This window comes from Canis aureus, chromosome 5 (assembly GCF_053574225.1).
Source record: "Canis aureus isolate CA01 chromosome 5, VMU_Caureus_v.1.0, whole genome shotgun sequence".
Taxonomy (NCBI): domain Eukaryota; kingdom Metazoa; phylum Chordata; class Mammalia; order Carnivora; family Canidae; genus Canis; species Canis aureus.
The window spans coordinates 58520886-58630356 of record NC_135615.1 but is presented as its reverse complement, the minus strand read 5'-3'; the positions used below and the strand labels follow the sequence as shown (position 1 = coordinate 58630356).

Here is a 109471-nt window from a genome sequence, read left to right as displayed (position 1 = left end):
GGAGCCGCCGCCTCCCGCAGCCCCAGCACCTCGCGCTCCCGCTCACACCAGAGCAGGGCCAAGGGAGGGCTCTGGCCGCAGGTAGCGGAGCCGCTGCGGGCGGTGCGCGGGACCCAGCGGAGCGGCCGGGCGGGGCCGATGGCCAAGGGGACAGAGGGACCCCCACCGCCCACCCTGGGCTTTAGCGGTGGGCAGAATGGATTGGGGAGAAGATGAGACTGGAATTAGCTATACTGGTTGGGCTGTTGTAATCTAGAAAAGCACTGATGGCAACTAATGCTATAACAGGAGTTATGGAAAGCTGTGAGGTTCAATTGAGAAATTAGTAGATATAACTGCTGATGATTTTAGAGACGCAGAACTGTTCATGCCCGCTGCAGTTCTGGCTTGACTCACTTGAGGTGAAGGTCAATAAAGACTAGGGGAGGGAGAACCAGTTTGGGGATGAGGTGAAGAAGACCCAGTTAAAAGAGTTTTGTTTCTTGGAGTTCTGAAAGGATCTGTTGCTCCCCCAGGAACTCCCAGGTCATGCTTTGAGAAGTCCTTTCATTGTGCTTTGTCAAACTTGTCAGGATTGCCTAACAAAAGGGCAAATAGGATAAAACTATCTTGTCACATTGTTGGTAGTGAATAAATGAATCAATTAGTCTTGGGAGTAAGAAGGAACTTCTTCTAGAAAGATAATAGGAGAATCAAGAAAATATACTGTACTAAAAACCTAAGAGAGAAATTTTTCTTAAGTGACATGGCAAGATTAAGGAGGATAAAGACTTTGTAGTTCTCTCCTGGAGGTACAATAACCAGACTGTTTCCAGCCCTCCTCTCATGACGGGCACCAGAGGCAAATGAAAATGCCTGATCCTCTGAGTCAGACACCTAAGAGTCCCTACCAAGAATATTCAACAACAACAAAAGTCTCCAATAGGGCTAATCACACCCATAACTCAGACTTGTTGAGAGATTCAATATATACAAAAATGTATTAATAATCTGTTCTGAGACAGGCACTGATCTGCTTCTTGCTCTCATGGAGATTTTAGCACAGTGAAAGGCTAGAAAATTCTCACAGACTGTGGTGTTAAACAAACACAGAGAAGGGACCCTGAGCTAGACCTGAGGGCCTTTGGATGTTTTCCCAAAGGAATGTTGAGAAAATGCCAGCAGAGTATCTGGATTCAGCTTCTCAATAAATGAAACCCATGGGCTGCTTTTCCTGAAGGTTTCCCTGTCCCCTGGGGTGTCAGACATGGCTCTTTGTGCAGCAGGCCTCCAGGCAGCGAGCATGCACATCATGGGTGAATGGTCTTGCTCTCTCAGATGCAGTATCTGCCTGTGACATGGCTGAGACAGACGGCACTCGGGGGCTCTGTGGACAGCTCACGACTGCGTGTTAGCCAGGAGCATGGCAGGCTGCTGCTCCCTGCTCTGGGATCTGGGTCTGAGTCCCCTCTTTAACCAGGGCAGCCAGGAAGAGAGGGAGTGAGCATGGCTGTGGGGAGGAAACCACAGCATCCCTAAGGGATGGTACACTGCCCAGAAGGGAGAAAGAACTGGTCTAGATCCCTGTCAGGCACAGTAGGCTAATAATGTGTTTTCAAAGTGTTTTTGACAGCAAAGTGTCATGAAAATAGAGACATTCAGGCCCTCCAGCCATTGGGGAAGCTAGCATCCCCTTAGGAGTTGAGCCCCCACCCTGGAGATCCTCTGAACTGAGAGAGATGTCTTTGGGGCCCAAGCTGACTGCTGGGAGCCTGCTGCAAGCAGCTGCGGAAGGGAGGGTGGGAGGGAGGGCACCCAGGAGAAGGAGCTGTGTAACCTTGCAGATGCAGGTCCAAGGAGCCAGTCTGGGGTTCCATACCAGGGCTACCACATATCTCTAGTGCACACTTCCTCTACTTGGGTCTCACAGAGTTACTCACTTAGCTGCTGAATGTGGAGAGGAGCATAAAGTCACCCAGAGAAAGCAGGAAGTACAAACCAATCAACCCCAGAAGCACGTATCTTGTCCCTAGAGGGCCATTGGCAGTACGGAAAAATGGGAATGTTTCTCCTTGACACTTGTGTGGGCCTCTCTGCCCCCGAGCCTGCCCTCTTATCCCTGCCAGCTGCCCTAGGCTGCACTAGATTCCCCATGCCATGCAGGCCCCAGACTCGCCAGATGATGACTGTCACAGACGTTCCCCTGTAGACTTTTCAGTCCTTCTATGCCAAGTACTGCCCCATATTAATTCAACCTTCTTACATAGTGTCTGTTCTGTCACATTGGCCCTCACTCTCCTACACACACCTTGTGCCTTCTGCATCCTCACTAGTCTCTTCTTTGTGTCTTTGTGTGTGGCCTGTTCTTTAAAGGTCACGTCAGCACCCAACTGGTCAGGCTTCCTGATCAGCAGATAAAAAAACAAATTATCTTCCCTCTTCTGACAATTCAACCTGCAATAATTATAAGACCTATTCATCACTTCCCATCCAAGGCCTAGGACTGTGGTGTTCATTTGTACCATAACTCTCTGGCTAATGCTCAGGTCCTTTGATAGCAGAAGCCTCATCTACATTTCTGTTCTGGCTCCCTAAACCTTAGCAGGTGTTTGGGAAAAGGATGAGCATTGGCTTCTGCCTTCCAAAGATCTCTTAAAGATTAAAATGGGAAAAAAACTATACCCAAGTGAAGGTCGAAAGTAGTAGAAAATGTAAAGCTTGTTTCGCAGAGAACTGTTTCTCCCTAGTCACCTATCATGTCTTTTTGAACCCCACTAATACATGAGCTGTCTCCACAGAGGCCAGAACTGAAGGTCAATGATATGGTCCTAGCCTGTGAACAAGCAAGGCCCTGAATTCCTTACCCAAGGTGTTGTTACACAGCCCAAGACACCATCTGGTTTATACTAGCTCTCAGAGCATGCCCTCAGCTCCTTCTCCTTATGCTGACAACCTTCTGACATCAGGAGCTGAATTTTGCCTCATTTTGGTGTTGTGTCCACCCCAGGGTGAACAATGGATGTATGTTACACATATGTTTACTCAATGTACATACTCCATCTTTCCTCATGAATTATCATAAGCTTCCTTGCCCTTTTCATCAACATATATGTAACCACAAACCCCCTATGATTATAAAAAAACTTTTTCTCTCCTGTTTCAGGGAGGCATAAGAGGGAAAGCTTGCTCTCCTTGTTTGGCTGCCTCTCAAAAACCCATTCCTTACTGCACACCTGATGTCTCAGTGATTGACCTTGCTGCACATTGCACAGACAGACTTGGGGTCAGTTACAAAAGGAATATATTTCTTGATAGTTAACATTTTCATTAATGATCTAAATGAAGTGAATTTTAGTAAATTAGGCCATCAAACTGGCTTTCCAATGAAAGCCACAGGGTTCAGAAGGTCCCGAATATTTTAAAATTAACCAAAATGAGTTTACTTGGTACGGTGTTCTGCATGTAGCCCCAGGCACCTCAACAAGAAGCATGAGCTGGTTAACTCTGAGTAAAGTGTGAATGAAGGGCTTGTACTTGAGAGTAAGCTGCCATTGATTACACTGCGATGGAGTTTCCAGAAATGAATCTATTCTGTGTTGATAGAAAGTTCAGCCTCTACATCTAGGGCAGGTGGGCAGGAAAACCATGCACCCAATTCCAGAACAAACACTCAGGAATGGGGCCATTGCCAAGCAAAAATAGATGAGTTGAATTATGATGGTGCCCCCAGGTTATGACAGGTTTTTTTTTTTTTTTTTCCCTGTAAGTGAAAGAAAAATCATCACTTTCTCTAGGCTAAGGGAAATCTGGTACAGGAAAGGGTTTGAGAAAAGAGGCATAGTCAAATTCCATTGCCAGGCCAACACATAAAGAGTTTAGAATTCATTGCTCCTGTCCTCACAATAAGGAAAAAGGCTGAACAAATGGAAAACAACTCTTCTTAGATGTGTTAGAAATCTGAGGTCTCAAGCAAACAGCTGACCTAATACCTGGATAGATATATATATATATAGTATTAGAAATATAATATATTATAATATAATTTAATATATTTAGAATATAATCTAATGCAATATTATAAATATAATATATAAGTAGGATAATAGATTACATATAAAAATTTACATATAAATATATATTCAATAACATATACTAATATATATATATATTGAATAAGTATTTATATTTTGGTATTATTTAAATTTAACTTTAATTAATAATATTTAATATTTATTTAAAATAAATATTGGTATTTGTTTTTATATTAATTTAATTAATATATTTAATTTTAATGTATCAACTATGTTTTAATAGATATAATATACATTTAATAAATGTATTAAATATTTTAAATATAGGGAAGCCCGAGTGGCTCAGCGGTTTAGCGCCGCCTTCAGCCCAGCGCATTATCCAGGCGACCCGAGACGGAGTCTCATGTCCATCGCCCTTCATGGAGCCTGCTTCTCCCTCTGCCTGTGTCTCTGCCTCTGTCTCTCTCTCTCTGTGCCTTTCACGAATAAATATATAAATATATATTAAATATATATGAATATATAATTTTAAAACTCAATTATAACTATCATACAGTGTTACATTAATTTCAGGTGTACAACACTATGATTCAAAAAGTGAAAAAAAAAAAGTGAAGTCCTTTTTCTAAAAAAAGATTTTGTTTATTCATGAGAGATACAGAGAGGCAGAGACACAGGCAGAGGGAGAAGCAGGTTCCCTGCAGAGAGGCCGGTGTGGGACTCGATTCCAGGACCCCAGGATCACACCCCCCAGGGTCCCGACAAGGGCGGGAGCGGTGGCGGCTACGGGAGTGTTGGTGGCAGCGGCGGCGGCCGCAGCGCGTGGTGTGCGCCCTGTGTCCTTTGAGGCCGGTGGGGGAGGCGCAGGCGCAGGTCTGGGGTTGGGTGTGCGTCGGTCAAGGTGCCAGGTGGCCCCCTGCACCCCCCGTGTGCCAGACAAGGGCCAGAGGCTGCGGCCTCACTCCGGAGCTCCCTCCCCGGCTTCTAACCTTAACCCCGCGCACCACCCGCGCGGCTGGGCTCCGGGCGTTCAGAGCCGCCCGACATGGCCGAGGCAGCCTGTGCGTGGCCGCCGTGGGCATCTTCGCCCCGCTTGCCGCGCTCTTCCAAGCCGCCCTCGTCCCAGTCCAGGGCTGGAAGGGTTAAGGCTCCGCGCTGAGCCCGGGAGCCCGCAATGCGCCAGTGGGAGGCTGGCGACAGGAGCACCCCGGCGCATGCGCACTCGGAGCCCCAGAGGGCGCAGCCTCGCCACCCTGGGAAAGCCAGTCAGAGCCGGTCTGGCTCCGGGGACGGTTGGTCCTCAGGGGCCTGGCTGCGGACGCCTCTGGCTGAGGGGGCAGGGTCGTTGTCACCCCGTCCGCCTGGTCCGGGCAAAGGCTTCGGCGGGCAGCGGCCGCGGTACCGGTGGGCGGAGTCCGCCCTGTGTGGTGGGAGGCCGGTGAGTGAGGCCCGGGCGTGGGCTTGGGGGTGGGGGTGGGGCGGCCGAGGTGCTGAGTGGCCCCTGCGTCCCCCCGGGGTCAGGAAGAGGGCGGCCTTGGCGGGCGGCGGGCGGAGCCTGCTCTGTATCAGGGGAGGTCGGTGGGAGACACGCGGGCGCAGGCCTGGGTTTGGGGTTGCTGTGTGGGTGGCCATGGTGCAGTGGGCCCCCTGCGCCCCCCACCCCCGGGGTCCGGACCAGCGCGGGACCTTCTGCGGCGGGGGCAGGGGCGGCGGCGGGCGAAGCCCACTCTGTGTCTTGGAGGCTGGTGAGTGACGCGGGGTCTCGGGCCTGGGGTGGTGTTTGGGGTGTGGGTGGGGGCGGCCTTGGTGCCCTGTGGCCCCCTGCGCTTTCACCAGCTGGCTCCCGATCAAGGCTGGATCCCAGGATCCCAAGATCATGACCTGAGCGGAAGCCAGGTGCTTTACCAGCTGAGCCACCCAAGTATCCTTCAATTTCTTTAATAGTTGAGGGCTATTCTGATGTTTAAATCTTGTGTCAGGAGGAGGGGCAAGGTGGCGGAAGAGTAGGGTCCCCGAATCACCTGTCCCCACCAAATTACCTAGATAACCTTCAAATCATCCTGAAAATCTACGAATTCGGCCTGAGATTTAAAGAGAGAACAGCTGAAACACTACAGTGAGAAGAGTTCGCGCTTCTATCAAGGAAGGAAGACGGGGAAAAAGAAATAAAGAAACAAAAGGCATCCAAGGCAGAAGAGCCCCGCGAGGAGCCGGGCTAAGGCCGGGGCGAGTGTCCCCAGGACAGGAGAGCCCCGTCCCGGAGAAGCAGGAGCTGCACCAAGGCCGGTGGGGGAGGCGCCTTTCCCCCCCGGCGGAAAGGAGCCCACAGGGAGTTAGAGCAGGACCCCAGGAGGGCGGGGATGCCCTTGGCTCCCTGGGACACTAACAGACACCTGCGCCCCGGGGAGAGTGCACTGAGCTCCCTAAGGGCTGCAGCGCGCACGGCGGGACCGGAGCAACTCGGAGAGGCTCGGGTAGCGGCTCCCCGGAGAGGCGGCTGCGCGGCCGGGAGCGCGAATCCAACAGCGCAGACCGGGAGCACAGGGCGCCGGGACACAGCCCAAGATCTGAACTCCCCCAAGGACAGGCAGAGGCGAGGGGGGCAAGAGGGGGCACAGACAGCAAGGACGCTCCTGCCCCGAGCTGAGCAGTTCAGCGGCCCAGCCCTCGGAGCCTCCAGGCCATGCAGAGGGAGAGCTCCGGAGTTACTTCGGGGGCTGAATCCAGGTTTCCAGAGCAGCCACTGCGGTTGTTCCTCCTGGGGCCTCACGGGGTGAACAACCCCGACTGAGCCCTAAAACCAAGCAGGGGGCAGAGCAGATCCCCCAAGTGCTAACACCTGAAAATCAGCACAACAGGCTCCTCCCCCAGAAGAGCAGCTAGACGGACAAGTTCCAGGGGAAGTCAAGGGATTTAAAGTATACAGAATCAGAAGATACTCCCCCGTGTTTTTTTTCTTTTTGATTTCTGATTGCTTCCCCCACCCCATTTTTTCACCTTTCTTTCTTTTTCTTTCTCTTTTTCTAATCTTTTTTCCTTTTTTCCTTTTTTTCTTCCTTTTTTCTTTTTTCTTTTTCTCTTTTCTTTCCTTCTCTCTCTCTCTTTTTCTCCTTTTCCCAATACAACTTGTTTTTGGCCACTCTGCACTGAGCAAAAGGACTAGAAGGAAAACTTCACCTCAAAAGAAAGAATCAGAAACAGTCCTCTCTCCCACAAAGTTACAAAATCTGGATTACAATTCAATGTCAGAAAGCCAATACAGAAGCATTATTATACAGCTACTGGTAGCTCTAGAAAAAAGCATAAAGGACTCAAGAGACTTCATGACTGCAGAATTTAGATCTAATCAGGCAGAAATTAAAAATCAATTGAATGAGATGCAATCCAAAGTAGAAGTCCTAACGATGAGGGTTAACGAGGTGGAAGAATGAGTGAGTGACATAGAAGACAAGTTGATGGCAAAGAGGGAAACTGAGGAAAAAAGAGACAAACAATTAAAAGACCATAAAGACAGATTAAGGGAAATAAATGACAGCCTGAGGAAGAAAAACCTACTTTTAGTTGGGGTTCCCAAGCACACCGAAAGGGACAGAGGTCCAGAATATGTATTTGAACAAATCATAGCTGAAAACTTTCCTAACCTGCGAAGGGAAACAGGCATTCAGATGCAGGAAATAGAGAGATCCCCCCTAAAATCAATAAAAACCGTTCAACACCTTGACATTTAATACTGAAGCTTGCAAATTCCAAAGATAAAGAGAAGATCCTTGAAGCAGCAAGAGACAAGAAATCCCTGACTTTTATGGGGAGGAGTATTAGGGTAACAGCAGACCTCTCCACAGAGACCTGTCAGGCCAGAAAGGGCTGGCAGGATATATTCAGGGTCCTAAATGAGAAGAACATGCAACCAAGAATACTTTATCCTACAAGGCTCTCATTCACAATGGAAGGAGAGATAAAGAGCTTCCAAGACAGGCAGGAATTGAAAGAATATGTGACCTCCAAACCAGCTCTGCAAGAAATTTTAAGGGGGACTCTTACAATTCCCCTTTAAGAAGAAGTTCAGTGGAACAATCCACAAAAACAAGCACTGAATAGATATCATGATGACACTAAACTCATATCTCTCAATAGTAACTCTGAACATGAATGGGCTTAATGACCCCATCAAAAGGCGCAGGGTTTCAGACAGGATAAAAAAGCAGGACCCATCTATTTGCTGTCTACAAGAGACTCATTTTAGACAGAAGGACACCTACAGCCTGAAAATAAAAGGTTGGAGAACCATTTACCATTCAAATGGTCCTCAAAAGAAAGCAGGGGTAGCCATCCTTGTATCAGATAAACTAAAATTTACCCTGAAGACTGTAGTGAGAGACGAAGAGGGATACTATCTCATACTTAAAGGATCTATCCAACAAGAGGACTTAACAATCCTCAATATATATGCCCCGAATGTGGGAGCTGCAAATATTTAAACCAATTAATAACCAAAGTGAAGAAATACTTAGATAATAATACACTTATACTTGGTGACTTCAATCTAGCTCTTTCTATACTCGATAGGTCTTCTAAGCACAACATCTCCAAAGAAACAAGAGCTTTAAATGATACACTGGACCAGATGGATTTCACAGATATCTTCGGAACTTTACATCCAAACTCAACTGAATACACATTCTTCTCAAGTGCACATGGAACTTTCTCCAGAATAGACCACATACTGGGTCACAAATCGGGTCTGAACCTATACCAAAAGATTGGGATCGTCCCCTGCATATTCTCAGACCATAATGCCTGAAATTAGAACTAAATCACAACAAGAAGTTTGGAATGATCTCAAACACGTGGAGGTTAAGGACCATCCTGCTAAAAGATGAACAGGTCAATCAGGAAATTAAGGAAGAATTAAAAAGATTCATGGAAACTAATGAGAATGAAAATACAACCGTTCAAAATCTTTGGGATGCAGCAAAAGCAGTCCTAAGGGGGAAATACATCACAATACAAGCATCCATTCAAAAACTGGAAAGAACTCAAATACAAAAGCTAACCTTACACATAAAGGAGCTAGAGAAAAAACAGCAGATGGACCCTATGCCCAGCAGCAGAAGAGAGTTAATTAAAATTCGAGCAGAGGGATCCCTGGGTGGTGCAGCAGTTTAGCGCCTGCCTTAGGCCCAGGGCGCGATCCTGGAGACCCGGGATCGAATCCCACGTCAGGCTCCCGGTGCGTGGAGCCTGCTTCTCCCTCTGCCTGTGTCTCTGCCCCTCTCTCTCTCTCTCTCTGTGTGACTATCATAAATAAATAAAAATTTTTAAAAAATGTTTAAAAAAAACATGCTAAAAAAAAAAATTCGAGCAGAACTCAACGAAATCGAGACCAGAAGAACTGTGGAACAGATCAACAGAACCAGGAGTTGGTTCTTTGAAAGAATTAATAAGATAGATAAACCATTAGCCAACCTTATTAAAAAGAAGAGAGCAAAGACTCAAATTAATAAAATCATGAATGAGAAAGGAGAGATCACTACCAACACCAAGGAAATACAAACGATTTTAAAAACATATTATGAACAGCTATACGCCAATATTAGGCAATCTAGAAGAAATGGATGCATTCCTGGAAAGCCACAAACTACCAAAACCGGAACAGGAAGAAATAGAAAACCTGAACAGGCCAATAAGCAGGGAGGAAATTGAAGCAGTCATCAAAAACCTCCCAAGACACAAGAGTCCAGGGCCAGATGGCTTCCCAGGGGAATTCTATCAAATGTTTAAAGAAGAAACCATACCTATTCTACTAAAGCTTTTTGGAAAGATAGAAAGAGATGGAGTACTTCCAAATTGGTTCTATGAGGCCAGCATCATCTTAATTCCAAAACCAGAAAGACCCCACCAAAAAGGAGAATTACAGACCAATATCCCTGATGAACATGGATGCAAAAATTCTCAACAAGATACTGGCCAATTGGATCCACCATGACCAAGTAGGATTTATCCCCGGGACACAAGGCTGGTTCAACACCCGTAAAACAATCAATGTGATTCATCTTATAGCAAGAGAAAAACCAAGAACCATATGATCCTCTCATTAGATTCAGAGAAAGCATTGGACAAAATACAGCATCCATTCCTGATCAAAACTCTTCAGAGTGTAGGGATCAAGGGAACATTCCTCGACATTAAAAGCCATCTACGAAAAGCCCACAGCAAATATCATTCTCAATGGGGAAGCACTGGGAGCCTTTCCCCTAAGATCAGGAACAAGGCAGTGATGTCCACTCTCACCACTGCTATTCAACATAGTACTGGGAGTCCTAACCTCAGTAATCAGACAAGAAAAAGACTTTAAAGGCATTCAAATTGGCAAAGAAGAAGTCAAACTCTCCCTTTTCACCGATGACATGATACTCTACATAGAAAACCCGAAAGCCTCCACCCCAAGATTGCTAGAACTCATACAGCAATTTGGTAGTAATGTGGCAGGATACAAATTCAATGCCCAGAAATCAATGGCATTTCTATACACTAACAATGAGACTGAAGAAAGAGAAATTAAGGAGTCAATCCCATTTACAATTGTACCCAAAAGCATAAGATACCTAGGAATAAACCTAACCAAGAGGTAAAGGATCTATACCCTAAAAACTATAGAACACTTCTGAGAGAAATGGAGGAAGACACAAATGGATTGGCAGAATTAATATTGTGAAAATGTCAATGTTACCCAGGGCAATTTACACGTTAATGCAATCCCTATCAAAATACCATGGACTTTCTTCAGAGAGTTAGAACAAATGATTTTAAGATTTGTGTGGAATCAGAAAAGGCCCTGAATAGCCAGAGGAATTTTAAAAAAGAAAACCATATCTGGGGGCATCACAATGCCAGATTTCAGGTTGTACTACAAAGCTGTGCTCATCAAGACAGTGTGGTACTGGCCCAGACACATAGATCAATGGAACAGAATAGAGAACCCAGAAGTGGACCCTGAACTTTATGGTCAACTAATATTCGATAAAGGAGGAAAGAATATCCATTGGAAGAAAGACAGTCTCTTCAATAATTGGTGCTTGGAAAATTGGACATCCACATGCAGAAGAATGAAACTAGACCACTCTCTTTCACCATACACCAAGATAAACTCAAAATGGATGAAAGATCTAAATGTGAGACAAGATTCCATCAAAATCCTAGAGGAGAACACAGGCAACACCCTTTTTGAACTCGGCCACAGTAACTTCTTGCAAGATACATCCACGAAGGCAAAAGAAACAAAAGCAAAAATGAACTATTGGGACTTCATCAAGATAAGAAGCTTTTGCACAGCAAAGGATACAGTCAACAAAACTAAAAGACAACCTACAGAATGGGAGAAGATATTTGCAAGTGACGTATCAGATAAAGGGCTAGTTTCCAAGATTTATAAAGAACTTATTTACTCAACACCAAAGAAACAAACAATCCAATCATGAAATGGGCAAAAGACATGAAGAGAAATCTCACAGAGGAAGACATAGACATGGCCAACATGCACATGAGAAAATGCTCTGCATCACTTGCCATCAGGGAAATGCAAATCAAAACCACAATGAGCTACCACCTCACACCAGTGAGAATGGGGCCAATTAACAAGGCAGGAAACAACAAACGTTGGAGAGGATGCGGAGAAAAGGGAACCCTCTTACACTGTTGGTGTGAATGTGAACTTGTGCAGCCACTCTGGAAAACTGTGTGGAAGTTCCTCAAAGAGTTAAAAATAGACCTGCCCTACGACCCAGCAATTGCACTGTTGGGGATTTACCCCAAAGATTCAGATGCAATGAAATGCCGGGACACCTGCACCCCGATGTTTCTAGCAGCAATGTCCACAATAGCCAAACTGTGGAAGGAGCCTCGGTGTCCATGGAAAGATGAATGGATAAAGAAGATGTGGTTTATGTATACAATGGAATATTACTCAGCCATTAGAAACAACAAATACCCACCATTTGCTTCAACGTGGATGGAACTGGAGGGTATTATGCTGAGTGAAATAAGTCAATTGGAGAAGGACAAACATTGTATGTTCTCATTCATTTGGGGAATATAAATAATAGTGAAAGGGAATATAAGGGAAGGGAGAAGAAATATGTGGGAAATATCAGAAAGGGAGACAGAACATAAAGACTCCTAACTCTGGGAAACGAACTAGGGGTGGTGGAAGGGGAGGAGGGCAGGCGGTGGGGGTGAGTGGGTGACGGGCACTGAGGGGGGCACTTGATGGGATGAGCACTGGGTGTTATTCTGTATGTTGGTAAATTGAACACCAAAAAAATTAATTTATTAAAAAAATAAATCTTGTGTCAGTTTTAGGAAATTGTGGTTTCCTAGGAATTGCATCTTTTATCTAAACTTGAAATATATCACTCAAATTTAATTGGTAAATATTGATCAAAATGTTCTCTTGTGATTGTTTGATCTTTTAATATTTTAGATTTCTTTTTTAAAGAATTTATTTATTTATTCATGAAGGACACTTAGGCAGTGGGAGAAGCATGGCGCCTGCAGGGATCCCAATGGCTGGACTCAATCCCAGGACCCCAGGTTGAGGATTTGAGCCAAAGGCAGACCCTCAACCACTGAGCCACCCTGGTGTCCCTAATTTCATTTTAGGCTCCTAAGGGACATCTTCATTGTTATGTATTTGCTTTTTTCATTGTTATGTATTTGCTTTTTTTCCCCCTCTTTTTTCTAAGTCGCTTCTTACCAGTGATTTCTCAATTTAATTAACTCACTATTTTTTTTCTGTTTTCTATTCATATCTTGTTTTCTTTATTTCCTTCCATATTTTCAAGGTGGATTTAATTTATAGTTTCTCTAACTTCTGGAGATAATTCGTTTAGCTTAACTTGTCTGCGTTTCTGCTTCTCTTATATAAACATCTGATGGTATACATTTCCCTTAAAGCAAGGATGTTGTTGTGTCTCATACTATTTTGTACATCCTATATGTTTAGATATCTCACACGGTTTTTGTTCCTTTTAACCTATTTCCCAATATCTCTGGTCCATTGTGTTTTGCAGGTGTATTGCCTAGTTTCCAAACATTTGGGGAGTTTGCAAATTTTCAAATACTGATTCTAGGCCTGTTGGCCTGCAGACAGAGAATGCTTGGTTTTAGTCTTTTGAAAAGTTTTGACACATGATAAGTGGCTCAGAATTGGTTCCATTTTTTATTTTTATTTTTTGAGAGATTTTATTTTATTTTATTTTATTATTTTATTTTATTTTATTTTATTTTATTTATTTTATTTATTTTATTTTATTTTATTTTATTTTATTTTTTATTTTATTTTATTTTATTTTATTTTATTTTATTATTTTATTTTATTTTATTTTATTTATTTTATTTTATTTTATTTTATTTTATTTTATTTTATTTTATTTTATTTATGTTCAATTTGCCAACATATAGAATAACACCCAGTGCTCATCCTGTCAAGTGCTCACCTCAGTAATGATCCACTGGTCCAGATGGATTGAAATGATCCACTGGTCCAGATGGATTTCACAGGCAGAGGGCGAAGCAGGCTCCATGCAGGGGGCCGGACATGGGACTCAATCCCGGGTCTCCGGGATCCCACACTGCGCTGGAGGCGGTGGTAAACCACTGAGCCACCAGGGCTGCTCACACCTTTATTTTTGAAGCATGTGTTTGTTTAGTACAGACTTCCATGTTGGAAATAACTCAGCAATTTGAATAGACCATTTCACATTTCATTTTAAAGGTCTGTTACCAATCTTCCTGTTAACTTTACTAAAGATAATGTATTTTACTATCTCTGGCTGCTCTCAAAATTTTTTACTTTGATTTTTATCTATTTTACTGTGATGTGCTTAGAAATCTTTTGTTTTATCCTGCTTAGTGTGTGTAGGCCTCCTAACATCTTGAATTGTTGACTTTCACAAGTTTTAGAAAATTATCAGCCTCTATATCTTCCAAGAAACCATTTGTTCCATTATCTGTCCTTTTTCTTTTGAAAGTTCATGTACAAGTATGTTAGGTTTTCTCAGAGTAGCTTTCTTCCTGGTACTTCTGTTCCGTTGTGTATTTTCTGTTACTTTCTCTTTCATAGTTTATTCTGGATTTTTTTTCAGACTTATAAGTCTCATTCTTTTTTCAGTTGGATCCAGTTTGTTATGAAACCCATCCACTAGATTCTTATTTTGTTTCCTGTAAGTTTGGATTATATGATTTACATTTAATTCTTTTTAATAATTTCTAGTTCTCTGATTCTCATTATCGTCTTTTATTTACTTAAGTATGTTTTAGGTTTTATGTTTTAGATACTTATTTTAGATTTAGATGTGTTTTGGGTTCTGATGGCTTCATTGCTGTATATCCCTCATGAGTCTGTTTCTCTGGGATTTGGGCCACATTATCTTGGAACGCCATGTGTCATTCATGAATGGAGGGGTAGACTTCTACATGAAAAGTCCCTGAAATAATTTGAGGCCATGGGACGTACAGTCTTCCAGACAGGACTTCTGTTTGCTTCTAACATGAATGAGGAATACTAGCAGTCTCAGATCTCTTCGGTCCAGTTCTTGGATTGAAGCTGATTGGAACTGGCCCTCCGTCCTTCTGAGGGGCAGCCTATTTTTGGTTTTCCTTTTCTCTGAGGGTGTGTAGCCCTTTGTGGTCTTATCCGAAAGCATGGGTGTTTGTCCCGGCTATTCCTTACCACTAATCATTTTTGGGCACGGAACTCTGTTTTTATACCCTCACTCCCATAGGAATAGCTTTGCTGAATTTCTTCTTCAAGTCTTATCCACAGCATCATCTTGAAGCAACAAATTTCCCCCCGCCCCCCGGGGAAGAGCCTCCTCAGTACTTGTATCGTTTCTTGTCTTGGATTTTGGCTCAGTGGTTTTTTGTTCATTTTTTAGCTCGGCAATGCCTTCTAAGAGATGCTTCTGAATATTCTATCCAGCTCTAATTGCTCTCAGCCAGAGTTAGTTTGCATTGCTTAGTCTGCTATTACTGGAGATAGAAGTCTTACCTTGGATTTTTAAGTATTAGATAGGTTTATGTTTCTTTGCTTTTGGTTCCATTTCAGTTGTTTACCCATGGTTCCTATTTATGCCTGGTTCATAAATCATTCTAACAATTGAATGAAATTACCAAGAATTATACTTGGAATCACAATGGCTCAATGGATTCTCAATTTCAGTCTTAAGTTTCTGTTTCATTTTTAAATTTTTGACAGAGAGAGAGAAAGAGAAAGGGCCCAACCAAGGGGAATGTCAGAGGGAGAGGGAGAAGCAGATTCCTCCCTTTGCAGGGAATTCAATGCAAGGCCAGGTCCTAGGACCCTGGGATGATGAACTGAGCCGCCGTTGGGCACTTAACCATCTGAGCTACCCAGGTGCCCCAATTTTTTGCTTTAAATTACTGTCTGGTTAAGTTTTAATTCCTCTTTATCATCTCTTTAACTACTGAAGATTTTTGTTTGCTTGATAATCCAACTCTGAATAACCCAGTACTCTATCATTAAAGTTGATACCAAGTGTCTTTACTTAATGAGGGTATTTAATCGGTATGCCATTAACTTTAAGCTGCTGTGAAATTTTATGTAATGCCTAAAGATTACACTAATATGTACATGTCCATGGAACTGAGAAAATTTATCTGATGTGAATTTTCTTTCTAGGACAATTTCTTCATGGGAAGGAAACCCCAAAGAGACAAAACACAAGCTACCTACTGGTGGTGATTCTGTACGTAGGATAAGCACCATTGCTTCAGCCATTGCAGATGCAACAGTGACTACTGATCCTTCCCAACTTCCTGCCATGATCGAGGCACTTTCAAATGAAACTAGAGAGAAGACTTTTCAGGAGGATAATGAACAGAAGGACTATTCCATGGAGTCTCATTTCTTCCCTAGTGATATAGAAAAAAGTAGTGGCTCCAGCATATTTGATATGGAGAAATACCTTACCAGAACAGAAGTTAGTAGATATGAATGTGGACTGGAAGACTTTTCAAGAGCCAGTAGTACATCTGATATTTGGGATTTATCTTTGCCAAAAGAACAGACTACACAAGACATCCATACAGTGGACTTGGGTGCTACTGATAAAACCCTAAGGGAACCGGAATAAAATATAGTATTTACTTTTTATGCTGAAAATGGAAAGAGTGAGAATCAGAAATCATTTAGAACAAACTTTCCACATTCAATTCTTACAAATAGAAAAGAGAATGAACATATGGTAGTTGACATGAAGCCCTATCCTATTGACACCAAATTACCAGATATTGGTAACCGTGTAACAGTCCCATCGGTATCCACTCCAAAATCTGATAGTGATTCATTAGTAAGGAATCCCAGCCTAGCATCTGTTTGACTGTCAGAAAAGTGTGAAGAAATACCAAATAATGAAGAATATCAGAGGGAAAGTGAATGTGCCAGTGAAGCAAGCAACAGTGAAAAACATGTGACTTTTGTTCGAAAACATTGCATAGTTGCACCTAAGAATGTTGGTAAGTGTTGAAGTAATTGTTCATGTTCACAGAATTATAAGTCATTATTTTGTTGTTCTCATTGGAAAATAACACCTTTCTGATAGGTTTGCAAAAATGCGTCTCCTGAAGATGGTGGATATGGCTCAGAGGATGACCAAGATAGCTTCAGACCTTCCTCTTCTCCACTGAATCATGCTCCTAGTGAAATTTCTGGAACAAGTTTATGAGGGTAGGTACTTACCTTTCTTTTTTCTTTAATAAAAATACGTGTTCACTATAAAAAAATTGGAAAACGCGTAGAGAAGAAAAATATCGCTTATAGGTTCATTTCTCAAAGGTAACCATTGCAAATATTTTTTGAATTTGTTTCAAGCCATTTTTCTCTGCACGTTTTTATAGTTTCTTGTTTGCACTTACTATAATGATTCTTTGTGTTTAAGAGAAAAGTAATAATGTTACAGCCTACATCCTGAATCAGTCATGGATTATTTGATGCCCCTGGTGGGTAGGGGTTGATACTATATTTTACTACCTTTTGCCATTTTATTTTATTTATCGTCTGTTTTGCCATTTGAGATGAACAGCTTTGCCTATAAAATTTTTTTAATGTTTCGTCTGACTTCCTAAGGCTAGATACCTAGAGGTGAAATTATTAGCACATTATTTTCTAAATAGGTCTTAAAGACTCGTGTTCTCACCTCAGTGTATGAGGAGAATATCTGTCTCACTGTTTTCTTATCGGCATTTGAAATAGCTTAAAGGTTTAGATTTTTTTAATCTTGTAGTATTAATTTGAGGTTTTAAGCCTTGAGATTGCTAAATACTAGAAGAATACTGATACTTCACAGATTTTAACTGAAACTGTAAACTAATTTAACCATCAAGTTATAAGGACTTTTTAAAGTGTCATATTTTAATGGGCCATAATTTGCATTATTCGAAAATTATCTATATAGGTATATGTGTGTGTACCTTTTGAACAGTGCAAGTTCATTGCTTTATGAAATGTCTACATGTGTATTTGCGTGTAGATGGACTCATGCACCTGTGTGTATTTTCCTTCGTTACTGTGTTCCTTGTCTGCTTGTTCCCGAATCCCTTCCCACCAGGGAACTGCTATTATTAGTTTCTCAGGTATCCTAGAGATTCCTTATGCATGCATAACCAAATATGAATATATATCCTTACTGTGGATGTTTGGCTATATAAGGTTACTTATTACAGCTTCATTTGTATTATCATCACTGTGGTCGTGTGAAATAGGTCTATACGGTAAGTTCTCAGAAATGAGATTTTTGGATCAAAGAGTATTTGTATTCATGTTCATATTAAATTAGTAGAACCACTCCATAAAGGTACTTATTAAGTTTTCCTACCAACAGTTTTAGACAGGGCCTGTTTTCCCATAAACTCGTCAGCAGAAGGTTTATAAAACTTTTGAATTGTTGACATTTTGATAGGCAAAAAAAAATAGTATCTCGGTATAACTTTAATTCAAATTTTTGGGGTGTGATTGTGACCATCATTTCCTCTGTATTTGCTATGACTATCCATGTTTGTTGCTCCTTTTTTTCATGGATTTTTAGTATTCTTTTGGCCTCCATTTCGAGGAACTCTTGATGTATTAGGGAGAATGAATAGTTATTTGTAAAGAAGGAGTTATAGTTCCTAGCCTTTAGAAAATTTTTTTTTTTGTTTTACTTTGCTTGTATTTTTTGCCATATAGAAAATTCATTGTTAAATTTCCCAATTTCTCTTTCATGTGTTTTTTTCTATAAAGCAGGCAGGGAGGGAGAGAGAATCTTAAGCAGTCTCTGTGCCCCGCGTAGAGCGTGATATGGGGCTCAGTCTCACAACCCTGAGATCATGACCCGTACCAAAATCAAGAGTCAGACACCAGCTGAGTTCCCTAGGTGCCCCTCTTATGGCTTTATAAAACATCTTTTGTATGTTTCCCTATTGGAAGATTTTAATAAATAGAAAAACTTACCTAAACGGTGACATTATCAAAAATGCTCAGTAATTAGAAACAAGTTGAAATTCAATCTGACTTCAAGGTTACCTAGTAAATTGTTCCCTAGTTGCCATTGGAGTTTTGCATATTTGTCTGAAATGGTATGGGTAAGCTAGAACTCTTAGTAGAGGGCTAAAATTCTTTCCTGTTTCAGTGACACGTAGATACCTCATCTTAACACTTTTTCATATGCACAGCCTTGTCTCCACAGTTTATGTGTGTAAGACATTAAAATTCATCTAGCCCAACGAAATTTGAACATTATCCGTCCTTGACTTGTCATGACTGATGTCATCTACTGATTTTTCTTGGTCTCCCCTCTCATATTTGTCTGTAAAGTTATCTGAGCATTTATCTTTGTACTGTCCAATATGCTTCTGCTTCTGACACTTGCTTTGTCAGATTTTAAGTGATATTCTTTGAGTCCCAAGTTTATTAGTTTCCCATGGCTGCCATGGTGTCCCAAACTGGGCAGCTTAACACAACAGAAAGTTATTGCCTCACACTCTGTAGGCTAGAAGTTCAGGGCCATGTTCTCCCTGAAGCTTTTAGGGAAGGGGATGCCTGGCTGGCTCAGTTGGGAGAGCCCTTAAATCTTGATTTGAGGGCTGTGAAGTCTAACCCCTTGTGGGGTGTAGAGATTACTTACAATAAAGCCTTTCAACTGAAGCTTTTACAGGGGAAACCTTCCTTACATCTTACAGCTTCTGGTAGTCCTAGGCATCCATTGGTTTGTTGATGAATTACTCTAATCTCTGTCTCTGCATTCACATTGGATTAAGGGCCCAGCCTATTCCACTATGATCCTATTTTAACTAATTACATCTGCGGGGATCCCATTTCCAAATATAGTCATGTTCTAAAGTATTGGGTTTAATTTGTTTTCTTGGAAATACAGCTCAACCCATAATAGCATCTTTGACCAAGAACACAATTAGGGAGGTTATTCTCATGTTCTTTTCCTTTCCACCTTTTTCTTTTTTAGTTTCATAATTCCTACATTGGCATTTCATTTGCATTTTGATTGATCACCATATCCTACACTTGTTTAGTTCTTATTCTGTCTTTAAATATATTCTTAACTAGCCATCAGGTGTCCCCCCCCAGCCCAGCCCAACTGACTAAAGAATGTACTCTGTGGTCTTTTGCTCAGAGAACAGAGGGAACAGTACGCACTAGGCTCTTTCATGTTCCACAGTTAACCTGTGGCTTTGATAATGAAAGCATAGCAGGGTGTGTTTCAAGTTGTCTGCTTCTGCTTTCATCCCTTATATTTTTATTTTGTAGGGATAGCTTTCCTGTTTCTGTGGAACATAGCAGGGAAATATGAGGCACCTCAGTTTTTCCTTCCTCACAATTGACTTGATTTTTTTTCTTGTAAGCTTCAGCCAAAGATGCTCTCTCCTTCAAGTGTCCTTTAGTTTGATTAGGCTGTATCTCTTGTTGACTCTTCATGGTTACTCTTCCGTATGTAGACTCAAGCAATTTATTTATTAAGGACAATTTGCTCCAGCCCCCAGAACTCGGGTGATGCATATGTGGGATCTATTTTGCTTGACTTTGGCACTTATTGTCTCTGTAATCCATTAAGATCTTATTATTTTGGAAAAAATTATAGATCCACAGGAGGTTATAAAGATCTTATAGAGGGATTACCATTTCCCCTAGTGGTTACATCTCCCATCATGATACCATGGTGTCATCACCAGGAAGTTGTCCTGGGTACCATGTTATCACAGGTGTGAATTCATATAACCGTGCAAAAATCAGAGATACAGAACTTCAGCATTACCACAGTGATCTGCCTCTTTATTGGTTTTATCTTGTTTGCATTTCACAATTTAATCTCTGCAGTGTTTTCTGCAGTGTTCTTTGCTCCTGGGTACTTTCCAGTTTTTTCTTATTTTCTGTGGTTTTGGTATTTTTTTAAAATGTATATGAAGGCACTGAATGAAATGTTGTAAGTACTCTTATATAAAACCTTCCCTTATTATTGTTTTCCTCCATACTGCCCTTAGTCAGAGACAGAATGCTGGCTGGCTGGCCTTACTCTTGGACCCACCTGATTTTGTGTGTGTGTGTGTGTGTGTGTGTGCGCGCGTGTGTGCGTGTGCTTGTGTGCACTTCTAAGAAAATTATCTATTATGTGTTAGAGACCTTGGGGAGAAACTGAAGTGTCTCATGAACTTGGTATATGTTCAGATATTTTGAATGAGGGCATCATGTGTAATCTTTCTGAAGCGACCTTGGAATTCATAAGCTAGTCAAGCACCTGCACCCACACCTCTTAGTGTGGGGCAAAACCACAGCACATAATGGGAAATGGCCAGTTTAGAAGAGGGTAAATGTGCTCTGAATTAAAATCACTGGGGAGGATGAAAGGAGAATGATGAGATGTTGCTGAGTTGCTCAGCATACGTGTTTTGCTGCTCTAGCCACTAAAGCAAATACTAGTAGAGATCTCTCCGTCAGTCTCTGGCCTGTAGATTAATCCGTGAATCATTTTGGGGTGTGGTTTAGACTACTAGCATGCTCACTGGTGTGAGGTGGTATCTCATTGTAGTTTTGATTTGTATTTCCCTGATGGCAAGTGATGCAGAACATTTTCTCATATGCATGTTGGCCATGTCTATGTCTTCCTCTGTGAGATTTCTGTTCATTTCATGATTGGATTGTTTGTTTCTTTGGTGTTGAGTTTAATAAGTTCTTTATAGATCTTGGAAACTAGCCCTTTATCTGATACGTCATTTGCAAATATCTTCTCCCATTCTGTAGGTTGTCTTTGAGTTTTGTTGACTGTATCCTTTGCTGTGCAAAAGCTTCTTATCTTGATGAAGTCCCAATAGTTCATTTTTGCTTTTGTTTCTTTTGCCTTCGTGGATGTATCTTGCAAGAAGTTACTATGGCCGAGTTCAAGAAGGGTGTTGCCTGTGTTCTTCTCTAGGATTTTGATGGAATCTTGTCTCACATTTAGATCTTTCATCCATTTTGAGTTTATCTTTGTGTATGGTGAAAGAGAGTGGTCTAGTTTCATTCTTCTGCATGTGGATGTCCAATTTTCCCAGCACCATTTATTGAAGAGACTGTCTTTCTTCCAATGGATAGTCTTTCCTCCTTTATCGAATATTAGTTGCCCATAAAGTTGAGGGTCCACTTCTGGATTCTCTATTCTGTTCCACTGATCTATGTGTCTGTTTTTGTGCCAGTACCACACTGTCTTGATGAGCACAGCTTTGTAGTACAACCTGAAATCTGGCATTGTGATGCCCTCAGATATGGTTTTCTTTTTTAAAATTCCCCTGGCTATTCGGGGTCTTTTCTGATTCCACACAAATCTTAAAATAATTTGTTCTAACTCTCTGAAGAAAGTCCATGGTATTTTGATAGGGATTGCATTAAACGTGTATATTGCCCTGGGTAACATTGACATTTTCACAATATTAATTCTGCCAATCCATGAGCATGGAATATTTTTCGATCTCTTTGTGTCTTCCTCAATTTCTTTCAGAAGTGTTCTATAGTTTTGAGGGTATAGATCCTTTACATCTTTGGTTAGGTTTATTCCTAGGTATCTTATTCTTTTGGGTGCAATTGTAAATGGGATTGACTCCTTAATTTCTCTTTCTTCAGTCTCATTGTTAGTGTATAGAAATGCCACTGACTTCTGGGCATTGATTTTGTATCCTGCCACACTACCGAATTGCTGTATGAGTTCTAGCAATCTTGGGGTGGAGACTTTTGGGTTTTCTATGTAGAGTATCATGTCATCGGCGAAGAGGGAGAGTTTGACTTCTTCTTTGCCAATTTGAATGCCTTTAATGTCTTTTTGTTGTCTGATTGCTGAGGCTAGGACTTCCAGTACTATGTTGAACGGCAGTGGTGAGAGTGGACATCCCTGTCTTGTTCCTGATCTTAGGGGAAAGGCTCCCAGTGCTTCCCCATTGAGAATGATATTTGCTGTGGGCTTTTCATAGATGGCTTTTAAGATGTCAAGGAATGTTCCCTCGATCCCTACACTCTGAAGAGTTTTGATCAGAAATGGATGCTGTATTTTGTCAAATGCTTTCTCTGCATCCAATGAGAGGATCATATGGTTCTTGGTTTTTCTCTTGCTGATATGATGAATCACATTGATTGTTTTACGGGTGTTGAACCAGCCTTGTGTCCCAGGAATAAATCCTACTTGGTCATGGTGAATAATTTTCTTAATGTACTGTTGGATCCTATTGGCCAGTATCTTGTTGAGAATTTTTGCATCCATGTTCATCAGGGATATTGGTCTGCAATTCTCCTTTTTGGTGGGGTCTTTGTCTGGTTTTGGAATTAAGGTGATGCTGGCCTCATAGAACGAATTTGGAAGTACTCCATCTCTTTCTATCTTTCCAAACAGCTTTAGTAGAATAGGTATGGTTTCTTCTTTAAACGTTTGATAAAATTCCCCTGGGAAGCCATCTGGCCCTGGACTTTTGTGTCTTGGGAGGTTTTTGATGACTGCTTCAATTTCCTCCCTGGTTATTGGCCTGTTCAGGTTTTCTATTTCTTCCTGTTCCAGTTTTGGTAGTTTGTGGCTTTCCAGGAATGCGTCCATTTCTTCTAGATTGCCTAATTTATTGGCGTATAGCTGTTCATAATATGGTTTTAAAATCGTTTGTATTTCCTTGGTGTTGGTAGTGATCTCTCCTTTCTCATTCATGATTTTATTAATTTGAGTCTTCTCTCTCTTCTTTTTAATAAGGCTGGCTAGTGGTTTATCTATCTTATTAATTCTTTCAAAGAACCAACTCCTGGTTCTGTTGATCTGTTCCACAGTTCTTCTGGTCTCGATTTCGTTGAGTTCTGCTCGAATCTTTATTAACTCCCTTCTTCTCTTGGGTGTAGGATCTATTTGCTGTTTTTTCTCTAGCTCCTTTATGTGTAAGGTTAGCTTTTGTATTTGAGTTCTTTCCAGTTTTTGAATGGATGCTTGTATTGCGATGTATTTCCCCCTTAGGACTGCTTTTGCTGCATCCCAAAGATTTTGAACGGTTGTATCTTCATTCTCATTAGTTTCCATGAATCTTTTTAATTCTTCCTTAATTTCCTGGTTGACCCTTTTATCTTTTAGCAGGATGGTCCTTAACCTCCACGTGTTTGAGGTCCTTCCAAACTTCTTGTTGTGATTTAGTTCTAATTTCAAGGCATTATGGTCTGAGAATATGCAGGGGACGATCCCAATCTTTTGGTATCGGTTCAGACCCGATTTGTGACCCAATATGTGGTCTATTCTGGAGAAAGTTCCATGTGCGCTTGAGTGACATTTATTTTTAAATTGAAGTATAGCAGACCTACAAGATTATTTTGATTTCAGAGGTACAACATCATGATTTGACGATTACATAGTGTCATGATATGCTCACCTTCATAAGTGTAATTACCCTCTGCCGACTAAGTTAGGGTGATATTACTGTATTTTCTGCGTAGTACTTTTTATCCCTGTGACTTACTTTATACCTGGAAGTCTATACCTCTTAAAGCCCTTCACCTGTTTTATCCAATATCCTTTGACCCTCCTCCCATCTGGCAATTACCAGTTTATTCTCTGTATTTTTATGGGTCTGTTTCTGTTTTGTTTTTTAGACTCCACAAAGAAGTGAAATCATATGTATGGCATTTTTCTTTTTCTGATTTATTTTACTTAGCACGATGCCCTCTGGGTCCATCCATTTTATCACAAATGGCAAAATCTTTCTACAACTGAGTAATAATCCTGCGTGTGTGTATGTGTGTGTGTGTGTGTGTGTGTGTAAGTGACATCTTCTTTATCCGTTCATCTATTGATGGATACTTGAGTTGCTCCCATACCTTGGCTATTGTAAATAATGCTGCAGTCAACATGGAGGGTGCATAGATCTTTTTGAATTAGTAGTTTCATTTTCTTTGAATAAATGCCCAACCATTGGGATGGCTGAATCACTTGGTATTTCTGTTTTTAATTTTTGGAGGAACTTTCATACTATTTTCCATAGGGCCTGCACCAATTTACACTCCCACCCAACAGTGCACAAGTGTTCCTTTTTCTCCACATACTCACCAATACTTGTTTCTTGTGTTTTTTATTTTAGCCATTCTGATGGGTATGAGGTGATATCTCATTTTGGTTTTGATTTGCATTTTTCTAATGAGGATTGATGTGGTACATCTCTTCATGGGTCTCTTGGCTCTCTGTAGGTCATCTTTGGAGAAATGTCTGTTCATGCCTTCTTTCCATTTTTCAGTTGGACTGAATTATTTTCACTGTTGTGTTTTAGGAGTTCTTTGTATATTTTGGATATTAACACCTTTTGCATATAAGACTTATTTATACCTTCATTTATGTAGTAGATTCCTTTTTTATTTTGTTGATGCTTTCCATCACGGTGCAAAAGCCATTTGATTTCATGGACTCCCAGTTGTTTGCTTTAGCTGTGGTTTCCTTTGCCTACGGACACAGATCTAGAAGAATACTGCTAAGGCCAGAGTCCAAGAAATTATTGCTCCTCTTTTCTTCTAGGAGTTTTATGCTTTCAGGACTTCTATTTAGGTCTTTCATTGGTTTTGAGTTTATTTTTGTATATGCTGAAAGCAGGTGGTCCAGTTTCATTCTTCTGCATGTAGGCGTCCAGTTTTTCTAATAGTGTTTACTGCAGATATAAGTTTTTATTATATCTTCTTGCCTCTTTGTCATAGATTAATTGACTATGTAAGTGTGGGTTTATTTCTGGGATTTCTATCTGTTCCTTCAATCTTTGTTAAATTTTGTGCCAGTACCATACCTGTTTCTTCTTTCTTTCTTTCTTTCTTTCTTTCTTTCTTTCTTTCTTTCTTTCTTTCTTTCTTCTTTCTTTCTTCTTTTCTTTCTTTTCTTTCCTTCCTTCCTTCCTTCCTTCCTTCCTTCCTTCCTCTTTCCTTTTCTTTCTTTTCTTTTCTTTTCTTTCTTTTCTTTTCTTTCTTTTCTTTTCTTTTCTTTTCTTTTCTTTTCTTTTCTTTTCTTTTCTTTTCTTTCTTTTCTTTTCTTCTTCTTTTCTTCTTCTTTTCTTGATACCTAACATGGGGTTTGAACTCACAACCCAGAGATCCAGGGTCTCATGCTCTATTTGAGCTAGCTAGATGTCCTGTAACTGTTTTGATTACTATGCTTTGTAGCATAGTTTGAAATCTGGCATGGTAATATGACTAGCTTTATTTTTTTTAATTTATTGTTTTAAATTAAATTCAGTTAATTAACATATGTTATTACTTTCGGAAGTAGATTATAGTTATTTTTAATCAGTCTTATACCTTGTGCTCATTATATCACGCGTAACCTCCTTAATGTCCATCATCCAATTACCACATCCCACCACCTCTCTTCCCTCCAGCAACCCTCCATTTGTTTCCTATGATTAAGTCTCTTGTGGTTTATCTCCATCTCAGATTTCATCTTGTTTTGTATTTTCCTCCCTTCCCCTATGATCCTCTGTTTTGTTTCTTAAATTTCCCATATGAGTGAGATTCTATATTTATCTTTCTTTCATTGACTTACTTCACTCAGCATGATACCCTCTAGCTCTATCCATGTCTTGCAAATGACAAAATTTCTTCTTTTAAGGTCTTATTTATTTATTCATGAGAGACAGATATATATAGAGATAGAAAGAGAGAGAGAGAGAGAGAGAGAGAGAGAGAGGCAGAGACACAGGCAGTGGGAGAAACAGGCCCCATGCAGGAAGACTGACAAGGGACCCTATCCCGGGTCTCCAGGATCACACCCTAGGCTGCAGGCTAAACCGCTGAGCCACCCAGGCTGCCCTCAATTATGGCTAAGGAGGGTTCCATTGTATATGTCTACATGACATCTTTATCCATTCATCTGTTGATAGACATCTGGTCTCTCATAGTTTGGCTCTTGTGAACATTGATGGTATCAATATTCCGATGCAGGTGCCCCTTCAGATCACAGGTACGTTTATCTTTGGGGTAAATACCTAGGAATGCAATGGCTGGGTCATAGGGTAGCTGTCTTTTCAACTTTTTGGGGAACCTCCATCCTGTTTTCCTGAGTGGCTCCACCAGCTTGCATTCCCAGCAACAGTATAAGAGGGATCCCCATTCTTCATATCCTCACCAACCTCTGTTTCTTCCTGACTTGTTAATTTTAGCCATTCTGACTGGAGTGCAGTGCTATCTCATTGTGGTTTTGAATTGTATTTCCGAGATACCGAGTGATGGTGAACATTTTTCCATGTATCTGTTGGCCATTTGTCTGTCTTCCTTGGAGAAATGTCTGTTCATGTCTTCTTCCCATTTTTCAGTTGAATTATTCTTTGGGTGTTGAGGTTGATAGGTTCTTTATAGATTTTGGATACTAGTCCTTTAACTAATGAGACACTTGCAAGTATCTTCTCCCATTCTGTCGGTTGTCTTTTGGTTTTGTCGACTGTTTCCTTTGCTTTGAGAAGCATTTTATCTTGATGAAGTCCCTCCCAATAGTTCATGTTTTGCCTTTTTTCCCTTCCCTTTAGAGATGTATCTAGCAAGAGGTTGCCGCCTTTGTTCTCCTCTAGGATTTTGTTGCATTACTGTCTCACATTTAGGTCTTTCATCCATTTCCAGCTTTGTTCTTTCTCATGATTGCTTTGGTGATTTGGAGGCTTTTGTGGTTTCACACAAATTTGAGGATTGTTTGTTCTAGTTCTGTGAAAATTATTATTGGCATTTTGATCGGTCTTGCATTAAATCTCTAGATTGCTTTGGGTAGTACGGAGATTTTAACAGTATTATCCCAGTCCATGAACATGGTTTTTCTTTCCATTCATCTGGGTTATCTTCAGTTTCTTTCATTAGTGTCTTAGAGTTCTCAAAGTATAGATCCTTTACTTCCTTGATTAAATTTATTCCTCAGTATTTTATTCTTTTTGATGCTATTGTACATAGGATTTAAAAAACATTTTTGCTACATTGTTATTAGTGTACAGAAACACAACAGATTTCGGTATATTAATTTTGTATCCTGCATCTTTACTCAGTTTATTAGTCTTAGTAGTTCTTGGTGGAATCTTAGGGTATTCTATTTGTAGTATTATGTTATGTGCAAGTAGCGACAGTTTTCTTTTTCTTTTAATTGGAAGATGTTTACTTCATTTCTTGCCTGATTGGTGAGCTGAGCCTTCCAATAATATGTTAAATAAAAGTGGTGAGAATGGATATCCTTGTCTTTTTCTTGCTCTTAGAGGCAAAGCTTCCAGCTTTTCAACATTGAGTAGTATTCAGTTGTTGGTTTGCTATAGATGGTCTTTATTATGTTGAGGTATGTTCCCTCTACACCCTCTTTTAGAGACATTTTTTATCATGAATGGATAATGAGATATGGACAATATTTCTTTCTGCATCTGTTGAGATGATTGTCTGATTTTTATCCTTTATTTTGGTAATTACCTTGTTTTGGTAATTTACTTTGATTTATGAATATTGACCTACCCTTCCACATCGGGAACAAATCCCACCTGATCATAGTAGATGATCATTTGAATGTGTTGTTGAAGTTCATTTGTTCATATTTTGTTAGCGATTTTTGGATATATTTTAATCAGGAAATGGGTCTATAATTTTGGTGTCCGGTTAATGTTGGTCTTGTCGAATGAATTTGGAAACATTACTTCTTCTAGTTGTTTTGAAGTAGTTTAAGAAGAACAGGTGTTAATTCTTCCTTAAGTATTTGGTAGAATTCACCAATGAACTCAGCTGGTCTTGTATTTTTTGCTTATTGGGAGTGTTTTGGTTACTGATTAATTGCTTAGTATTAATCAGTCTACCTAGATTTTCTATGATTTCATGGTTGAGACATGGAGGATTGTATGTTTCTAGAAATGAATTCATTCCTTGCAGGTTGTCTAATTTGTTGGCTTATAATTTTTCATAATATTCTCTTTAATCCTTTGTATTTCCATGTTGGGGATTGTAACTTCTTTCATTTCTTGTATTTCATGTATTTGATTCTCTCTATGTCTTGATAAACAAAACTGACAAACCTTTAGAAAGGCTTATATTGTCACAGAATCAAAACTTAGTTTCACTGATTTTTTTTTATTTAAATTCAATTGGCAAACATACAATCTTTTGTTTTTCTAATCTCTATTTCACTCTGGTTCTTTTTAATTCTTGCTAGTATTATATAGCAAACATTGATTCCTTTTTTTTTAAATGGCCATTCTTTGTTTCCCTGTCTTTTTCTTTCTTTTGGAATACTCCTCATTTAACTAATCTATAAACTTTCTGTGTCGAGATAGTTTGAATTCTACACATTTTATTTATTATTTGGCTCAAACTATTGAAATTTATTTTCTCATATTTCTAAAAACTTCTGAAATTAAAGTTTTAGCAGGATTGGTTTCTCTGTGCTTTTCTCCTTGCCTTATAAATGGCCTTTTTTCCTGTGTCTTCAGATGGCCTTCCCTCTCTCAGTCATTAGGCATTTTAGGCTTTATGTATCTATTTTTAAAGATTTTACCTATCCATGAGAGACAGAGAGGTGGAGACAGGGGCAGAGGGAGAAGCAGTCTCTCTAGAGGGAGCCTGATGGAGAACTCGATCCTGGGACCCTGGGATCACAACCTGACCTGAAGGCAGACTGTCAACCACTGAGCCACACAGTGCCCCGAATTTTACATTTTAATGTTTTTATTTGTTTCATAGGGCTGCTAGAACAAATCGCCAAAATTTGGTAGCTTCCAACAATTGGAATTTATTCTCAAAGTTCTAGAGGCCTAAAGTTGGAAATCAAAGTATTGAAAGAGCTAAACTCCCTCCAAAGGCTCCTTTCTTCCCTCTTTCAGCATCTGGTGGGTTCCTGGTTTTCCTTAGCTTGTGCCAGTTTCACTTGAATATTTGCCTCCATCTTCACATGGCCTTTTTCTCAGTGCCCCTGTGTCCTACTATATCTTTTTATTCTCTTATAAGGACATTGCTAATTGGGTTAAAGGGCCATTGTAAATCCAGGATGATTTTATTTCATAATCTTTACCTTAATTACATATAAAGACCCTTTTCCAATAATTAGGCTCCTAAATTAAAGGACCAGTGGTTAAGTCTGATAAATGTTTAGCCCACCGGAGTGTTATATGTAGATGTTATCTACTAAAGAGTATACAACTGTTCATCTGTATTCTCCTAGCACTTTTGCATCTAAATCTGTAAGCCATCTGGAATTTATTTTGATTTAAGGTAGGATATAAGTTTATTTTTTGTATAACATTATTGGCAGATCACCCATTTAATAAGGATAGGATTTAAACCTATGACTTTGGGATCCCTGGGTGGCTCAGTGGTATAGTGCCTGCCTTTGCCCCAGGGTGTGATCCTGGAGTCCTGGGATCAAGTTCTGCATCAGGCCTGCTCCTCCCTCTGCCTGTGTCTCTGCCTATCTCTCTTTCTGTGTGTGTCTATCATGAATAAATAAAATCTTTTAAAAAATAAATAAACCTATGACTTATTTTCAAAGTCAACATCTTTACTTTTATGTATAACTACCTCTTTTTAGTATTTTAACTTTTAAAAAGTTTGCCTGTGAGGCTTTTTTTGTCATCATACATCTCATAACAGAAAAGACTACTATTACAGGCTTTGTTGGTATTTGAAAGTATGATGGAAGCTAAAAATCCAAAGAGAGTTTGTCAGCACTTGGCGCCCCCAACCCCAACCATTTCCTTAAGCATTTGTTATTCCAGGAAAGAAGGAGAAATGCCAATTGGGAAAGTATGTTGGAGAGCATGGTTTGAGATGCTGGCTTATGTTGCTGTGCCTCATATAGTTGTGATTGGACACCTCGTGGACATCTGTAATATATGCTGTTTAGTCCTGTTAAAAGGTATTTTAGGGTCTTTTTCAAATTTTTATTTACATTCTAGTTAGTTAATGTAGAGAGTAATTATGGTTTCAGGAGTAGAATGCAGTGATTCATCACATACGTATGACACCTGGTGCTCATCAGAACAAGTGCCCTCCTCAATACCCATCACCCAGTTAGTCCATCTGACACCCAAGTCCCTCCATCCACTGTGTTTTTTATCTGTTGTTAAGAGGCTTTTGTTGTTTCCCTCCCTCTCTCTTCTCATCTGATCATCTGTTTTGTTTCCTAAATTCCACATATGAGTGAAATTGTGTGGTATTTGTCTTTCTCTGACTTATTTCACGGAGCATAATACATTCTAGCTCTATCTCCATCAGTGCAAATAGCAGGATTTCATAGTTTCTAATGGCTGAGTATTGTATTGTGTATCTATGCACATCTTCTTTCTTCATTCATCAGTCGATGGACACTTAAGCTCTTTCCATAGTTTGGCTATTGTTGATAATGCTGCTGTAAACATTGGGGTGCTTGCCGATTCAGTGTCATTACATAGTAGTACAATGGCTGTGGGGAAGTTTTACTTTTAACTACTACTTTTCTACTTTTAATATTTTTTCCAAAGATTTTATTTATATTGAGTGGGGCGGTAAGCAGGGTGGGAGAGCAGAGGCAGAGAATAATAGACAATCTCAAGTAGCCTCCATGCTGAGCATGGAGCCCAACGTGAGGCTTAGTCCCATACCTATGAGATTGTGGTGACCTGAGCCAATATCAAGAGTTGAGCTTAACTAACTGAGCCACCCAGGAGCCCCTCTATTTTTGACTTTTTGAGGCATCTTCATACTCTTTTCCAGAGTAGCTGCACTGTTTTGCCTTCCCACCAATGCTGTAAGAGGGTTCCCCTTTCTCTACATCCTTACCAACATCTGCTGTCTCCTGTATTGTTAATTTAAGCCATTCTGACAGGTATGAGGTGATAGCTCATCATGGATTTGATTTGCATTTCCCTAATGATGCGTCTAGTCTTTTAGTCATGTGGGTGTCTTCTTTGGAAAAGTGGTTATCCATGTCTTCAGCCCATTTCTTAACTGGATGGTTTTTCAGTGTTGAGCTTGATAAGTTCTTTATAGATTTTGGATACTACCCCTTTATCAGATATATCATTTGCACTTGACAGAATGAGCACTGGGTATTATTCTGTATGTTGGCAAGGAGGAGGGGCAAGATGGCGGAAGAGTAGGGTCCCCAAATCACCTGTCTCCACCAAATTACCTAGAAAACCTTCAAATTATCCTGAAAATCTATGAATTCGGCCTGAGAATTAAAGAGAGAACACCTGGAATGCTACAGTGAGAAGAGTTTGCGCTTCTATCAAGGTAGGAAGACGGGGAAAAAAGAAGTAAAGAAACAAAGGCATCCAAGGGGGAGGGGCCCCGCGAGGAGCCGGGCTGAGGCCGGGGCGAGTGTCCCCAGGACAGGAGAGCCCCGTCCCGGAGAAGCAGGAGCTGCACCTACCTTCCCGGGCAGAAAGGGGCTCGCAGGGAGTTGGAGCAGGACCCAGGAGGGCGGGGATGCCCTCGGGCTCCCCGGGACTGTAACAGAGCAACTGCGCGCCCAGGAGAGTGCGCCGAGCTCCCTAAGGGCTGCAGCGCCCACGGCGGGACCCGGCGGGACCCGGAGCAGCTCGGAGGGGCTCGGGCAGAGGAAGAGGCTCCGTGCGGAGGGTGCTGCGCGGTTCCAGGAGCAGCTCGGGGGTGCTCGGGCGGCGGCTCCGCGGAGGGGGCTGCGCGGCCCGGGAGCGCGAATCCAACAGCGCAGGCTCCGGAGCACAGGGCGCCGGGACACAGCCCAGGATCCGGCCTCCCCGGGGACAGGCAGAGGCCTGGAGGGCCCAGGACAGCAAGGACGCCCCTGCCCCAGCTGAGCAGATCAGCGGCCCCGCCCGGGAGCCTCCAGGCCCTGCAGACGGAGACCTCCGGAGTTCTTGCCGGAGCTGAATCCAGGTTTCCAGAGTGGCCCCGCCACTAGGGCTGTTGCTCCTGGGGCCTCACGGGGTAAACAACCCCCACTGAGCCCTGCACCAGGCAGGGGGCACAGCTGCTCCCCCAACTGCTAACACCTGAAAATCAGCACAGCAGGCCCCTCCCCCAGAAGACCAGCTAGACTGATTGACAACTTCCAGGGGAAGCCAAGGGACTTAAAAGTACACAGAATCAGAAGATACTCCCCCGTGGTTCTTTTTTTTTTTTTTTTTTTTTTTTTTGCTTTTTGATTTGTTTCCTTCCCCAACCCCCCTTTTTTCTCCTTTCTTTCTTTTTCTTTCTCTTTTTCTTTTTTTTTTCGTTTTTTTTCTTCTTCCTTTTTTTTCTCTTTCTCTTTTCTTTCCTTCTTTCTCTCCTCTCTTTTTCTCCTTTTCCCAATACAACTTGCATTTGGCCACTCTACACTGAGCAAAATGACTAGAAGGAAAACCTCACCTCAAAAGAAAGAATCAGAAACAGTCCTCTCTCCCACAGAGTTACAAAATCTGGATTACAATTCAATGTCAGAAAGCCAATTCAGAAGCACTATTATACAGCTATTGGTGGCTCTAGAAAAAAGCATAAAGGACTCAAGAGACTTCATGACTGCAGAATTTAGAGCTAATCAGGCAGAAATTAAAAATCAATTGAATGAGATGCAATCCAAACTAGAAGTCCTAACGACGAGGGTTAACGAGGTGGAAGAACGAGTGAGTGACATAGAAGACAAGTTGATAGCAAAGAGGGAAACTGAGGAAAAAAGAGACAAACAATTAAAAGACCATGAAGATAGATTAAGGGAAATAAACGACAGCCTGAGGAAGAAAAACCTACGTTTAATTGGTGTTCCCGAGGGTGCCGAAAGGGACAGAGGGCCAGAATATGTATTTGAACAAATTCTAGCTGAAAACTTTCCTAATCTGGGAAGGGAAACAGGCATTCAGATTCAGGAAATAGAGAGATCCCCCCCTAAAATCAATAAAAACCGTTCAACACCTCGACATTGTATGTTGGCAAATTGAACACCAATAAAAAATTAATTTATTATTAAAAAAAGCAAATGCCATGTGGTATTTGTCTTTTCTCTTTCTGATTCGTCTCCCATTTCTCTTTTTTTTTCTGATTTTCTTATTTTTCTGATTTTTCTGATTTTCTTTTCTGATTCGACTCCCTTAGCATGTCTCGTTGGCTATCATGAAACCTGTGGTGATGAAAACAGGCGCGTGTGTATCGTTATCAGTTACCAGTTTCAGGCCTGGAGGACCGAACCACATACAACGGGCAGTTATTCCTTGGTAGTAGAAGGTAAATGTCCTCTTTTCTTTCTGTTGGAATCCTCATTTAATTAAGTAATACCATCTGTCTGAAACCTTAAGGAACCATTTACTTTATTACCTGACACTTGACATTGAGGGAACCCTATCCTGGATAATGGAAATATTTCATTTGGGGGCTTCACATGATCTTTGTTCACTCAGGAATATGGCTTTGAAATAAAAATGATATGTTTCTTAACTACTGGGAGAAAGCTGAGTTGCTCTCGTGTCTCCGGCAGAGACAGGAGGCCACACCGAGGACGCCAGGCACATGCACGTCCCAGAGGAGGAAAGGCAGCAGAAATAGAGAGAAAGGCAGTGGCTTCAGGGACAGCAGGGAGGAATGGTCAGTCGTCGGTTGTCCCTGTGGTAGAAATGTGGCCCATGTACCTTCTGGTCTCGCCTGAGCAACACTGGCAATGGACCTAAAGTACCACGATGTGTAATTTAAAAGCATCAGAGTTAGTTTTTGTCTGAAGTTAACATCCTTTATTACAAACAAAATGCATGAAGGAATTATAGAGGTTGATGACAACCACAACAAAAATTAGACACAGTGCAATGAGAGGGGAGGGGAAGCCTCTGTTGGGCTGCAGCCGTGATGAGCTGCTGCTCGGTGGCAGAGGCTGGCTGATCCAGTAAGGGAGGTGGATGCACCGGCCCTTCGATGAACTCGAGGGCGGGCACTGAGGCCTGCCCCACGTTTTGGAGCAGCCAGGGGTGCAGGCAGCACCTCCAGGTGGGGACAGTGAATCAGAGGTGTGACCAACACCTGCAGTGGCTTCGACTCAACAGGTGCCATCTCGGCCCCTGGCAAGCACTCAACTCCAGCAGCATTGACTGGCTCAATCATTCTGGCCCTGAAGCTTCAGCAGGCCCCGTGGTAGGAGCTGCGGTGGGCTCTTGAGGTGGTTTGGGATCTTGCTCAGGAGCGGAAGCTAGTTGGTCCCCTGAGACAGGTGGCTGCTGCAGCATGTGAGGGAACCCGATTGCATGCGCCGGGACGTGATCTACCTCCAGGGTGGCCAAGGTTGCAGGTAGGTCCTCCTTGTTGGGATGCTGAATCAGAGATGTGACTGCCTCATGCATTGGCTTGGACTCAGCAGCTAGCAGCTCGGATTGGGTCAAGCACCCAGCTGCAGTAGCCTTGACTGGCTTGATCAACTCAGGACCTGAAGCTTCAGTACGCTCCACAATAGTAGCTGGGGTGGCTTCTTGATGTGATTCAGGGTGTTGCTCAAGGGCCGAAGCTGAGTGCTTCACTGAAGCAGGTGGCTGCTCCAGCATGTTGGGAACCCCGATAGCCTGCACCATGGTGAGCTCTTCCTCCTGGGTTGCCAAGGGTGCAGATAGCTATTCAAGTCGGAACAGTGAGTCAGAGATGTTACCATCACCTGCATTGGCTTGGACTCAGCAACTGGCCTCTTGGCTCGAGCCAGGCACTCAACTTCAGCAGCCCTGCCCAGCTCAATCACCTCAGGCCCTTCACTCACCTCGAGTCCGCGCTGGCCTCTTTTAGCTGTGCAGGGCACTATCCCGTTCCTCAAGGAGGTGGAGCAGAGGTTCTCTTCCTCGCACTCCTGCCCCATCACCTGTGTGGAGCTCTGTAATGACAGTGTCTGGCAGCCAGGCAGGAGGCCTCATTGCCCAGTCTGGCTGCTTTGGCTGGGCCGCCACACCCAGCTGACTCCATTCCAGACAAACTACAGCACACTCGGCACACATCTCCCCAAAGAAGAGAAAAGGGATGCAGCTCTAGGACCTTGGGTTAACTCTGGGATGGGTAAGAGGCACCTCAGGAAACGTCTTTCCACCCTCCTCACCATGATATCAGTGTGACCATGCAGGGATCACCGGGAAACCTGCTGCCCAGCAACCTCCTCCAGCATAGGTGGGACCTGCCCACACATCCCTGGTCCTCTGAAACTGAAGAGGAGGGGATGTGGCTACCCAGGATGGCTGGCACAGGTGGCCTGGCCTGGCCTGGGCTGCTCTATATTACCTTAGGGCACCTCCTGGCAAACGCCCTGAGGTGTGGGGTGTGACGGTGGTACCAGTCTACAGCATGTGAAAGAGCCGCATCCCTGGGCTTTCTGGAAGCCAGAGCCCTGGGAAGTTGGCAGGCAGCAAGAGAACATCTTTCACTAGCGGATGTCTCCAGCCAAGTGAGCCTGATGTGGGGCTGCACTAGAATGTGGGTGTCTGGTTGCAGGGGTTCCAAGTTCTGATGGACTCTGTTGTCAAAGAAGTGACCTCACTGCCTGGGATCCCCTACCTGAGTCCACTCCTGGTTGAACCTTCGGTGTTGTCTTTTCACTTCTGTGTCTAATGGACATCTCAAATTTAACTTATGGAAACAAAATGATTCCCCTCCACCTCAAGCCCCCCCATCCCAGTGTTCCATGATAGACTTCTTTATTCCACTTGTGCTTATGTCGACCACCTGGGTTTCTCCCTGTCCACATCCCACATCCTGTCCATGAGATTCACAATACGAATTGTGCCCTTGTGCTATCCACATCATTCTTGCCTCATTTCCTCTGTGCTGTCCACATTATTCTTGCCTCGTTTCTCATGTCATGTTGTGCCTGAGCCAGCTCGGACAAGGCAAGCTGATGTGAAAGTCCAAGGAAATTTTGTGAGCTGGTTGGCATCATTTTGGGAACTTGAAATAATAATTGTAGAACAGTGCACTTTATGTATTTGTTTCCTATCTACTGTCTGTGTCCACCCAAGTGCCTACCACAGTACCTGAGGCAGAGAAGGCCCCATTTTTTTGTTGTTTTGGTGCCTTGTGCACAGATTTTGGGAACTTCAGTGATGAAAGTCATTGAGAAAGAGATATAGGCAGTCCTCCAGATTCCCTTTTAGATGCAAGTATCCCTCCCACATGTCACTTAAAAATGTCAGGTTCAATCAACGCTGGGTCCTTCATTAGTTTCTCATGAGTAAATTTGCTCCCTGTTGCTAGGGCTGCAGTCCTAAAATTGTAAATGTTTCTCTCGTCATAAAAATGTACTCTCCGGATTATAGTTGTTATTATGTCTTGGACAAATTTCATATTTTTTCTTCATAGTCTATTGTTTTAGGAATTAGAATTCTTTAATCTCTGGGTTGTTTCATTCAGATATTGATGCGTTACTATTTTTTGAAAAACTTGCTTAAGATTTTTTGTTTACCTACTATGCTAAATTCTCAGCTCTTTGAGATCCTCTTTGATTCATTGTTGAATTGCCTAACCACCTAGCAAATGTGTTAGAAATGACGGGTATCTAGTAAAAGTATCCTGAATGTAATTCAATAACCAATTTCAGTTTTCTGTATGGACCCGTAAATTTACAGCCTCTTCGAAACTCCATTATAACATTGTTACATGTACTTTTTCATATTTGAAATACATTATTTCATAATTGCTTATGTAAGAAAAAAGTACTGTGCCCAAGATTTAAAGTTCTTATTTACGAATGCATTCACATCATTCTCATAATGATGTATGGCATTTAATGTAGTAGTGAAATTGTTCATGTCGGTGTCTCCGGCAACTTTTCCTTCTGTACTTGTGTTGTTTCTGTTTATATCATTTGGATATCTTTTGAAAAACAATGACATTCTTCAGACCCCTGAATATTTCCCTGGTGGTTTTTTATTTTTTCATGTCATTTATTTCTATCTATTTGACCTGTTGAATACATCAGTTAAACAAATGTTTGCTTATTTTACATAAATCGTTCTTTTTCTTGTTGTACAATTTCATTACTAAGTCTTAGACTAAGATGGGCCTTAGATAGGAAAATTCTTCTCCCTTTGGTCTACAAAGCTGAGCAAAGTGGGTGATGCTTTAAAACATAACCTGTTGTTGGATAACTGTATCAGGCTTACGTGTTTTATATTTTTGCTTTTGTAGTAATTTAATTACCACTTTTGGAGCACTTTCTACTTAATCTTCATTAGAAACTAGCCCTCCAGGCAGCCCCGGTGGCCCAACGGTTTAGCGTCGACTTCAGCCCAGGGTGTGATTCTGGAGACCCGGGATGGAGTCCTACATTGGGCTCCCTGCATGGGGCCTGCTTTTCTCTCTCTCTCTTTCTCTCTCTCTTTTCTCTCCGTCTGTCATGAATAAATAAGTAAGTAAATCTTAAGAACAAAGAGAATTTAACTCTCCACTGAGGTTATTAGCCCAATAGCTTAGTAAATAAAAATAAATATTAATTCTAAATTCTGTATCTTTTGATCAACTTTAATTTATCAAATCGAGATTACATGGGGTTAAAAATTAATTTCCAACAAGGAGAGATATCTTTTCTTATAACAAAATTAACAAAAATAGAACATAGTCTTCCATCTTTACCTTTTTATTTGTTTAAAAGTAATAATTATAAGTGTTTTATAGACTACAGTAGCCCAGTGAAGGATTTTTGTTTTCCACATTCTTCATATGCACATAACTACAAAATCTGATTTTATTTAATAGTATGGCTTACTCACAGTCTGTAAAACTTTATATCTACCATGGGTGGAATGAGATTGTGCTCAAAGAATCCCGAAATCTTGCTTAGGTCTTTTTCTCCCCTTTTTCCATGACCTGGATCTGGGCTAGAGCAGTTTAATAAGTGTTAAATGTCTGAACGGATGTGCAGATTTTGCCTTTTAGGGTAATAGCTCCTCAAAGAGATAAGCTTTGTTTTTCCATTTGAGTTTACTTATACCTCAAATAATAAATGTGACATTGCCTCAGCAATTGCCTGGCCAAAGAAAGAAAAAAAGTTAATTTCATCTTTTGTTAAATATACTGTTTAGCCTAAATATTAAAGGTAGGCCAGGAAAAAAAATCAGTATAGATAGAGGTATTAGATTTCAGGAAAATGAACTTAAAATGGTTACACTCTTCATTACCCTCTCAACTCATGTGATGGGCTAAGGAGCTTTTGTGATCTGACCTGTTTCCCCTCTTCATCTTCCCTTTCATTCCTGCCTTCATCCTCTCCCTGTTAGCTAGAGCCATGCTAAATTCTGTCCAGTTCTCTGACTGCGTGCCTTGTTTTCTTCTACATACTTGCATGCCTAAATTCTGCTCCTCTTCCAGAAATGCTTCTCAGAAGCCTTCCCTGAGCTTCCACAGATGGACAAAGTGCCTGTCCAAGTGCTGAGTGTTCCTGAGTATGAGGTGTATTACCGCCTCTGCTGGGGAATGAGGTCTCTCTCTGGACTCTAGGTTACTTAAGGCACAGATGATTTCTTTTCCTCTTTCCTTCACGTAACATGCGTTCATATCATTAGACACAGACAAATATTTTTGAGGAGTGACTAAATTCATCTGGATGATACATTTAATATTTGTCTATATGTTTATCTTAGAATGGATTTTGGAATAGGTATTGCCTTATTTCTTACAGTCAACGTACACTTTGAAAAACATGGATGTTAAATATGTTAAGTGATGGTAATCTATTTTGTAAGAAATACTGAAAAAATCTCAACAGGTTTTCAAAAAATTACAATTTGTTAAAATGTGCTTAAAATTACAGATTCAGAATCCTATGCTTTTAATTGTCGGCATGGGAAAGTATGAGAAAAAGCGATAAGAAGTTTTTTTTTTTTTTAAGGTCCTCATTCGTAAGGAATGTGAGAGGACCCAGAAGGTACAACTTCTGAATGAATGCTCAAAGAAGGCAGTTTTGAAAGTTAGCCAGTAAACATATTCAGAGTTTTGCCAACCCTGGAGGGTCAGCCCTAAAGCAATGGAGGGGAGATAGGACTAGGACAAGTCTAAGGGCATAGATTCACAGGACTAATGATTGAAAGGCAAGGTCTGAAAGTGAAATACCGGAAGGAAGAAAAGCCAAGTGGTGCTGGATGGATGACAGTGGAGTAAAGCATGTGGCTCAGGCCATCTGTGACCCATATAAAGAGAACAGGGTGCTCTACTGCCTTCAGGGGTCAGGCTCAGAAGGCGACAAGAAGGGCAAAAGAGATCCCTGAAAGAGTGGAGGGGTTTTTCTTCATTTTAGTCAACCTTCAGTCTCTGCCTTGTAACTTCACATGTCTAGTAATTGAAAAGAATTGGAGAGCCGTGAAATGAGAGTGACATTTGGTTCTACTTGTTGGGTTCACGTTGTTGTACATGTGTGTGCAGCCAACCAGTAGTGCTTATTATGTACCAGATCATGTACTAAGAAGGGTCTCTTCCTGAAAATCAGGAAAGAGGAGAAAGAACTAGTTTTTATAGCTTTCTGATTTGGAAAAGCATTATAAAAATCATGATTTAAAAAAATAAAAAAGTAAAAATCATGATTTTCATTATACAGTAAGGGAGTAGCTTCTTTTCTGTGTTCATTCTCGTGAGGATTAACCATAGAGCTAGTCCTGTGAAATGAAGAATGGTTGTATTGTAATTTAATTCCTTGAATTTCTTGTTTCCTTGTTTTTAAGTGGAGATTTTTTTTTTGGTTCGTATTTTTTATTGGGTTTTTTTTATTTTTATTGGGGTTCGATTTGCCAACATATAGCATGACACCCACTGCTCATCACATCAAGTGCCATTCTCAGGGCCCGTCACCAGTCACCCCATCTTGCCACCCACTTCCCCTTTCACTACCTCTTGTTCATTTCCCAGAGTTAGGAGTCTCTCATGTTTTGTTATCCTCTCTGATTTTTCTCAGTGATGTTTTTATGTATTTATTTTAATTTTTTTAGGATTTTATTTATTCGAGAGAGAGAGAGAAAGAGAGAGAGAGAGAAATGCAGAGACACAGGCAGAAGTTGAAGCAGGGTCCATGCAGGGAGACCCATGTGGGACTCAATCCCGGTCTCCATGATCACAACCTGGGCTGCAGGTGTCACTAAATGGCTGATCCAATGGGGCTGACCCGAAGTGAAGATTTTATTTTATTTTATTTTATTTTATTTTTATGTTTTTACATTTTTATTGAAGTTCAATTTGCCAACATATCACGTAACACCCAGTTTTTATCCCACCACGTGTCCCCCTCAGTTCCCATCACCCAGTCACCCCAACCCTCACCCACCTCCCCTTCCACTACCCCTTGTTCATTACCCAGCATTAGGTGTCTCTCATGTTTTATCACCCTCACTGATATTTTTACTCACTTTCTCTCCTTCCCTTTACTCCCTTTCACTAATTTTTATATCCCCAAAATGAATAAGGCCATATAATGTTTGTCTTTTCTGATTGACTTACTTCACTCAGCATAATACCCTCCAGGTCCATCCACGTTGAAGCAAATGGTGGGTATTTGTTGTTTCTAATGGCTGAGTAATATTCTGTTGTATACATAGACCACATCTTCTTTATCCATTCATCTTTCGATGGACACCGAGGCTCCTTCCACAGTTTGGCTATTATGGACATTGCTGCTAGAAACATCGGGGTGCAGGTGTCCTGGTGTATGACTGCATCTGTATCTTTGAGGTAAATCCCTAGCAGTGCAATTGTTGGGCCGTAGGGCAGATCAATTTATAACTCTTTGGGGAACCTCCACACAGTTTTCCAGAGTGGCTGTACCAGTTCTCATTCCCACTAACAGTGCAAGAGGGTTCCCCTTTCTTCACATCCTCTCCAACATTTGTTGCTTCCTTTCTTCTGTTTGGTTTTTACTGACATTCAAAAAACATAAAACTTCAGGGTCATAACTTTGTTGCATTTCTAAGTCCTTTCAACAACAAAAGGAAATCGTGTATTATGACTAGAAGTTTAAGTGAGTCCTAAACTATTGGAAGAAAATTCTAAAATATACATTGACGTTCTACAAAGAAAATACTGAGTTTAAACAAAAGAGCCAGAGATCATTCTTCCAGAAGGTTTGTTAAGTTGAATACAGAGCCCTTTTACAAGTATATTAGAAAAATAAGTAGTCCCACAGTATCAGTCAATTCATGTATAAATGAAAATAGAGCTACCTTTAGTGAAACTAACTCTAAAGTAGTTGACTGCCAAGCTGATTGTTAAATTGGTTATTATTAAAACAGGAGAACAATCCCACACAGTTAGGAATGAGGTCCCAGATTAGAAGAACTGGTAAATGTAGCTGCTCATAATCTAAGTTAAATAATTCCTCTACAATTTGAGTAGATATATATCAACATGGCAGTCTTATATGTAATTTATGGTGTTTAGCAAATTATGTAATGGACTTCATGATTCCCTAGAGCTTATTTTTGAGAGATGCTAGTGAATACAGAGGGAGAAAAATGAATGCTCAAAAAAGTCCTATTGCCATCGTATACATTTGGGGAAACTAAGAATATGTCCAAAGAATCTTGGTGTTCAATACTTTTATATTTAGTAAGAACTAACACCATAAAATAGCACCCATTTAGATAGAATTGATGGTAGATGTGGCAGTACTACATCCTTTTCTACAATGTCTGAGCCTACATAGTACTTAAGACCTTTCCTACAGGCATCAACATTAAGTACAATACTAGAAAGCGTGATAATAATTTTGTCTTTGGAAGTAGTTTACATGAAGTTTTCCTGCATGTCCCATTGGAGATTTGCAGGGAGCCTGCTTCTCCCTCTGCCTGTGTCTCTGTCTCTGTCTCCCTCTCTGTGTCTCTCATGAATAGATAGATAGATAGATAGATAGATAGATAGATAGATAAAGAAATAAATCTTTAAAAGAACTGAATAAAATAATCATCATTATTTTATGATATTTATAAAATGCAGTAAGTTAAGGAAATCATCCTGAGAGGCAGGATGCCTCTCTCATTTGGCCATCTTTTTAACATGTGATACTTATTTTCCTCCCTTGGAGAAGACGACAGGATGCCACTTTTATTTCATAGGGAAGTGTTGTTTGTGACCATCATTTGTAAATGGGTTTTCCGTTGGTTTTGGCGGCAACAGTGTTTGCCACTTCTCTGGTCTAACTGGACTAAGACATCCCTCACTCGTGTTACCACTAGTCCATGTTTGCAGTGCTGTTGGTTGGCTTTGGAAATGTGAACTTTGTGGCTAAAACAGGGAAGTTTCTCTGGCATCGAGTGGAAAACAAGGAGTCCACACAAGGCTCTGTACAGATGGTGTGTGTGCATGCATGAATGAGATACTTTCATAACAGGATCTTATGAAATATATATATATATTTATATATGTAAAATATACTGTATCTTACAATGAAGTGAGCTGGGGATAAGACAATGTTATCAAGAAAATCGTAAGGAAGAGGGGCGCCTGGGTCGTGCAATCGTTGGGCTCCTGGGTGATGCAATCGGTTAAGTGTCTGACTCTTGGATTTGGCTCAGGTCATGATCTCATGATCTTTGGATCAAGCCCTGCATCAGGCTTCATGCTCAGCAGTGAATCTACTTGGGATTTTCTCCCTCTGTCTCCTTACTCATGTGTACACACTCTCTCTCATTCTCTCTGTCTCTTAAATGAGTAACTAAATCTTCAAAAAAGGAAAATCACAAGAGTAAAGCCATATATAGTACTATACTGTATAAAGAAGTGGACCCATGCAATTCCAACACCTGTTGTTCAAGGAGCAACTGTATTTTATCTTTATATCTCCCACTTATTAAGCCGTGACCCTTAGAAAGCCATCAGCAGTTGTCCCTAAGACTAATGACCTCTTTTTTCCTCTCTCCTACTCCTAGTCTGCATAACAGGAATGCTGCCCCTGTCTACTGCATTAGTGGGAAAAGATCTCTGAGGGCAATTTAGAAGACCTGGTGTCTGTTTCCATGCTTGCCCTTTTCAAGCTGGGTCACCTTTCCTCACTCCATGGGGCCTTTGTTCTTTTATGTATGCTTGAATAGTAGATGGTCGTCAAAGACTCTCATGCAGTATAATCTAGTTGGAAAATTTTGCATTTGCCACTCTGTATGAAGAGGTAAAACATGGGTGTGCAGTCACATATGACTTTGGATTCCTGGAGTGACCCTTGCTGTAGACTTTGTTTTGCTGGAGCTCGTGTTCATCTCTAAGTGTCTGCCTTATAGAGGCCTGTGGGGAGTAAATGAGACCATATGTGGAAATTTCTGAGAGTGTCTACCTGGGAGGAAGTACATATAATCCCGGGTGGGGCCGTGGGACTGGTGAGGCGGTGGGGGTATTGACAGCGGTCAGACTTGGTGCATTGAGGTTTCCTCTGCAGCAACGAGCAAAGCAGAACAACAGAGGTGCCATGATCCCCAGTAGCCCCACTGTCCTATGTCTTCAGCATATCCCTAAATGCTACTGGGCATCTACTTGGACAGTAATCATCCCAAATAGGTAGTCCTGAGCAAGCAGCTGTAGGGGTGCTCTGCAACCTTAGCATGTTTAGCCTGTTTTCCTGGGGTCATGAGTGCTATTTTCCAAAGAGAATACAAAAATGGAACCTGCTGTTTGTACCCATAAGCCGTGCCATATTGAAATTGGGTTGTATGGCATTGCGTTCCCTTTAGTGCCTATCAAGGAAGCTAACAGTCAAAACCTATTTTATTTTTACTGTTCTGGGCCTATTTCTTTAATGAATAAGTAATTTTTTGTCCCTAAAGAGGCTTATTGTGAAAGCGGGAAAGCTTTTGGGCAAAAACTCTTATGTTAAAATTAATGGAAAAAAGAGAGCCACATTCACGAAAGTATCTTGAAGCTATAGAATATACAGTGAGAAATAATTTGCAGAGAGATGAAACTAGTAGCTTAATTAGCTTTAGATACATGAAATAGCTGACTTTGTTTTTCCTATAAAAATGAGTTTTATTCAGTTCAAGGTAGTATTTTCCAGAGATACCCTGATTCATGCTTTATTCTATTTTGAATACCTGTTGACGGTAGTACTCAACTACACTCGTGGCTGTTTTGTTTAAAGTGAAGTCAGATGTGGAACATAATCATCTTCTTTTTTTTTTTTAATTTTTATTTATTTATGATAGTCACACACAGAGAGAGAGAGAGAGGCAGAGACATAGGCAGAGGGAGAAGCAGGCTCCATGCACCGGGAGCCCGACGTGGGATTCGATCCTGGGTCTCCAGGATCGTGCGCTGGGCCAAAGGCAGGCGCTAAACCGCTGCGCCACCCAGGGATCCCCATAATCATCTTCTTCGTGGACCCTTTTATTTTACAAAGAGTGATAGTGTATTTATTTATTTATTTATTTATTTATTTATTTATTTATTTTCATCCTGAGTTGTAGAATGTAGCTTGTGGTGTTTATTCTCATAGATTTTTCTTTTTCTTTTTCTTTTTTTCTTGCAGATTTTTCTACTGAAGCAACCGAGAAGCTACATCTCTGCTGTCCTAATGTCTTGTCTGGTAGCCCCGTTTCTGTCTTGTAAGTGTTATCTATATTTTCTATAAAAAATGTGGTTACCTTATGCATAGTATGTCTTCACCATAATTCATGGCTGAATTTAGAATACTTAGAGACATCCAGGTCAGTTAGGATCTTTCTTTTAATTGTTCAGAAAATGGATGATGAAATCATTAAGTAAGGGAAGAAAGATGGATGGGTAGAGGAGGAGAGACCCAGGGGATGTGGAGCTGAGACTTGCTCACTGTTGCCATGAGTGTGACTTGGCACAGTGAGGGTTGACTTTAGATTTGTGATTTGGACGCATCGTTAGAAAGTGGTGTTTTATTAACCAAGATAGAGAACACAGAAGAAAGAGGAAGTTATGGGGATTAGGGATTGGAGTGTGGGAGAGAAGATGACACTTTCAGCGTTTGTGCTGAATTTACAATGACCGTCGCGTATTCAGATTGGAGATACATAGTAGGCAGCTGAAAATCAGAGTTGCAAACTTGAAAGAGGGGTTTGTCTGTTTGTATGTCATTTTTACGTGGTGTGGATTCACCATATAGAGGAATGAATTAAAAAATGAGAACAGCATTTTTTTTCTCTTTGATACTCATTTTGAAGGAACATGAATGTGTTTGGTCAGGGTTTATGCTGTCATAGGAGGGGTGTGTGTGTGTGTGTGTGTGTGTGTGTGTGTGTGTGTACAAGGCATACCCATTCTTGTTGAACGTTTTGGTTAATCTTTAGTTAAATGCAAGATCATATGATACTCTGAAGTTTTCATATTTATAATATAGGACATTCTCTCTGAGGTTTTAAATTACTAAATCAGATGAGGACCCTTGGAAGTTTATTGGAAGTATATAATATTCCCTTTTAGGATAGGTAGTGATAAAATCCTAATGAGTTGTCACTGTTTTAAGATCTGTGAAGTTCCCTAATTGGTATTCATGCAGGTATTTTTAATGGAAATAACCTCTTGCACTCTAAAATGTTGTGAAAGAAATATTACTGCACTCCTTCTGGCTTTATCTGGAACATTCTGCCTTTTTAGATATTTGTATATTATGTCTATTGCCCCTAAAAGAATAGATATGTTATGATTTATTACCTCTTCCTGCTTATAAGATACATTTTTGTCATATTTTAACATTTTTGAAATTGTGATGTGTTTAGAGTCACCTGGGACATTAATTTGAGATTTTCACCTTTGGAAAAGATGTTAGTAAATCAATTATGTATCTCAAAATCAATACTCAGAATCAGAATCAAGTAAATACTGCACAGTAAGTTATCATAATGCACTACCCCAGGCACTTATTATTGTCATGGGGCACTTTGATTAGTTGATTCCAATTTTGGCTCCTTAGTTATTTTGTAGTACTGAGTTTAGTGTTCAACCCCTGGGTAGAAACACTGATTTTTCTGATCTTCAGGCGATAGATTAACACTGAGAATTTTTTTAATGAACTCATGATTCCTCCAACAATCTCTGTCTATCTGTCACCTACTTAGGGAAATGATCCCCCAATAGTTATGTGCTGACTTCCCTTCTGAAGCTGGGAATGTCTGTTCATCTTTGTATTTCCAGAGCGAACTTCGTGAAGTGGCACATGCTAAATGTGAGCATGGAAGTGGGCTGGTGGCTTGACTCACAACTTTGACCTGACCTATGGTCCAGTATCTGCTTTTCTTTTTCAGAGTCCAAGATCCTATGGACTCACTGAACCTCCACCTCTGTAGTGGACAGTGCTGGAAGGGATATCCAGAAAAATTCACGTGCTTTTATTTATTATGTTTTAAGATTGTTGAATTTAGACACTAATTAGAGAATATTTGGGAATTAAAGATAATCTTTAAAATTCTAGCATAATCTTACTGCACAGCAATTGTCATGGTGAATTTTTAATTGTATATGTATTTATTAGATCATTTTGTCTACATTTACATATGACATGTAATTGAAAAGTCATTTTTTTCCAAAGTATTCTAAAACGTTTCTTTTGGGGATCCCTGGGTGGTGCAGAGGTTTGGTGCCTGGCTTTGGCCCAGGGCGTGATCCTGGAGACCCGGGATCGAATCTCATGTCGGGCTCCTGGTGCATGGAGCCTGCTTCTCCCTCTGCCTGTGTCTCTGCCTCTCTCTCTCTCTCTCTCTCTCTCTCTCTCTGTGTGTGACTATCATAAATAAATAATTAAAAAAAAAAATAAAATCTTTAATAAAAATAAAAATAAATAAAATGTTTCTTTTGTTCTCTTTAACTAAAACACCACATATTGATATATTCTTTCTTATAGAATTCTAATTTCACTTGTCATTTTTTTTGGTCTGAATAATAGGTTTATTTATATTTATTTTTATATTTTTTATTTTATTTATTTTTTTAAAGATTTATTTATTTATTTATTTATTTATTTATTTATTTATTTATTCACAATAGACATAGACAGAGAGAGAGAGAGGCACAGACACAGGCAGAGGGAGAAGCAGACTCCATGAGAGGAGCCCGATGCGGGACTCGATCCTGGGACTCCAGGATCACGCCCTGGGCCAAAGACAGGTGCAAAACCTCTGAGCCACCCAGGGATCCCCTTGTTTTTTTATTTTTAAAGATTTATTTATGGGATCCCTGGGTGGCGCAGCGGTTTAGCGCCTGCCTTTGGCCCAGGGCGCGATCCTGGAGACCCGGGATCAAATCCCACATCGGCTCCCGGTGCATGGAGCCTGCTTCTCCCTCTGCCTGTGTCTCTGCCTCTCTCTCTCTCTGTGACTATCATAAATAAATTTTAAAAAAATAAAAAAAAAGGATTTATTTATTTATTCATGAGAGATGAGAGAAAAAGAGAGAGAGAGGGAGAGAGAGAGATGGTGGGTGCCAGAGGGAGATATTAGTGAGTGTACATTATTTTGATTACATTGCACAAAATAAAACTACTATTTCTTTCATAGAAATACAGCAGTGGGAATTATAAGTATTTGTAGAAGTATTGAATTATGTCTCAGTGGATTTATGTGAGTGTGACTTTTCCTAATTTAAGAATGTACATTCAAGTTATTGCTGTCCTTTTCATACTTCCTGACTGATTGAAAAATATTGATTTTCTTACTACAGAGTGCCAAATAAATAGGAGGATGAAGTTTTCTCTTTGGAGGGAATTCCAGTTTTACTTTGTACCTACCCCTTTTAATCTAAAAATTGAAACAAAAGTTGTGTCCCGAATCCCCATTGTTATAATCAGTGACTAGTTACAGTATACTGTACTTGAGGCTATTAGGTCTACAAATGCCATCCTATAATTACATTATTATTATTATTATTATTATTATTATTATTATCTTAAGGTTATGGCTTTGGAAGTTTTAAGTGCTAGGTTTCTCCTTTTGAAAGCAGATGTGGATGTCATAAAGGACTGGCCGGATTTGTTTATTGAAGTGGTACAGTTTTGTTTTGTTTTTTTAATTTCGGGTTTCAGATTCAAGTAGAATTTGAGGAAAAGTATAATATATAGAATTGATCTTTTTATTCATCTGGTGTTATTGGTGTTTCAATATAAATTATTGCTTGAATTGCTGTTACAGTCTTTCTATCTGAGGTTCCTGGGAACATATCATCTGTTGTTCCTGCCTCCTGGCACTCGGTCATCTTCTGTGTGCTGTGGCAGGCTGCTGTTTATGGATAGACAGCAGAGAAGTACTGAGGCTCAGTTCTCCCAAATGTGGAGACATCTGTGAATTGGACAGCATGCCACCGTTTAGACTGTCCTCCTCCATCCCACTGTATGCTCAGTACTGTCTCTGGAGTGGGAGGAAGTTATTTCTTCCAAAAGGTTCAAATGAATTTCTAGTTAATATCATTTAATATCACTTCAAATAAATTTGACTACTTATAGGTATATTGCCTATTGTTTGTGAATGTATTTAAATTTTGTGTAATTGAAACATATTTGCTGTTCTTGTTTTTAGACTTACAGATTTTTTATAGGAGAGAAAATGAGAATATGGACAAAATGGGAACACCTGGAAGTTGATAGATTTAACATAGAAGTTTTTTTCTGCAGTAGAAACTCTTTAAAAAGCAAGATTTATGTCCAGGAATCAGGAAACATTGGAAACAACCCAAATGTCTATTTATTTCCACCATATGACCCCATTTTTGAAAAAAAAAAAAAGCCAAATTAAGCAATGTAGTATTTATTATTTTATAATATTACAAAATATATTGTTACATTATGAGATAATATAGTATTTATTAGATTATATAAAGGATATGTACATATGTTGTAAAACTATCAAACCAACTGAAGGAATGATGAAATGATTCAGCATATATTTATCTTTCAGACAGTAGGCTGTGAGATGAGATTAGGGGAAAGCACACAGCTTAGTAGTATGCTCCATACTTGCCTTGCTTGCTGAATGTTCTTTACTCATTTAAAATATTATATAAAGAAAACATTTCTTAAGATCTGATTTAAAAAGGCAGCACATGGATAGCCCGGGTGGCTCAGCATTTTAGCGCCACCTTTGGCCCGGTGCGTGATCCTGGCGATCCGGGATGGAGCCCACTTCTCCCTCTGTCTGTGACTCTGTGCCTCTCTGTGTGTCTCTAATGAATAAATAAAATCTTAAAAAAGGGCAGCACAATAATAATAATAATAATAATAATAATAATAATAATAATAATAATAATAACAGAATAGCAGAGAGGAGATTGGGTGGCTCATACACAGATATAGATTGGGCCATGGACATGGCCCAATCAGCTGCAGATTTGGTGTCTGGTGGAAGTCCACTTCCTGGTTCAGAGGCCGCTACTTTCTTCTTGTGTCTCCCACATGGCAGCTCTGTGGGCTGGGTTATTTTTTTACAAGGGTGAAAATCCCATTCATTAGGGCTAAACCCTCGTGACCTCATCACCTCCCAACCACCTCAGGTCCTAATACCATGAGGACTAGATTTTATCATGTGAATCTTTGGGGGGGGGGGGGGTTTCGCAAGGATTCAGTCTGTAACATGTTTGGAGAATCACATATGGACCACCTAGGAGGTGAGTCAAAAACTCACCTAGGAATATATGACTAATTTTGTCTTTTAGGATATTTATAAGTTATTTTAATGGTGTTACAGAAAGCATCCAACTATATGGAATTTTTTCTGATGTAGAACAGGAACTGAAAATTGCAATTCCTCACTAGCCAGTAAAAACTTCAGTTGATCTCACAGGTTAATTGTCAGAATCAGATGTAATACAGGGTATAGCAAAAATTGTAAGTTTTAAATGCTGTTAAAATATAACATCATTCCTATCCTGGTATTCTTTGCAAACATAATTATTTGATATTAGGAGTCACAGAATTTCTGCTTTGTTTAAAAATGTGTTCTTGTTCTCAACTGTTTCTAATAATAGAACGTACCCCCTTGTTTTGTATTAGTTACTTCAACACACTTTGAGTTCCTTTGGGGGAAAAAAAAAACAAGCACTGCCAGTATTGAGGAGTATCGGTTATGAATAAGTAAGCATTTAGAGTAGACAGGTGTCAGTTTTGTCTGGTTCAGGAAACTAGTCTGTGGGTCTGTGTCACTTCAGATGACTACCATGCCACCTGGTTCAATCTCTTTGCTCAGGATCCTGCTTCATGGAAGGCTGGAGTTTTGCTAATTCTGTCCTTCTATAAGCAGCTTAGGTTTCCTGTGTGTGTTTATCAGTTGGTGTATCCCTGCAACTGACATATATGACATACTTCTTGCTCATAGGGCTTCCAAATGTTTTCATTCAGTTAGTAATAGAGTTGATTGTTTTCTTTACTTCGTTTTGCATAGAAAAACCTAGTGTTAGCAATTGAATACTCACCCACTGAAACAGAAACCACCACCATATGATTTCATTAAAGGCACCAAGCATCTGCTCCTTTACTGAAGGGAATTACATAGTATTCTCTATACAGAATCTCAGTTCACACTTTGAAGACTAATTGCCTGAGGAAAGAACAGTGTATGAAATTGGGTAAATTATTTTTTCACATTTACCTGATTGATAAGAGGTTAAGTGCCGTCAAGTATAACCACTGAGTACTCTTTTATTTTTAAAGTTAGGTTCCACAAACTATAAGTTTGGCATTTTATTAGACTGCTGAAGAAAGGTATGTAGGCTTAATAGAATTAAAAACTGCCTTATATACCTGGCACATGTGTGTATGCCATTGTACTCATAATCAGTTGCAAATGCACTTAAAGTATAAGCAGCTCTTCTCATGGGAATCTTTTGATTATCCTTATTTTAGAAAAATTACCTGGTTGATGTCAAAGTGAAATGATACGGAGATTCATTTCTGCCCATTTGTAAGTTACTGACACATCTGTTTTTATTAATAATGTTAAAATATTTTATGTATTTAGGTAAGCTGTTCAAAAATGTTTCTAAGGAAGTTTTGTATGGGGAAACATCTGGCTTATTAACTTACATAGTAGAAATTCCACACCCTTGTTACTGTTTGGCAATACAGAATACATAACAAGCACTGAATTTAGTACACATTTGGCCACACAAAGTTGAGAATAAAGTTCATGCTTAGGAGTATTAGTTAAGTTCACGTTATCTTCCCTTTGAACCAAAATATGAATGTTTTGAATATTAACAATGACTGGAAATCTCATGGTGGGACTGAGAAAGATAGAATACATATCTGCTTTGAGGAGAAAGTAACGTAAAAGAAATCGCTTCTATATTTATATACACATATATATCTGTAGGTAGAATTTTAAATAAGTTTAAGTGTAATTAATGGCTGCTAACATTGTGCAGTTTGTCAAGTTTGCCACATGGGATGCCACGGAAGAAGTATTACATATTCTGGGTTTAAGGCATTAAAAATTAAATAATACTTGGGCAAATTGAACACCAATAAAAAATAAATTTATTATACAAAAAATAAAGGCTTAAAACCAAAAAATAAATAAATATTACTTGGTTATGTTTAAATATTTTCTTTTTTTAATATTTTATTTATTCATTAATGAGAGAGACAGAGATAGAGGCGAAGACACAGGCAGAGAGAGAGAAGCAGGTTCCATGCAGGGAGGCCAACATGGGACTAGATCCCATGTCTCCAGGATCACACCCTGGGCCAAAGGCAGGCGCCAAACTGCTGAGCCACCCAGGCATCTCTGTGTATGAATATTTTCAAACAAATCACTAGTGTACATGGGAGTATGTTGAAATATTTAAATGCTGTGAAGTTTCTTTTTCAAGATTAAATTTTATTATCAGACATGAGCTAGTGTTTATAAATTATAGAGATGTTTTTAGTGAACACTTATGAAATCATCAAGGTGATCACATCAACAAGAGAAAAAACAAGAACCATAGGATCCTCTCAATAGATGCAGGGAAAGCATTTGACAAAGTACAGCATCCATTCCTGATCAGTACTCTTCAGAGTTATGCACAGGGAACATTCCTCAATATCTGTAAAGCCATCTCTGAAAAGCCCACAGCAAACATCATTCTCAATGGGGAAAATGGGAGAGCCTTTCCCCTGAGATCAGGAACATGACAGGGATGTCCACCCTCACCACTGCTATTCAACACATTACCATAATTCCTAGCCAAAAGACATTCAAATTGGCAAAGGAGTCACTCTCCCTTTTCGCAGATGACAAGATACTGTACTTTGAAAACACAAAGACTCCACCCCAAGATTGCTAGAACTCATCCAGCAATTCAGCAATGTGACAGGATACAAAAATCAATGCCCAAAAATAAGCTGCACTTCTCTACACTGACAATGAGTGGGAAGAAAGAAAAATTAAGGACTCAACCCATTTACAACTGGACCACAAATCAGAAGATATATAGGAATAAACCTAACCAAAGAGGTAAAGGATCTATACCCTAAAAACTACAGAACACTTCTGAAATAAATTGAGGAAGAATCAAAGAGATGGAAAAACTTTCCATGCTCATATATTGGAAGAATAAATATTATGAAAATGTCTATGCTATGCAGGGCCTTTTACAGGTTCAATGAAATCCCTATCAAAATACCATGGACTTTCTTCAGAGAGTTGGAACAAATTATTTTAAGATTTGTGTGGAATCTGAAAAGACCCCGAATAGCCAGGGGAATATTGGGGAAAAAAAACAAAACAAAACTCCAGATCAGGGGCATCACAATGCCAGATTTCAAGCTGTAGTACAAAGCTGTGATCATCAAGACAGTGGTACTGGCACAAAAACAGACACATAGATCAATGGAACAGAATAGAGACCCCAGAAATGGGCTCTCAACTCTATGGTCAACTAATATTCGACAAAGCAGGAAAGACTATCCACTGTAAAAAGGACACTCTCTTCATTAAATGGTGTTGCGACAAGTTGACAGCCATGTACAAAAGACTGAAACTAGACTATTCTCTCACACCAGACACAATGATAAACTAAAAATGGATGAAAGATCTAAATGTGAGACAAGAATACATCAAAGTCTTAGAGGAGACCACAGGCAACACCCGTTATGAACTTGGCCACAGCAACTTCTTGCAAGATACATCTATGAAGGCAAAGGAAATGAAAGCAAAAATGAACTCTATTGGGACTTCATCAGGGTAAAAGCTTCTGCACAGCAAAAGAAGCAGTCAACAAAACTAAAATACAACCTACAGAATGGGAGAAGATATTTGCAAATGACATATCAGATAAAGGGCTAGTATCCAAGATCTAATAAGAACATCAGATTCAACACCCAAGAAAGAAACAATCCAATCATCCAATGGGCTGAAGACATAACAGACATTTCACCAAAGAAGACATTTTCATGGCCAGGAAGCACATGAGAAAATGCTCTGCATCACTGGCCATCAGGGAAATACGAATCAAAACCACAATGAGATACCACCTCACAATGGTGAGAATGGGGAAAATTAACAAGACTTGAAACAACAAATGTTGCAGAGGGTGTGGAGAAAGGGGAACCCTCCTGCACTGTTGGTGGGAATGTTAACTGGTGCAGCCACTCTGGAAATCTGTGTCCTTCAACAAATGAATGGATAAAGATGATGCGGTCCATATATATAATGGAATATTACTCAGACATTAGAAGGACGAATACTCACCATTTTCTTCAATGTGGATGGAACTGGAGAGGATTATGCTGAGTGAAATAAGTCAATCAGAGAAGGACAAACATTATATGGTTTCATTCATATGGGGATTATAATAATAGTGAAAGGATTATCGGGGGGAGGAGGGGAAATGAATGGGAAAAATAGGGAGACAAACCATGAGAATCCTAACTCTGGAAAATGAACAAAGGGTTGGGGAAAGGGAGTTAGGTGGGGGGCATGGGGTGACTGGGTGATGGGCATTGAGGGGTCACCTGTCAGGATAAGTACTGGCTGTTATACTGTGGGTTGTAAATCGAATTTCAATATACATGAAACGTCAAAGATTCAGGTTACCAAAATTTTGGAAGCTATTTTAAAGGTTTACCCATAAAACTTTTTTTCTTTAATTTTACATATATGCCCTTAACAATGAAAAGAAAAGTATAGGAGACAGACAAAATTGACCATTTTAAGTAGTTTTTGTGCACAGACCGCAACAGGTACAATTTGCCTAATCAGTTGAGGCAACAGCAAAACTGAATAGGCCCCTCCCTCGGGACTGATTTTTTTTTTTTTTTTTTTTTAAGAATTTCAGAAGAGCAGGTATTACCACTCCTTCAGTGTTTGGTCGAAATTCCTGTGAGGCCATCTGGTCCTGGGCGTTTGTTTGTTGGCAGTTATTTTTATTACTGACTCAATTTCCTTGCTAGTATTCAGTCCATTGAACTTTTCACCTACTTCCTCCTTCAGTTTTTGTAGCTTCTAGACTTCTAGGAATTTATCCACTGCGTGTAGGTTGTCCAATATGTTGGTCAATAGTTTTTCATGATATTCTGTTTCAATCATTTAATGTATGTATTCAATTGGTTGCAATTTCTCCTTTATCCTTTGTGATTCTGTTTGAGTGCTTCTCCCTTCTTCTTTCATGAGTCTACCTACAAGATTATCATTCTGTTGATCTTCAAGGAACTAGATAGTGGTTTCATTAATCTGTTCTACTGGTTTTTACTTTTGTTTCTGTAACATATATTTCAGCTCTAATTTTTAGTACTTGTGGCCTTCTGCTGTTTTTTGGTTTTATTTACTGTTCTTTTGCTGAGTCCTTTAGCATAGGTTTATGTGGTTTGAGATTTTTGTTTGAGGTAGGTCTGTATTGCTGTAACCTTCCCTTTTTAGGATCCATTTTGCTGTATCTCAAAGATTCTGGACAATGGTCTTGCCATTTTTATTTGTTTCCATGTAATTTTTTCTGTCTTCTTGGAGTTCTCCTTCGATGCATTCATTGTTTACTAGCATGGTGTAAACCACGCGTATGTGTGTTTTTCCAATTTTTTTTTCTCTTGGGATTGATTTCTAGTTCCACAGCATTGTGCTCAGAAAAGATGCTTGGTATGATTTCAATGTTTTTGAATTTTTGAGACTTGTTTTGTGGCCTGATCTGTAACCTATGCTGAAGAAGTTACCACGGGCACTTGAAAGGAATGAGTATTCTGCTGTTTGAACAAGTTTGAACCAGTGAATTAGTCCAAGTAATTGTTTCCTTTTTGATTTTCAGTTTGGGTCATCCCTCTATTAATGTAAGAGGGGTGTTAAAGTCTCCTACTATTGTTGTATTACTGTCAATTAGTTCCTTAATGCCTAATTGCTTTATGTATTCAGGTGATCCTATGTTGTGTGTACATTTATTTAAAACTGTTAAATCTTCTTGTTGTGTCATCTCCACTCTTATACATAACATCTTTGTCTCCTACTACACACTCTGTTTTAAAGTGTGTTTTGACTGGAAGAAGTGTTCCTACTCCTGCCTTCTTCAGACCTCTTGAATGATAAGTATTTTTCTCCATCTGCTCGCTATCATTCAGCAGGTGTCTATAGATCTGAAATGAATCTCTACTAGTCAGCATATAAGTGAGACTTGTTTCCTTTTGTTGGTGTTGTTGCTGTTGTTGATTGAAAGAGTTTAGTTTGTTTTGTTTTATTTTTTACAGTTTTGTTTGTGAATCCACCCTGTCACCCTATGTCTTTTCATCAGAGTGTTTTGTCCATTTACATTCGTAGTAATTATTTTTGTATTCGAGTTCAATTTGCCAACATATAGCATAACACCTAGTGCTCATCCCATCAAGTGCCCCCCTCAGTGCCCATCACCCATTCACCCCAACCCCCCGCCCACTTCACTTTCCACCAGCCTTTGTTCGTTTCCCAGATTTAGGGGTCTCTCATGTTCTGTCTGATATTTCCCACTCTGATATTTCCATTCTGATATTTCACACTCATTTCCACTCATTTCTTCTTCTTTCCCCTTCTTCCATTTCACTATTTTTTATATTCCCCAAATGAATGAGACCATATAATGTTTGTCCTTCTCCAATTGACTTATTTCACTCAGCATAATACCCTCGAGGTACATCCATCTCGAAGGAAATGGTGGGGTTTATCATTTCTAATGGCTGAGTAATAGTTCATTTCCCAGAGTAAGGAGTCTTTCATGTTCTGTCTCCCTTTTTGATATTTCCCACTCATTTTTTCTCCTTTCCCCTTTATTGCCTTTCACTATTTTTATATTCCCCAAATGAATGAGACCATATAATGTTTTTCCTTCTCCGATTGACTTATTTCACTCAGCATAATACCCTCCAGTTCCATCCACATCGAAGCAAATGCTGGGTATTTGTCATTTCCAATGGCTGAGTAATATTCCATTGTATACATATACCACATCTTCTTTATCCATTCATCTTTCGATGGACTCGAAGGCTCTTTCTACAGTTGGCTTTTATGGATATTGCTGCTATAAGTATCAGGGTGGAGGTGTCCTGGCATTTCATTGCATCTGTATCTTTGGGGTAAATCCCCAGTAGTGCAATTCCTGGGTTGTAGGGCAGATCTATATTTACCTCTTTGAGGAACCTCCACACAGTTTTCCAGAGTGGCTGCACCAGTTCACATACCCACCAAAAGTGCAGGAGGGTTCCCCTTTATCCACGTCCTCTCCAACATTTGTGGTTTCCTGCTTTGTTAATTTTCCGCATTCTCACTGGTGTGAGGTGGTATCTCATTGTGGTTTTGATTTGTATTTCCCTAATGGCAAGTGATGCAGAGCATTTCCTCATGTGCTTGTTGGCCATGTCTATGTCTTCCTCTGTGAGATTTCTCTTCATGTCTTTTGCCCATTTCATGATTGGATTGTTTGTTTCTTTCCTGTTGGGTTGAATAAGTTCTTTATAGATCTTGGATACTAGCCCTTTATCTCATACATCATTTGCAAATATTTTCTCCGATTCTGTAAGTTGTCTTTGAATTTTGTTGATGGTATCTTTTGCTTTGCAAAAGCTTCTTATCTTGGTGAAGTCCCAATAGTTAATTCTTTCTTTGGTTTCTCTTGCCTTCATGGATGAATCTTGGAAGAAGTTACTGTGGCCAAGTTCAAAAAGGGTGTTGTCTGTGTTCTTCTCTAGGATTTGGATGGAATGTTGTGTCACATTAAGATCTTTCATCCATTTTGAGTTTCTCTTTGTGTATGGTAAAGAGAGTGGTCTAGTTTCATTTTTCTGCATATGGATGTCCAATTTTCCCAGCACCATTTATTGAAGAGACTGTCTTTTTTCCAGTGGATAGTCTTTCCTCCTTTGCCGAATGTTAGTTGACTATAACGTTGAGGATCCACTCCTGGATTCTCTATTCTGTTCCATTGATCTATGTGTCTGTTTCTGTGCCAGTACCACACTGTCTTGATGACCACAGCTTTGTAGTCCAACCTGAAATCTGGCATTGTGATGCCCCCAGCTCTGGTTGTCTTTTTGAATATTCCCCTGGCTATTAGGGGTCTTTTCTGATTCCACACAAATCTTAAAATAATTTGTTCCAACTCTATGAAGAAAGTCCATAGTATTTTGATAGGGATTGCATTAAATGTGTAAATTACCCTGGGTAGCATTTACATTTTCACAATATTAATTCTTCCAATCCATGAGCATTGAATATTTTTCCATTTCTTTGTGTCGTCCTCAATTTCTTTCAGAAGGGTTCTATAGTTTTGGGGGTATAGATCCTTTACCTCTTTGGTAAGGATTATTCCTATGTATCTTATGCTTTTGGGTGCGATTATAAATGGGATTGACTCCTTACTGTCTCTTTCTTCAGTCTCATTTTTAGTGTATAGAAATGCCCCTGACTTCTGCGCATTGTTTTTGTATCCTGCCAGGCTACCAAATTGCTGTATGACTTCCAGGAATCTTGGGGTGGAGTCTTTTGGGTTTTCTATATACAGTATCATGTCATCTGTGAAGAGGGAGAGTTTGACTTCTTCTTTGCAAATTTGAATGCAATTTGTTTCTTTTGTTGCCTGATTGCTGAGGCTAGGACTTCCAGTACTATGTTGAATAGCAGTGGTGAGAGTGGACATCCCTGTCATGTTTCTCTTCTTAGTGGATAGGTTCCCAGTGTTTCCCCATTGAGAATGATATTTGCTGTGGGCTTTCGTAGACGGCTTTTAAAATGTTGAGGAATGTTCCCCCTATCCCTACACTCTGAAGAGTTTTGATCAGGAATGGAATGCTGTATTATGTCAAACGCTTTCTCTGCCTGCATTGGGAGGATCATATGGTTCTTGTTTTTTCTCTTGCTAATATGATCAATCACATTGATTGTTTTACGAGTGTTGAACCAGCCTTGTGTCCAGGGAATAAATCCTACTTGGTCATAGTGAATAATTTTCTTAATGTACTGTTGGATCCTATTGGCTAGTATCTTGTTGAGAATTTTTGCATCCATGTTCATCAGGGATATTGGTCTGTAATTCTCCTTTTTGGTGGGGTCTTTGTCTGGTTTTGGAATTAAGGTGATGCTGGCCTCATAGACCCAATTTGGAAGTACTCTGTCTCTTTCTATATCTTTCCAAACAGCTTTAGTAGAATAGGTATGGTTTCTTCTTTAAATGTTTGATAGAATTCCCCTGGGATGCCATCTGGCCCTGGACTTTTGTGTCTTGGGAGGTTTTTGATGACTGCTCCAATTTCCTCCCTGGTTATTGGCCTGTTCAGGTTTTCTATTTCTTCCTGTTCCAGATTTGGTAGTTTGTGGCTTTCCAGGAATGCGTCCATTTCTTCTAGATTGCCTAATTTATTGGCGTATAGCTGCTCATAATATGATTTTAAAATCGTTTGTATTTCCTTGGTGTTGGTAGTGATCTCTCCTTTCTCATTCATGATTTTATTAATTTGAGTCTTCTCTCTCTTCTTTTTAATAAGGCTGGCTAATGGTTTATGTATCTTATTAATTCTTTCAAAGAACCAACTCCTGGTTTTGTTGATCTGTTCCACAGTTCTTCTGGTCTCGATTTCGTTGAGTTCTGCTAGAATCTTAATTAACTCTCTTCTTCTGCTGGGTGTAGGATCTATCTGCTGTTTTTTCTCTAGCTCCTTTATATGTAAGGTTAGCTTTTGTATTTGAGTTCTTTCCAGTTTTTGAATGGATGCTTGTATTGTGACGTATTTCCCCCTTAGGACTGCTTTTGCTGCATCCCAAAGAATTTGAATGGTTGTATCTTCATTCTCATTAGTTTCCATGAATCTCTTTAATTCTTCTCTAATTTCCTGGTTGACCCTTACATCTTTCAGCAGGATGGTACTTAACCTCCACGTGCTTGAGACCCTTCCAATGTTCTTCTTGTGATTTAGTTCTAATTTCAAACATTATGGTGCAATAATATGCAGGGGACGATCCCAATCTTTTGGTATTGGTGAAGACCTGATATGTGACCCAGTATGTGGTCTATTCTGGAAAAGGTTCCATGTGCACTTGAGAAGAATGTTTATTCAGTTTTGTTTGGATGTAAAGTTCTGTAAATATCTGTGAAATTCATTGGTATAGTGTATCATTTAAAGCTCTTGTTTCTTTGGAGATGTTGTGCTTAGAAATCTGTCGGTTGTAGAAAGCGCTACGTTCAAGTCACCAAGTATAAGTGTATGATTATCTAAGTATGTCTTAACTTTGGTTATTGGGATCCCTGGGTGGCGCAGCGGTTTGGCGCCTGCCTTTGGCCCAGGGCGTGATCCTGGAGACCCGGGATCGAATCCCACATCGGGCTCCCGGTGCATGGAGCCTGCTTCTCCTTCTGCCTATGTCTCTCTCTCTCTCTCTCTCTCTCTCTATCATAAATAAATAAAAAATTAAAAAAAAACTTTGGTTATTAATTGATTGATATACTTGGCAGTTCCCACATTCAGGACATAAATATTGATGATTGTTAGGTCATCTTGTTGGATAGATCCTTTAAATATGATATAGTGTCCCTCTTTATCCCTCACTACAGTCTTGGGGATAAACTTTAGTTTATCTGATATAAGGATGGCTACCCCTGCTTTCTTCTGAGGACCATTTGAATGGTACATGGTCCTCCAAACTTTTATTTTCAGGCTGTAGATGTCCTTATGTCTAAAATGAGTCTCTTGTAAACAGCAAATAGATGGGTCCTGCTTTTTCATCCAGTCTGAAACTTCGCGCCTTTTGATGGGGTCATTAAGCCGATTCACATTCAGAGTTACTATTGAAGGATGTGAATTTAGTGTTATCATAATGCCTATTCAGTCATGGTTTTTGTGGATTGTTTTCTTGGACTTCCTCTTTCTATTACATAATCCCCCTTAATATTTCTTGCAGAGCTGGCTTGGTGGTCACATATTCTTTCAGTTTGTTGCCTATCTTGAAAGCTCTTTATCTCTCCTTCTTTTCTGAATGAGAGCCTTGCTGGATAAAGTATTCTTGGCTGTATGTTTGTCTCGTTTAGGACCCTGAATATATCCTGCCAGCACTTTCTGGGCTGCCAGGTCTTTGTTGAGAGGTCTGCTGTTAATCTAATATTTCTCCCCATAAAAGTTAGATATTTCTTGTCTCTTGCTGCTTTAAGGATCTTCTCTCTATCTTTGGAATTTCCAAGCTTCACTATTAAATGTCGAGGTGTTGAATGTTCTTTATTGATTTTGGGGGGTATCTCTCTATTTCCTGGATATGAATGCCCGTTTCCCTTCCTTGTAACTCTGTGGGAGAGAGGACTGTTTCTGCTTCTTTCCTTTGAGGTGAGTTTTTCCTTCTAGTCATTTTGCTCCGTGCAGTGTGGCCCAAAACAAGTTGTATTGGGAAAAGGAGAAAAATGATAGAAGAGAAAATAGGAAAAAAAAAGGGATCTCTGGGTGGCGCAGTGGTTTGGCGCTTGCCTTTGGCCCAGGGCACGATCTTGGAGACCTGGGATCGAATCCCACGTCAGGCTCCTGGCGCATGGAGCCTGCTTCTCCCTCTGCCTGTGTCTCTGCCTCTCTCTCTCTCTGTGTGTGTGACTATCATAAATAAATAAGAAATTAAAAATAAAAGAAAAAGAAAATAGGAAAAAAAGAAAGAAAATGGGGGGGAAAGCAAACAGAAAACAAAAAACAAAGGGGAGTATCCTCTGATTCTATATACTGTAAATTCCTTGACTTCCCCTGGATCTTTCCAGTGCTGCTTGGTCAATAACTTGTTTTTTCCCTGTCTGTCTAGCTGGTCTTCTGGGGGAGTGACCTGCTTTGCTGATTCCCAGGTGTGTGCACCTGGGAGAGCTGCTCAGCCCTCTGCCTCGTGCATGGCTCAGCAGGAGTTGTTTATCCTGTGAGACCCCATGAGGAACAACAACAGTGGCGGTGGCCAGCTCTGGGGCCCTGGATTCAGCTCCCACAGTAAGTATGGAGCTCTACGTCTGCAGGGTCCTGGATGTTATGGGGGAGGGGGCTGCCGATCTGCACAGCTCTGGGCCGCCCAGTGGCAGGAACGTCCTGGCTATCCTTTGTCCCCCCGGCCTCTGCCTGTCCTGAGGGCAGCACCAGATCCTGGGCTGTGTCCCCCAGCGTCCTGGGGTCTGGGGCCTGCGCCGCTGGAATCGCACTCCCGGGGCCGCTCAGCCCCTTCTGGTTGGAGCGGCTGCCTGAGCTGCTGTCCAAGCTGCTCCTGGGCCCCACCTTACCTGAGCTGCAGCCCTTTAGGGAGCTTGGCTGGTGCGTGGTGCGCTCTCCCTCTATTAGTGCCCCTGGGAGCCTGAGGGCATCCCGGCCCTTCCTGGGATACTGGTCCAACTCCTTGGGAGTGCCTTTCTGTCCGGGAAGATTGGTGAAGCTCCTGCTTCTCTGGGTCAGGGCTTTCCTGTCCTGGGGGCACTCGCTGAGCGGCTCAGCCTGGCTCCTCGTGGGGCCCCTCCCCCTTGGATGCTTTTTTATTTCTTTCCTTTTTTTCTGTCTTCCTACCTTGATAGAAGCATGAACTCTTCTCACTGTGTCATTCCAGCTGTTCTCTCTTTATATCTCAGGCCGAATTCATGGGTTTTCAGGATGATTAGAAAGTTATCTAGGTAATTTGGTGGGGACAGGTGACTTGGGGACCCTACTCTTCCCCCATCATAGTGATTATTGATCAGAATACATATATTGCCATTTGATTACTCAGGTCATCAGCTTGGTGGCATTCACCTCATGGAACCTCCTGAATCCTCCTCTCTCATTCGTCATATTTCAAAGCTCCTGACAGAAAAGGTTCATGTACCCCATGATATAACCGAAGTACAAGATGTTAGAGGTCAAGCCCAGTTAGCAATTTCAGACAAGACAGTGTAAGTGTGTACACTTAGTGTAAACTGGTGAATGTCTGGGACCACAGACATCAGAACAACAAAGACCTAAAAGTCATCTTGTCCAGCAAGGAGAGTGTGGTGGTTTCTCTGGCCAAAGCATTATTCTGGCAAGGGACAACTGATGTCTGATCCATCAGGTCCCAGCCAGGGAAGAGTGGCTACTACGCATCCGACCAAGAAGCTGGGGCCTTCAGGGAATTTCTGCCTTCAAGAGAGCTGCCAAAGGAAATACAGGAAGGCAGGAAATCCTAGCTCAGAAGTCAGCACAGATGTTCATGGAACCTGGCCCAGGTGTGACCTTCAATGTACACAAATATCTTTCCCCCTCAAGAAAACCAAGAGGGAAAGGAATTCAGAGATCACTGACGAGGATCCCAGGAGGATTCCAGTGTTGGTCAGGGGTGAAGTTGGAACCCCTGGAGTGAGACTGAGGATGGAAAGTCCTGCCTGCCCTTATTTCATCCACTAATTATCTTCCACTGGCCTCATGCCTTCCATGTGCAGGATATAGTCTCTTTACATGTTTGTCCCCACTTTAGTGTTGATGCAATTCCAGAGGTGGAACTAGACAACTACACGTTCCTAATAATGGAACTGTCAAACCCTAAAACCCAAGCCAAAATCATCTACATTGCAAAAAGTGGCAAGAAAAAGTCCTCCTTCCTTTAAACTGTACAAAGGGAGCCACTGTCCTTGGGCAGGAGGTAGTTCTGGCAAGTGGTATCCTTCAAGACCCCCAATTCAGTGATTGTTGCTATTCCTGTGGAAATACCTCCAACCTCTAAATCTCAGCAGTTAAGAGGTGTTTCTGCTGTTTGCCCGAGTTCCTTACACTGTCCTCTGAGAAAGGAGGGCTTGGGGATGCCCTTCAGTAGCTAGGGAGGAAGGCTGGATCTTCTACTTTTTCCCACATACAAGAGCTGATGACTCTGTAAGATTTCCTGTTTAAAATGAGCATAAGAGGGTAACCTGGGTGGCTCAGTGTTTGAGCATCTGCCTTTGTCTCAGATCATGATCCTGGAGCCCTGTGTTTGAGTCCCATGACAGGCTCCCCACAGGGAGCCTGCCTCTCTCTCTGTGTCTCTCGTGAATAAATAAAGAATATTTAGGGGGGAGAAAAGAAAATGAATATGAGACTCTTCAAGTCTTTTAGATTACTATAGGAAGTAAAAGAACGAAACTACTCCTGGACTCTAAAAAGGCTTTAATATTATAATATTGAAATCTACCATTTACTCTTTAAGATGATGAAATATTGGTCCTCCAAATAAGTGAAGAGACGGAAGGAAGTGTTGTTGAGCAGACGGGTCCCATGCCCGCTGTTGCCCCTGGACACCAGCTCAGGCCTGAGGTTGACTGTGGCCAGTTCTTTCTGTTTGTGAGCTAGGTTTGGGGCGCCAGCTAGCAGGACAAGATGTAGCTAAGGACAGAGTGACACATGTCAGTTGAGCAGGAGCTTCAATTCAGGAGTTTTTCCTGATATTTTCGAAGGAGCTGGAGCCTGGTGCCCCAGCAGCAAGGTTGGAGGCTGCCCCAGGAGCCATATTAGAAGGATCCCTGGAGTGGCCACCTGAGGAGTCTACCCCTACCCTCATTCAGCTCCTGATGGGCCTCACCTCTCCTCTTCACTGAGCCACTTCCCAGACTGGAACCAGGCCCTAAATGGATGCTTGGGCTCTACGTTGTAATGATCTGCAGCCACCTGGAGCAGCATGATCTCGGTCATGAATCTGCATTCCTGGGCCAAAAGAGAAGGACAGGATGCATGAAGAGCCTGGGTGGGGAAGCTACAAGTCTTTGGAGGGCTGAGCACTGGGACAGGGGAACAGTGCTGTGTCTTTGACACATGGCAACACCCCCGTCCTACAAATTCATCCCAACTTGTTCTCAGAGGTGAGTATAAACTGCCCCTGCTCTGGCAAGTTATCCTTGATGGCCATTCCTCTGTCCTCACTTACTGCATGGGACTTTTTCCTTATTATGAAACTATTCCCAAAAATGTGAGAATGAAGGGATGGAAGCAAGGAATGATCCTCCTGGGGACATCTCTGACAGCCACAGCCCTACCCTTTCCTACAGGAAGTCATAGAGAGCCTCACCTTATTCTTCTTCCGGTGGTTGAACTCATTGCCCTAGAAAGCAGACAACCAAAGTCTGTCAGTGAGAGGACTCCGGTGATTACTGGCTGCTAATACCCACCCCTTCTCATGTTGCACTAAGGCCAGGCACACAAGGGGCCATGACTTCCCGGATGACAGGACTGCAATCTAGGTCAGGCTCTGGGAGCCAGGGAAAGGAAGACATGGGGTGGCAGTTCTGGCATCCTATAGCACAGGAAGGGGAGGCCAAAGCCTCAAGTGGGCAGGAGATGCTAGGCTCTTTAAGTGCCCGCTCAAGTTGGAGATCCTGACTTCACTCTGCCCCCACAGGCAATCTCAAAGGGACAGGCTGAAGTCAACCCAGACTAACCTCATGCTGCTTTGCATTCAGGCAGCAGATTTGATCTCAGGACCAGTGAACTAAGTGCAGCCTCCCTTTACTCATCACAGACATGGGCAAGTAACTCTAGCTCACAGGGGCAGCGGGGAGGCTGTCACGAGGGAAAAATTTGCCAAGGACTGAGAGCTCAGGGCTCTCGGGGGTTCAGGGGTTCTGTGCTCCCACACATCAGGATTCTGGCCCCTCCTTCCCAGCCCTCAGGCTCATGCACCTCCAGGTACTCCTCTATTGCAGCATCCAGCATGAGCAGGTCAGCGAGGAAGGTGCCAAGGAAGGGGACGACACCCTGTGTCAGGGGGTTGGGGGTGGAGTGAGTTCCTGCTTTCTCGTGTCCACAGCGATCCTCCCCGGGAAACATTCAGCCTCCTGGCCCACCCCAGCTTACCACATGGTGCAGACAAGGACCCTTCCCTCACCCTCCAAGAACATCAGAGTCCTAATTATTTCAAGGGCGTGCTTTAGAAAATCATTGTATATGTGGCCCTGGGCCCCTGTCCACCGACAAACACATTTGTATCTAGGTTTAGATACAGGTCACTTCAAAAGAAGGGATTTAGAAGCTGTGGCAACAGGAGGTGGAGCTGGAGTTGGAAGGCCCCACCTGTCTTGATTTGGGGGCTTCCAGCTTTCAGAGAAGACCCCCGTCTCCTCTGGATTCGAGGCCATGTATCTGGGCCATGCTCAGCTTCTTCTGCCACTCCCTCTTCCATGCTCTCTGAACATTTACCCCCAGGGTTCCAAGTTTAGATGGACGTTCCTGCAGGGCTAAGGACAAGTTCCTCAAGATCATAATCACCTCAGGCTGCTTCTCCCCACCATCTTTGACTCAGACCCTGGACATCTGACGCAAGGCAGAGGGTAGCATGCTACGTTATCCTTAAGCCTGCCATCTAGTGATTCTAGAACAATCTCAGCTCCATATTCACTCCCTGTGTGACTTTGAGCTTGCAGTCTGGCCTCCCTGAGCCTGGTTCCTCACTGGGAAAGGTTGAGAATTCCAGCTACCTCCCTTGGTCTCCTGAGGACCCAGTGTCCTATTCCTATCATCATTGTTATGGCCCTCATCCCATCCAAACCCCTAACTGAGCAGAGGCATGTCCTCTGGGCTCTCAAGTTTGGTAGAGGCCCCCATCTGGACCAGCTGGTGTCAGGGAGCTCGTGTGTCCAGCCTAGGGATTCTGGTAGAGCAGCAACTGCTTTTCTACCCCTTGTGGATTTTCACCCCTGGCTGTGTCCACATTCATGCAAAAGGCTTCACTCCCTGGAGGAATGCTCCTGGCCAGTCCCTAATTCATTCACGAAGGACACTGTTGCTCCCACACCTCTTCTTTCTATACCAACACCTTCCATGCTACCTTGATAAGCAGGTTCCTGCTCTGTGGATTGTCTTTGGTGCACAATTTTAAAAAATGTTCGAATGTTATTCCTGAATAGAGAGAAAGAAGGCAGGATGGATGTTGGAATACTATGGTAGGGTTGAGTGCAAGTCCCTATGATCTGAGACCTCAAAGGAGTCAAACTGCTGGATCACGGTTTTCTTTGGGTTCCTCTGAGCACTTAGGTCATTGGAGGACACAGGAGGGAGCTCTCTTGTGGGTCATCCACTGCATCCAGTCCCCTATTAATTGAACAGCTCTCCTTTGGTCAGTTTTTGTTTCAATTGGGAAGAGACTTTAGTTGCTGTAATGTTCATTTCCTAAAACTTTTAATTCAGCTCAGCCCAGTCTCCCCAAATGGGGACATTTGGAGGCATGGTGGCCTATTCCCCAGGAAGGAGGAGAAAATAACCTGCCCCCCTGCCCGCCCACGTCCTGTTTCATGGTTTGCTGCCTCCTAGGAAGTCCAGGGTGACTGAGGGGGTGAAAAGGACAGGCATATGGGACATCCCTCACCCTTCATGGTCCTTCTGGAGAGAGGACCCCTCACCTGGAAACTTTGGTCCATGTGATCTTCAGGCGGTGAATTGAGGCACTCTGAAGAGCAGAGATGATGGCATTCATGGAAGAGTAGTTCCGCAAGATTTGACAGGCCTGGGGACGGAAGAGAATGAGCTGTCAGGTGGATAGCAGGAGCCCAATTTCCTGGAGAGCTGCACTCCTCTTCAGTGTCAGTCTCCTCTCCTGGATGAGACAGATGTCTAGGGACCTACAGAAGGGCACGTGGAAGACCCAGCGAGGAGCACTGCTGGGGAGAGGGGGCATTTTCCTTCACTCCAAGGAAAGAGTCATGTAGGAACTGAGCATCCCAACATTGGGCCATGCAAGGAAAGGTCAGCATGCCCCTTGAAAGAAGAACTCAGACCAGAGACTTCAACATTGAGAACTGATCAAGGACAGAGCAGTTCCCGAGGCTCAGGAGAGCAAGTCAGCTGGGCCTCCTGTAGGCTTACCTTGGCCACCTTGATCCAGTGCTCCACCACCATGGCTTGTCCCGGGCCATCATGCATGCGTTGCCAAGGAAGGTGGTGATGACGCAGTTGGACACATCGTTGAACTGGGTGATGGTGGCATGGACTGTGCATGGCAGGTGCTCATTTCCAGGTTCATTTCGCTTGGACCAAATGGCACCCAGGCACTGTTGGGGCAGCAGCTTCTTGAACAGATCCTAGAGAATAGGGGGACACTCGCTCTCACAGCCATTTCACATGCAAGATTCATGTCCTATGTAGGGGTCCCATGTCAGAGCTGGGGCTCAGCAAGCGCAGAAAGTGGCCTGAACCCAGTTAGAGTCCCTGGATTGCACTCCATTCCTCTTCCCTGAGGGAGCCCAGTACAGGATGAATGAGGAGCAGATACTGCCGTGGGGGAGCAGAGGAAGGAGGGCATTTGTACCCTGATCATCCCCACTAACTTCAAGTTCAAGGGGGCTCCTCAGAGGGGCATCTTCCCCTCCCAGTGTTCATGCCTCTGGTCCTACTCCCCTTTCAGCAGCACATTCTCACAGAGAGAGGTACAACCACAGGTTTGTCTCCCTGCCCTGTACTTCACACATTAGATGACTAATAAATGTAGGTTGCTCAGCCTCCAAGGCAGATGTGTGGGTGAGCCGTGGGCTTGGCCGCACACAGTGAGTTGCCCTCCTCCACCCAAGGACCAGTGCCTGCCCATTTGCCTATCAGTTCTGGCTCATTTAATTGACACAGGAACTCTGCGTCAGTCCTTGCCAGGGTCTATCTCCAAAGTCTGCAGCTGGACGGTGAAAGCAAGGGTTTGAGGAACTGGACGGGTTGATGTGGTTCGTAAGTGATGGAGCTGAGATTTGGACCCTGACCTTACAAGCCCACATCAGGGAAGGGCAGGTCTGGGGTAGATGACAGCAGAAAGAAAGCCTGCCCCGGCCCCGGCCCCGTCCTGGGAGCCCAGCTGCTCACCCCATCTATGGATGTCAATTGCTCTGCCACCAGCTTGGGAGGGAAGTCCATGAGACCGGGCTTCTCCTCATGTAGCTGGTGCTCGGGAGTTACGCACCAGTGGCAGGTCGCCTCTGGGGCTGGAGGTGGCTCTGTCTCTATGTTTAGGGAAGGAGTTACAATTCCCAGGAAAGCTGGTGGTCGAACTGACTGCAGCTCATGACCTGGTACACATGCAGAAGAAGACATGAGCTCTTGTTCCAGATCTGGAACAGCTGATCGAGGAGATGCTGGAAGGAGCCATGGAGCTGGCACTGGGACAGGATAAAGAGAAATGTTTGTCCACAAGACTGACTTGCCCCATGCCCTTCCAAAAACAGGGCAGATTCCATGGCCAATAGAGAAACCCCCAGTCCCTGAACCGCACTGCAGATAGTCTTCCCAGCTTGCAATCCCCCTTACCCTCTGACTCTGTGTCTGCCTCAGTGAGCTGCAGAATTTCCCGTGGCATCACGGTAATGGAGGTATGGCAATTCATGTCCCAGTCATGCAAATTTGCCTGCACCCAGGGCCCCTTTCCTTTGAAACAGGCACAGTGCAGGGACTGCCAGGTGTCCTGCAGTTTCTGGTCAGGCCAGGTACCCAAGATGGGAGAGAGGGTGCTGGGGAGAGTCATATGTGGAGCAGCATCAGAGCATGGCCTTTCATGCCACATGGTACTTCCATAGCACCATTCTGTCTGTGTGGGCCCCAGAGAATGTCCCCAGCATGACTTCCAACCCCCCTATTGCTGTCCTTGCAGTGGATGATCCGGTCATCCAGAAAACCTGTATGAGTCTCGTTTTTCTACTTAGCCTGTTTTCTCAATGGCCAAGGGCCTCGTCTACTCCATCCTTCATGCACACCAGTATCAGGGCTTAGGTTTGTGGCAGATTGGTGAGTGGTCTGCTCACCAAAGTTCTGTTCTTGGCCCCAGTTGTGGAGGTCAGAAGAGGTGGTATAGAGAGGTGCAGGAAGAGATGAGACAGTTGAAGAGATGGATGTTTGAGGCACCGAATCAGCCCAGACTGTGCTCTGCTTCCCAGAGGGCTTGGGACCCCATCTACAGCTCCCTTTGACTCATTTCCCTCTTCACAGGAAGCCCCAAAAATGAAACCCTCCCAATGGAAATCAAGAGACCTATGAGATCCATGACTCTGAGAGTTACTCCCCAGCCACAAACCCTTAGTCTCCCAACATGCTCTGTGGAGAAATTAAGGTTCTCCTTCTGGATCCAAAGATCAATCAAAGTTTTACTTGATCTTTCCCAAAAATTTTTAAGGATATTTATTAGAGCGAGCGAGTGAGTGAGCAAATAAGCATGGTGACCAGGCTCCCCACTGAGCAGGGAGCCCAATGGAGGGCTCAAACACAGGACCCTGGGATAACAACCTGACCTTATGGCATAGGCCTACCTGAATGAGCCCCTAAGTGCCCTTACTTGATCTTATGGTCCATGATAATGGTCCAGATATGGGTGGATCCATTCATTCCTTGAGGCGGCCATGAAGATGTCACATCTAAAAAACTATGGACATGTGTGCCTACGACATACAGAGTGATTGTCTGACACTCTGATTAGTCTTGGGACCGAGACACTGTACCTTCTTTATTCCTTCAATTATCTCAGTGAATAGAAATGTGTCTGCAACACGAGGTGCTCAATATATATTATTGGAGAAGGAATCCCAACCAGCACTTTCTGTATACTGAGTGGAACTTGAGCTGCTCTGCCTTCCCCCAGTGACCTCTACTCTTATGAGGACAGAGTATCAGGACCTCTTACTTATGTGGACAGAGTATCAGGACCAGTTAGATGGAATCTCAGAAGTCCTTTGCATACAGGAAAACTGCCTGCTTTGCATGTGCTTCTGTAAAACCAGAAGTGCCACAGGCCCACAGGGGTTGATGTGGAGACCTTCTTAGCTGTGGAGAGAAAACTGCTACACATGAAGATGCCCAGCAGCCCTTTCTACAGAGCCAGGCACCAGATAAGTCTATGCCTTGTTTTCTCTCAGGATTTCCACAGTAGCCCGATGAGGTTCATCCTCTTACCACAGCACTTTTCAGAGGAGCAAAAGGAAGCTCAGAGAGGTGCAGTGACATTCCCAAAACATACTGGCAGTAGAGGCGAGCCTCCCCCCTCCCCCATGCTGCATATGGGGTGGTCACTCACTTGGGGAATTGCTGGCCCAGGACCTGTTGGGCTGTGGTGAACACCTGGTAGATACAGGAAATGACTGGGTTGTTTGCGAGGCTTCTATCCTGGAAGGATGGTACCAAGGACTGTACAAAATTATCCATTCTCCCTTCTTTGAGCATCAGCATGGTCCTGGCCTCACCCAGGAATAAGGTTGATTCCTTTTCACACCAGAGACACAAGGAGGAGCACTGTAGTCAGCTTCCAAACCAAGAACCACTGTGAAGATCAGGGTCTGGCTCTCAGACCAGAGACTCCCATCCCCTTGGGAAGTTCTACAGGACAAGGGACTTGAGTGCCCACACAGAAAAAGGTTTGAGGCTTCAAAGTATCATTGGTTTTAGGGAAGACATGGCAAACTTCAACACATTCTGTTAGCTGAGCAACAACAGCATTCCTCTCAACTAATAGTTTTATGAAGACCAGTATGCCATTAAGTCTTCAGTTATGGCCTCACACAGAACACAGAGGGCTAGACCCTCACATGCTGCTTAAGATCACATACATTGCAGCTGAGAAGAGACCAGAGCGTGAGCTGCATGGGGTTTCCCTTAAGCTGATGTGGCTTGGTCTGTTCCTGACATAGGGAGGAAGGGTCAGGGGAAAACTACCTTCTCCTGCAAGGCCCAAGGGCATCAGTTGTTTCTAGTCTGTGTTCTGGTCTTGCCCTGATCATCTCTGTGTCTTGAGTTTGACCATGAATGTGGACCTGTTCTTACCGCAGACCTTCAATGGAAGTAGTTGGTGGCCTGATGCCCCTGTGCTTGTCAGAGGAGTTGGAGGAGTTCAACTCTTGGAGCAACTCATCCAAGATCTCCTGGGTGGGTCATTACAAAAAGAGCCAGCTACTGGTGCCAGGAGGCATCAGAGGCCTTCCCCCTAATCTGGGGTTCCAGGTTATGGCAGATCTAGCAACCAAAACAGTCTGTGGGGACACATACGGTGTTCCTTGCAGCACTGCAGAAATGGCAAGAGAATGGCAACAGGTCACGTGCCAAGGGTCTCGAAAATCTGAATCCGTGTGGCAGACCGCCTCATTTATGGACTACTACAAAGATCTATAGGGATACAGCTCATGTCCTGTTGGGCCTACAATGATTTGATGTGTTCTGAGAGACGACATGTTATAGAGAAACATATAGAATCTATTGAGAGAAACTATATAAACATTCTATATGAAAACATATAAAATGGCTTCATCACACCCTTTTGTGTTAAATCACCCTCTTAGTGTGATGATTTGGAAAGGCTCGGAGAAGGTCTGCAGGGACAGTGGAGCTGGCTTCTACACAGGATAGCTGGGAGGAGTACGTGAAATAATAAAAACAGAAGTAAAACGCAAAGATACTCATGGCTTTGTGACCCCCCCCCACCAACTCCTAAAAAACATGAAATATATTCTGCACTTATCCAATACAGGTGAAGAGTGTCTTCCCACATCATACGTAGCTGGAGGATAGGCGTGGAGGTTCAGAGGTCTCTGCGGTTGGGCTGGTGCGACACTCCTGTGGAAACACTATGGGAGGGCCCCAGTTTTCTCTCCATGTTTGTGTGGGTGCCATATTTCTGTGGTGAGCCCTCTTCCCTTTCTCACCTCAGAGCAGCACTGATCCTTGTTTCTCTGGTGCACCTGATAATTGTCTAGGGAGTTGGAATAGTTGAAGCCACAGACCATCTCCTCCAAGATCTCCTGGATGCAGCTCTGCAAAGACAGTGCCCCGTATATACAGGGCCAAGAGACATTAGGGTCCTCCCTCGACATCACCCCCAAGGGGACACCCCCATTAGAAATTGCATTCTCCTGTTCAGGCCAGAGGTGCAGCTGTGGAGACATCTGACAAGGAGGAAGCCAGGTGAAAGAAGCTCTTGGGCTCATGACTAATATATTGGAAGTTGAGCTTGGTGCCCAGAACTCACCTTCTCATCATGCCTGCTATGACCTGAGGTCTGAACATAAAAGATGTATCAGGCTTCCAACTCCTGGAAGCTGGTCTGTGCCCAGGAAGGGCATGTTCCTCTCCTCTGTCCCCTCTACACACACGCACACACACACATACACAGACCCAGACACACATAAACCCACACAGTAAGGTGTAAGAGGAGTACTCCTGCTCAGCTGAGATCACAGTGTGGTCTCCTCACCAGTGGGCTGCCCCAGGTTGCCTTGTGGTACCTGTTGATGTCTCCCACCACATAGCCAGAAGCGCTGGAGAAGAGGGCTGAGCTGACATAGCGACATGAAAATCTCTCACTCTGGACTCAGAGTGCCTGAAAGTAGGACAACAGTAACAGAACATCTTGTTCTCTTGACCGTCTGCAGTTAAGTGAGCTGGAAAGCGGGACCTGGTTCCCACAGGTTCCTTGTTACCGGAGTTCCCCATCAGTTGTGGGCCTGTCACCAACGAAGTGAAGTCACTTTTTCAAGATTCTGGGACCTGGGCCCCTTCCTTCAGTCAGACCTATCCAGAGCCCCTTCTTGGCAGATGCATGCTATAACATGTCATCTTAACTGTACATGATGAGCTAAAAAAATACCATAGACACAACCCTCTGAACATGCAAGTAAGGTCTACCTTTGAGAACACGGAGCTGAATTCAGACCTTTATTTCTCTGTTTTCCCAGTGCTGTGTCCTACCTAACCCACTGGGTCTATTAAATAGTCCACAGTTTCCCAACCTGCCCTGTGGGATCAGGCTACAATCTACTTCCTAGGCACATCACCGGGTGTCTATGGATGATATTTATAATGCGTGTGGGCTGGTATCCTGTGTATCTGAGGCAGAAATATAAGGATGGAAGATTGACCAGAAGGGGGTTAATGAACCATGGAGTACCACTTGAAAGTTGCCTGGGTTCCAGCAATGTAATATCACAATAGCACGTTCCCTCTGTCCTCATTTCAATGGGGGCACCACGATGGGGTGGAAATGCTCCAAGAGGCACACATTGTCACCTTCTGTAGCAAAACTAGCCAATTATTTCCTCTTATACTTAGAAGGGGACCGGGTTGCCTCATTTTGGCCTCAGCTGCAGCCATTACAATGGCTCACAGGATCCTGACCTATGGTATAAGTATACCTGTGTAACCCCGAGGTGCTTCGTGACTGGCTTATGACCAATCTAGTGCTTTCTACACTCGATAGGTCCTCTAAGCACAACATCTCCAAAGAAACAAGAGCTTTAAATGATACACTGGACCAGATGGATTTCACAGATATCTACAGAACTTTATGTCCGAATGCAACTGAATACACATTCTTCTCAAGTGCACATGGAACTTTCTCCAGAATAGATCACATACTGGGTCACAAATCAGGTCTTATCCAATACCAAAATATTGGGATAGTCCCCTGCATATTTTCAGATCGTAATGATTTGAAATTAGAATTAAATCACAAGAAGACATTTGGAAGGATTTCAAAAATGTGGAGGTTAAGGACCATCCTGCTAAAAGATGAAAGGGTCAACCAGGAACATAAGAAAGAATTAAAAAGATTCATTGAAACTAATGAGAATGAAGATACAACGATTCAAATTCTTTGGGATACAGCAAAAGCAGTTCTGAGGGGGAAATACATCGCAATACAAGCATCCCTCCAAAAACTGGAATGAACTCAAATACAAAAGCTAACCTTACACCTAAAGGAGCTAGAGAAAAAGCAGCAAATAGATCCTACACCCAGCAGAAGAAGAGTTAATAAACATTCGAGCAGAATTCAATGAAATAGAGACCAGAAGAACTGTGGAACAGATAAGATAAAAAAAGAAAAAAACAGGAGTTAGTTCTTTGAAAGAATTAATAAGACCATTAGCCAGCCTAATTAGAAAGAAGAGAGAGAAGACTCAAATTAATAAAATCATGAATGAGAAAGGAGAGATCACTACCAACACCAAGGAAATACAAACGATTTTAAAAACATATTATGAGCAGCTATATGCTAATAAATTAGGCAATCTAGAAGAAATGGATGCATTCCTGGAAAGCCACAAACTACCAAAACTGGAACTGGAAGAAATAGAAAACCTCCCAAGGGCAGCCCCGATCGCGCAGTGGTTTAGCGCCGCCTGCAGCCTGGGGTGTGATCCTGGAGACCCAGGATCGAGTCCTGCATCGGGCTCCCTGCATGGAGCCTGCTTCTCCCTCTGCCTGTGTCTCTGCCTCTCTCTTTGCTCTCTCTGAATGAATAAATAAATAAATCTTAAAAAAAAAAGAAAACCTCCCAAGACAAAAACCTCCCAAGACACAAAAGTCCAGGGCCAGATGGCTTCCCTGGGGAATTCTATCAAACGTTTAAAGAAAAAAACATACTTATCTACTAAAGCTGTTCAGAAATATAGAAAGAGATGGAATATTTCCAAATTCATTCTATGATTCCAGAATCACCTTAATTCCAAAACCAGACAAAGACCCCACGAAAAAGGAAAATTATAGACCAATATCCCTGATGAATATGGATGCAAAAATTCTCAACAAGATACTACCCAATAGGATCCAACAGTACATTAAGAAGATTATTCATCATGAAAAGGAGGATTTATCCCTGGGATGCAAGGCTGGTTCAAAACTCATAAAACAATCAATGTGATTCATCATATCAACAAGAGCAAAAACAAGAACCATATGATCCTCTCATTAGATGCAGAAAAAGCATTTGACAAAATACAGCATCCATTCCTGATAAAAACTCTTTACAGTGTAGGGATAGAGGGAACATTCCTCAACATCTTAAAAGCCATCTATGAAAGGCCACAGCTAATATCATTCTCAATGGGGAAGCACTGGGAGCCTTTCCCCTAAGATCAGGAACAAGATAGAGATGTCCACTCTCACCACTCCTATTCTATATAGTACTAGAAGTCCTAGCCTCAGTAATCAGGCAATAAAAAGAAATAAATAGCATTCAAATTGGCAAAGAAGAAGTCAAACTCTCCCTCTTCACTGATGACATGATACTCTACATAGAAAACCCAAAAGACTCCACCCCAATGTTGCTATAACTCATGCAGCAATTTGGCAGTGTGGCAGGATACAAAATCAATGCCCAGAAGTCAGTGGCATTTCTATACACTAACAATGAGACTGAAGAAAGAGAAATTAAGGAGTCAATCTCATTTACAATGGCACCCAAAAACATATGATACCTTGGAATAAACCTAACCAAAGAGGTAAAGGATCTATACCCAAAAACTACAGAACACTTCTAAAAGGAATTGAGGAAGACATGGAAAAATATTCCATGCTCATGGATTGGAAGAATGAATATTGTGAAAATGTCAATGTTACCCAGGACAATTTACACGTTTAATGCAACCCTATCAAAATACCATGGACTTTCTTCAGAGAGTTGGAACAAATTATTTTAAGATTTGTGTGGAATCAGAAGAGACCCTGAATAGCCAGGGGAATATTCAAAAATAAAACCATAGCTTGGGGCATCACAATGCCAGATTTCAGATTGGAATACAAAGCTGTGGTCATAAAGACAGTGTCGTACTGGCACAGAAACAGACACATAGATCAATGGAACAGAATAGAGAATCCAGGAGTGGACCCTCAACTTTATGGTCAACTAATATTCGACAAAGGAGGAAAGACTATCCACTGGAAAAAGACAGTCTCTTCAATATATAGTGCTGGGAAAATTGGACATCCATATGCAGAAGAATTAAACTAGACCACTCTCTTGCACCAGACACAAAGATAAACTCAAAATGGATGAAAGATCTAAATGTGAGACAAGATTCATTCAAAATTCTAGAGAACACAGGCAACACCCTTTTTGAACTCGACCACAGTAACTTCTTGCAAGATACATCCATGAAGGCAAGAGAAACAAAAGCAAAAATGAACTCTTGGGACTTCATCAGGATAAGAAGCTTTTGCAGAGCAAAGTATTCAGTCAACAAAACTAAAAGACAACCTACAGAATGGGAGAAGATATTTGCAAATGATGTGTCAGATAAAGGGCTAGTATCCAAGATCTATAAAGAACTCATTCAACTCAACACCAAAGAAACAAACAATCCAATCATGAAATGGGCAAAAGACATGAACAGAAATCTCACAGAGGAAGACATAGACATGGCCAACAAGCACAAGAGAAAATGCTCCATATCACTTGCCATCAGGGAAATACAAATCAAAACTGCAATGAGATTCCACCTAACACCAGTGAGAATGGGGAACATTAACAAGGCAAGATACCACAATTGTTGGCGAGGATGTGAAAAAAGGGGAACCCAACCCTTGCACAGTTGGTGGGAATGTGACCTGGTGCAGCCACTGTGGAAAATGGTGTGGAGGTTCCTCAAAGAGTTAAAAATAGATCTGCCCTAAGACCCAGCGATTGCACTGCTGGGGATTTACCTCAAAGATACATGCAATGTAACGCCGGGACACCTCCATCCCCATGATTCTAGCAGCAATGTCCACAATAGCCAAACTGTAGAAGGAGCCTTGGTGTCCATCAAAAGATGAATGGATAAAGAAGTCGTGGTCTCTGTATACAATGGAATATTACTCAGCCATTAGAAACAACAAATACCCACCATTTGCTTAAGCGTGAATGGAACTGGAGGGTATTATGCTGAGTGAAATAAGTCAATTGGAGAAGGAGAAATATTATGTGGTCTCATTCATTTGGGACCATAAAAATAGTGAAATGGAATAAAGGAGAAAGGAGAGAAATGGGTGGGAAATATCATAAAGGGGGACAGAACATGAAAGACTCCTAACTCTGTGAAACGAACTAGTGGTGGTGGAAGGGGAAGAGGGTGGGGGTTGGGGGTGACTAGGTGATGGGCACTGAGGTGGGCACTTGATGAGATGAGCACTGGGTGTTATTCTACATGTTGGCAAAAATGAACACCAATAAATAAATTTATAAATGAAAAGAAATTAGTATTAATCTTTTTCGAACTCTACTGATTTTTTAAAATATTTTTTTCTCATTAGGAATTTATTTTCAGAGCAGTTTTAGGTTCATAGAAACATTGATACAAAGTAAAGAGACTTCCCATATAACTGCTCCCACCACACATGGTCCCCTTCTTGATGAATATCCCTCACCAGATGGCACATTGCTTAAATTGAAGAGTCTACACTGACACATCATTCCTAGATAAGTCCACTATTAACTTTAAGGCTCACCTTTGGTTCTATACACTCTACGGGTTTGGACAATGCATAACGACACATATGCATCTTTAGAGTAGCATACAGCGTATTTTCATTGCCCTAAACATCCTCTGTGCTCTGTCTGTTTATCCCTCCACCCCACTTCCAGCAAGCACTGATCTTTTTGTTTTCTACAGGGTTTTCCTCTTCCGAAATGTCATAGAGTTGGAAACATACAGTTAAACTGTTGTCTTTTCATCAGATTGGTTCTTTCAATTAGTAATACGGACGTAAAGTGCCTCCATGTCTTCTCATGGTCTGACAGCTCATTTCTCTTTATAGCAGGGCATAGCATTCCATATTGTTGGAATAGACCACAGTTGATCCATCCACCTACTGATGGATACTCTGGCTCCTTTCAAGTCCTCCCAATTATGAATAAAGCTGTTATTAGCATCTGTATGCAGGTTTTTGTCTGATAGAAGCCTTCCAACTCATTTTGGTAAATACCAAAGAGGGCAACTGCTGGAATATATGGTAAAAAGTAGGTTCAGTTTTGTAAGAATCTGCCAGACTTCTTCAAAGTGGCTGGACCACTTTACACTCCCATCAGCAATGAGTGAGTTCCTATTGCTTCACATCTCAGTCTTTGGTGTTCTCACTGTTCCTGATTTGAGCCATTCTTTTTTAGTTTTGGCTATTCTTATAGGTATGTAGTGTTACCATCAGTTTTGAAAAGACTAGAAGGCCCTTACCATTTTACAGTATCAACTCAAGCAGAGTTTCATTAGTCAAACTATAGGCAAGAATGCTATCCTGAATGCCTACTTTACCTATTAAGAAACCAAGAAAAATAATGTAAGCTGGACTTGCATGCAACTAGTTTCAGTTCTTTTCCATGTTGGAATTTTTTTTTAAATTTTTTTATTTATTTATGATAGTCACACACAGAGAGAGAGAGAGAGGGGCAGAGACATAGGCCGAGGGAGAAGCAGGCTCCATGCACCGGGAGCCCGACATGGGATTCGATCCCGGGTCTCCAGGATCATGCCCTGGGCCAAAGGCAGGCGCCAAACCGCTGCGCCACCCAGGGATCCCTGGAATTTTTTTAAAAACAAAAATGTACCAATGTCTAATTCTAAGACTGAATATGAGTGCAACTATTTCTCATAAAACAAAAACCTTTAGAATGCCTTAATTAAAAAAGGACCTGATCATGTAAAATTTAAAATATTAATGTCCACACTACACTTTGAGAAATGGGTGACATTCAGATTCACAATGCTTTTACTTTCTACCTTTGTGACCTTGAATACATTACTTAACTGGTTTCAACCCTAGTTTCACACATATAAATAGGAACAATATTTCATAAAGTGGCTACAAAGCTTAAATGGGAAGGTAGAGTCCCTGGCTTAGTGTCTCTCTTGCGGAAACATTCAATAATTCGTAGTCATTTTGAATATAATATACAAACTGAAAGCAATCACAAGAGAAGGTACAGTAATCATTAATTTAAATGCTATGAACAATTTTTAAGTAATCAAGATAAGTAGAGCTAAATTACTCTCTAAAAAGAGAAAAAAAAAGATCTGCTGATTAAATTAATACAGTAAGATGGAAGGAGAGAGACTAATCTGTCTCCTGACAACATCTGGCATTTTGCTACGTAGTGATTCAATCCTGGTTTGTGAGAACCTGTGTCTAAAGCAAAAGTCCTCAGATGTCATGGGTTGGATAAATAGCTCTAATGGAAGGCAGTATGTGAGTCGGAAATGTTGAGGCAAATAACTGGACTTGTATATGTTTCCCTACTTTGGGCATTTTATATGCATCCTTCTCATTTACTCTTCAGCCATCAACTAAAACGAATGTATTATCCATATTTTAGCGTTTAGGAAACTGAATCCACACAGCTGTGTTTATTAACAGACTCAATGTTCATTTCACGCCCCATGCCACTTCACATTAAAGAGATGTTTAGTCAAAGAAAAAAATACTTTTGGCTGCACAGAGCACAACAGATCAGATGGTACCATGGTGGGGAAGAATTTATACTGTACTTTGCAGAAGACACTGAATTTAAACATACAGATCTCACAGAAGAGTAAGCATAAAAACAGGCTGGAAAGAAGCAATATACAGTGATTAGCAGGCTACTTCCAGCATGTAAAAAGCACAGGAGCATGGAAGAAAGCTACCAACAGATGAGGAACTTCAATGACAACAACAAAATCCACCAGGTAAACAAAACATGGCTGAATGTACAACAGAGGAGAGGGTGGAGGGGGCAGCTTAGACTGTTATTCTAATGAACTTCTCAGTTTTACATTAATTATTACCAATAATTACTCAATCCCCAAAGTCCAGGTTCTATATATGTGCACATACGTACACTGAAATGGTCTTGCCTTTGAGTCTTCCAAACTTTCTCTAGTATTGCTAAGTTTTCCTTTTCAATTCCTTCATCCTCTGACTTTTTTTCCACCAATGGGCTCTTCTTCCTTCATCTCATTAGTGATCCAAGTGGTCCATATCCTACAAGAAAGTATTAGTTTGTTGAAGCTTCTGCCAAACGTTATATTATTCTTGATTTAACAGGAAACAGAAAAGAATGGAGACGAGAAAAAAGCATTCACAATCAGGTTCCCTTCTTCTGTAGCTCACATTTTGTATAAGAGCTAGAATCTGAGTAAATCATATTTAATAGTTTGTAGAGTTATAATTATTACCAAAAAGAAAAAGTCTCTTATTGAGAGGAACTTTTGAAACCTTTTACCAGTAGGTATCAAGAAGCTTATATATATCTTGTTCTAGTAACTTGCCACTAGAAATCTATCATAAGAAACTAAAATGTGATGACAGACTCAAGCATAAAGATGCCTATTTAAACTTTATAGCCCCAACCCCCCAAAAAAAATGCATGTGGAAAAATTTCAGAGCAGGGGTGAACTTGCGTGGCTCAGCTGTTTAAGCATTTCAGCTTTTGGTCTCAGCTCAGGTCATGATTATGGGGTCATGAGATGGAGACCAGGGACAGGCTCTCCACTCAGTGAGGAGATTCTTTCCCTCTCCCTTCCCCATCTGCCTCTTCCTCCCACTTGCTCTGGCTTTATTTCTCTGATAAAATTTTTAAAAATTAAGAGCAGGTAACGCAATTCCACAGAATATTAGAAGACCATTAAATTGCCAACATAAGCATAAATGTTTCTTCTGTATCAATAATAAAAGAGTGTTGAGGGTAGCAGGATCCCAATCCCTGGCTCTGTGTGTGGGGGGGTGGCGAGGGGAGTGGATGAGGCTGGCCACTGTGGGCACCAGGTTATGTGCTCAGCTGGGTCCCACCTGCTGCTTCTGGCTGCACATCTAGGCAGACCTGAGAACCCATCAGGGGAGGATCTCACCACAGCTCTGGGGTAAAGCTGGGGGACTGGGCACCCCTGGGTGACCACAGGAACTGTATTAGTTACATCTGTGCTGTCCAGCAGGGCAGACCCTTGACTCTTACAGTTGCTGAGCACTTGGGATACAGCTTATCTAAACTCAGATGTGCTGTAAGAGTAAAGTCCATTCTCAATTTGGTAGACTTAGTGAGAAAAAATATAAAGAGCTCCTTACTTTTTTTTATATCATGTTGAAATGATAATAATTTGAATATACTAGGTTAAATAAAATAAATGGAAAAAATAATTCAATGAAAACAAAATACAAACAATATACAGAGAGGCGAGGCAAGATGGCAGAAGAGTAGGGTCCCCAAGTCACCAGTCCCCACCAAATTACCTAAATAACCTTCAAATCATCCTGAAAACCTATGAATTCGGCTTGAGATTTAAAGAGAGAACAGCTGGAATGCTACAGTGAGAGGAGTTCATGCTTCTGTTAAGTAGGAAGACGGGGGGAAAAAAGAAGTAAAGAAACAAAAGGCATCCAAGGGGGGGTGGCCCACGAGGAGTGGGCTAAGGCCGGGACAAGTGTCCTCAGGGCAGGAAAGCCCTGTCCTGGAGAAGCAGGAGCTTCACCAAACTTCTCGGATGGAAAGGGGCTCGCAGGGAGTTGGAGCAAGACCCCAGGAGGGGCGGGGATGCCCTCAGGCTCCCTGCGACACTAACAGAGCTCTTGCGCCCCGGGGAGAGGGCACCACACCCCGCAGCTGAGCTCCCTAATGGGCTGCAGCGTGCGCAGGGCTGGACCCAGGAGCAGCACAGAGGCAGCTCCGTCGGAGGCTCCCTGCGGAGGGGGCTGCGCAGCGGAGAGCGCGATTCCAACAGCACAGGCTCGGGAGCACAGGGCACTGGGGACACAGCCCAAGATCTGGCGCTCCCCCTGGGGCAGGCAGAGGCTGGGAGGGCACAGGACAGCAAGAACGCTCCAGCCTCCAGGCGGCCCAGAGCTGTGCAGATCAGCGGCCCTAACCCCGAGCATCCTGGCCCTTTTAGACTGAGAGCTCCGTAGTTCCCGCGGGAGCTAAATCCAGTGCTCGACAGCTGGCCAACGCCACTGTTGTTTCTCCTGGGGCCTCACAGGATAAACAACCCCCACTGAGCCTCACAGTGGCCTCATCGGATAAACAGTTTAAGTATCTTTCACTGAGCCCTGCAGCAGGCAAGGGGCTGAGCAGCTCCCCCAAGTGCTAACCCCTGAAAATCAGCACAACAGGCCCCTCCCCCAGAAGACCAGCTAGATGGACAGCAGAAAAACAGATTATTGACCAAGCAGCATTGGAGAGGTCCAGGGGAAGTCGAGGGATTTAAGTAATCAGAAACAAAAGATACTCTCCCTTGTTTTTTTTTTTTTTATTTGTTTGCTTTCCCCTCCCTTTCTTTTCTTTTTCTTTTTTCTTTGTTTCTCTTTTTTCCTTTCTTTGTTCTTGTTTTCTTTTACTTTTTTTCTTTCTTTTCTCTCTTTATCTCCTTTTCCCAATACAACTTGTTTTTGGCCACTCTGCACTGAGCAAAATGACTAGAAGGAAACCCTCACCTCAAAAGAAAGACTCAGAAACAGTCCTCTCTCCCACAGAGTTACAAACTTTGTATTACAATTCAATGTCAGAAAGCCAATTCAGAAGCACTATTATAAAGCTACTGGTGGCTCTAGCAAAAAGAATAAAGGACTCAAGAGATATCATGACTGCAGAATTTAGATCTAATCAGGCAGAAATTAAAAATCAATTAAATGAGACACAATCCAAACTAGAGGTCCTAACGACGAGGATTAACGAGGTGGAAGAATGAGTGAGTGACATAGAAGACAAGTTGATGGCAAAGAGGGAAACTGAGGAAAAAAGAGAAAAACAATTAAAGATCATGAGGATACATTAAGGGAAATAAATGACAGCCTGAGGAAGAACAATCTACGTTTAATTGGGGATCCCAAGGGCAGGAAAATGAACGGAGGTCCAGAATATGTATTTAAACAAATCATACCTGAAAGCTTTCCTAATCTGGTAAGGCAAACAGGCATTCAGATCCAGGAAATAGAGAGATCCCCCCCTAAAATCAATAAAAACCGCTCAACACCTCGACATTTAATAGTGAAGCTTGCAAATTCCAAGGATAAAGAGAAGATCATTAAAGCAGCAAGAGACAAGAAATCTCTAACTGTTATGGGGAGAAATATTAGACTAAGAGCAGACCTCTCCACAGAGACCTGGCAGGCCAGAAAGTGCTGGCAAATTATATTCGGGGTCCTAAATGAGATGAAAATGCACCTAAGAATACTTTTTCCAGCAAGACTTTCATTCGGAATAGAAGGAGAGATAAAGAGCTTCCAAGAAAGGCAGAAACTGAAAGAATATGTGACCACCAAACCAGCTCTGCAAGAAATTTTAAGGGGGACTCTTAAACTTCCTCTTGAAGAAGAAGTCCAATGGGACAATCCACAAAAATAGGGACTGAATAGGTATCATGATAACACTAACTCATATCTTTCAATAGTAACTGAACGTGAATGTGCTTAATGACCCCATCGAAAGGCGCAGGGTTTCCGACTGGATAAAAAAGCAGGACCCATCTATTTGCTGTCTACAAGAGACTCATTTCAGACAGAAGGACACCTATGGCTTGAAAATAAAAGGTTGGAGAACCATATACCATTCAAATGGTCTTCAAAAGAAAGCAGTGGTAGCCATCCTTATATCAGATAAACTAAAATTTATCCCAAAGGCTGTAGTGAGAGATGAAGAGGGACACTATATCATACTTAAAGGATCTATCCAACAAGAGGACTTAACAATCATCTATATATATGCCCCGAATGTGGAAGCTGCCAAATATATCGATCAATTTTTTTAAATTATTTTTTATTTATGATAGGCACACAGTGAGAGAGAGAGGCAGAGACACAGGCAGAGGGAGAAGCAGGCTCCATGCACCGGGAGCCCGACATGGGATTCGATCCCGGGTCTCCAGGATCACGCCCTGGGCCAAAGGCAGGCGCTAAACTGCTGCGCCACCCAGGGATCCCAATATATCGATCAATTAATACCAAAGTGAAGAAATACTTAGATAATAATACACTTATACTTGTTGACTTCAATCTAGCTCTTTCTACACTCGATAGGTCTTCTAAGCACATCATCTCCAAAGAAACAAGAGGTTTAGATGATACACCGGACCAGATGGATTTCACAGACATCTACAGAACTTTATGTCCAAATGCAACTGAATACACATTCTTCTCAAGTGAAAATGGAACGTTCTACAGAATAGACCACATACTGTGTCACAAATTGGGACTGAACTGATACGAAAACATTGAGATCATCTCCTGTATATTCTCAGACTGTAATGCCTTGAAATTACAACTAAATCACAAAAGGCATTTGGAAGGATTTCAAAAACGTGGAGCTTAAGGACCATCCTGCTAAAAGATGAAAGGGTCAACCAGGAAATTAGAGAAGAATTAAAAAGAGTCATGGAAACTAATGAGAATGAAGATACAACCGTTCAAAATCTTTGGGATGCAACAAAAGCAGTCCTGCAGGGGAAATACATCGCAATACAAGCATCCATTCAAAAACTGGAATGAACTCAAATACAAAAGCTAACCTTACATATAAAGGAGCTAGAGAAAAAACAGCAAATAGATCCTACACCCAGGAGAAAAAGAGAGTTAATAAAGATTCAAGCAGAACTCAATGAAATCGAGACCAGAAGAACTGTGGAACAGATCAACAAAACCAGGAGTTGGCTCTTTGAAAGAATTAATAAGATAGATAGACCATTAGCCAGCCTAATTAGAGAGAAGAGAGAGAAGACTCAAATTAATAAAAACATGAATGAGAAAGGAGAGATCACTACCAACACCAAGGAAATACAAACGATTTAAAAAACATATTATGAACAGCTATACGCCAATAAATTAGGCAATCTAGAAGAAATGGACGCATTCCTGGAAAGCCACAAACTACCAAAACTGGAACAGGAAGAAATCGAACACCTGAACAGGCCAATAAGCAGGGAGGAAATTGAAGCAGTCTTCAAAAACCTTCCAAGACACAAGAGTCGAGGGCCAGATGGCTTTCGTGGGGAATTCTATCAAACGTTTAAAGAAGAAATCATACCTATACTACTAAAGCTGTTTGGAAAGATAGAAAGAGATGGAGTACTTCCAAATTCATTCTATGAGGCCAGCATCACCTTAATTCCAAAACCAGACAAAGACCCCACCAAAAAGGAGAATTATAGACCAATATCCCTGATGAACATGGATGCAAAAATTCTCAACAAGATGCTAGCCAATAGGATCCAATAGTACATTAAGAAAATTATTCACTTGACCAAGTAGGATTTATCCCTGGGACACAAGGCTGGTTCAACACCCATAAGACAATCAATGTGATTCATCATATCAGCAAGAGAAAAACCAAGAACCATGTGATCCTCTCATTAGATGCAGAGAAAGCATTTGACAAAATACAGCATCCATTTCTGTACAAAACTCTTCAGAGTGTAGGGATAGAGGGAACATTCCTCGACATCTAAAAAGCCATCTACGAAAAGCCCACAGCAAATATCACTCTCAATGGGGAAGCACTGGGAGCCTTTCCCCAAAGATCAGGAACAAGACAGGGATGTCCACTCTCACCACTGCTATTCAACATAGTACTAGAAGTCCTAGCCTCAGCAATCAGACAACAAAAAGACATCAAAGGCATTCAAATTGGCAAAGAAGAAGTCAAACTCTCCCTTTTCGCTGATGACATGATACTCTACATAGAAAACCCAAAAGCCTCCACCCCAAGATTGCTAGAACTCATACAGCAATTTGGTAGCATGGCAGGATACAAAATCAATACCCAGAAATCAGTGGCATTTCTATATACTAACAATGAGACTGAAGATAGAGAAATTAAGGAGTCAATCCCATTTACAATTGCACCCAAAAACATAAGATACCTAGGAATAAACCTAACCAAAGAGGTAAAGGATCTATACCCTGAAAACTATAGAACACTTCTGAAAGAAATTGAGGAAGACACAAGGAGATGGAAAAATGTTCCATGCTCATGATTGGAAGAATTAACATTGTGAAAATGTCAATGTTACCCAGGACAATTTACACGTTTAATGCAATCCCTATCAAAATACCATGGACTTTCTTCAGAGAGTTAGAACAAATGATTTTAAGATTTGTGTGGAATCAGAAAAGACCCCGAATAGCCAGGGGAATTTTAAAAAAGAAAACCATATCTGGGGGCATCACAATGCCAGATTTCAGGTTGCAGTACAAAGCTGTGGTCATCAAGACAGTGTGGTACTGGCACAAAAACAGACACATAGATCAAATGGAACAGAATAGAGAACCCAGAAGTGGACCCTGAACTTTATGGTCAACTAATATTTGATAAAGGAGGAAAGACTATCCATTGGAAGAAAGACAGTCTCTTCAATAAATGGTGCTGGGAAAAATGGACATCCACATGCAGAAGAATGAAACTAGACCACTCTCTTTCACCATACACAAAGATAAACTCAAAATGGATGAAAGATCTAAATGTGAGACAAGATTCATTCAAAATGCTAGAGGAGAACACAGGCAACACCCTTTTTGAACTTGGCCACAGTAACTTCTTGCAAGATACATCCACGAAGGCAGAAGAAACAAAAGCAAAAATGAACTATTGGGACTTCATCAAGATAAGAAGCTTTTGCAAAGCAAAGGATGCAGTCAACAAAACTAAAAGACAACCTACAGAATGGGAGAAGATATTTGCAAATGACGTATCAGATAAAGGGCCAGTTTCCAAAATCTATAAAGAACTTATTAAACTCAACAGCAAAGCAACAAACAATCCAATCATGAATTGGGCAAAAGACATGAAGAGAAATCTCACAGAGGAAGACTTAGACATGGCCAACATGCACATGAGAAGATGCTCTTCATCACTTGCCATCAGGGAAATACAAATCCAAACCACAATGAGATACCACCTCACACCAGTGAATGGGGAACATTAACAAGGCAGGAAACCACAAATGTTGGAGAGGATGCAGTGAGAAGGGAACTCTCTTGCACTGTTGGTGCGAATGTGAACTGGTGCAGCCACTCTGGAAAACTGTGTGGCGGTTCCTCGAGGAGTTAAAAATAGACCTGCCCTACGGCCTAGCAGTTGCACTGCTGGGGATTTACCCCAGAGATACAGATGCAATGAAATGCCGGGACACCTGTGCCCCAATATTTCTAGCAGCAGTGTCCACAATAGCCAAACTGTATAAGGGGCCTCAGTGTCCATCGAAGATGAATGGACAAAGAAGATGTGGTTCATGTATACGATGGAATATTCCTCAGCCACTAGAAATGACAAATGCCCACCTTTTGCTTGGACATGGATGGAAGTGGAGGGTATTATGCAGGGTGAAATTGGTCAATTGGAGAGGACAAACATTGTATGTTCTCATTCATTTGGGGAATATAAATAATAGTGAAAGGGAATAGAGGGGAAGGGAGAAGAAATGGGTAGGAAATATCAAAAAGGGAGAAAGAACATAAAGACTCCTAACTCTGGGAAACGAAGTAGGGTGGTGGAAGGGGAGGATGGCGGGGGGTGGGGGTGACTGGGTGGCAGGCACTGAGGGGGGCACTTGATGGGATGAGCACTGGGTGTCATTCTGTATGTTGGCAAATTGAACACCAATAAAAAATAAATTTATTATTAAAAAAATAAAAATAAAATATACTACGGGCTGGAAAACCAGTTTTCAAAATGTCAGCACCACGGACAGAGGAACAAACAAGGTGAAGGCTATGAATGGTTGGGAATCCCAAGCATACAGTCAGGGCCAGACTCACGAGCGTGCCAAGTGTGTAGTTGCAGAGACCACAGGCTCGGTTTAATGTTGTCTTGTCAGAGACTTGAGATTCCTAATCATTTTGAACAAGGAGCTCCACATTTCACCTTCCTGGAGGATGGGCAAGTCATAGGGCCTCTCCTGCATACAGGGGTTTGCTCCTATCCTTCAGTATGTGTTCCCCACAGAAGAATGTAACAGAGGGAGGAGGCAATGTGGTGCAAGATTAGGGGTCCTCCCCTCGTCTGGCCCTCAAACACACCTAGAGAACTTTCAAAACCTCCTGAGCACCCACAAATTTGACCTTGGTGGAAAGAGAGAACAGCTGGAATGCTACAGAGAGAAAAGTTTTTGCTTCGGATTAGGTAGGAAGGCCGAAAAAATAAATAAATAAAAATGAAGCGGGGGCAGGGGAGCCGTGAAAGCCTCCGGGGCATGAAAGTCCAGCCCTGGACAAGCGGGCACTTTACAAACCTGCTCCTGAATATTCCCCTGAGAGAAACGTGCTGAGCAGGGAAATGGGGCTGAACCGCAGGAGGGGCAGTGAAGCTTCAAGGTTCCTGGGACACAGTAAGAAGAGGGGCACCAGGGAGACACCTCAGCACCAACTGCAGTCCCACCTACATAAAGGGCTGGAGCATCAGAACCCTCGGGGGCATTTACGGGGCAGCTTCGAAGCTCCCTTTGGCCTAGAGCCTGGCAACTGATGGAGGTGGCTGTCCTCTGTTCCCTTCAGAAGCCGAGATCCCTGGGAGCACGGGGCCCCGTGCTCCCAGGGCGCCCAGGGGGACAATACCAGCTCTCCTGGGTTCCCCTTGGGACAGGTGGAAGTGGGGAGGGCAGAGGAAAGCAACAACTCTCCTCCTGGGCCTCTAGGCAACAAAGGCCTCAGAGGATAGACAGCTCCCACTGAGCCCAGCACCTGGCAGGGGGCGGGGCATCTCCCCCCAGGCATAGGCACCTGAGCATCAGGGCAGCAGCCCCTTCCCCAGAAGTCCAGCTGGAAGCACAGGGGAAGAGCAGATTATTGAATAAGCAGCACCGGAAAGCTCCAGGACTGAGGAAAAATAGCATATAGGTCTAGAGGGTTTTTACTTTTCTTTTCCTTTCTTTTTTCTTTTCTTTTTGTCTCCTCTTTTTCTTTTCATTATGGCTCTTTTTTTATTATGACTCATTTTTATATCAAGTTAAAAACTTTCAATATTTTTCTTTTCCCTGCATAGCTGCAATATTTTACCAACTCTTCATTTTTAATTTTTTCCTTTTTGACTTTCATATTTCTACAATTACAGGTCTTTGATATATTTTTCACTTCTGGGTTCCCTTCAACATATTTAATTTAATTTTGGTAGATATACGAGATACAGGGTTTTGTTTTTTGTTTTTTTTTTTTTTGTCTTGTTTTGTTTTACAATGTTGGAAGTTAGTACCTTCTACCACATGACCTAAATACGCCCAGAACCAAGGGGAACCCTGTGTTGGTCGATCGGAAGAAAAAAGATGTTGAAAAATGAAAAGGAATATATATGGAGAAAGTGGCAATTTACACGTTCAATTCAATCCCTATGAAAATACCATGAGCTTTTTCACAGAGTTGGAACAATTAATCTTAAGATTTGTATTGAGTCAGAAAATCTCCAGAATAGACAGAGGAATATTGATAAAGGAAACCTATGCCCGGTGCCATCACAGTGCCAGATTTCAAACTTTACTATAAAGCTGTGATCATCAAGACAGTGCGGAATTGGCACAAACAGGGACGTGGACTAAGAGAACAGAACAGAGAACCCAGAAATGGGCCCTCAACTCTGTGGTCAACTAATAGTTGACAAAGCAGGAAACAATATCCCCTGGAAAAAGGATAGTCTCTTCAATAAATGGTTTTGGGAAAATTGGGCAGCCACATGCAGAAGAATGAAACTAGACCATTCTCTTACACTAGACCCAACAGTAAACTCAATACGGTTGAAAGATCTGAATGTGAGACAAGAATCCATCAAGATCCTAGAGGAGAACACAGAGGAGAAATCCTAGAGGAGAACACCCTTTTTGAACTGGGCCACAGCAACTTCTTGCAAGATACATCTCCAAAGGTAAGGGAAAGAAAATAAAAAAGGGAACTATTGGGACTTAATCAGTATAAAACGCTTCTGCACAGCAAAGAAACAATCAACAAAACTAAAAGACAACCTATAGAATAGGAGGAGATATTTACAAAACTTGTCAGATAAAGGAGTAGTATCCAAGATCTATAAAGAACATATCAAACTGAACATCCAATTCACAAATAATCAAATCATGAAATGGGCAGAGGACATGAACGGAAATTTCTCCAAAGAAAATCCACACATAGCCAACAAGCACATGAGAAAATGCTCTGCATCACTTGCCATCAGGGAAATACAATTCAAAACCACAATGAGATGCCACCTCCCACCAGTGAGAATGGAGAAAATTAACAAGACTGGAAACAACAGATGTTGGTGAGGAGGTGCAGCAGGGAACCCTCTTGCACTGTTGATGGGAAGACCAGCTGGTACAGCCACTCTGGAAAACAGTGTGGACGTTCCTCAAACAGTTAAAAATAGGGCTACCCTACGACCCAACAATTGCACTGCTGGGTATTTACCCTCAAAATATGGATGCAGTGAAACACCAGGAAACCTGAGCCCCAATGTTTACAGCAGCAATGTCCACAATAGCCAAACTGTGGAAGGAGCCACGATTGTCCTTGAAGGATGAATGGATAAAGATGTGGTCCATATATACAATGTAATAGTACTCAGCCCTCAGAAAGGACAAAGACCCACCCTTAGCTTCGAAGTGGATGGAATCAAAAGGTATTATAGTGACTGAAATAAGTCAATCAGAGAAGGACAATCATCATATGGTTTCACTCCATGAGGAATATAAGAAATAGTAAAAGGGACTATAAGAAAAGGAGGTGGAAGTGAGGGGGAAAACTTACAGAGGGAGACAAACTATGAGAGATCTCTAATGCTGGGAAATGTACAAAGGGTAGTGGAAGGGGGAGGTGGGCAGGGTTTGGGGTAACGATGATGGGCACCGAGGAGGGCAGTTGAGGGGTTGAGCACTGTGTGTTATACTTATATTTCATGAAAATAGAATCCTACAACATGGACACTTTTTGTTTGGCTTCTTTTGCTCAGCATAATGCTTGCAAAGCTTGCCTATATTGCAGTGTGTATCAGCACTTTGTTCCTTTTATAGCTGAATAATATTCCATCACACGAGTGTGCTGCATTTTGCTTATCCATTCTTCTGTTGTTGGGCATGTAGGTTGTTTCAACCTTGTAGCTATTGCATCTGGGTAGGCTGAGAAATTCATATATATCACATCTCTCCCGCCCTTTTTTTTCCTCAAATCTTGGTGTATTACCCAAACATAGCAAGTTCCAACAATACTCATTTCCTAGCTCACAGTTCTGAAGATGAGAAGTCAAGTGAGCTCAACAGAATTCTTCTTAGTGTCTTACAAGGCTCCACTCAGGGTGTCAGCCTGAGTAGGTTTGGCCTAGAGGATTAGGGAAGAATGTACTTCCACACTCCTTCAGAATGTTGGCAGAATCCAGGTCCTTGTGGCCATAGGTGTCCGGTTCTGTTTCCCTTGCTGTCAGATGGGAGCATGCTCTGCCCATAGATACTATCCACATATTTGCCACCCACATTCTCTCAACCTGGCCCCTGCATCCTCATAGCAGTGCATTGAGTCCCTCTTGCAGTTTCAGTCCCTCTGACAACTGCCTTCTACCTCCACCTGGAGAAAACTCTATGCTTTGAAAGGTCTCATGTGTTTGGATTAAGCCCAGCAGAATTACTTACGTTTTGCCACATTATCATAGGAGTGTCCTCACAGGATAAAAGTCATGAGTGCCATCTTAAATTGATGGGTTGCAGAGAGATGTACATAAATTGTTAGACAAGAACACAATGAAGAAACAATTGTGATCATTTACACTATATCTGACTAAAACATCACATATTTGCCTATTTCTGAGGGAATGAAAGTCCTTTTGGACACACACATAGGGGCATGTTTCTAGGTCCACTATTACAATGCATACCACATCTTCCTTTTGCATTCAGCAGTTGATGGACATTGGGCTGATTCCACAATTTGAATATTGTAGATAATGCTATCTACAGGAGCATATTTTTATGTGAAAATAATTTTTAATTTCTCTGGGATAAATTCCCAGGAGTGCTACTGCTGAATTATGTTGTAATTCTATGCAAAATATCTTTTTACAAAACTGCTAAAGTCTTTCCCAGGAGTGATTGTAAGATTTCACACTACAACTGGATGTATACAAGTGGTAATTTTTCTGCATCTTTGCCAACATTCGGGCTTGGCACTTTATCAAATTGTAGCTATTCTGATGGGGGGTGGTTATAATTATAAGTCTGACTCTTTTTTTATATTGGCTGTCAGCTTTTAGGCTTCCTTCTTCATTCTTCCCCCTGTGCCTCAACTGTGGGCAAAGTGCTAAGAAATCCCAAGTTCTCACTCCTTTGGCACCAGTAGGAGATTCAAAGCATACAACCACTTACTGGCATGTATAAGCCATTTACCCCAAACACACCTGTGACTTGAAAAATAATACAAAAGAATCTGGTCAGTTTCCTTTACATTCATTCATTTCCTCCCCATGTTTGGATAATCTCGGGAGGCTAGTCCTGATCTCACCAGAGCCTCTTTTTTTTATTTTAAATTTTAAGTATTTTATTGGAGTTCAATTTGCCAACATATAGCATAACACCCAGTGCTCATCCCACCAAGTGCCCCACTCAGTGCCCATCACCCCCAATCTCCCTTTCCACCAACCCTTGTTCGTTTCCCAGAGTTAGGGACCTCTCATGTTTTGTCTCCCTCTCTGATATTTCCCACCCATTTTCTCTACTTTCCCCTTTATTCCCTTTCACTATATTTTATATTTCCCAAATGAATGACACCATATAATGTTTGTCCTTCTCCATTGACTTACTTCACTCAGCATAATACCCTCCAGTTCAATCCACGTCGAAGCAAAGGGTGGGTATTTGTCGTTTCTAATGGCTGAGTAATATTCCATTGTATACATAAACCACAGCTTCTTTATCCATTCATCTTTCGATGGACACCAAGGCTCCTTCCACAGTTTGGCTATTGTGGACATTGCTGCTAGAAACATTGGGGTACAGGTGTCCCGGCGTTTCACTGCATCTGTATCTTTTTGATAAATCCCCAGCAGTGCAAATGCTGGGTCATAGGGCAGATCTATTTTTAACTCTTTGAGGAAACTTCACACAGTTTTCCAGAGTGGCTGGAGCAGTTCACATTCCGACCAACAGTGCAAGAGGTTTCCCATTTCTCCACATGCCCTCCAACATTTCTTGTTTCCTACCTTGTTAATTTTCTTCATTCTCACTGTTGTGAGGTGGTATCATCTCTTTGTGGTTCTGATTTGTATTTTCCTGAAGGCCAGTGATGCGGAACATTTTCTCATGTGCTTGTTGGCAATGTCTATGTCTTCCTCTGTGAGATCTCTGTTCATGTCTTTTGCACATTTCATGATTGGATTGTTTCTTTGATGTTGAGTTTAATATATTCTTTATAGCTCTTGGATACTGGGCCTTTATCTGATAAGTCATTTTCAGATATCTTCTTCCATTCTGTCGGTTGTCTTTTAGTTTTGTTAACTCTTTCTTTTGCTGTGCAAAAGCTTCTTATCTTGATGAAGTCCCAATAGTTCATTTTTGCTTTTGTTTCTCTTGCCTTCATGGATATATCTTGCAAGAAGTTACTGTGGCCAAGTTCAAAAAGGTGTTGCCTGTGTTCTCCCCTAGGATTTTGATGGAATCTTGTCTCACATTTATTTATTTATTTATTTATTTATTTATTTATTTATTTATTTATTTTTGTCTCACATTTAGATCTTTCTTCCATATTGAGTTTATCTTTGTGTATGGTGAAAGAGAGTGGTTTCATTCTTCTGCATGTGGATGTCCAATTTTCCCAGCACCATTTATTGAAGACACTGTCTTTCTTCCAATGGATAGTCTTTCCTGCTTTGTCAAATATTAGTTGACCATAAAATTGAGGATCCCCTTCTGGATTCTCTATTCTGTTCCATTGATCTATGTGTCTGTTTTTTTGTCAGTACCACACTGTCTTGATGACCACAGCTTTGTAGTCCAACCTGAAATCTGGCATTGTGATGCCCCCAGCTACGTTTTTCTTTTGTAAAATTCCCCTGGCTATTTGGGGTCTTTTCTGATTCCCCACAAATCTTAAAATAATTTGTTCCAACTCTCTGAGGAAAGTCAGTGGTATTTTGATAGGGATTGCATTAAACGTGTAAATTGCCCTGGGTAACATTGACATTTACACAATATTAATTTTTCCAATCCATGAGCATGGAATATTTTTCCATCTCTTTGTGTCTTCCTCAATTTCTTTCAGAAGTGTTCTATAGTTTTTAGGGTATAGATCCTTTGCCTCTATCGTTAGGTTTATTCTTAGATATCTTATGCTTTTGGGTTCCAATGTAAGTGGGATTGACTCCGTAATTTCTCTTTCTTCGGGCTCATTGTTAGTGTATAGAAATGCCACTGACTTCTGGGCATTGGTTTTGTATCCTGCCACACTGCCAAATTGCTGTATGAGTTCTGTCGATCTTAGGTGGAGTGTTTTGGGTTTTCTACATACAATATCATGGCATCTGCGAAGAGGGAGAGTTTGACTTCTTCTTTGCCAATTTGAATGCCTTTAATGTCTTTTTCTTGCCTGATTGCTGAGGCTAGGACTTCTAGTAATATGTTTAATAGCAGTGGGGAGAGTGGACATCCCTGTCTTGTTCCTGATCTTAGGGGAAAGGCTCCCAGTGCTTCCCCATTGAGAATGATATTTGCTGAGGGCTTTTCGTAGATGGCTTTTAAGATGTCAAGGAATGTTCCCTCTATCCCTACACTCTGAAGAGTTTTGATCAGGAATGGATGCTGTATTTTGTCAAATGCTTTCTCTGCATCTAATGAGAGGATCATATGGTTCTTGGTTTTTCTCTTGCTGATATGATGAATCACAATCACATTGATTGTTTTATGAGTGTTGAACCAACCTTGTGTCCTGGGGATAAATCCTACTTGGTCATGGTGAATAATTTTCTTAATGTACTGTTGGATCCGATTGGCTAGTATCTTGTTGAGAATTTTTGCATCCATGTTCATCAGGGATATTGGTCTGTAATTCTCCTTTTTTGGTGGGGTCTTTGTCTGGTTTTGGAATTAAGGTGATGCTGGCCTCATAGAACGAATTTGGAAGTACTCCATCTCTTTCTATCTTTCCAAACAGCTTTAGTAGAATAGGTATGGTTTCTTCTTTAAATGATTGATAGAATTCCCCTGGGAAGCCATCTGGCCCTGGACTTTTGTGTCTTGGGAGGTTTTTGATGACTACTTCAATTTCCTCCCTGGTTATTGGCCTGTTCAAGTTTTCTATTTCTTCCAGTTCCAGTTTTGGTAATTTGTGGTTTTCCAGAAATGCGTCCATTTCTCCTAGATTGCCTAATTCATTGAGGAATAGCTGCGCATAATAAGTTTTTAAGATCGTTTGCATTTCCTTGATGTTGGTAGTGATCTCTCCTTTCTCATTCATGATTTTATTAATTTGAGTCTTCTCTCTCTTCTTTTTAATAAGGCTGGATAATGGTTTATCTATCTTATTCGTTCTGTCGAAGAACCAACTCCTGGTTTTGTTGATCTGTTCCACTGTTCTTCTGGTCTCTATTTCATTGAGTTCTGCTTGAATCTTTATTAACTCTCTTCTTCTGCTGGGTGTAGGATCTATTTGCTGTTTTTTCTCCAGCTCCTTAGGTGCAAGGTTAGCTTTTGTATTTGAATTCTTTCCAATTTTTGTATGGCTGCTTGTATTGCGATGTATTTCCCCCTTAGGGCTGCTTTTGTTGTATTCCAAAGATTTTAAGTGGTTGTATCTTCATTCTCATTAGTTTCCTTGAATCTTTTGATTTATTCCGTAATTTCCTTGCTGACCCTTTCATCTTTTAGCAGGATGATCCTTAACCTCCACGTGTTTGAAATCCTTCCAAACTTCTTCTTGTGATATAGTTCTAAATTCAAAGCATTATGGTCTGAAAATATGCAGGGGATGATCTCAAATTTTGGTATCCATTCAGACCTGATTTGTGACCCATTATACGGTCTATTCTGGAGAAAGTTCCATGTGCACTTGAGAAGAATGTGTATTCAGTTGCATTTGGAAGGTAAATTTCTGTAAATATCAGGGAAATCCATCTTGTCCAGTGTATCATTCAAAGCTCTTGTTTCTTTGGAGGTTTTGTGCTTAGAATATATGTCAATTGTAGAAAGCGCTACATTGAATTCACCAAGTGTATTATTAAATATGTCTTAATTTTGGTTATTAATTGATTGATATAGTTGGCAGCTCCCACATTCGGGGCATATATGTTGATGATTGTTAAGTCCTCTTGTTGGATAGATCCTTTAAGTATGATATAGTGTCCCTTTTCATCTCTTACTACGGTCTTTTGGATAAACTTTAATTTATCTTATATAAGGATGGCTACCCCTGAATTCTTTTGAGGACCATTTGAATGGTAAATGGTTCCAACCTTTTATTTTCAGATTGTAGATGTCCTTATGTCTAAAATGAGTCTTTTGTAATAGCAAATAGATGTGTCTTGCTTTTTTATTGAGTCTGAAACCCTGCGCCTTTTGATGGGGTCATTATGCCAAATCGCGTTCAGAGTTACTATTGAAAGATATGAATTTAGTGTCATCATGATACCTATTCAGTCCCTGTTTTTGTGGATTGTTCCCTTGGACCACCTCTTTCTATTCCAGAGTCCCTGTTAGTATTTCTTGCGGAGCTGGATGTGGTCACATATTCTTTCAGTTTCTGCCTATCTTTGAAGCTCTTTATCTCTCCTTCTATTCTGAATGAGAGCCTTGCTGGATAAAGTATTCTTGGCTGCATGTTCTTCTCAGTTAAGACCCTGAATATATCCTGCCAGCCTTTCTGGCCTGCCAGGTCTCTGTGGACTGGTCTGCTGTTAATCTAATATTTGTTCCCATATAAGTTAGAGATTTCTTGCCTCTTGCTGCTTTAAGGATCTTCTCTTTATCTTTGTAATTTGCAAGTTTCACTGTTAAATGTCGAGGTATTGAGTGGTTTTTATTGACTTTAGGGGGGATCTCTCTATTTCTTGGATTTGAATGCGTGTTTCCCTTTCCAGGTTCGGAAAGTTCTCAGCTATGATTTTCTCAAATACATATTCTGGATCTCTGTCCCTTTCAGCATCCTCGGGAACCCCAATTAAACATAGATTTTTTTCCTTGGGAGGCTGCCATTTATTTCCCTTAACCTATCCTCATGATCTTTTAATTTTTTTCTCTTTTTTCCTCAGTTTTCCTCCTTTCCATCAACTTGTCTTCTATGTCACTCACTCCTTCTTCTACTTCGTTAACCCTCATCATTAGGACCTCTAGTTTGGATTGCATCTCATTTAATTGATTTTTAATTTCTGCCTGATTAGATCTAAATTCTGCAGTCATGAAGTCTCTTGAATCCTTGATGCTTTTTTCTAGAGCCACCAGTAGCTTTTTAATTGAGCTTCTGAATTGGCTTTCTGGCATTGAATTGTAATCCAAAGTTTGTAACTCTGAGACAGAGGACTGTTTCTGATTCTTTCTTTTGAGGGGAGGTTTTCCTTCTGGTCATTTTGCTCAGTGCAGAGTGGCTAAAAACAAGTTGTACTGGAAAAAGGAGAAAAGGAGAGAAGAGAAAGAAGAAAAAAAGAAGAGAAAAAAGAAAAAAGGGGGAAGCAAACAGAAAACAAAAGCAAGGGGGAGTATCTTCTGATTCTGTATACTGTAAATCCCTCGACTTCCCCTGGAACTTTCCTGTGCTGCTTGGTCAATAACTTGCTTTTACGCTGTCACTGTAGCTGGCTTTCTGGGGAAGAGGCCTGCTGTACTGATTCTCAGGTGTTAGCCCTTGGGGGAGCTGCTCAGCCCCCTGCCTGGTGCAGGGCTCAGTGGGATTTGTTTATCCTGTTTATCCTGTGAGGCCACTGTGAGGCTCATTGGGGGTTGTTTATCCTGTGAGGCCCCAGGAGGAACATCAACAGTGGGGGCAGCCAGATTCCAGCCATGGAGTCAGCTCCCACAGTAACTACTGCAGTTCCCAGTCCACAGCGGCCTGGGCCTGGATGCTCCCGGCACTCGGGCGCCGATTGGCTCAGGTCGGAGTCACCCAGCAGCCAGAGCATCTTTGCTGTCCTGTGTCCTCCCCACCTCTGCCTGTCCAGGGGGGAGAGCTGGATCCTGGGCTGTGTCCCCGGTGCCCCTGGGTTCCTGGGCCTGCTCGGCTGGAATCCCGCTCCCAGGGCTGCGCAGCTCCCTCAGTCCGGAGTCCCCGCCAGAGCCACTCCTGGCCCAGATGGGCGTGCACTGTAGCCCTTTAGGGAGCTCAGCTGTGTGGCGCACTCTCCCCAGGGTGAGGAACTCTGTTAGTGCCCCTGGGAGACTGAGGGCATCCCTCTCCCTCAGGGGATCCTGCTCCAACTCCCAGCGAGTGCCTTTCTGTCTGGAAGATTGGTGAAGCTCCTGATTCTCCAGGTCGGGACTTTCCTGTCCTGGGGGCACTCTCCCCATGGCCTTAGCCCAGGTCCTCACAGGGCCCCTCCCCCTTTCTACTGGAAATCCTAACCGTAGCCCTTAACCCCCAATCCTAAACCCTAAAACCTAACCTTAACCTTATAACTCTAACCCCTAAACATAACCCTAACTCAAACCTCTAACCCTAACCATTAACCCCTCACATACATCCCTAAACACATACTGTAGCCCCTAACCCTAAAAATAATCCTTAACCTAAACCCTAATCCTAAACCTCACCTTAACCCTACCCTTACCCTAACACCTAACCCAAACCTAACTCCTAATCCTAAACCCTAAAACCTAACCCAACCTCTACCTGTAACCCTACCGTGAACCAAGGACCTATCACAAACACTAGTCATAGCCCCTAACCCTAACCCCTAACCATAGCCCTAAGCATTAACCCCTAACACCTATCCCTAATCAAAACCCTAACTCCTAAACCAAATGTAACACTAACTGAAACCCTAACACTAACACCTAACACCTTAGCCAACCCCAACCCTAACGCTAACCCTAAAACCTAACCCTAAACCTCACTATAACCTCACCCTTACCCTAACCACTTACCCTAACCCCTCACCCTACCCAACCCCCTAACTCTATCATCAATTGTAACTTATCCCTTACCTTGTGCTTTTGAGTCCCTGCTGATGTCCGAGTTTACCTGACCAAAGCCTCCAGAAGCCTCCACAGCGGGTCCTGAAAGGCTGATTTCTGTAGGCATGTCGGGCCCTATGTCAGCCCCCATACTAACCACCACAGGTCCTGAGGAGACCAGGCTCCCCTCTGCATGGACGCGAGCCCATGTCTTCCTGAATCCTTGACAGCAGGTTCTGGGGAGGCCCTAGGCTCCTGTCAGTGTGAACACCACCCCAATTCTGCCCGGAGCCTCAACCCAGGGCCTGAGGAGGCCGGGGCTGCTGTCAGAGTTGCCGCAGCCCCATGTGCTCCCCATGCCTCCCCAGCTTGGGGGCTCCTGTTCCTACAAGGTCCCCTGCACCGTGCCAGCCCTCTGGGGCAGCGCCTGCCCTCGGGCGCCCCGTGCAGGGTGTTCAGGCACTGCAGGGGCCTGCAGGAGGCGGGGTCCTCACTGCCAGGGCCCCACCTGCCTTCCTCCAGGCTCCAGCTGAGTCCTAGAAGCTTTGCAATGGCTCACTGAAATGCGCTGCAATATCCCGGCTCTCCAGAAATACGTAAGGAACAATGACTTGGAATCCATAGGACATGAAATGTGGGCAAAACTTTTACAACTTCCACCAAAAGTCACTCAACATTGTATGTAAACGGAAAACACATAGCTATCAAAACATCAAAAAGACAACATAAAAGAAAATCTACGTGACCTTGAGTTTGGTGGTGCGTTTTAACACACAAACCCAAACATGATCCAGCAAGGAAAAAAACATAATGTGAACTTTACAAATTTAAATTTAAACTTTACAAATTTTCACAGAGTAGCACTCTGTGAAAGACATTGCCCAGACAACCTAAAGACAACTCACAAACTGAAGAAAATATATGTTCAAAACACACATCTGATATTCAAACTATTTACTTTTTATTCAATCTACACAAAAAAACCTCATAACAATAAGAACACAGATAACTTAAATAATAATGGGTGAATGTCTGAGCAGACACCTGGACAGCGATGATACACAGATAATAAGCAAGCCTACAAAAGTATGCTCTACATCCTCTAGCATTAGGAAGTTGCCAATGTGAACAACAGTGAGATGATGCTACACACCTTTTAGAAATGCTAATTTTTTTAAAATTTTAATTATTTGACAGAGAGTGAACAAGAAAGTAGGGGCAGAGGTAGGCAGAGGGAGAGAGAAGCAGGCAGGGAGCCTGATGTGGGGGCTCAATCCCAGGACCCAGGGATCATAACCTGAGCCAAAGGCAGACGCTTAAGCAACTGAGCCACTCAGGCACCCCTAGAATGTCTAAAGTCCCAAAAATGAGGATACTAGTTGCTGGAGGGTGGTATATGACAGGAACGCTGCTTCATGCTGCGGATATAAATACGGTTGCTTTGTAAGACAGTTTAGCATTTTTTTCAAAGGCTAAATAAATCTCACCTGAGGGTCCAATTGTCACACTTCTAGTATCTAGACAACTGCTTTGAAAAAACTGTTTCCCCACAGTTTTTCTAAAATGTTACAATCACTCCTGGGAATGAGTTTAGCAGTTTTGTCAAAAAAATATTTTCCATACAATTACCACATAATTCAGCAGTAGCACTCCTGGGAATTTATTCCAGAGAAATGAAATTAAAAAAAAAAAAGCATTTACACACCCATTACACATATGAAGGCACCTCTACAGAGATGATAAAGATTTCTCAAATGTCTTCGATGTTGATTTTTAAAATGTTTGAGAGACCATGCAGTGGGAAGAGCAGAGGGAAAGGGAGACTGAAGCAGATTCCCCACGCAGCCAGGGCCGGAGCCCCTCGTGAGGCTCCACACCACAACCTCGAGATCCTGACCTGAGCCAAAATCAAGAGTCAACATTTAACCGGCTGAACCACCCAGAAGCCCCTCAAAGATCAATAGAATTATAAGGAGAAACAGACAAATTCACAAACACACTACTCAGAGGCCAAACGAGTAAGCATACAGAAATATTAGTAATGATATGGAAGACTGGAGCCATATAGGACCAAATTAGAGCTAAAGGACATATGAAAGAATTCTGTGCACAAGAGAAAGAGCCGTTCTTTTCAAGCTCACAAGAAACACTAACATAAATCCAATACATACTACACTATGTAATCTCTCTCTTCCCCCACAACGCATATCCTGACTCCAACGTGGGGAGCGTGATGTAGAAAGGCAGCTGGAACGTTCCTAAATCATTTGGAGACTATAAATTTACTTTAGGGGCACCTGGGTGGCTCCATTGGTGAAGAGTTCAACTATTGGTTTCGGCTCAAGTCATGATCTCAGCGTTGTGAGATCCAGCCCCATGTCAGGCTCTGCATTCAGCACAGAGTCTGCCTGAGATTCTCTTCCTCTCCCTTTAACCCTGCCCCCACTCATGCAAACAAGCTCTCTCTCAAAAATAAAAAAAAAAATCTCAAAATAAAATACCCCAAACTACAAATATATTTTAAAACATGTAACAATCCAAATTCCCCAAGAGACGATCCAAAAAGTCTTCTTTGACCAGACTTAATACATAAATCTTTAACACTAGGGATGAAATTGCTGACTATATTCATTGGTCTTGGTACACACATATAATATGTAATACAATATTTCAAAAACCATATACATTTAGAAATATTACTATCTCCACTTTCAGTCTAATAACTGTTCAGCAACTATTACTTGAGCTCCTACTATGTGCCATGCACTATTCTGGAAGTGAACAAAAGAGACACATGTCCTGCCTGCAAACAGCTTACACTCTAGTAGGGGGCAATGAGGATCAGACAATAAAGAGGTAAGTATTTAGTATGTCACCCCTGAAAATGCTAAGCATCAAAGTAAAGCAAGCGAAAAAAGGGAGTAGGTATGTGGGGATGAGTGAGGGGCCAGAGGGGAGCTGCATTCCTATCAACAGTCTGTTTCTCCTTATAATTCTATTGATGTTTGTCTTGGGTGTCCTGAGCTCTGTTGTAATGTGTGTTTACTCTAGATCATTTACCTTTTAAGAGAAATTGTTCCTTTTTAAAAGAGCAATTCTCTGTCATCTTTTAATTGGTGTTCAATTTGCCAACATATAGAATAACACACAGTGCTCATCCCATCAAGTGCCCCCCTCAGTGCCCATCACCCAGTCACCCCCACCCCACACCCCCCCTTCCACCACCTCTATTTAGTTTCCCAGAGTTAGGAGTCATCTTTCTTTTGTATCTGTATTAGTTTGGAAGTTACACACATCTGTTTCCATTTTATTCAAATTGGTTACTCAGGTCTAAAATTAATCAAGAGCTCTCTTCTATCCCAAGAAACACAATAACCTAAAGGTTATTTTAATGTTGATCTTTTCTTTCTATAATATCTTTGATTAATATTTAGATCCAAGTGGTTTTAAAACCGCAAATTTGAACATTTTTAACAGATTGATCAAGCTCTTCGTACATCCATTTTTCTCACCATTGTGTCTCGAATCTTCTGTTTTATATTTTTCACACTGTACTATCTGTATTTAAAATGTACGTATTTTATAATTCATCCAGATTATTTCTAGTTCTGGAAGCATGGGCAGTGGCAAGAGGGAGAAGCTGGCTCCTGCTGAGCAGAGAGCCCCACATGAGGCTCCATCCTGGACCCTGGGAACATAACCTGAGTCCAGACTAACACCCAAGCAACTAGGCCACCCAGGCACCTCGGGATGTCCCTTTCTATGTGCATCTGGCTCCATGGGGTGGGGATTGTGTGGACCTGTCCATAGGTAGAGCCAATTCTAGACTCCCTCCACCAATAGCTTCCATAGACACAGTGCGTGGGTCCAGTTCCCTCCTGGAACAGAATGGGTTGCAATGTCAGAATCCATGGTGTCTGGCCAGGGTGGCCTCGGGACAGATGGGGCTTTAGCTAGGTCTAGGGAAACCCCGGGGAAGCATGGCCCCCTTGCTGAGGTGGGAGGACTGCTCTCTCAGACTGTTGAGGGGAGGTGCCTGGACCCTTGGCCATGGCACGTCTACACCCATGTCGGGGCGGTACGACCGGGGTTGCAGCCACACTGGGTCTCAAGGCCACACGTCAGCCCTGGAGCCTGTCCTACTCATGGGTGGCCTGGACCATCCCTATCCCTGAGCGTTCCAGGGGCCCTGGCATCTGCACAAACTGTAGCCACCATTCTGGGAATGAGTCTGGAGGAAAAGGTGTCCAGGTGGGAGCTGGCAGGACAGCTGTGGGTCATGGCATTGGAGCCAGGGACCCAGGGCCTTGCATCGGTAAAGACCACTTCACCCCACCGACCACCTAAGTGGGAACCCTCCAAATGATCCTATGGTTCCAGCCCAGCCTGAGAACTAGGGACCACGTCCACGTGGAGCTTTCCAGGGTTGGCAGACCTCCTCCGGGTACTGGAGGGCTGCTCCCAGCCCTGGTGCTAGTCCTTCGCGGCACTGCTTGGAGACCGACCACCCGCACCGTAGGAAGAACAAAGTCCCTGCAAGGAGCACTTAGCGATGCCCGTGGGCCTTTGCCGCCATCAGCTCCAATCAGGACTTGGCCCCTGGAGCTCCCTCGGGGGGTGCATCTGCTCCTGAAAGGCTCTGCATTTAGGACGCCAACCACAGGAAAGTCTGGGGCCCTCGGTGGGGGCGCCCCGCCCTCCAAGCTCCTTGCGCTTCAGCCCCACACGGAGGAGCCCGGCAGGAGACAGACATCAGAGAGCCACCTGCTATCCTGCATGGGGTCACCCTAGGGATTCCAGGAGACGCCTTCCCTCCGTCTCTGCAGACAAGGTGCCCTTGAGCTACAGCCCTGGGGCTCCCGGGACCGACACACAGGCGCCACCAGCACGCACCTGACACACACGCGCTCTCGCCCACCGTGACCAGATGCCCATGAGCTGCCTTCCGCCCGGCCAGACCGGTCTCTTCAGCACACGTTCCTCCTGGCTGCCCCTTGTCCCTTGTGTTACACCTACTGGAGAAGTGGAGAATCCTTCCCGGGCCAGAAGAGCACAGGTCTCCACCACGGGCACCCCTAAATTTTGGAATTTTGAAACTCAGTCTTGTGTCTTAGATAAATTTTTTTAAAAAGTTCGGACATAGGCAGGGTGAATACAGGGTTCCGACACAATCTGCGGAGACGAGAGGGCTTGATGGCTCTTCTGTGAAGGCTCACTGCAGATTGGAGGGCAGGATGTTCAGCTCCAGGGACAAGGAACCCAGGGCCCCCAAACTCATGCCACCCATCAGCACTCAGAGTCCTCAGGGAGCAGCACAGCGCCCCCTGGTGGAGGCCAGAGGCGCTGACACCAAGCACTACCTCTGAGTCCTGCAGGTGCATCTCCACTAAGGCAAGTGTGCACCTGACAATCAGGGGCACGGGCCCTCCCTCAGAAGACCCGCACAGACCACTGGATCCCACCAAGAGTGCTGATCACAGAGGCCGGCAAAACTTCAGTTCTACGGGGAAAGTAGCATCTAGATTTCTTTGTATTTTCTTTCTTCATTATTATTTTTTTCTTTTTTATAAAGTCCTAATTTTAATTGCTATGTATATACTTTATATATTTCTTATTTTGATTACTTTCCTTGTACTTTAAAATTATTTCTTATTTTGGGATCTAGATTCTTTTTATTTTATTTTTTTAATAAAATAATTTTTATTGGTGTTCAATTTACCAACATACAGAATGACACCCAGTGCTCATCCCGTCAAGTGTCCCCCTCAGTGCCCGTCACCCACTCACCCCCACCCCTCGCCCTCCTCCCCTTCCACCACCCCTAGTTCATTTCCCAGAGTTAGGATCTTTATGTTCTGTCTCCCTTTCTGATATTTCCCACACATTTCTTCTCCCTTCCCTTATATTCCCTTTCACTATTATTTATATTCCCCAAATGAATGAGAACATACACTGTTTGTCCTTCTCCGATTGACTTACTTCACTCAGCATAATACCCTCCAGTTCCATCCATGTTGAAGCAAATGGTGGGTATTTGTCGTTTCTAATGGCTGAGTAATATTCCATTGTATACATAAACCACATCTTTATCCATTCATCTTTCGATGGACACCGAGTCTAGATTCTTTTTAAAAGCAGGCCAAAATACACCCAGGATCTCGTTTTTTAGGGGGTTTGTTGTTATGGTCATTTTTGCTTTACCATTTATTCTGTTTTTTGTTTTCATTGAAGTTCGATATGAGGACATGTAGAATAAAACACAGTGCTCAACCCCTCAACTGTCCTCCTTGGTGTCCATCACCCAGTTACCACAAACCCCGCCCACCTCCCCTTCCACTACCCTTTGTTCATTTCTTAGGGTTAGAGATCTCTCATGGTTTGTCTCCCTATTTTTTCCCCACTCACTTCGCCTCCTTTCCTTATAGTCCCTTTCACTATTTCTTATATTCCTCATGGAGTGAAACCATATGATGATTGTCCTTCTCTGATTGACTTCCTTCAGTCACTGTAATACCTTTCGATTCCATCCACCTCGAAGCAAAGGGTGGGTCTTCGTCCTTTCTGAGGGCTGAGTACTATTCCATTGTATATATGGACTGCATCTTCTTTATCCATTTGTCCTTCAACGGACATCGTGGATCTTTCCACAGTTTGGCTATTGTAGACATTGCTGCTGTAAACATTGGGGTGCAGGTTTCCTGGTGTTTCACTGCATCTGTATCTTTGGGGTAAATACCCAGCAGTGCAATTGCTGCATCATACGGTGGCCCTATTTTTAACTGTTTGAGGAACCTCCGAATGTTTTCCAGAGTGGCTCTATCAGCTTGCATTCCCACCAATAGTGCGGGAGGGTTCCCCCTTGCACATCCTCACCAACATCTGTTGTTTCCTGTCTTGTTAATTTTCACTATTCTCACTGGTGGGAGGTAGTATCTCATTGTGGTTTTGATTTCTGTTTCCCTGATGTCAAGTGATGCAGAGCAATTTCTCATGTGCTTGTTGGCTATGTGTCAGTTTTCTTTGGAGAAATTTCTGTTCATGTCCTCTGCCCATTTCATGATTGGATTATTTGTGAATTGGGTGTTGAGTTTGATATGTTCTTTATAGATCTTGGATAATACTCCTTTATCTCACATGTTTTGTAAATATCTCCTCACATTCTGTAGGTTTTCTTTTAGTTTTGTTGATTGTTTCTTTGCTGTGCAGAAGCATTTTATACTGATTAAGTCTCAATAGTTCCTTTTTTGCTTTTCTTTCCCTTACCTTTGGAGATGTATCGTGCAAGAAGTTGCTGTGGCCGAGTTCAAAAAGGGTGTTGCCTGTGTTCTCTAGGATTTTGATGGATTCTTGTCCCACATTCAGATCTTTCAACCGTATTGAGTTTACTGTTGGGTCTGGTGTAACAGAATGGTCTAGTTTCATTCTTCTGCATGTGGCTGCCCAATTTTCCCAAAACCATTTATTGAAGAGACTATCCTTTTTCTAGTGGATATTCTTTCCTGCTTTGTCAAATACTAGTTGACCACAGATTGAAGGCCCATTTCTGGGTTCTCTGTTCTGTTCTCTTCTCTAATCTATGTCTTTGTTTGTGCCAGTACCACACTGTCTTGATGATCTCAGCTTTGTAATGATGTTTGAAATCCAGCATTGTGATGCACCGTGCACTGGTATTCTTTCTCAATATTCCTCTGGCTATTCAGGAGCTTTTATGACTCATTACAAATCTTAATTGTTCCAACTCTGTGAAAAAGCTCATGGTATTTTGATAGGGATTGCATTGAACATGTAAATTGCCACTTTAACCATATATTTTCTTTTACATTTTTCACCATTTTTTTTTCTTCCGAATGACTAACACAGTGTTACCTTGGTTCTGGGCTTATTTTGGTCATGTGGTAGAAGGTACTAATTTCCACCGTTGTAAAACAAAACAAGACAAAAAAACAAAAAACAAAACCCTGTATCTCATATATCTACCAAAATTTTATTGATTATGCTGAAGGGAACCCAGAAGTGAAAAATATATCGAAGACATGTAATTGTAGAAATATGAAAGTCAAAAAGGAAAAAACTTAAAAACGAAGAGTTGGTAAAAAATAGTAGCTATGGAAGGAAAAGCAAAATATTGGAAGTTTTAAACTTGATATAAAAATGAGTCATAATGGCTCCCTGCATGGGGCCTGCTTCTCCGTCTGCCTGTGTCTCTGCCTCTCTCTCTCTCGTTCTGTGTCTCTCATGAATAAACAAAAAATAAAATCTTAAGAAAAAAAAAAAGGCAGCCCCGGTGGCACTGCGGTTTAGCACCGCCTGCAGCCCAGGGTGTGATCCTGGAGACCCGGGATTGAGGACCACATTGGGCTCCCTGCATGGGGCCTGCTTCTCCCTCTGCCTGTGTCTCTCATGGATAACTAAAAAATAAAATCTTTAAAAAAAGAGTCATAATGAAAAGAAAAAAAAAGAGGAGACAAAAAGAAAAGAAAAAACCCTCTAGATCTATATGCTACTTTTCCTCAGTCCTGGAGCTTTCCGGTGCTGCTTATTCAGTAATCTGCTCTTCCCCTGTGCTTCCAGCTGGACTTCTGGGGAAGGGGCTGCTGCCCTGATGCTCAGGTGCCTATGCCTGGGGGGAGATGCCCTGCCCCCTGCCAGGTGCTGGGCTCAGTGGGAGCTGTCTATCCCCTGAGGCCTTTGTTGCCTAGAGGCCCAGCAGGAGAGTTGTTGCTTTCCTCTGCCCTCCCCACTTCCACCTGTCCCAAGGGGAACCCAGGAGAGCTGGCATTGTCCCCCTGGGCGCCCTGGGAGCACGGGGCCCCGTGCTCCCAGGGACCTCGGCTTCTGAAGGGACAGAGGACAGCCACCTCCATCAGTTGCCAGGCTCTAGGCCAAAGGGAGCTTCGAAGCTGCCCCGTAAATGCCCCCGAGGGTTCTGATGCTCCAGCCCTTTATGTAGGTGGGACTGGGGTTGGTGCTGAGGTGTCTCCCTGGTGCCCCTCTTCTTACTGTGTCCTGGGAACCTTGAGGCTTCACTGCCCCTCCTGCGGTTCAGCCCCATTTCCCTGCTCAGCACGTTTCTCTCAGGGGAATATTCAGGAGCAGGTTTGTAAAGTGCCCGCTTGTCCAGGGCTGGACTTTCATGCCCCGGAGGCTTTCACGGCTCCCCTGCCCCCGCTTCATTTTTATTTACTTATTTTTTCGGCCTTCCTACCTAGTCCGAAGCGAAAACTTTTCTCTCTGTAGCATTCCAGCTGTTCTCTCTTTCCACTAAGTCAAATTCGTGGGTGCTCAGGAGGTTTTGAAAGTTCTCTAGGTGTGTTTGAGGGCCAGACGAGGGGAGGACCCCTAATCTTGCGCCACATTGCCTCCTCCCTCTGTTACATTCTTCTGTGGGGAACACATACTGAAGGATAGGAGCAAACCCCTGTATGCAGGAGAGGCCCTATGACTTGCCCATCCTCCAGGAAGGTGAAATGTAGAGCTCCTTGTTCAAAATGATTAGGAATCTCTTTGCTGTTGAGTTTAATAAGTTCTTTATAGATCTTGGAAACTAGCCCTTTATCTGATATGTCATTTGCAAATATCTTCTCCCATTCTGTAGGTTGTCTTTGAGTTTTGTTGACTGTATCCTTTGCTGTGCAAAAGCTTCTTATCTTGATGAAGTCCCAATAGTTCATTTTTGCTTTTGTTTCTTTTGCCTTCGTGGATGTATCTTGCAAGAAGTTACTATGGCCGAGTTCAAAAAGGGTGTTGCCTGTGTTCTTCTCTAGGATTTTGATGGAATCTTGTCTCACATTTAGATCTTTCATCCATTTTGAGTTTATCTTTGTGTATGGTGAAAGAGAGTGGTCTAGTTTCATTCTTCTGCATGTGTATGTCCAATTTTCCCAGCACCATTTATTGAAGAGACTGTCTTTCTTCCAATGGATAGTCTTTCCTCCTTTATCAAATATTAGTT

General features: G+C 42.1%; 2 protein-coding genes across 9 annotated transcripts; both read left to right on the top strand.

The window, feature by feature from the left end:
- The first annotated feature begins 5167 nt into the window (after positions 1-5167).
- On the top strand, positions 5168-16182 carry LOC144313468 (centrosomal protein of 192 kDa-like). The gene is made up of 2 exons (XM_077896469.1): positions 5168-5448; positions 15709-16182. Exons 1-2 carry the CDS (start codon positions 5225-5227, stop codon positions 16160-16162), a joined length of 678 nt encoding a protein of 225 aa, XP_077752595.1. The 5' UTR covers positions 5168-5224; the 3' UTR covers positions 16163-16182.
- A 456-nt stretch (positions 16183-16638) lies between these two features.
- On the top strand, positions 16639-78385 carry LOC144314271 (uncharacterized). 8 transcript variants are annotated; one of them, XR_013380105.1, is made up of 7 exons: positions 16639-16755; positions 33580-33708; positions 44927-45002; positions 51251-51308; positions 61605-61780; positions 62541-64617; positions 73956-78385. XR_013380105.1 is itself a non-coding variant. In XM_077898206.1 (5 exons), exons 1-5 carry the CDS (start codon positions 16719-16721, stop codon positions 46710-46712), a joined length of 315 nt encoding a protein of 104 aa, XP_077754332.1. In that variant the 5' UTR covers positions 16639-16718; the 3' UTR covers positions 46713-47139. The 8 variants fall into 8 exon arrangements, 3 of the variants coding, with proteins under 3 accessions (XP_077754332.1, XP_077754330.1, XP_077754331.1); XR_013380104.1 differs by having other exon boundaries at positions 62541-77710; XR_013380103.1 differs by lacking the exons at positions 51251-51308; positions 62541-64617.
- The last annotated feature ends 31086 nt before the right edge of the window (positions 78386-109471 follow it).

Bases quoted from the DNA above. Each gene is read 5' to 3' on its own strand.
- LOC144313468 (XM_077896469.1), top strand. From the start codon at position 5,225: ATGCGCACTCGGAGCCCCAGAGGGCGCAGCCTCGCCACCCTGGGAAAG. The intron at 5,449-15,708 runs GTGAGTGAGGCC...TTTTCTTTCTAG, and splicing joins CCCTGTGTGGTGGGAGGCCG to GACAATTTCTTCATGGGAAG.
- LOC144314271 (XM_077898204.1), top strand. From the start codon at position 16,719: ATGCTCCTAGTGAAATTTCTGGAACAAGTTTATGAGG. The intron at 16,756-33,579 runs GTAGGTACTTAC...CGACTCCCTTAG, and splicing joins TCTGGAACAAGTTTATGAGG to CATGTCTCGTTGGCTATCAT. The intron at 33,709-44,926 runs GTAAATGTCCTC...TTTTTCTTGCAG, and splicing joins TTATTCCTTGGTAGTAGAAG to ATTTTTCTACTGAAGCAACC.